Consider the following 138,663-nt stretch of genomic DNA (forward strand, 5'->3'; position numbering starts at 1 on the left):
AGGACCAAAAGACATTGACCGAGGCTGTTGAAGCATGTGTTGCCTTTTTATCATCAAACTCTGTGCTTTGGTTCACTTGATTGTGCCTGTTTTTTTCTCTTTGCAGTTACTGTATAAAGTAAGAAAACTTTTTTTCCCCACAAATGAGTAATTGCTTTGTTACAACAGAAAGCACAGAGTAGATAGTAGTTAATAGCAGCAAAGTATCTAATAGAATATGATTTATTATCATTTCTTATGAAAAACTATTTACAATTCTGAACACTACACATTTGGGTAAAAAAGAGTTAATACAATTAGTACAACAAAACCCTGTCAGTACTACAACATGGTAGGTTTAATTAAAGAGGACAATTCATATACAAAGCAATTCAAAGTCCTTTACAGAAAAAAATACATATATATATTTAATGTGCTTTTGCTTATACATTTGACCACAGAAGTACACGAGTGATAGCGATGTTGTCACGTTAGGGGGCCGTGGCCGGCAATTACATGAATAGTGAATGAATAGTTTTATGATAGACAAAAACAATGTTCACAAACAGGGCTTTTTCTTCCCTTGCGCAGTAACAGATTAGTTTTTTCATAAAACAGCGTTAGAGGCCTGGATGCATCAGCTGTTGCCCACAATTCACCAAAACATCCGGTGAAAATCGTGGAAATTGGCAATAACAGCAATCGCTTGTATGGAAGGAATAGATTATGGCTATGTAAAGCTATTTGTTCCATTTCCTTGTTGATTTAACCAGAGGGTGACTATTGTAATTTTGCTCTCGGTCCTTGAGGCAGCTTAATTTGTAATTGATACATTCAGAGGTCTAATACTGAATGCCTTAAACCATCTTCTCCCATTTCCCAGCTCCATACATGCAGTCAGTCATCTTGTCTGTGGTGAGGAGCGTGTCTCTGAGGTAGACGCCTAGGAATGCACAGCTGTTTCAAAGCAGTGCTCTGTCTGCAGCAACAACACGTTTAGACGACCATAATCAGACAAAGTAACTGTCACTCGCCATTGCTCTCTCACTCATATTTACTTTTCTTCACCACATTTTATATCTGTTTCCCCACTAAATACAATGTGTAATATGCTTCGGTTAGACTCTTGGTGAGAAATATTGGCCCATGACATTTCGGACATACCAGATTGTCTTTGCTGTGAAGAAGCATTTTCCAATTTAGACTGACATAAAATGTGGGAAGTCTGACACTAAATGTTAAAACAGCTCTACAGCAAAGCACGGCTACATTCTTGAGTGTGGATTAAACCAGTTGTTCAGAGTAAAATAATGAAACTGTAGTAGGACTAACAGATGAGTATGATTGACATGAGTGGAGTCATGTCAGGCCCAATGGGCAAGAAAAGTGCTTCTCTTTGGTCCTCTTGGCGGGGAGCAATAACACTGCAATGGTGGCCAGAGGCGACTCCAAAAGAAACGTTTTAAAACGGATTCCAATAGAGACTTTACACCTCCCAAACAACTTAAAAGCCTGGCTTCAAAAAGTTTTATTTTTATCGAAAGATCTCTGTGGCCCATGTGACAGTGTGGGCAAGGTACCATTATTTTTACCGCGCTGGTATTTGTTATGTAGAATAAAAGGTTTAAGCCTGAGGCTTTAGTTGTCTGGCTCTGGACTACTGTGGAGGCTTGTGGCTGGGCTTCCCACCTTGCCTGTTTTAGGTACATGCTCTGTAGGAGGAGCAAGGTGTGTTGACAAAAATTCGGGACCATTACCATGAATGGGGCAGAATGGTGATTATGCACCTCTTAATATTAAATCTATGATCGGGACCTCACTGCTTTTAAAGAAATCTATTCAACCAGTAGTCCTGCTGTAATACATTAACAATGACAAACATAGGTCTGATACAATGTTTGGTGATGCGTACTTGCCCAGGTTATACCTCTTACCTTGACACCAAGGTTAACACAAGTAGTTTTTATTGTTGTGCTTTCCAGAGTTGACGCTCCTCTAAATCCTTAATTACATATCTTGTGTCCTTGCTTTTCTTCCAGATTAGACCTGACTGGTTTTGATTATGAGTGGTGGAATAAACGTCAAAGTCATATCCCAGAGCCAAAGTGACTCAGGTGTCAGTTCTGCTCAGCGTTCTCCCCGAAACACCCTTCCCCTGTCCACAATGGATCCCAGACATCAATACAGTAGCTTTCCTCACCCATCTGCTCAGGTTCCTGGACGCTCCTCATACTCATCTGCTTTCTCTGCCCACTCCGAGCTGCTAAAAGATGGTGCTATAAAAAGCCACCTGCTACAGCAAAAGACTGGCATGTATGCTCATCGTAGCCCAGCAGGAACTGCGAGAACTGACGGCACATGTTCAGCATACAGCAGTCCGCAGATACCAAAGAAAGCAACCCCACGATCTAAAGACACACTTGACCTCCGCGCAAGCACTCTGGGAAACAAAGCCCTCAGAGACCTTCAGATGAGACGAAATGCGAACAGAAATTGGACATTTGGTAAATGCAGAACAAGGTCTGGCACAGAAGAGAGTGATTCCCTGCATAATGCGCCGCTAGGCCAAACAGGAGGGCGCCAATTCGGCTCTAAGGGGTCAAATGGCAACGATACTACCAAAGTGTCACAGGTTACAATGGACAACATCAGGAAAGATGTGAGGAATAGCTCCTACCAGGACCTGGGGGCTGGAGAGACGGAGAGGCGTAGTGACAAAGTGAGGCCAACATTCAACACAGCAAGAAGAGCAAGTGAGCCCAGCAAAATCAACATGGCGGCTGTGGCTCCATTTCGGTTCAGGTGAGGGTTATGTACCCTGGGCATGGTGTGAGTTTAAGATTTTTTATGAATAAAAAAGTATGGTGTGTGTGTCATAAAGCACTCTTTTACATATACTGTTTAAAATGCCCCCTAATTTAAAGCAGTACTAAGAAACTCGCCACTGCAGGTGTTGTAGCATGTTGTGTTTTTTTACTCATTAATTGTCTGTGAGAGTAAATACTACACTGACGGAAAAGACAAAAGGAGAGAGGGATATTGTACATCCAATTAGACAATGAAGATAATTTTTTCACTCAAACCTGGCTGTAAACTGTAGCTGTTTAAGTGGTGCTAGCCCACAGTTAGTTTTGCTCGTTAGCCTGTTAGCTTCTTCTTCGTGATTCCATTCTTTTCATTCATTTATTTCAGCGGGACAATGCACATTAATGAACAGACAACTAGTGCTGTAAATATGCCGGATTTAGCTCAGAGCATATTTCCATCCACTCCATTAGTGTGACTCCGACCCAGTGGCAGGAAAGTTGCAATTGTGGTTTTCTGGCCAGAGACACTGGGTGAAATAAAAGACCCCATAATCATCCCATTAACACTTGTATTACCCCCAGAGGGACTACGGAAAGTATTTATTAAGGTAAATAAGTTACTTATTACTGCTTTAACTGTATATAATATAATAATGATATAAATGTGTTATGGATTTATATCTGAACATAGAACTCTGTTTTGAAAAATCTATATTTGAATGAATTGAATGAATTACAGGTTCCAAGTGCAAGAGGAGATAGACGTCTCTCTGGATGATCTGAGTGATTGCTCCTCTGACTCCATGGAGGTGTGCTGCGATGATCTTGGTAAGTCATCGTTATTTATTAGCCTTATTCATGCTCTTGTAAAAAGGATGCCAGTATGTAACATAAGATCAAATGTTAAAACCTTTGGACATTCTGCCTGTAAAGTCATAAATCCAGATGCTTCAAAGAGACGGGGTTGAAGTTTTAGGTATATCTTGTGACGTCCTGTTTTAATTCTGCCATGAGTGAGTTCTTATCATTTTAAAGACTTCACTGAGGACACAAAAAGGTTACTGAGTTTAACAACAACAATGGAAACATTTGATGCTACTGCCCAATTTTCCAGCGGTATTGTGTTGCACCCTGTTTTGCCAAACTTTAGTCAATATGGAGTTTGGAGTCGAGCAGTCCAGTTGTTCTCACAGCATTTGCAGCCAAGTCCCAACAAAAACACTGCAGTGTATGTAGCACCTGTTATGCACATCAGGAACTGCTTCAGTTCCTTCTTTATGCACATGTGGGAAATGAAGATTCTTGGCACTGAAGGACATGTCTCTTGAGGACAACAGTTTAAATGCTGTTTACTCTTAAAAGTTTTTCACCCTCTGTTGCCCAACAATACATTTACCTGTTTATCACAAGGGCAACTGCATCTAATTGCTCAGACTGAAATATTAATTCAACCCAATTAAACGCTGCCATTTCATTCATTAGCTATAATTCTGCTGCCGAACTGAAAGACCTGCCCAATTAAAGTGGCACCATGTGTAAGTGCTATTGATTTGACTAAGCAAACTGCACATAATATTGACTGAATATTGATGGCAGGGACCACAAGTCATAACTAATACAAACATGTGAGCTTAGGAGTAAAAAGATTGTTTGCCAATAACATGAACATAAACCAGTACTGCTTGTAAAACAGTTTGGCATAAAGTATAGAAGCTTTTGCTCTATTCTTGTTCTAGATAACACATTATTAGATTTTGAAAGAGAAGAAAATGACTTCATTGGACTGCAATGTATGTGCATATTGCATAATGTGCTGCAGCCTAAATTAGACATAAAGTTATGTCGGCTTCCTGAATATTCAAATATAATGGAGCAATGAAATAGACACCTGTTTTATAATGGCTCACAGCATCAGAGGGTCTTGTTTTTTCCCTTTCTATTGTAAGAGCAACAATAGGAAAAGAGGCTTTCTTTCTTTTGAGTATTTATTCATTCATTTAGTATGTCAACTACCTGTTGACAAAATCTATCACATAACAAAGCCTCTAGTGTTTTTTTGTATAAAAAAGTTCTTCTTCTTCTTTTTAATTTAGTACATCTTATCACTCAGCTTGGCCAAGTTGTACGTGTCCAGATGTAATTGTATTGTGCCGTTATAAGCCTTTAAGTGGCTTCTTAATTATCCTGATGACTGTGGGAGAAGCACTTTGCTGTGGGCTCCTCGGGGAGAGCAGAGACCGAGCGCAGCTCTGCTGATGGTGGACACATGCACCGCTCCGAGACCCGCGGTTTGATGCTGGGATCGCGTTTCACGTCCTGTCTGGGAGTTCCTTACACACACCAAAGGGATGCTGCAACTGCTCATGTGTCTTTGTGCGTTATCATCTGCTCCTAAATACAAGCTGGCCACTAGATAAAATGTCCACACTTTTTTAAAGTGGTTTTATTTTGTGGGAACAGATGCAGCGTGCAAAAACCTGGGCAGCGAAGATCTAAGACCTCAGGGTAAAGTCACAAGATGAATCATGTTTTGAAAACTTAAAGCTGAGCTCAGTGTATTTCCTTATAGCAGATTCAGCTCTTTGCAAACAGGCTGTTGCTCAGAGGTGGTCAAAGCTCTCACTATGGGGTTAAGAGTGATTCATTGTAAACTTAGGAAACATACCCCCAACAAAGGGATGATTTAATAGTACACATCTGTTCTTAATTAATTTGTTCGCTAGTTATAAACAATGTTAAGAAATCATAGTCATATTAACTAACAGCATAATTGCATAGTTTTAAATAAAAAAAGGTTCTTATACATAATTTGACACACTCAAGAGTTGCATATTCTATGGGTACTTAGTTAAAAACTTGTTTTTTCTGCCTGACAGCCCATGAAAGGAGAACAAAGTTGTAAAACCGTGTGTGAGTTTGTTTAATGTTGCCCTAATAAACAGAAGCAAGCATTATACTGTTTATGGGATAACAAAGGATCAAGATGAAGATTTGGAGATGGGTCCCCGTCTCCCATTTCTCCAAAGGCACTGGTTGAAGGATGGTCAAATGCAGTGGACAAACTTCCCCATAGAGACAACAAAGTGTATAAATACAAAATGCGTATCCATCTACAGCAGTGGTTATCAACTGGTATGGTATCGGAACTTGTAAAATATAATGTAAAATACTTTATTTTCCTTCCAAATTATTGTCGAATAAGCATTAAAGCAATACTAAATAACTTGTTTACCTTAAAAATCCTTTCCGTAGTCCCTCTGCTGGTAATACAAGTGTTAATGGGATGATTGGGAGGTCTTTCATCTCCCCCTGGTGTCTCTGGCCAGAAAACCACACTTGCAACTTCGCTGCCACCGGATCAGTGTCACCAATACACACTAATGGAATCACTAAGAAGAACGGGCAAAGCTAACTGCGGGCTAGCACCACTCAAACAGTATTTACAACCAAGTTTGAGTGAAAAAAATGATTCCCATTGTGTAACTGTATGTACAATATCCCTCGCTCCCTTTGCTTTTTCTGTCAGTGTAGTGTTTACTCTGACAGACAATTAATGAGTAAAAAATCACAACATTCTACAACACCTGCAGTGGCGCTTATGGCCAGGGGTACGAGTTACTTAGAACTGCTTTAAACAAGTCAAAACAACTGAAATTATTATTAAAAACAACCCAATAACAGCCATTTTAAGACTCAGGTTGTGATTCTGTACCTTTTCTGTACATAAATATTCAAAGAAAGGTTTCCTGGGAAAGGCTTGAGAACCAATGAAAACATTTCCACGACCCACCACTTGTGAACCACGGCTCTACAGGCGCATAGTGTGTATATGATGTGATTCTGCAATTATCCGATAAAAGAAAGTAGCTCTGTCATTTCGGGCATCAAGCTTATGGTAAAGCAGGTGATTCATTCATTCAAAAAGTGAACACAGACTTGTACAATATAGTTTTTCTCCTCAAAAACTTGCAGGCCCACAGGTGTGCAGCTCAGTCGAGGGAAACTGTGGACTGTCATACCGTCTGTGCTTGTGTTTAGTCGAGTGGTTGGGCAGAGTCTGAATCTGCACCATATGTGGAGGAAACTAAATGAAGGATGGACCACACCCCCACCCTGACTGGAAAAAGTGAATTATGGACATTTTCATATATTTTTTTAATACCTTGCCAGGATATGCTGTGGTATGCATGACTTGTTAGAAATTTTGTATCTTTGGTGTTTTAACTTTGGTGTGTTTCTCGGACAGTTCTTTGTGGTATAGTGTTCCTTATTAAGTCTGTAATTACCAAGAAGGCATCCAAACCACTGGTTAGAGCACTGTATTCCTTTTTTTAAAGATAAGTATGACCTCTTTGCTTAGGAAATTGAGTATATTTAGTATATCGGTCTGTACCTTCCAAATCCTTTAACCCCTTAACGCCTATTGGCGTAAATCGGCAACATACCTCTTCTTGCCAGACTGTGGCTAAAATAACGCACGTTTTCCCTTGATACCTGTTTGCGCACATCCATGCCGTACCTAGGAACGTTTTGCAAGCACTAGTTTCTCGTAGGACCGGTCAGAGAAGGAACCACAAGCGGGTCATGGTAGCTATTTAGCGGAAATAGCATTTCTGCAAATCGAGGCAGCAACTTTGATGAAATCTTCAAATGTAAATTGAGTTGTGCTAAAATAAAATTATGCAGCAGCTCCTTGTTTCCATCTTTAGATTATTGATTGGAATGAACTTCGTGTGATGGATTTTTTTTTTGTTATTTGAAGATTTAGGTACGTTGCCGATCGGCAACATCAGGCCATAAAGGAAAACTGCAGTAGCTCCATCTGGTGGCCACAGTGACCGCATTTTAGTAGTATTTAGATGTATTACAGCTAAAACGTTTTTTAGAACATGCCATTTTAGTGAAATTCTATAATCATTGTAACAATAACATACAAAGATATAAAAAAAAAAGTTAGCCCTTTTTTTACACAGAACAAAATGAAACCGTTGGTGTTGTTTGCAAAGCGACCACAAGGTGGACCTACTGGACCACAAACAAGAGTTCCACGTCCGAAAATAATGTGCAATTATAATATAATTTGCAAATAAGTAATGGTACATAGAGGTATCTGATGTACAATGTATTATAAAACCTCAGGAAAGGGAGCAAAATCTGATAATTAGTCATAAAAATTGTAGATATTTTGTAGATAAATTGTCTGCACCTTTATAAAGTGCTTTTTTTTCACCTCCCTACATCAGGTGATGAAAGCAGCAGCAGCAGGGAAGGCACTGATGACAGGAACAGCAGTAATGAAGATGTTACTGAACATCCTGATGCCCTTCCTGTTACCAGTGCTGCTGCTGCAGGACGGCATCAGCTGCTCAAAATCAACACTTTGCAAGAATTTAGTGAAAAGCGTTAGCTCTGTTTACTGTTCTAATATCCTAACCTGAATACACAAGTGTTCAGTGTATCTTACAGTGCATTTACATTTGTAATCATTGTGAATAAATACATTTTGTCATTTTCATACATTTACAACTTTTGCCTGTTGTTGCCGAATTACAACATACCCAAAATTGCACTTATGCCTGTTGTTGCCGATTGGCAACATACCTAAAACTATATCTATACTATGTGCGACATAAAAATTTACAATCTCCACTTAATTTAGCATCAGCTTGAAAGCAAAAACACTGATAATAAATTTTTTTATATAATGGGAAATTAGTTCAGGCGTTAAGGGGTTAAGCCAGTGGTTCTCAACTGGTGGATCAGGACCCAAAAGTGGGTCACGGAACCTTTTTCAGAGGGTTACGAGCCTTTCCCAGAAAAGGATATTTATGTACAGAAAAAGTATAGATTCATTCACTCCTTGAGTCTGTTACGTATAACCCTTTTCCACAAACATTAGGCACTCAAAGAGCTTTACAGCAAGGAACCACACACCCATTCACACTCTCGTTCATACGCCAATGTAAGCAGACACTGGAGGCGATGCCTTTGCTCTGCCTGATCCCATCAAATCTAGCAGGGAAGGGCCTGGTCGGTACTTGGATGGGAACACCAAGAAGCCTGGTAGATGTAGTGAGTGAGTGGTTGGTGGTAGTCGTAGGGGCCGATGGCACAGATTAGTTGCCTCGCTTCCATCAGTCTACCCCAAGGCAGCTGTGGTTACAACAGTAGCTTACCATCACTGAGTATGGGTGACTGAATAATGACTACAGTGTAGTGCTTTGAGAAACTTAGTAATACAGGCTTGAAAAACTCAAAACAAGTGTAAGCCATCATTGTTATTATTAAGGCAGGTTGAAGTGTCTTGCCCTAGGACACAACAACAGTGCACGCATGCAGGAGCCGGGTTTTGAACCCCTGACCTTCCGATCATAAGACGACCCACTCTACCATCTGTAGCATTGTTGCTGTCATCAGGGTGATGGAGGGACCCGATGCGATCCCATACCAGTTTTAAGCTCTAGTGCAATATTTTATGAGATATCCGCAGCTTTTTACACATGTTTTCTATTAAAAATAAATATCGTAATGACTAGTATAGTTTGAGGAAGCAACCTCGGAGCATGTGATTATACAGAACAAGACTTTTCATTGTTTTAAGTCCATTTCCAGAACACGCTCCCAAGTTCATTGTATGGTTTGCCTGGGGTGCTGTTACAGTAGTGTGTCTTCTGAACTAATTATGAACAAATGTAGTGATGCTGGACATACATGTATTTTTAGTCTAGTGGCAGATTTAACATTTTAAATCTTTGTTTTTTTAAATAATCTATGTGTTATTTAAGACTTTTCTGTGGCAGCTGTGCAGAGTTGTGAGGTCTGCTGCAGATGACATGCTGAGGGTGGTTTCCATAGAGCTCCATGGAGACAGCTGTGGGATGTCTGAAAAACATCACTGCACTCATATGTCAGCAGGAATTTATAAAACTGCACGGCTGGGTTTTACAATCCAAAATTATATTTTGTCTTATGCAAATGTTTCCACAGACTGGGTTTGGGTGTGTTACAGTTTGGCTCTTTTGACATCTAATGAAGTCATTCACTGCCTCCTTCACTCACTGCATTATTGGCCAAGTTACATTGCAATTCACTCATTGCATTGTTTAATAGTTTTCATTGCATGGCAGTCAGTATTACAAGTTTGCACATGCTTTGTTCATATTCACTTGTGGTATAGATTATCAGCAGCCTTATTAAATCAATTGATATTCTTAAAGCTGTATTTTTTGCATAATATAGAAGTTTGTGTAATGCTACACTGTTTACGGTATGTTTAAGGTAATGAAGGTAGTCACATACCTATCAGTGGCTCCATCTGTACATTAATATCAATACCACATCATAAAGCATGTATCATGTTGAGAGTATTGAACAGAGTGCAGTTGTATGGAAGGGGGAGGGGAAGAACAAAGGAAATCAAGGAGGTGGTGGGAAACACAATTTACTAAAGGAGAAATGCCTGCCGTGTAAAACCGCAAGCGGCTGAGGCTTCAACATTTTTGCAGAGACACATCGGAGCATCCTTAAATGCAGGGACGGTGGTGAAGGAGGAGGAAAGGCGGAGGCAGCAGAGAGCAGGGGGAGGGTGCGGTGGAGTGTCTGCCGCTGCTGTCATTCTGCTGCTGCGCGCCTCAGCGGCACAAGGGTGGGCTGCTGCCAGAGAAGAGGAAGAAAAGAGGAAAGGAGGACGGGAAGAGTGGGAGAGAGAGACAGGGGCAGCACTGCAACAGCTGCGGCAGCCTGAGGAGCACACAGACCACTGCTGGGATTGCCTTAAAGGAAACATTTTATGCCTCTTTTGCACAAGGTTAAAGCAGGGAGTGTTTTTTCTCCCTGCTGATGCTGCTTTATATGCTCTGATGCAGGACGCGTGCTCAGGAATAGTGTGAAAGGCACAGAAGAATATTTAAAGATGGAGAGGAGCGACAGCACAAAGGCATATGGCCAAGCAGCAGAAGGTAAAGGAGTTGGTATGGCAGCCAAGAGGACCATACCTACGAAGTCTGGAGTGCCCCAGAGCGCACAGCGCAGTGAGCTCAAGGTTTACCGGGCAGGTAGCTCAGAGGGACGGCTACCAGTGTCCACTAGTCTCAGAAAGCAGCGGTCTATGACAAACTTAGCGGTGCTTACTGATGCAGAGAAAAAGTTGCATCTTTACGAGCCCAAATGGTGTGATGATATGGCCAAACCCGGAGCAGGGCAGAACAAGACGGGCAAGCCAAAGACAGCAGGAGGGGGCACTGGCGCCGGAGGGGGTGCCCCTCTTTCCAGAAACCTTTCCAAATCAGAGCATTCGCTGTTCCAGAGCAAACCAAAGCCCTTTGCTCCACTCGCTGCTCCAACTGCACTAAGCAAACAAAGCCGCATCCCTCGTGGTCCTTACGCTGAGGTGAAGCCCCTGAGCAAGGCACCTGAGGATGGCAAGTCAGATGATGAGATCCTATCCAGCAAGGCCAAGGCCACTGCAAAGAAACCAGGAGCAGGAGCTGGAGGGGACTCAGGGTCCAAAGGCCAAGGGGACACTTATCTAAAAGTGGACCCAGAGCTGGTGGTCACTGTGCTGGGTGACCTGGAGCAGCTGCTCTTCAGTCAGATGTTGGGTGAGTCCTGCAGTTGATGATACTCTCAAAGGCTACACAACATGTGGCTGTCATGTGCTACCAATGCTCTGCTATAGCGCTCATCAGCACGCCCCCATTCACACTGCCACCACACGGCACCTGCTTCATCCGTCGCTTTAATGCATCGAATATGCTGGAGGACCCCATTCTTGTCCTCACAAAGCATGCCCTTCAGACATTATTTTCACTGAATTCTGCCACAGCTTGGATTTCTTTGCTCATAACAGACAGATAGATGTATATTGCAACATTTAGGGTGATTATGGATAGACGTGCTATTGTTCCCAGGCCTTTTGCATGCTGCTCAGCTGTTTAAGGCTCGGTTTTATTGATTATTACGCTCTGCTTGTTTTCTGTCAAAACACTGATTGATTGCATTCAATTAATAAGGAGCTAGTCCGACCTATTCCTTATTCAGTTGTTTATTTGCCGCAACACGTGTTTATGCGCTCTATGCAGCCAAGCCATGCCATATTGAATTCATTTTAGGCACATATTTAGCCACCATTAGCTTCATTCATCGGTGGAGTATTGGCAAATGGTTCACACCCTGCTGACAGCGCTGTTGAAAATGGATAGTCTCTGAGTGTAGGTTCGGCTGAAATCTTAATTTGACAAAGATTTAAGTCATGGATTGCTCAAAGACATGTTGCTCAAATTCCACATAGCTCCTGAGATTGTATCAAAGGTTAAACACATTTGCATATTGGTCCTAGGTTGTATTTTTATGAAGACATACGACTCTCAGATTCTACAAGCAACACTGTCCATGTACATAAATAATTACATCTCCTGGCTCTAATATTCTCAGTAGTACTGGCTGCATGTTGCATCTTGATGAACATGAGTGTCCTGATTGAATTTGTTACCCATGCCTCATTATCCTATGGAGGCTATCAGTCATGTTGATCACATGGATCTACGCTCCACAGATTCAATTCTAAACATGCAAGATAAGAGGCAGGAGTGCAATGCTTCTTTGAGTGCAACCATAAACATTTTACACAATACTGTTTCTATATTATTCATCATTGGGCATAATAGTTTATTAGCCTTTTTTCAAATATTTTCTTTCTTCAGCATGCATAAACAATTGAAAGGCCACTTCTTTTTTTCACCCAAAAATGCCACAGATGAATTATTTTTAAATCTTGGGTAAAATGATCAAAATCAAGGGCTTGGTCCAAGTGAATTGAAAATCAAGCAAATTATTTATTATTATATAATTATATAATATTATGTCTTGTATTTCATTTAAATCCTTTGTTAGCAAGACGTTACGCTCCCCATTTAACACAAATGCCATCTTTCTTACTGTAAATGGACCTTTAGTCTTAAAGCCATTCAGAATATCCTTAAAGAAGCCTCTGTTTCAGCAGGATATCTCATTATGAGCACATGAAGGATGCATTTATTACGCAACAGTCTCATTGTTTTCCAGTTAGCCATAAAAGATAGTAAAAAGCAAATGCTAACATTAATCTGACCTGTCTAAGTGTGTTGGACATGGCTGCCACACTGAACTGGAACATTGCATCCCACTGGTTTATCACAAGACATGGTTTCCACTGATCAGTAAAAAGAAAACAACAAAACATGACCTTTTTTTGCAGTCAACTATAGTGTAGTGGTGTAGTGTAGTGTAGGGGATATAGTTCTCTGTAGGATACCTGACATGTTCAAACCAAATGTTATTTTACTTTATATAGACTTTGCAACAATATTGGTCCCTAAAGATACAGTAAAGAATATTGACAGAAGGGTTAATTTACTTGTATATACTAATTCACATTGCATTGCCTCAGAGCAATCTCTTCCTTATTAACAAGTATACAGGCTTTGGTATCAACCAAATTAGCATAGTATGCTCTAAAACCAGGTTACTGCTGTTTTAAACAAAACATATCCAGGTTTAACATATCATTACATTGTAACAGGTCAGAGGATTCCTCTAATTTAATGATTAAATCTGCTATATATCAGCATGATCCTGCAGTGCATCTGCCTAGAGCACTTCCTGGGATGGTGATTCATCAGCCTTTCCTTATTCAGTTTGGTCTTAGTATTCTGGCCAAGTTTACCTTTCCTGTATTGCAGGCAGGCCTTCAGCGCAGGGTGCCAGAGGACTGTCAGTCACTGCACAGGAACAAAGTGCATATTGCATTAAGTGAACTAATGGGATTCACATGTGTACATACTGTGCGTGGAATCCCAAAGACACTTACACATTCATGTGAAAGCAATACAGCAGAGCTCAGAGTATTTATCTGCAAGCTACTATTTTACAGTGAGGCTTGTCTGATTTGTTACATCCAAAAAACTACACTCCTAATAGCTTGTAATATTGATTTGTCCTGTCACTCGCAGTACAGTTGGGCATTTATTTGGCTGTTAAAGCAGATTGAGGCACATCTTGTCCATGAACACCCTGGTGGTGAGGCTAGCCTAGAGTCACACCATAAGGATGCTATTAATACTACACCAATCTACGTTAAACTCTATTTTTCTTGCAACCTCGACTTTAATTGAGTTATGCATGGGAAAACACTTGCATGCAAGGACTAAAAATAAATCGGCAAACCTCAAATAGGCCTTCTCTATGCTGACTTTCTATATGTGCTGTTTGTCCCTGGCTGATCCACAGACCCAGAGTCACAGAGGAAGCGCACCGTGCAAAATGTCCTTGACCTACGGCAGAATTTGGAAGACACCATGACCAGCCTTCGAGGGTCCCAACTCAGCCACAGGTAAGCGATACGATTAATTGTAAAAAAAACGTTGAACGTTGAATTGTCTGCAACAAGCATCAAATAAGAGTGAAATCAGCGCTAAAATGTCTTCATGTGTTAACATTTTTCTGCAACTGCTCAGAGAGTTGGCACCTGGTCCACATCTGGCTTCCCTTCTTTCTTAAAGAGCCTGTTTCAGTCTGTTTCATGGGAATTACTTCATTCAAGAAATCTCCCAGGAAAGAAACTGACTGACAGTAATTTGTTGCAACAACCACAACATAACGTGAGAGCAGAGGTGGCGCGGCCTATATTTTATTTGGATATTAAGAGTTGATTCATAACAGATGGACATCGACCACATAAAGTGGATTATCACTGAATCATGCTGTGGCTAACACGACTTGGCGCCTCATTATTGCCCCAAACTTTGACCAGTGATATAAAGAAAAACTGTATGTGAGCCTTGTTATCAGAAGGATTGTCTTTATTGTGGACATTTGAAATATATACCGGAACATTGAAATTCAACATATAAAGCGCAAAATGTATATGAATACATAAGATACAAATACATTATGTAATTTAAATGCGTATTCTGTATCATGTATTAGATAATATTGTTACCGCATTGTTACCAGTGTTAAAGCAGTACCAAGTGACTTGTTTACCTTAATATGTCCTTTTTGTAGACCCTCTGGGGTAATACAGGTGTTGATGGGATGATTGGGGGGTCTTTCATCTCCCCCTGGTGTCTCTGGCCAGAAAACCACAATTGCAACTTCCCAGCTCCGACCCGGAGACCCCAATACACACTAATGGAATTACGAAGAAGAAGCTAGCAGGCTAACGGGCAGAGCTGACTGCGGGCTAGCGCCACTTAAAGAATATTTGCAGCCAAGTTTGAGTGAAAAACATTATCTCCATTGTGTAATTGGATGTACAATTAATGAGTAAAAAAAACGCAACATGCTGCAACACCTGCAGTGGCGCTTATGGCCTCTAGGGGCATGAGTTACTTAGTACTGCTCTAATCTTGATGCAAAGTATTGGTCCATTTAACCTTGACCCACTTTTTCTGCAAATAAGAAAGGAGTCAGACTGCTATTAAGTTCTTTTTTGCACAGTTAAACATAATGGCAGAGTAAATGAGTAATGCACAAAAAGACCAATCTTTTCATGGCCAACTCCTATTCCTTTGCGTTCAATGTCACCGTTTTTGCTTTAGTCCCAGAAGATATTGCAACATAACTGCAGCATGTAGGTCAGCGGCGACTCAATGAACTTTTGGATTCCTTTAAAAACCTTTCAGATCTATAAAAAGCATCAAAAATACTGGGTCAGTGTTTATAACTTTCTGAGCAGTGGCAGCTCCAAACCAGGCCGTAACTCTTAACATGTTCTGTTTTCTCTAGTTGCGTGGACAGCAGCAACGTTGGCTATGACAGTGATGAGACCAACGCCCGCAGCCTCTCCAGTCTGTCCAACCGTTCCTCGCCTCTGTCCTGGCGCCATGGACAGTCCAGCCCTCGCCTTCAGGCCGGGGACGCTCCCTCTTCCACGGGAGGGGGTTACCAGGGCAGTAAGAGCAGCTCCCAGTACACGGCCCACACCATGCCGGCCCGCTGCCCTGGACGTCTCAGCAGCACGTCACGCATCGAGCTCATTGAGGGCCTCGATGCGGACGACCCAGACCTGAAGTCCGGTTACCTGAGCGACAGCGACCTTCTGGGCAAGAGCCTGCCGGACGATGACGACGACAACCTGGCTAATGGGTAAGAGCAAAATCGACACGTGTGGAATTCAGCGTGTGGTGTTGCCGTGACAACTGCTGCTGGTTTGTCCTTTCTGTGTCCACCTTTTGACTTGTAAAAGGTCAGGTTTGCTGGAGGGTTGCATTCGAGTCACAACAATCAATAGTAATGTCCCTGGATTGCGAAAAGCCAATGGCGTATTTGCTAGTCCTACTTTTTAAGACAAATTCTGAGAAACACTATTGACAGTGGCGAATACACTGCAAAAAGTAATTAACTAGACTAGTATAAACATCTCAATTTGAGCATAATAATCAATTTTTTTGTTGTTTTGACTGCTTAAGATGTGGTTAGGCATTTGTCCTAGATTATTTCACTTGTTCTGAGATGTTTCTGACTCATTTCAACACATTTCGTCCTTATTTCAGGTAATTTTCTTTGCCAATGGGGTAAGAAAATTGTTCTTATCTCATTGGCAATATTACTTTCTTATTTCAAGCGAGATTTACATTAGAACTGGTATGAAATGTCCTCAAACAAGCAAAGTAAACTTGGTCCGATCAGGAAAAGTGTCTAAATGAGTGAAAACCGTTCAAAACAAGATACATTTCCTCAATTCCAGTCATTTAAGCCAATGCTTGATATTGACTTTTTGCAGTGTAGAGTTTGTAGAGTATTTTGGGATATATAAAGCAAAAGAAGGGGATTTTTATTTTACCAGTGTGAAGCAAGTACCAGTGGTTAAAGAATCAGTACAAACCAAGAGTCTGGTAGATGTATCTGCTCACATGGTTTAGAAGTAGATCAAAGCTTAGGGGTATAAATCTTTGCGAGCCCAGGCTTTGACTTCTGAGAGATGTTTTAAGGGACTTCAACTTGCTGTCGGTGCAATAGTTGAGAGTTGCCTGCGAAATCTGCGAAATAGATCTCCTTCGCATTCCCCCTGCTCAGTTGTGAGTGATTCACTATTTGATTGAGTCCAGCATTAAACTAAAATATAAAGCACGCTGTAAAAGAAAAGTGTAAATCTTTCATCTTCCACGTGGACAGCAGAGTCAAGGGGAAGTGAAGGAATCCAGGGCAGTGCGCTACTGCGGTTTTGGAGCTTTATCACTGTGGCACGTGCAATGAGACCTAAGCTCAGCCTCGAGAGCATTAAGGGAGTGCTGCGAGCCAGGTCATGTTTTTACTTACCAGAGAGCGCTTTAAGAACGAGGCAAAATTGGGGACTTTCTTCGAAGGGAAATAGATGCAGGGGAAAAATGAGTGGGTAATTTAAAGCGAAGTGCCTTGGAATGAGGGGTTAAGAGTAATCAGACTAACATTATAATGGCCTTGTTGTACACTGATTAAAGAGTATAAGAGAAGTTTAGGTTTGACATTCTGGGAAGAGAGTTGAAAAGGGTCAATCCTTTGCATGACTCTCTAGGTATCATTAAGTTAAACTCGACTGATGCCAAACAACGTGCGTGGAAGCTGAAGTAGTTGAGAATCTTTTTGGACGAACATTGATAGGATTAGGAGCGTGTTCATGAACTGGACTAACCTTACAGTTCAAATTCAGCAAAGCAAGATTGAGATGGACATTGGCCCTTTGCTGAGGGATTGTGGGTTGCACTTTAATTTACTGCACTACTTGCACACTTTGCCCAATGACCCCTAAATTATGGCTAGTATTTCCTTAAAAATAATACGGGAACAGGGCTGCAAAATGCATTATCCACGGTTATCTCTTGTATCTATTATTATTCATGTTTATGTTATTTATGCTGTCCTGTGAAGTAGCTTGTAACAAGATTATGAATTACTTTTGTGACTGGTTGCAGGATAACAAGCTTGTGGCCAGTGTTCTTTTTTTTGACCATCTCTTAATATAATTGTTGTGTCCTCTTTTCTAGAAACCCTAATTTACTTGAATATTAATGACTTTGCTGCTGTTGGTGATTTCTGCAGCAAATCTAATCCAGTCTCATAAATAAGCCAAGCTCAAACCCTGTTGCTAAGTGAGCTAATCTCTTTTTTTGAAGACGGCGCAACAGCTCGCGGCCTAATTTCCTCGGCTACGTGTGATACATTTGCATTCGCACTGTACAGCCTTGTCACACATTCCCAGCTTTGCTCATTGAGGACCATTAGCTACCGGCAGCACTTGAAAATAGATCCCTGGGTGTAGCCATGGCAACGGCGCTGAAATCGGACTGTTAAGAGAGGCGCGATTGTGCTCCTCTTCACCCCATATCTTCTTCCTAATGTACGTTGTGCTATGAACAATTTTTAGCCCAATAGGTTTTATGTCTGTTTATCATAATGTCCAGATGTGTATTTATGACGTTATAACATCATCTCATCTATCTGTGTCGCAATTTAAAGGGTCGCAATTAACACATTTTCTTGTATGAAATTAATGTCATTCTTGTATTTGTTTGCCAGTTCATGGGGCTGCACAATATATCACCAAATTATCGCTATCCCAGTAGCAGGTGTCACAATATTCGCAAGAAGACGAGATGTAAAGCAAAATCCCTATGGTTTTCCATTTGACTGATGTAGATTAGAGATGCACCGATCCAGTTTTTTTGCTACTGATGCACATTCTTGGGTTTGAGTATCTGCCGATATCCGATACAAAGAGACTTTTTAAAAGTGAAACATTTTAATTGACTCTTCTCCATTGTTAGATCAATAAAGTCATATGATATTGTCATGTTACAGATGAATTATCAATATCTATTGATAAACTCTTGGATAAACATTTAACAAGGATCACTGGATTTTTTTACTCTAAATATCCGTGGGTGTATGACAGGCTCTAGGTTGCATTGATATAAACAACTCACATTAAGTGATCTGATATTACAAATATGTGAGATCAGTTATTTCTTAAACTAAAATGCAAACTCTTGGCTTCAGCAGTGGCCGATTTTATTTTATTTGGCTACTTTATGTGTTTCTATTATAGTTTCTGTTCCAGCGTTGATTGGTTTTTGTTTGCATTAGCTCCCACTACCTTTAGCATGCTATTGCTAACCGCAGAATTTTGCGATGGAAGTCTCCTGGTTCTTAGCTTTACAATAATATACAGCATGCCCATAATCACGTCGAGAGCCAAAACTGGTATCGATTCAATAGGGGATATTTGTAGCCGATATTTGATATTGTATTTTTTCCAGTATCGGCTCCGATATCCGATACCAGTATCAGATCGATGCATCCATATGTAAAACTGTACGTAAGCTTATTTTTTTGGACGATTTGAGGAAATGACAATTTCCATCTAGTCCCTAGTGATTTTTTGTTTATTTGTTGTAACTGTGTGAAATGATTCTGAATATCACAATAGTATTATTGTAATATACAGTGGGGAAAGTATTTGGTCAGTTTCACATAGACATTCTATTGGATTTTGGCCAAATCCTTTTTTTCCCCACTGTAGTTATCGACCTTTTACTCATCGTACAGACCTAGCAGTTCATATTTCAATCTTCTCTCAAATTTGTTTACTCCTTAACTGCTTTGTGAATGGAAACTTGACTTAAATATAGAAATAACAAACTAGTTGCAAATGACAAGTTGGTTTTCCCATATTGTCCAGCCATTTTGCATTGTTTACTTAGCCGTGTATATAAAGCTGCCGAGTAGATCACTCCGCACATCGCTGACTGTCTAATGGATATTGATTTTACTCATACAGACAACAAGCTATCTGAGACCAAATGTGTCTGGCCTGATGGTAATCACTGCTCCAGTTGGGCTCATCAATAATGTAATACTCCATATTTTCCACCAGGCCATGTGTCTAATGATCAGTGGCCTATGTTTGGACACACTTTAACCTATTTTGAGTCTTAGCATGAGATCAAGCACATTGTTCTCCATTATTTGCCATTCACACATAGTATGTAATGTTTCTTTTTAGTCACCAAGGGTTTATTATGCATAAAACCTTTAGTTTAGACCTTAACAAAGTTACAGACAGTTCTGAATTGCATGTGATTCCTGTATTATTCAAGGAATAGACCAGGTGTTGTATGCTTACTATTACCAATTTAGCAACTATTACCAAATCAGTTTTTAACCATTGACAAATATTTGTCCAATTCAAAATTCTAGTCCTCCTTAGGTTGTAGGTTAAAGATCACGCACAATCTTTGCCGCCACATTGTCTACAATGATCCCTGACTGGCATCACTCAGCTTCGTATACCCACTCCTTTATCATCAGAGCTTTAAGTGACTGCTTTAAGTGTTGAGATGGTTTCCTTTCCCTCTGCCCACATTTGCCACACGAAGAATCTAAATGCTTTTCCTGCTCATATCCCTCACACTGTTTGGTGCCATGCGAAAGCACGCCATATTTTACAGCCTCATATTTAAGGCCATAATCATACAGTAGGCACAGACTCCTTTTTCTCATTTCTGGAAAATGAATCATGAAGAATATTTTGCAGTCTGGGTTAAGTTAATGGAGTCAAGTCAATTATATTTGATATTACAGACATATAGCAGTTGTGTTTATTAGTATTTTAGGTACAGGGAAGTCATTACTTTTTTCCATTCCATATTTCCATTGTTCCCAAAATTAAAAAAAATCTGTCTGTGAAGAACTATAACCTATTATATGTATATCACTATGTTTACTGTGAATGTGAGGACTGAACCAGAACAAAACCAAGGCCAATTCAGACCATCTTTCCCTGTATAGCCCAAAAGCAGCGTTAAAGAGTCGCGTGTGCGTATTACTGTTTGCGCTTGTCATTTGAAAACATGCAATGCCGATCTTAAAAAGGTACAGCATGCAATTCTGTATGAATGGCACCCGCTTGTGTCCCTGCTATAGCAGCATACAGCAGCAGTGCAGAGCGGAGAGAGAGAGGAGGCGGGTACAGCAGCATCGCGCCTCACATCATGCGGCAGCCTGGGATGTGCTGCCATGGCAACCATTTTGCACTGACCCAGTGATGGGAGCAGTGTGTCAGTGTGAATGTGTGTAAGAGGGGGCGTGTGCACTGACAGAGAGAGACTGATGGCGCTAAAGCGCGGCTGGTGTGAGGATGCATGCAAACGGTTAATTGGATTGTTGTGTAATTGGTGTCACAGACAAGAGCTGCGAGTGCGCCTGTGTGCTGCAGGCTTCTGTTTGCAGCGCCATGCTTTTGTAGCTTTGGATTGTCAAGATTTGAAATGTGTTGAGTTAAAGAAGGTTTGCTTTCATAACCCACACTGATGGTCTTTTATTTAAATCAAAAATTATGCAACATACAGTACCTTCTTTAGTATTCACTGTTTCACTCTTTTCATAATTGAATATACAGCTGCTGCAAGGTCGAACTAAGGCAGGGCATTTGCAGTAAACTATACTATTGCCGGGAGGTAGGTTTGAACTTGGGTTAGAATCCCAGTACAGTCAGGGCTTTTTTTTGTGGAGTTTGCCTGTGCTCCTGGTCCCTTACCTTTAAAAACATGCTGCACCGGTTGGTCTTGAATTACCTTAAATCAATACCCAGCACAAAAAAGCTAGGGGACAGTTGACTTGCTGTGGCAAACTGAAAGCAGCTGATAAGCCTTTACCCTGCTCCTCTGACGATGTCATCTCCATGGTGACCACAATAAGGCTTTGCTTGTCAGATCAAAGCCGGCCTTTTTTATTTGGGGAGGGAAACCCATCCACATTTTTCATCAACTCTTAACAAGTGGAAACTGTTCTTTTTTTAGAGCCACATTCTCCACTTTTTCTTCAGCCATTTGATCTGCGCTTCAGTCTGTCTGCATTTCATTTCCTCTTCCTGCATGAGCTGGACCTCTCCATAGACACCAAATGTTTCCTCACACGTTTTTTTTTGACCTACTTACTTCAAAAGGATCGGTCTTAGTGGCGACCCCAGATTTTCGGTGCTTGCTCTTTTGCAGACCCACCACTCAGGGTCACTCCTTTATGGGGTATGGGTCAGGAAGAAAAGGATGTGGTTTGCCTGCCCGTGACAACAAATAACAAAGGCACAGTTTCCTTTAGATTTGCTGCATAATGTGTTATAGTAACTAGGGCTTGACATGGATTTTTCCGATCTTTGGCCTCTATGACTAGTCTTTTTCAAATGTGATGCATTTAGTGGTTTTGCAAGCCACAATTTATGTAGCTAGGAAGTTTTTTCTTATACCTTTTTTTTTAATTATTGCTATGAATTAAAAATAAAACATGTGTCCAGCTAGCCTCTGGATTTTCTCTGGTCTGCTGTACAGTCTTGCTTTTTCTATAAGTTTAATAAAAAGGGATTTCGTTAACTTTATGTAGACTGAGCTATCTTATTTTATTTTATTTTAGTGCAGTGCCCAAAGTTGCAAGTCCAGTGAGAGTAAAAGTGTCGAAGTTTTTACAAGAAGACCATCCTGAAGCTACACCAGCTGAGAACCACTGACATACAGCAGACACAGACCCCTACATTGTGTAGCACCAAACACATATGGGGTGAATATGGGGTTCACCTTCTACAGCAAGGGTCACTGAAGCACCGCCCCCTCCCCGCCAGCCGCACCAGTCCCATGTGTAAGTCAGGCATTACTGCAGCACCCAGGGGAGACATGAATCATCACTGTATCATGTCTGCATGTGGTCGTCTGGGTGTGCAATGTAGTTGTGTGTTGAGGGGAGAAAACTGGGCCCCAGGCAAAAGATGTGATTCATTTTTCATAATATTTTAACAGCCGGCGTATCATGTGGACCGTGGGAACTTGGAATTTGCAAATTTGTAAATCAATGTTACAGCCCTGGCTTGTTCAGCACAAGTTAAAATGGCATTTGCTTAAAGCTGTATTTGTAAGCTAATGTGTTAAAAGTCTACCCTAGTCATTTTTCTAGTTTAAGGCGGGCGAAGGCAGTCTGACTTCCAGAACCATTTACAGCGCTGATGTAGTGCTCACAGCAGGGGAGAAAACAGACCAATTTGCTGAGGTCTCATAAAAATACAGCCCAGAACTGTTCTCACTGGACACATTTTTCAGCTATGTGTCCATAAACCCATGTCCTTGATACAAAACTTTCTATTTCAAAACAATAATTGATAATAATTACTCTAATAATAATAATTGTTTTAGTGCATTTTTATGTTTTATATGACACAACCATTTTATAAGCATTTTATACGCTTATTCTCAACTTCACTTTTTTTAGTCAAGACTGGGATGGTGAAAGTGCTAATTATTTCATGTGCTTACTCTGCCTCCTGCTGGACATGCTCCATCACGACAGCGCCTTTGAAATATCTGCCTCAACAATAGCATTGATTGATGCACATTTTTTAATGTAGCTCAGAAGAAGATGAACATAATTTTGTATTATTATGGATGACTTATTCTAAACTAAACAGAGATCTATTTAGTGTAAGATTACTTTTTTGATGGGCTTGTTTGTTGGCCCGATATTTTTACACTTACAATTATGTCATCAACCTGATTCTCAACTTGTAGTAATAGTTTACTGAATTAGCAAATCTTGGCAAAAAATAAATAAATCATGAAATCAAATCATGAAAGTCACGTCATGTAACCTCATTTTCACTGATCCTTTGCAGATGTTTTCTCTGGATCTTAATTTTAAATATTTGTAAATTCCCCTAAACCTTTGCACATTTGATTAATGAATCACCTTGTACAGGCAAACATGAAGAGGATGTTTCCGTCACAAGCCGTTTGGTTATCTGAGCGAGGCAGCTGCTCAATGCAAACAGGGCTTCAAGGCTTTTAAGTTGACAGTTTGTTTAGGAGTGCTGTGGCCTGTCGGGGATAAACAGGGCAAAATGACCGACATTATTTCAGAAAAATGCAAAACAATCTTCACTTCGGAAAAAATAAATGTGAGAAAATCGAGTTTTGAAGCCGCCGGCATGTAATCAAAGGGGACCTTAGGGGCAAAAACGAATTGCGACCGACCGAGATTGAGATGATAGGAGGCACAGACAAAACAATCCAGCGTCGAGCTGAAATCTCACTGTGAAATGTGAGCAGTCAAAAACAAAGCCATCTTGAAATAAATTTAAAAGCACTTCTTTTTGAGGTCTAATGTGGAAAAGAAGACGTTAAATAAACGCATCTACAGGGATTTTGTGGTCTGCTTAAAATCCAACTTGCATCAGCTTTTTTCCTGACAGTTCTGTGAATAACATTTGGAAACACGTTCACGCTGCTGGATTACTCACGATATAATACGGCACACATTATTTCCTCATTTATCATAAAAAACATTCTTTCAGGTCGTATAGGTGGAGTAGGATAATAGATTTACCAAGAGCGATCTTTATAAACTGCTTTCACCTAAATGGGACTGCTGAGGAAGGGTGGACTAAAGAGGTTTGTAGCCCAAAGTCCTGAGTGTAGAGAGAATTGGTGAAGTCATCCTTGAGACTGTTCCATTGCTAATGAGAGGGAGACAGGGTTTTCCAAGGCTGCCCATGGCTCACTGGAGGTCTTCAGCTCATTTAAGGATTTGTGGTTGAACTCTGATTCAAGATGGACTGATGTTTTTCCAGCAAGCCCCCATAGGTAGGACTCTTTTGTCCAGATTTAGAGGCTTACAGTCAAAGAAAGTTGTTGTCGGACTATTTTCAGTAATTACTTTGTATTAGGTCAAATTAGATCACATGACACAATCTTGGCTAAAGAACAGTCATTGTTTACCAAGCTGTAACATAGGTTTGTTTGGGTGTATACATTTGTTCAAAGCTCAAAGACATTTTGTAAGTGAGTAAGTTACTCCAGTACATTCACCTGTGCAATTTTACGCTTATTTAGTTCAGATCAGATTGTTTTATGTTTGAATAATTTGCCTCTACATTAAGTGCATTGAGCGATCATAGTTTATAGAAAAAAAGCGTGCCGTGGCCCTTCTCAGTAGAAACCCGTTTAGCATCACGCTGAGCTCCTGCCTCTCCTCCGGCCGCTCGTCATCCCGCTGCTCTCTGCGGAAGGGGAGTCACTGCTCCCTTTGAAGCACCAGACCAGTCTGCTCCAGGCTGAGGCTGAGGGAAGGGTCGTTTTCTTCTCTCAGTTTATGTGCCCTGGCATTCACAAGACCTGGAAAACTGTTAAGCTCGAGAAACGGGACAAATGAACGGGCGCATTTTAGTTGGAAAGGTGTCACCTTTGCCGTCAGCAGCAGGAGCTAGAAGGGCACATTTTACAACAAGGTAAAGTCAGTGGACTAGTCTACTTTTTTTGTACTGCTTTAGCCTTGAAATGTGTGTGTTTTGTCTTGTTGTGTCTTGTACTTCTGATGAATGAAAAGGCTGGCATTGTAAGGTTCCTTTATCTTCATTTAAAACCGCTTTCTGTCTGGCCAGTATGGAACTTGAATATATTTTGTATTTTCCTCCCAATTCGTGCCGTTGTCCATATCCTTGTTTCAGCATGCCACCTGCCAAAGCAGACTAACAGGTCTTGGGCTGGCTGTTCACCCAAAGCGCACCTTTTTTTAACCAAAGCATAGTCCGAATCAAAAATGATTAGGAGCTAGCTGCATAAAATCAAAAGAAGCGTTGGAGGCAAGCCAATAAACACACACAGCCTAATTGCCACCCTGTACAAAAGTAAGCACAATCTGACACACTCCCACTGTGTTTCTGGGCTGCACCTCTGGGAGCAGACAGTTGGAATAACCTCATTCAGAATCCACTCACCCTGACTCTGGATTGTTCATGTCTGTCTCAGCTGACTCAGTGCTGGTATTGTTCAAACACCACATACTTGCAATCCACATGTGGGGGTGATGGAAACAAAAACAATCAATGCGGGACTTGATATTTCAAAACGTCTAAATGACCGCACTGGTGTTTGTTTCAGGAAGCGTTGAATACATTTCCGACACTGTTTTCCATAAATCTTCCGTGGATGTGCACCAGAGTTTCAACACCGATGGGCTTCGTTTTACAGCTGTGGCCATAAAACCATGTGATTAAACCTATTTCCAAAAGTGTGTAGGACATTTTTATCTTCCTCTGTTTTTTTTTGAGTGCACTTCCTTGTTCCATTCCTTTCGCTAATTGCAGACTGCACACCCACAAAGAGCTGCTCCTCTCAGTCGAGGGAAGGCAGCCGAAAGTGAAAAGCTCCCGCAGTGACTCAGCTTTAAAGCACCTTCGCTCTGCAATCGTTTTTTTTTCTTTCTTTTTTTTGTGAGCCAGCTTCAACTTGATTACCATTCGCGGTTGCCAATGGTAATGATGGGGAACATGCAGTAATCACGGCCGGACTTGCATTCAGTAGCTCCACAACTTGTAAATTTAACAAGGCATTAGTACTGCTGAATCTAAAAGTGGTAAGCCATAAATTTTAAAGCCTCACCATCCTCGTGTAGCGGCTACAGCTGTTAAACTGCTATGGGTTTAAAATGTACTCTTTATAGACTGTGTTTAAGGACAGAAGTCAGTAAATGTCTTTTTGTTTGCGCAGAATACCAGGTTACTGACACATTCTGTTTCTGCATGATTTGTTCCTCTTAAGTCAAGAAGAAGCTCTGCACAAGCTGATACACTTTTAGATGTCTGTACATGTTTTGTACTTCATTTTGAGTCACAAGGCAAGATAAATGGGGGTATCATCAGGCTGTGGGAAGTTGACATAATGCCAAATCCTTATAAAGGTTACTACATATTAGCATATCACTTTAAATGGGTTCTGATAGTGAGGTGCATGTTCAGAGCACTGGTTTGGGTTCATCGATTGCATATTTTGGGTGTGGTGAAAACCATTGTAATTTCAGAGTCTTAACAATATCGCCATTGAAGCCTTAGTCACCATATGGCTGGTTGCTATTACCACGTCCAAGCAGATGCGCCCATTTTCAAATTACTTGCTTGTTTGAGCATGTGGTCTCCTGCAAGGACAACTTACTGTAGACAGATGGCCTCCAGTTTTTCCTCTTTTCTGCCCTGATTAAAACGCTGTTCATCGTAGACCTATTGTGTGTGGGTATTGTTTTGTTTCAGGTGGGATGAGAGCAGCTCGATCAGCAGTGGCCTCAGCGATGGCGACGGAGAAGGCTCAGAGAATATCAGCTCGGAGGAGTTCAACGCCAGCTCGTCCCTAAACTCGCTCCCGAGCACGCCGTTAGGATCCAGGCGAGCCTCCTCTGCCATGGTGAGCAAACTTAACATATAGGCAACGGCGTGGATTTTAGGCTGGCTTCCGTTACAGTATTACTTTCTTTGTAGGGGGTGGATTCTGAGCAAATGCTGTGAATGTTCCTTCAATGTTTTACACATATTGTACATGTTTCTGTGGTATGTTTGTATTACTCACACCAAGAGCATGCATTTTGGCAAGGAAAACAACTAGGAACAACTTCACACTCAAAGAAACTGAACAACACTTCATGGACCATCTGTCAGCGTACTCTGAGCCAAAATACAGCATACCCATTTGTCCTCAGTTGTATCTTTTCAATGCCCCAAAAGTGTTTTCTATTTCGCACAGTGCTTTCTTTAATCTCCATATCTCCAACTGCACATTCCTAGGAATGCGACTTAGATGAGGCGAAAGATTAGCACAACAGTGAACGCTTATTTCCATAGATAACGCAAACCATGCCTGATGTTTTTTACCCTTACTGTGCCCCCTGTGCTCTGCCCTCCTCAGCTCCGCACAGATGCAGAAAAGCGCTCCCTGGTGGAGAGTGGACTTTCATGGTACAGCGAGGACAAATCCAGCTATAAGCTCGACCGGGCCAGCTTTCACACAGGAAGCCTCAAGTCCGAAGCGCCGAGCAAGTGGAGGAAGAAGCCCCCGAGTTTAAGCGAGGACTTTGGCAAGGGAGAAGCCAAGAAGCCCCAGAGTTTAGGGCAGCCGGGGAGCTTCAGGAAAGGCAGAAATCCCCCTGTCGGAGTGACCTCTCCCATCACCCACACCTCCCAGAGCATGCTTAAAGTAGTAGGTAAGCAGATCTCAGAAGCATAATTTCAGTTTCCCTGGCACACAATATACTGGCAATAAGTTTTCTAACTACATATTTAGTGCACTCATTCACCAATCCCACAAACTACTCCGGTGATAATACTGGAATGCATTTTATGGGGTAAGCACAAAGATTAATGTTCATACAGCCCGTGATTCAGGCTTATATCAGGGCTTGGGTATGTAAAAGCTACTAAATCTAGCTGTTTATTTCCCTTCTCACATATACTTAGAGCTTCTTTGGATTTAAAGTTGATCAGAACAAAGACTATGCTGACTGAACATTTCTGTCTGAAGTGATTTGTTACTGTCCATCTGTTTCAATCCAGGCTGTGGGTAATATTTTATTGAAGTTACCTGAGCTAACCCCAATAGAAAATTCTCCAACAGTCTGGTTGCATAATGGTTCAGAAAATAATATTTCTATTAATAACATGTTGTTTTTGTCTGTGCAGCCCCTAAAAGTGAAAAGCCACAGGACAAATCTCGGATTTCTGTCAAAACGGCTGGTCTTCAGCGGTCTCGGTCTGATGCTGGCAAGGATCACCATGGAGAATACCGCAAACCTCCTTCAGGTCTAGTCAAGCCCACTGCTGGAGCCTCATTTGGTTACAAAAAGCCCACAGCCACTGGTACCGCTACTGTCCTGACAGCAGGGGGAGCCACCATCTCCAGTGGATCTTCTACTCTGGGCAAAAGCCCCAAGTCATCTGGCATCCCGGTGAAGCCAGTGGGGGCACCAACAGGCCGTAAAAACAGTTTTGATGCAGGCAGTGAGCAGGGCTTCCTGGGGCCCAATGCCCGGAATAGTATTCAGTATCGCAGCCTGCCCCGACCTGCCAAATCAAGTACACTCAGTGTCATCGGGCGACCAGCATCTCGTCCTCCCAGTGGGATTGTTGACCCCAGCCTGTTGAGTCTTAAGCCGATGTCCATTGGCACTGCAGGGCCACGGGTCAAAGAACCCAGCAACTGCAGCGGGAAAATGACTAATCGCACAATATCCGGCCCAGTGAATCAGACTGACCGAGAGAAGGAGAAGGAAAGAGCCAAAGCCAAGGCTGTGGGTGCAGACATAGACTGTGGTTCTCTGAAAGGAGACGACTCTCAGTCACAATGCACAGAGGAGCCAATGAAACTGCATGGGCTCAGACGCACCAGCAGCAGCAAATACCCTGATCTCTCATCACCTACAACACCAAGGTCTTTATTCACTCAGTAACTGGCCTTTTTTTTACTCATTGTTGATAAGAGTCACTCACAGTCAACCAAACTTTCTGTATATTCCATTATGTTGATGCATATCCCAGATCATGCTATACATGTTAATGCTATTTTCTTGATACGCTAAATGAAGGGACTATACTGCATATGGGGGATTCATGACGATAGAGGTCGATTGTCAAAAGCAAATCAAATCAAATGAAGTAATTGCGTCTAATGGCTTTGCATTTGTTTGTTGCTAATATAGAATGAAGTCATTTTGCCATCCACCCAGCCTGGCACACCTGGACAAGATGAACTCCAACAGCCTTGACTCCTGTGTGACCATCCATGACCTCCCTCCCAAAGTACCCCCGTACTCTAAGCTCCAGGACCTGGCAGGCTGTCACTCCGGAGGCCGCCTCACTCCCAGCCCGGCGCCTGTGCTCCACCTGGACTCCTCCAGCTGCTATGAGAGTCGCACCGGGTCACCGCTTCTCTACCCCAAACTGTCGGGCATGCACCGCAGCCTGGAGTCCCTGCCGCTGCAGATGAGTGTGCCCTCGAGTGCCAGGTTTGGCATCACTGACATGCAAGACAAAGAACAACGGGGCACAGGCACCTGGGGGTCCGTAACCAGGACATCACTACAAGACAGGTACAGCGGCTTGTGCTTTGCAAAGAAAATGAAGAGAAGAAAAATGTACCAAACAGTGTAATTAATGTTCTGCGTTCTCTGTGCAGCCTTCAAACAGACAGGAACACATTTCCTAAGAAAGGCTTAGAGTAAGTCCAATCTCCCCCCCACCCCTACTAAAAGATCACAGTCTTTTTATTTGCATTTTCAAAGGTAACATTCTTTCTTTATCCCAGACGCTGCAGTTCAAGTCTGTCAGAGAGTGAAGGAAGCAAACCAGGGAGGCGCCACTCTCACACCATAATGAGTATGACAGACGGTGATAGTCCTCCTCAGCTGCCCTCTCCTACCCGCCCCCTCCACTCAACCACAGGCAAGGTTCCACTCACCAATGTGGGTGAGTCTGTCCTGTAGGACCTCCAGAATATGACCTTGGATGAATAAATTTAAAGAGTCAAACAAGATAAAAAAAAGATTTACTTTGGTGAACGTGTTGTTGACATATTATGATTATGATTATGACAAACTCACTAAATGATTATGTAAATACAAACAATAATGAATTTCTACTCTAACTCATATACCGTGAGGAAAGGCTTGCCATGGAAGCAAATGTCGGTCAAGTCAGGCTATATTTATCAGTGTTGTAGACCTGTAGTGTTGCCTTTCACTGACTCAACAAATAGGTACCACTGCTCGCTGTATTCCATGCTCAACTTAAGGCCTTGGATTTTCTGACTCAAAGTGCATTTCTTATGTTTTAGTTGCCCCCATTTCCAGTGGCACCCCGAGGATATCTCGCTCCAACAGCATAGGCCCCCCAAGTGACTCCTGTGATCTGTATGGAACTTCCCCCCTGGGCAGCAGTATGGCCCTGGCAGACCGGCCCAAAAGCATGATGCGTTCAGGGTCTTTCCGTGAAACAGGGGAAGATGGTGAGATACTGTAAACTCCAATGCGTCAGATCAGTGGTTCTCAACCTTTTGGCATCGCGACCCCCATTTTAACAGTTAAAGGGTTCGTGACCCCCGCTCGGGTCACACCGTGAGAAATAGAAATAATAGCCTACATAATTCTTAAAAAACAAGAAAGAAAAATGGCTAAAATGAAATTAATCAAATAACGAACAAATAATGGCACTCTGGTACAATAGCAAACACATGCTACAATAAAATATCACATTATATGCTAATGAAAATATGGCTATTTTATCTAAATGATCTGGCGACCTCCCAAATTTGTCTCGCGACCCCCAGGTTGAGAACCACTGCGTCAGATGAAGCAAAGAAAAAACTTGTTTTTTTTTTAAATTATTTTCTTATGCTCTTGTGTCTTTTTCAGTCCATGGCTCTGTATTGTCTTTGGCATCAAATGCTTCATCCAATTATTCGTCTGTAAGTATTCCTCTTCAAGAACAATGTACAAGAAGACACATGAAGCAATTACAGTGTAAAACTGAATTTACTGTTTTTACAGCAATGTACTCATGAAACAAGAATTTGTTTGTTTTATAATTGTTATGAATATGCAATTTTTCAAGCCAGAATCATTTTAAAGCAGTACTAAGTTATTTGTTTACCTTAGTAAATCCTTTCCACAGTCCCTCTGGGGGTAATACAAGTGTTGAGGGGATGATTGGGGGGTCTTTCATCTTCCCCTGGTGTCTCTGGCCAGAAAACCACAACTGCAACTTTCCTGCCACCGGGTTGGAGGCGCAATACACACTAATAGAATCACAAAAAAGAAGCTAACAGGCTAACGGACAAAGCTATCTGCAGGCTAGCACCACATAAACAGTATTTACAGCCAACGTTGCGTGAAAAAAAACTCTCCATTGTGTAATTGGATGTACAATATCCCTCTCTCCCTTTGACTTTTTGTCAACGTAGTATTTACTCTCACGGACAATTAATGAGTAAAAAACGCAACCTGCTACGACACCTGCAGTGGCGCTTATGGCCTCTAGGGGCATGAGTTACTTAGTTCTGCTTTAAAGAAATAATTTAGGTTGTGATATTTTAACTGATTTATGATTGTAGTAGTGCATCTATATAGAACAATTTTAACAATTACGTTTCAATATTGTTTTGAAATGTGAGTATAAAGTACCTTCAGTTTAAAAAGCACACAACATATGTATACCGAGACCACCCAACCAGCCTTTATTGTGTATTTTTACCATGCTTTCTGTAGAATGAGGAGAGGATACAAGGCGAGGTAAGGCCGCTGCGCTGTCGCTCTCATATTGTGTGTCATTTGTCATTTCCTGTAGCCTCACTCGTCAGCTCTTATCATTTTGTTGTGTGTGGAGTGTGCCCGTGTTATAACACAGCTCATGTTATCTGGAATACAGTGTCCCATCTCCATCGTATGCCTTCTAATAATAACACGTTCATATTTTGCATGAACACTTTTACACAGTGGTCCTCAATTGTTTTTTCATCTTTTTTTGTGAAGGATTTGTTGCTTTCCAAGTCACATGTTAACTTGAAAAATCATGTCTAAGAGTACACAGACTTGTTTTTTGTCATATATATATACATTATATTATTATTTATATTTATCCTGGATAAACTTGTTCAAAAGCAAAGGAAATGAGGACTAAAACAAAAATAAATGACCAGTAACTAAATGACATGTGTCTGATGATCTAAACGTAATCAGATTGGATCCACTAATCCTGTACAGTAACAATTCTTATTTGTTAAGACAGTTTTAGAACCACTGCTCATGTAATCAATGAATATTAATATTTTATACCTATATTTGCATTAAGTATACAAAGTAAATAGTTGATTTTTCTGAAATATAAGTTTGCTTGTGTTTACAGCAAATCCGTATGTTGAGAAGAGAACTCGAGTGTTCCCAGGAGAAGGTCGCGAACCTCACCATGCAGCTTTCTGCCAACGTACGTGTTTATGGGAGTTTTCTTTGCTGTCTTTCTTTGATTAACAGAGGGAGTAATGAACTGAACTGGATCTTTTTTCCTTCTCACTTATATGACTTACTGTTGTTGTTAATGCAATGAAGTCCACCTGGAATTATCTATTTGTATTTACTTTTCACATTGGCACATACAATAGTTTAATTACTGCTGAGCATAGGCTGCAGTGTTACCCCACATTGCCATTCCTTATTAATAAGGAATTATAATCTTCTCTTTTCTCCTGTATGCATATTTTATCTTTCATTTCTTCCCCTAATGCTCCCTTTCTTTTTATTCCTTGATTTATTACAATGGACTGCTTCACACTGACCTGCTCACTGGATGCTGCTGTTGCAGATAGGACAGGTTTGTTGCCCAAAGGCTGACAGCTCACTAATTCTTCAGAAATATTTCACTGACTGTTGTTGATTATGCCAGAGATGTAGTAACTTAGGACTGGGACTTGACTAAGGGCAGTGATTTGTGGGTAGTTAAATGCTATCAGAACTGGATGAGGTGATAGTTACTTCACTTGAAATTGGACGTGCACATTCAGAACTTGGACTGGGAAGCTGAAAAATTTAATTTGGACTTGGAGTCGACTTGGAGGAGTCTGAAATGAATGATTAGAACAGTGCGGACTTGAAGGTTTCTTGGACTCAAAAAATCATGACTCGACTATATCTCTGGTTAATGCATGATAACTTATAACTATAATATATATATATTTTGTACGTGTCATTTTGCTTAAGCATTTAATTTTATTATTTTCTCGACACTATCATAAGTTCAATGTGTTTTAAGCAGTTCTACAACATTTCTTATCTGCATCACCAAAACTCCTCCTATTTCGGACATCATCTCCAGCTGTCTGTCTAAATTGGTCACTGTGAGTATTGAGATTGTGGACTAATTTTGTATATCTTTATCTGTGTTTGTCTAAAGGCTAATCTGGTCGCTGCTTTTGAGCAGAGCCTGGCACTGATGACGGCTCGGCTGCAGACGCTGTCGGTGTCCTCAGACCAGAAGGTATTTCATGTTATCACTGATGATGAGCTCCATGCCCCGCGTTCAGCATTAGAAAAGACTTAGCATTTTAACATGCCTGTGGACTTTCTGACTGCTAATCACCTTGCCAACGCTTACCTTTTGGCATTTCACAAATTCCATGAAGAATGTTGGTCACAGATTTGCGTGTAGGACTGTCACCAGTTACTCATCACAGCCTGTCATTGAGATAGACATTCCACCGTCCTGAGTCTCGTACAATCTCGGTTCAGTTACCGGCCTGTGAGATAATGTGCGGCACTTACCCATAATTCCCTTTGCAGGATTCTGAACTCACAGAACTTAAGGACACCATTGATATTCTGCAGGCCAAAAACACAGAGGCACAAGAAATCATTCAAGGGGCTCTCAATAATCCTGACATTGCACCAAAAGGTAATAATTAACTATTCTAGAAGATTGACAACTGAAAGCAATTTATCTGCACTTTTCACTTTGATTTAATTTAGCAATCTAATTTCATATTAGATATTTAAGTGTTATTGATTTTATCTTTGTAACTGTAATTGTATGCACTTTCTTTTATCTATGTGAAAATGTTGCCCTACAAAGAAGCGTTCATTGCTTTGCTGTATCATATTGCACTAATGCTTTCTATACTTTGTGTAGAGATGTTGATCAATCGACAGAATTCCTCCGAGAGCATCTCCAGCCTCGCCAGCACAACCAGTCATTCCAGCATGGGCAGTTTAAAGGAACAGGAGGCCAAAAAGAAGAAAAAGAAAAGCTGGGTAAGGGGAACTTGGATACCGTGATGTTGACAGTTTTCAATCAGATCATAAACAAAGCGAAATCAGTGACGTCATATGTTGTCCCCGGATTCTTTTCCTTGCATGAGTGTGATTCCCTCCTTGGTTTAAATCTGTTATCAATGCCACTGGTATGACTCTGGTCTCTCCCTCATGCTGCCCTGACTTTTATTTTAGGTCTTTGAGGTGAGTGTTGTTGCTAGTAAATAAACCCTAAACATCTTACCCACAGGACTGCATGTGCCAAATGAGTCATACACGTTCAGCCGTAATTCATCCCTGTTATTTGTCCCCTGTGTATTACTCAAATTAGAAGTGGGTGATTTTCCAATATAAAATCAAATGGTGATCTGATCTTGTGATGATCTGCCAAAGTGGTGAGATTGTTATATTGTGATTCGGGCGTGTTTTGTGTTTCATTACTCAAACACACGGCATCTAATGGTCTCCTTCTACGATACTTGGTTTTCGATACCTTTGTATACTAAATTATTTGTCACAGATGAATCATTTTAATTTATTCCTTTTCCTTCCATTTAATATAGTTTACATTTGAATTATTTGTTTGAGGTGAAGCAACAGAGAAAGTTCCTTTAACCACAAAAGGGGGCGGAAAAAAAACCCATTTTTTTCCGTGATTTTCCCCAATTTTTGCAATATTTATTCTTTCCCCCAAATTTTCCAATTTAATTCCCAAATTTACCCCAATTTTTCCACTTTGTTTGCCTATTTTTCTTCCTCTTTTTTCAAAATGCTTCCATATTGATTTCAAGTTGTTTTTTTCAAATTTACCCCGATTTTTTTTAAACTTTTTTCTCAATTTCCCCCCTTTTTTATTTCTTTTTTTTAATTTTATTGTGTGTCACTTTTTTACTTATTTTAAATTTTGATGACCAACAGCATCAAAACGTGTTTTTATAAAGATTGCATATCTCTTTTCCAATACCTGACTGATTTTCTTTTAACTTTGACGTGTAAGGCCACAGAAGAAGAATTAAGTTCTTTCTTAGAGCAATATAAAGCTACTAAGTGCATCACGATCAAATGGAAGCTGTGACCTATACTCTGTGCAAGTTGCGATATTTTTTTATACTTACAGTATCATAACGTTCACCCCTGAATGAAGCGATGAGTCCATTACTGCATTGCAATAACACAGGACTCCTTATAACAGTCTTAAATGGTCTTGCAGTTACGCAGCTCCTTCAACAAGGCGTTCAGTAAGAAGGGGTCAAAGGCATCAGGCTCATATGCTGACATTGAGGAGATCGCTACCCCAGAGTCCTCCGCTCCTCCCTCTCCTAAAGTCCATCGTGAACTGGAAAACCCCACACCATCTATGAAATCCTCAACATCTGCGTCATCATTGGGGTAAGGATTGTCACTGATGTTTACGAGAGGAGCTTAATCTAAATGCACCTCATGTTGTTAGTCCGACGATCCGTGTCACATTAACACTTACATTGTTCGTGTTGCGTATCCTCAGACTGTGTGAAGGGGTAGAGGGGAAGGATGAGAAGGTGGTGTCGGACTTACGCTCAGAGCTGTGGGAGAAGGAGCGCAAGCTGACAGACATCCGCCTCGAGGCCCTGAGCTCTGCCCATCAGCTGGAGCAACTACAGGATACCATGACCAATATGCAGGTCTGTACAGCGCAAACATCTGATCAAGTGTTTTTATTCACAATAATGTAAAAGGACTCATCCTTGTCGAATACATTATGATGTCTATGTTTTAAGAAGCACCATAGACCATAGGGGTGGGAACCTGTGGGTACCTCACGATACCATACGATACAATACGCGATACATGGCTTACGATTATGATTATCTCACGATACGCCGATACTGCCATAATCGATATATTGCCCAAAAATAACATACGATACATCATGATTAAAAAATAAACTTTCTACTTTAAGCCATTACATATTATTCATCATTTATATTTCTTTTCATGTGCTTTGTACCCCTATTTTCTATTTCTATAAATTATCCCGACTTACACACTGAAAATGGGCCTCAGTGACTTCCTATACATTTAAATAAACAAGAAATCACAGTCCTATTTAAAAAGGAATAAATCAACCTCAAATTAAATATATAAATATACAAACTATCATTAAAAGTTATTTATTTGTGTGACAGTATTTGGTCCAATTGCATAAAACTGTAGTGTTGCCCCCTGCTGTCCTGACTGAATTCTCGATCATTGTTGGCCTCTATTGACTGTAAAAACAGTGGAGCACCGCTGCTGCATGAATATGCATGATGTTGCTCATTAATATGCATAACTTCATCAAAAGTGTCGATATCGGAATAAAAAGCATCGGCATCGTATCGTCCCACAAAATATTGTGATATTGGAAATATAATATTGGAAAATCGATATACTGTCACACTCCTAATAGACCAGCTGTTGATTTTGTGCATATCCTTTTTTTCCCCATAGAGGACAGTGGAGAAACTGAAGACTGAAAATGACCAACTAAAGACAGGTGGTGTCTCTCCCTGTCCATCTCCTGGACCCTCCAGCTCTGCGTCCCAGTCCTCAGGCCTCACTGCACTTGGAAATTCATCCCCACGTCAATCTGTAGCAATGCAGCTGCCCAAAAGCTACAGCAGGGGGCTGAGTGAGGGCAGTTCAGGTACCATTGTTAAAAGGATTCCGCAGTCAATCAATAAGAACACCAAGTTAATGTCACATAATAATATAATAGTATGATATTCATGGTATTGATTACAAACATTTCTGGTGTTTCTTATGTCATGTAGATGTCTTCAGTTCCGATTCTCTCAGCCATTCCACTCAAAGAGATGATCACCGAGTCAGGGTGGTGGTTTGTGTGGCAAAGTTACATGTTTTCAAAGATGTAAGAAAGATTTATTTAGATATTTGAAATACTTCACAATTGTCGGGTTAATTTTCGCATTGCAAAATGTGTCAACAGGATGTGAAACAGCAGGAGTTCTTCATTGGCACGATCAGGTTAAACGGCAGGATGGACTGGACCATGTTGGATTCGGCTGTCAGCCAGGCTTTCAAGGTGCTGAAAATTATATCCTCAATTATAAGATGAATGCCTTTTGCTTTGTAAGATAGGGTTGGAAATCTCTTCACAAATCTAATTGAGAACTCATCGGGACGTGCTGTATGTTTTGGCACCGTTTTATAATCTGCAGGTGTACATCACTAAAGTGGACCCCACCTCCAGTCTTGGGCTGTCTACAGACTCCATCTACAGCTATAGTATCGGTCATATCAAGAGGGTTCTGGGAGGAGAAGTGCCTGAAACACAGCCATCTCGCTGCATGTCTCGAGGTCCAAGCAGCATCACAGTGGCACTGAAAGGTATGTAAAAATGTTGTGTGTTCAAATCCTACTCTTGTAATACTTTTTTTTTTTTTAATGAAATTTGCATCCTGTGAAGCTGAACCCTACCTAAAATCACGTGCGATATACAGCTATCACTCAATCTTGGAGTGTTTTCTAGCCGGCTCCTCTCCACTTGTGCATGTTGGAATGAATATACCGAAGTGCTCGGAGAGCTGGTGAAGCAGTGGCCGACTCGACCGTGCTCTCAGCAACTTGATCTAGTCGTAGCTCAGATTCAAAGAGGGCCAGCAGCTTGACTCCCTTTAGACACGTGGGCCCCAGAAATGGCGAGAAGGAACTTTAGACGTCTGTAGCCTGGTGGGGGTGCAATCAGTCCCTATACTTGATGCGTAGGTATTTTTAGAGCTAAATATTTTAGCAGCATGTTGCTTATTGAGGCTTTGCAAGGTGAAAGAAATATTTTTCAACTTCCAAAGTAGATCTGTCTAAATTTCTTTCAACATGTTAACAATTCACTGCGGCTAATTGAGTATCTCTGAAGTGCCAACATGAACTTGGACAGTGGTGCAAATTTCAAATTTAAATGGAATCATGATCAAATCTATTCATTGCAGTGTTAGGGGGAAAAAAACTGTCTTTATGCCTGAACCATCTGCTGAAAATATTAAAATCTGATGTTGTCTGTTGTTGTTTAGGCTTGAAGGAGAAATGTGTGGACAGTTTGGTCTTTGAAACCCTCATTCCGAAACCTATGATGCAGCACTACATCAGTCTTATCCTCAAGCATCGCCGGCTCATTTTGTCCGGTCCGAGCGGGACGGGTAAGACCTACCTGGCATCCCGACTGGCTGAGTACCTGGTTGACCGCAGCGCCCGGGAGGTCACAGAGGGCATTGTTGTAACTTTCAACATGCATCGTCAGTCATGCAAGGTACAACAGTTTAAGTATTTGTATACCATTAAAACATGTAACAATACATTTAGTTTATTTATTTTTACGATTTATTTTTCTCATGTACCTGCCTGATTCTAAAATAACATAATTTTCTTTTCTATTTGTTATTTTCTTTAATTTACAAGCACATAAATAAAAGGTGAATGTATTGATGTACAGGTATATATGATCCATGATCCTCTCAGTAGCAGCTTTTGAATGTTTATCATAATGCAAATATAATAACCGTGAAATATATATTGAGAATACATGAATATTTTCTGTATCAGACTTCAACATAATAACAATAGAACCTGTAGATGGGTGTGAGTGCTTCCTGAACCTCGTGTGCACTTTTTCTGTTTTCCCTTTGCCAGGATCTGCAGCTTTATCTTTCAAATCTGGCAAATGAAATAGACCGGGAAACCAGTGCTTCACAGATTCCGCTGGTCGTGATTCTTGACGACATACATGACACTGCGTCACTCAGTGAGCTAGTGAATGGTGCTCTTACCTGCAAATACCACAAATGGTCAGTTCAATCATTTGTTTCATTTATATCAAATATCGCGGGGTGTTTAACATTTTCTGCTTTCATTGCAGTCCCTACATTATAGGGACAAGCAATCAGCCTGTCAAGATGACCGCAAACCATGGACTTCATCTCAGTTTCAGGTGTTGTTTTCATTGCGTTCAGCTGCGTGCAGTGTAAACAAATCAATGCATCTCTGTGTAAACAAATCTAGTAAACAGTATCTACTTACAGCATCTGACCTCACGCTACACTCACTGTAATAAAAATGTATAACAATTCTGATGTGTTTTAGGATGGTTACCTTCTCCAACAATGTGGAGCCTGCCAATGGCTTCTTGGTCCGCTACCTGCACAGGAAGATGATGGAGTCTGAAGATGAGAGAAATTTGACTAATGAAGACCTGATACGTGTCCTGGACTGGTTGCCCAAACTCTGGTATCACTTGCACACGTTCCTGGAAAAGCACAGCACATCTGACTTTCTTATAGGTATATATATATATATATACCCATCACTTTAATTTAGCAAGGAATGTATTTGAATGCAGAATGTTGATGAGATGTATTTTCCGTAGGGCCTTGCTTTTTCCTGTCCTGCCCGGTGACTGTGGAGGAGTTCCGCTCTTGGTTCATTGACCTTTGGAACCATTCTATTATTCCATACTTACAAGAGGGAGCAAAGGACGGCTTCAAGGTTCTAAATGTTTATGATGGTTTTAATTGCATTAGTTCATATTTCACATTGCTAAGGGCCCCAGATGCATAGATTAAAATTTCCTGGTATGTTGTGCAACTGCAGGTCCATGGGCAGAAGGCGGTTTGGGAGGACCCAGTGGAGTGGGTAAGGGGCACACTTCCTTGGCCTTCAGCCCAGCAAGACCAAGCAAAACTATTCCACTTGCCTCCACCAAACATTGGTTCCAGCAGCCCAGGACAGGCCATTGAGGAGAGGCCCCACAAGGAAACTCCACCCAGCTCCATGGAATCTGATCCACTGGTAAAGTGCATGCCATTTCTCGTCTAACTTTTGAAACAAGGTTGAATATTTTATTAATTGAGGAACACTTCTTTCATTCTCTTTTTTGTTTAGATGGCAATGCTTTTAAAACTTCAAGAGGCCGCCAATTACATTGAATCTCCTGATAAAGAAGACACACACTTGCCTAAATTTTGAACAAAAGCTAATATTTAGCTCTGAAATAAGCTATAATGGGTTTGTTTGGTCCACTCCAGTGCGAATGTGTATATTGAGAAACACATTAGAATCCCAATAACTGTTGGGATCTGATGGGATCCGATTTTCTGTTCCCGTGTCTCTCATTTCTAATACCCTTCGATATAGTGCTTTCAATAGAAAATACACACAGTATAGAGAAAAAGTAGCTGTTTACTGACATTCACCTTCTTGAGTTCCCCTTAACTGGTGCTAACGGATCACTGAAGTGTCTCATGCCACACTTATATTTCAGGTGATTTGTGCTGTAGCACACACTAAACAGACCATTCTGTGAGCGCTACAGTGTTCATTAGAATACAAATTTGTTACTAATTATTAGTTGGTCACTGGAGAGTAGGACAGCATGAACAGTGCATATCAAGACTAGTTACATATGCAATTCAGAACACAAACAAAGCAGGTGAACTATAACTCAAAGCCTTATGAACATAGACATGGATGTCTCTTCAACTTCAGCTGACTATTCTGGTGCTTTCTCCATGTCCTCATTAAGGCTGTTTGTAGTCTCAACATTCTTCAGCAGTTTTAAGTCTTGTTTATTCAAGCTGTCATATTCTTACATACGGTATATGAAACCCAATTTCATTTGCACATTCAAGCACTGGAGTGTCCCTTAACGTTTTTATTGTTGACTCTAGTACCATGCATATCAGGTTTTTCATTATTTGCATGGATACAGCAGTCACCTTCTTAATATACAGTGTGATTAAATCACCTTCTCTGTGTTAAACACAACAAAAGTCCATTAAAAGATGAATGCTTTCAATTTCTTATTCATAATACTTCATGAGACTTCAGACTGTCTGGATGTCATCATAGAGTTTTCACAGATCTATATCACATTTCTATTTCTCCTTCATTGACTATTGTTGCACAGTATATTTAAAACTATCTCAGCTAAATATATGAATCAAAGGCAACAATAGTTTATTTATACTGTGTGTACAAATTATTTTGTTGCTTTATGTGTAACATGCTATACCAAATACTTTGATGTTTTTTTTTTTCTATGAATGTATCAGATTTTTTACACCGTATCAGTCATTGTCATAGGTGCTTTCAAAGTAGCCTTATCACAAGCCACACTTAAACTCAGAGCAAATTGAAAAAAAAAAAACTACCTATCTCAATTCATGTGCAACATTTAGTCTTAGTTATTTTATTGAACAGTGTCACCTATTATCATGTACTGTGACATGTAATTGATGTTTAAATTCTCCATTGTCAAGGTTCAACTTAAAATTAGCACTGTTTAGTGTCCAAGATGTGAACTAGATCTGGGATATAATGAACTGTGTTGTAGAAGTGCTCAAGCGCATTATGTAGAGCCAGTAAAGTCCTGTGAGTGATTCTATGGTGTATCTCCATACAGATTTATATTTAGAAACAAGTTTGGGAGGTAAAAGCACAGATTAAAAGAAAAAAGATGTAAAATAAAAGGAATAGAGTTACTGTAAGTGACACATTGTTAAATTTGTGTCAAAGTAATCCATCCGTAAGGCATAAGTTTAGGTGCTTTTCTTTTGTACATAACTACTGTAAATGAATGTCACTCAACTTTTTTATAGTTTGACAAAAGAGTGTCAATTTAAGAGGCTTTGGCTTTGTTACTGCACTGTGCTCCAAACTGACCACAAACCGGTAGTCCAGTATGTAAATGTACCACGGCGTGACTGAGTACCAAACCAGCCACGAGGTTGTGTTTTCTCTGTTGTAAATAAAAAAATGTGATAGGAACTTGCTACCTGGTTTACAAACATCCCGGTCATCTCATTCCACTCACTGGTTATTGTGCCTGTATTAACTGTGATTTGTGTAGGCTTCCTAGTGTAAAAAAAAAAAAAAAAAGAATATACCGCAACTTACTGGTAATGGCATTCAGCAAAGATGGCATGTTTTTATCTGATATGTCTGCACTGGACCACATTGAGCCAAACTACATCCCTGAAAATATTGTAAGCCTAAATTAGGGTAAGATAATGTACTGTAAGCCTTAACAGCAAAATGTTGGTTGCGTCAGTGTGTCACAGACAGGGTAAACGTTTTTTTGGGGTTTGCTGTGCAACTCTGCAACGATTATGAGAACATAATCAGTTTCATATAGATGGTCTTTTGATGATATAATGTTTAGTGAATGGTTTGTGTGCAACAAGGCAATATAAGCCTGAAGAAGAGTAAGCGGGCCAATGCAGGTTACTGTATAGTCCTTTTTTCCCCCTTCTTCATTTTTTTGAGATGTTATGCAGTATATTATGTTCCTGACATGCAAATGATGTTTTTAAAATGTTCTAAATGCATGTAAACTCACTGTGTGAAAAGAAGAAATGTTGTATTGTGGAGAGAGCATAAGAGAAAATGTTTTCCCTTGTAATACTCAAATATTTGATATTTCTTACCTTCTTTTTTTTTTTTTTCTTCTTCTTTTTTTTGCTACAAAATCTCCTTTCTAAAATATTATGTTATTTTGTACAGGACATCATTGTAAAGATTGTAAATAGGTCAGCATTCTGGATGCGGCTACAATCAGAGCAGAGAAAGCAGCAGGCTTTTTGTGAAGAGACAGGATCCAATGCCGGGATCATGCTTTTTTTTTTAAGGCTCATCATCCATTTATCACTGTTTGCTGGAATCAATAAAATACATATTATATTTAACTTCATTGATTACTTTCAATTGTCATCTTCAATATCTTCATGTCATTAATGTGCTCTATGAGGCCTACCAGGACAGTACATTTACAGGGTGTATTCATGTCAGAAAACTGATCAAATGCACTTTTACAACTTTTCTGAAGAAGTTTGTTTTATGTAAAGCAGGAGCACTTAATTCTTGGTTTTAAAAGTCAGCTCTTTGCAAAAGTTGTTTACTGTGATTCTTCATGTCGAAATTCCCCATGGTGGTCTGGTCCTTGACACAGTGTGGCCCCGGTCCAGTAAAAGCTATCCGTTACAGGGGGGCGGAGTCTGAGCCCTGTCCCTCATATAAAAGCTTGTGACACCTCCAGGAAAGATGGCATTGGATTCGCTTCACGGACTTTACCAGTTGGGAATTAGCTGCAACCTTCACCATGCCGTCCAAGCCTGCCCCAATCAAGAAGGCGGCGAAGAAAGAACCAGCCAAGAAGGAGGAGGAGAAGGCCCCGGAGCCCGAAGCCGCTCCTGCCCCCGCTGAGGAGGCCGCCCCTGCCCCAGCCGAGGCCGAAGCCGCACCTGCCGCTGAGGAGGCTGCACCCGCCGACGGTAATGCACACGGCAGTGGCTAAGTCGCTCACATTTATCCCTGGATGAGCCATGGATGAAACATGTGTAGTTAGCCGTGGATGGTTTACTCAGAGCGAAAAGGTTGGAGACACGGTAAGGAAGTTGGGACGGCCCGGAGAGCGGTTTCCATGGCAATCAGACCGGAGTCCTACAGCACTGCATCAAATAATGAGATTAAAACATCCCAATTAACACAAAGTACCACTGAAGTACCATTGAAATATATACCTCACCAACACACAAAAGTAAGCAAATCTAAACCATTACATTTATCATCACATTCTTCATTAGAATAAACTTACTGCATAGCTCACCTTTCCTAACAATAACATCCAGCCATCATCTTACATGTCTCTGCTGCTCAAGACTCCACTGATGGAAGGGAGGTCAAACTGTTGTCTGCACATCTTATTTATTTTAAATATGTTTACATATTGTGCTAACTACTAATTGCCTGTGATATGTTCTCCTAACCTCTAATATAAGCCACTGCTGCTTTTGCTGCTAAAGGATCCCCTGAAGCCCCTGCCCATGGTAATACAATTGACAGAAGTAGCCTATAATAGGTTACTAGTTGATTGCAATGTCGTATTATTAAACTAACATTTTACTTTTTGATCCGTGTTTTGGTCATGAATGTCCACAATGTTCTTTGAGTAAGTATAATAACCGGGAAAACTAGGACTCATTCTTCTTTTATGAAACTCTTCTAACTGTACTAACGTGTTGTCTGTTGTATGTTTTAACATCTGACACGCTGCTGCTGCTTCTGCTGCAGAAGGATCTGCTGAAGCTCCAGCAGAGGGTAATAATAACAGCTTTATCAAGATTTCATAAGACCATAGCGTGTAAGGCTAAAAATGTAACTCTTATTTCTATCTTTCATTATCTACTGTAGTGATAATAACAGTTTCTGTAACTAGTTGTCTGTGCACAATGTGTGATGCCTGTGATATGTTTTAACCTTTAACATTAGCTGCCGCTCCTGCTGCTGAAGAACCTGCTGAAGCTCCTGCTGAGGGTAAAAAGCTATTTTGTAGGCTAACATTTTCTAAGGCTAATATTTTTACAAAAATAAATAAATAGTAATTTTACTACATTTGTAAATTACTATGTTTGGTCATGTTTGCTGCACACATGTGATGCTCTAACTTCTAACGTTTAACATTAGCTGCTGCTCCTGCCGCTGAAGAAGCTGCTGAAGCTCCTGCTGAGGGTAAAAAGCTATTTAATATAGCAATGAGGTTATGTTTTAACTTGTAAGGCTAACACATTTGATTCTTTTCAACAACATTCAATGTAATATATACAGTAGACTATATGTTTGTTTGTTTTTCTTTTTTGAAAACTTAAGTTGAAGTAGATGTATGCACTTCATAAAATCATGCTCGCTGCACAAGTCTGATGCCTGTGTTCTAACCTGTAACATTAGCTGCTGCTCCTGCCGCTGAAGAAGCTGCTGAAGCTCCTGCTGAGGGTAAAAAAGTGATTTAATATAGCCATAAGGTTATGTTTTAACTTGTAAGGCTAACACATCTGATTCTTTTCAAATACATTTAATGTACAATATACAGTAGACTATATGTTTTTTTGTTTTTCTTTTTTGAAAACTTAAGTTAAAGTAGATGTATGCACTTCATAAAATCATGCTCGCCGCACAAGTCTGATGCCTGTGTTCTAACCTGTAACATTAGCTGCTGCTCCTGCCGCTGAAGAACCTGCTGAAGCTCCTGCTGAGGGTAAAAAGTGATTTAATATAGCCATAAGGTTATGTTTTAACTTGTAAGGTTAACACATCTGATTCTTTTCAAATACATTTAATGTAGGCTGTATGTTTTTTTTTTTTTCTTTTTTGCAAACTTAAGATAAAGTAGATGTATACACATTATAGAATCATGCTCGCCGCACAAGTCTGATGCCTGTGTTCTAACCTGTAACATTAGCTGCTGCTCCTGCCGCTGAAGAACCCGCTGAAGCTCCTGCTGAGGGTAAAAAGCTATAGTACACATCCCTATGAATTGACAAATTAATTTGTCGTTAAGGCTAACAACTGAATAACTTTTCTTCAGTCTACAATGCTCTACATATTTCCCCTTGCAAATTATAATTTTAATTTTGTGCCATATATTTGCACAACTCTCATGCCTGTGTTCTAACCTTTAACATTAGCGGCTGCTCCTGCTGCAGAAGGATCTGCTGAAGCTCCTGCTGAGGGTAATATAGATGGATATTACAAAGTCTTACGATGTTTAAAGCAATTCTATTAATGACTATAATCTGTAAGCTCTATCTAGTGCAGAACATTACTGTAGCAATCCTTTACTAAAACTCGTTTTAGTAAAGGATCGCTAGTGCTTGTTGGATTAGTGCTTTCTGCGCTAATAATCTAATGCTAATCTTTTCTAACCTCTAATATCAGCTGCTGCTCCTGCTGCAGAAGGATCTGAAGCTCCTGCTGATGGTAAACATTTGTAATGATTTACCATATCTATGATGCCTTTATATCTATATCCTACACAATATTTATGAGCTTTATTTGGTAAGGTTAACAAAGACACTAACCTCTTGACTCTAGCCAAGAGCTATATCAATCTTAATCATTATCATCTTTTGAAAGATATCTCATCTGCTTAACTGCACTAATCATTAATATCTAACATTTAAAATTAGCTCCTGCGCCTGCGCCTGCTGCAGAAGAAGCTGCTCCTGCTGCTGAAGGCGAAGCACCTGCTGAGGGTAAAGCAAAAGCAAAATATGATGTTCCTTTCTATAGTTTTGACCAGTGAAACTATTGGAATAGAATAGTGCAGTTTTTGAAGCTTAATTTACACATGCATTGCAAATAAGATGCTTTGTACCTGCTACCAAGCACCAATAATAATTGACGCTATTGTTAACATTAGGTGAAGCTGCACCTCCTCCCGAGGAGGCCAAACCCCCCACTCCTACACCTCCACCAAAAGGTAACACTCCCTCCATCTTATGCTTTTTACTTCAGTTTTTCAATTCCATTATGTTTTCTCTTTTGTTATGTTGTTTTGATGTTTTTTCTGTTGAGATGTTCACTTCAGGTATTGTTTGTACTTTTTCAGAGCCCACCAGCGCTCCACTTGACCTGTTTATTGAGGATAAGAATGACACCTCTGTTACCATTATCTGGAGCCAGCCAGAAGTCATTGGACTGTCTGGTTTGGATGGGTACACCATCGAAATTTGCAAAGACGGAAGTAAGTTCTGATGACTTTAACATTCTGAGCAATGCTTTGACATGGACAAAGTTATTTTAATGATCTAAACATTTACTATGTTCCTTGTTTAATTGAGGATATTCATTTTCAATGGATTTATCTAAAAAGGATGATTAAACAATTGCTACAGGGCCCAAATGCTTTTAAAGAGACTGAGGAACATGCCAATTTTTCTGTTAATGTGGGTCAGCCATATTAGTTGCAGCTGTCCCCGAAGTGTCACTACTGGAGTTATGTCACAAGCTTCCTGACTTCTCCCTACAAGGAGAGGGGCATTTCAGGAGCTGCTGTGCTCTCACCGCTTTTAGACATACACCCTACCCTACAGCTGCTGGGTGACTTTCCTTCAGCACTGGAAGCGTTTGAGAAAATAAGATAATAATTAAAATCAACATTGCATCATGGGCCACAGTGAAAACAAACAAATGAATCCTATTGAAACATGTCTTTGTTTCTGTGTATAGCAACTTACATATAACAAACAAAAAACGTATAATTGTTAGCATTTAGCTTTGTTAAGTTCAGTTCATGCTTTGTTCCTTTCAGCTGAGGACTGGAAAGCAGTCAATGAGGACCTGCAGAAGTCCTGCCGTTATGTGATCAAGAACCAAACCACAGGAGATCGTCTGAAGATCCGCGTGGTGGCCGTGAACGAGGGCGGACTCAGCCCCCCAGTCGCCCTGCCCGAGGCCGTCCTGGTTAAGGAGGTTGCTGGTGAGTGAGGCATTTGCAAAACACAGTCACTGATGTACTACTAGAACAAACCTTTTGTTACATAGTTGTTGTTATTTCTTTCCTAACTTTTCTTTTGTATATAGTACATAAAACTGACATAACTGGGTTGAAATTATCAGCAAATAGCCATCTATATATAATGTGTTCTCCACAAATTACATTGTGACAGTGTCAGTGCCATCGAATGCAGCCATAAAAACAGATACAGCATTCGTCCCTCAACAGTCCACCAGCACACCTGTTTCCATGAAAACCTATGGTCCTCTCACTTGTTTACCTTTTAAAGCTGAATACACATTTACGTAGCTCTCATTGCAGGCCTGTTAAGTAGCTGGTTTTAGTGCCGCTGTACACCTAAGAGTGATAATCATGTCCCGTGTATTGGAAATGATTTGCGGTAAAATGAGGATCAGTCCCAACAGTCTTTAAAAAGAGGAGCTGTGTCGTTTGGGAGTCACACATTTCGGTTATGCGTAATGGAGAGATGAATGAGGTGGGCGAGTAACCTGATCCCGGATCACTGGCGCTAGTTCAAAAGTCACATCTGTGCCTGCATTTGCCACTTACAGAAACAGTTCTCGAGTGATTTCTGACAAAACACCCTGAAACATTTCTTTGAGACATGGGTGGCGTGAGATTTCCATTACCACCAAATGATTTTCAGTGAAGACGTTGCATTTACATTGTGCTTGTTGCCAAGGCTCATGCTGGGCGAGTGTCAAGATGCTTGCTGGTGAGATTGATGGCGACAAGTGATGTGTGTGTGAGCAGGTGGGGGCCGGCAGCATGTTAAATTCCAGTGTGCCCTATGTCTGCGTCAAAAGTAGGGGTGGCAGGGTTCAGCACCGGCTTCTCAGGTGTCGCCTAAATCTCCCGACACTTCCAGATATTCACTCTTTATTTTGAAAGATGCCATAGACTTAACTGTGTGTTCAGCTCAGATATTGTAGTTAAACACAAGATAGAATGTCGATGCGATATTACAATTCTTTATAACAAGTTCACTGCAACGAGCAACTCTAATACGTCAACAAATCTTTATATGTGGATTCATATAACATGTACTTTTGTTTGTTTAGCTGTATGTATGATTTTAAGACTTTGTGATCTCACTGAGGCAAGTATAGCTGAGATTCAAGAAAGGTTATGGGAGAGAAAGATATACTACAGTACGTCTGCTTTATTTAGAGTCCTGACAAATGTCCCTCTGGTGGACTTAACAGCTGGTGCTTCCCACCAAATTACTTTTACAAATGAGCGTGCCGAGACGGCGAGTGCCTGTGACTTTTAAGATTTTTTTTTCTTTTACTTCCTTGAATACATTGTTATTTGTAGCAAGTGAATATTGTGCAGCTTTAACTAAACATTGCTACCCTTACGTTCCTGAAAATTGAAACGGTTGTTGGTGTTGTTTAATGACAAGTAATGATAGGTAGAAGAACAACTTGTCTTCAGTCCTCATTCCCCTTTTGCAGACTTTAGATATCTGAAGCCCCATTTCAGAACAATTTATAAAAAAACGTGACCATTGTTTCTTTGTCCAGATCGCCCCAAAGTTCGCCTGCCCCGCTTCCTTAGGCAGAGATACGTCGCTCACGTTGGAGACAAGATCAACCTAACAATCCCATTCACTGTAAGTTTGATTCTCGTATTATTTACATGGCCATGGTTACACAGCGACATCATGCTGATTTTTCTATCCATTTTAAGGGAAAGCCTAAACCTGTTGTGAGCTGGACAAAGAACGGCGCAGCTCTGGACACAAAGAGGGTTAATATTCGCAGCACAGACAGAGACAGCATCCTGTTCATCCGTTCGTCTGAGAGAGATGACTCTGGAGTGTATGAGATGAGCGTCAAAGTGGATGACTTTGAGGACAAGGCTTCACTGATCTTGCAGATTGTTGGTTAGTGACATCTTTTAAATGCTTAAGCAGCCTAACTTACAGACAGTTCACCTTAAATTCCCGGGCCAGGCAGGGTCCTTTTTTTTGTGGAGTTTTAAACAAAGGTCTAGTAAGAATACAATCAAATTATGTTACGTTCTCAAAATAAAAATCATGTACATTTATTTTTGAGTGTTAAGAATTTTCCACCGATTACTTTTAACGTGACAAAAGACACATTTTCAATATCAAGCAAACAATAGCACAGGGAGGAATTAAAGTGGTCTGAATGAAAACTTCTTCACTTCATTGCGCATTTATTACATGATGCATATTATTATGTCCCACTTTTATTCCTTAGAGCTGCCAGGTCCCCCCTCAAGTGTTAAAATTGCTGATGTTTGGGGCTTCAATGTTGCTCTTGAGTGGACCGCACCCTCCGACAATGGCAACACAGAAATCACAGGCTACACAGTCCAGAAGGCCGACAAGAAGACCGGAGTAAGTAGCTGACCTCTCAGTGGATTCATAAATAATACCCCGGAAATATGAGCATGATCCCTTGATAAGTGATATAATAAATCTTCTCTTCTCACTATGCGTGTAGGATTGGTTCACTGTGATGGAGCATTATCATAGACTGAATGCCACCATCTCTGACCTCATCATGGGCAACACCTACAAGTTCAGAGTGTTTTCTGAGAACAAATGTGGAATCAGTGAGGATGCTACCATGTCAAAAGAGGAGGCCAAGATCCTGAAGACAGGTCAGCAGTTATATATATATATATATATATAGTCACAACATTTCCCATGTCTTTAACACAAATCACCTGGGTGTAGAGTAAAAATGTGCTTGAAAAATGCTATCTTGCTTGTATGTATCTATAAAATGTCACTTTCTTAATTAGGTATTGAATACAAGCCCCCTGACTACAAGGAGCACGACTTCAATGAGGCTCCCAAGTTTACCACCAACATGACCGACAGAGCTACTACTGTTGGTTACAGCACCAAGCTGCTTTGTTCTGTCAGAGGAAGCCCAAAGGTAGTGCTTTTGTATTTTGTTAATGTAATTATATATTTGTGCGACTTGTAAGCGGATCTCAAAGTTAGGCCAGCTTTGCTACTTCAAATCATCCTTTAATTTACAGAAATTTACATAGTGATTATGTGTAGGTTTTATCATGCTAAACTGGCTAATGTTAGCTGTCATCAACCAGTACAAGGTTCTGCCGATGACAATGGCTTACTGTAACCCCAGAAGTGTTGTGACACAGGCCTTTGTTGACAGCTGTCTACAATAACATTTAGGCGATCAGTGAGGATATCAAGCAAGCAGCAATCCTCTCTCACCGGTGCATCACTGGCATCCACATCCTGGGAGCATAATCTATTGAGCAGCACACAACACTGTAGTATACATGATACTTTAGGCTCTAATTAGACTGGCATCCTGAGCCTTTAAAACCGGCTCACTGGTGTGAGTAGGGGCCATGGGGTCGTGGGTCATTTAGAAGCAGGATCAGATGAGTAAAATTCTCTTTTGACGCCTAACAGGGCCTTAAAGCAACCAAAGGGAGCCTGCTGCAGTTTGTTTATAACTTTAATTCTGAATGTTTTGCACTTAATGTATTTACCTTAACTTTTTATTTATTTAATATGAATGCCTTTGGCTCTATGTTTGTGTTCCCTGTAGCCCAAGATCATCTGGATGAAGAACCAGATGATCATTGGAGATGACCCCAAGTTCAGGCAGATCTGCGTCCAGGGCATCTGCTCCCTGGAGATCCGTAAGCCTGGTAACTATGACGGTGGTGTGTACTCCTGCAAAGCCAAGAATGACCATGGAGAGACTATTATCAGCTGCAAGCTGGAGGTCAAACGTAAGTCATAACCCTCCTACACGGAAACATTCATGTGTTACATATGTGCTTTACAAAATAAATAAATAAATAAAATGCACCATTTTTTTCAGTTATCGCATCTCTTAACAATGTACTGTGTTTCTTTTCACAGAGCCCGTTGTTGCAGATGCAGATAAGAAATAAATAAGTCAACTCTCTCACAGGTCAGAACAGATTTTCATGGTACAAAATATATCTTGAGTCGTCATGTCAGACAGATTACTTATATAGCTTGAGGTGGCTGAGTGTGTCGGTGGGTTCCATTCCATATATGGTTGTCACTAAACTTGGAAAAGATGGCCTGTGCCACTCACTCAGTCCAAGAGGTAGAAGCAACCATAAATTAAATACGCAATGCCTCATCGTGTTCTCACTTTCGAGACTCAATGCCAGTTCCTCAACTCAGGAACCCGAGCTATGATTTCACCATTGTTTTTAAGGATCTCACCAGGATAAAAATCCGCAGCTAAACCTTCTCAACTCCATAGTTAAATTTAGCAAGTCAGCAAAGTATGTTTACACGCGGGTGTGTTAATACCTAATTTCAGCTTATTGCGGTTGTCCCTTGTGCTAACACCTGTTGTTGTTTCTTGTTCATCTGTTGCTGGCTAATTTAGGAGCAGAGGGAGTGAGGCCTTTACGCATGCGGTATGTGACATTTTTAGCTTTTAGTTTGTTTGAACCATTGTTTCCTGTGAAAACAAACATTTAATTTGTACTTTAATCTCTTGAACTGAACAGGAAGGTGCTGGATTCCTGGAAGACCATGTATATACGGCTGGTGACCACACTACCAGAAGGTGTTCCCTGTGCTGTCCAATGTTCGGATGATCAATTGTTGTCGCTTCATAAGTCCATATCCATGTCCAAAATCTGATTTTCTTCCCAACAAGTCCATCTTTGTACACAGTCATTTCAGTTAGACACCATGAATTCTATGTAACATCAATGTTTATAACAATAAATAATTTAATTTCTGCTTGTGTTTTTTCAATGCAATGTGGTTTGTAAATATGTGCAGGATATTTTGGTGTCCAATAATGTCTGCATGTCAAACATTATATTAAAACATTTAGTAAACAAAAAACCTTATCCAACATTGTATGAACATTAATAGGGCTGTGTGTATGAGGGACTTACTCTTTATGTTTTCAATTAGGAGCGATGAATGTGTAGATTACAAAACGGTATTAATTAGTGGCTGTCAAACACTGAAGGCTTCAGTAAATGGACTCAATCACTTTTAACTCAAATTTCACCCAGCTGCAGTGCCCTGTTGGAAGAAAGCCACTGGTCATTCAAAGGCAGAAGCTCTACCATCCCTCCGACTGAAGCTGTCCCCTAGGAACACAACAGGTATGCCAGGACTTCCATCATAATAATACCAGCTTATAGTCACGATGGTGTAAGTATTTGGTCTGAGAGCTGCTGACATAGTGATATGGGGTCTAATGCCAGAGGTATCCAGGTTATACGGGCCTGCAGATTCAGCAGCAGCATGGGCCACTGCTGAGCATCTACTGGCTCAACTCTCATGGGAAACAAAAACAACGCCATGTGTACAAATATGTTGTCATTAAAGTGAGCTGTTTCAATGTCCGGAATCAAGATAGCTGGACCTTCATGCCAACAATATCTTAGCCGAGGTTTGATCAATCAGGTCCCTTCCAGTGTTAATTTCGTCGACTAAAATATTTAGTCTTAATTTTAGTCAAAGTGATATTTTTGACAACTAAAGTTGGACTAAAACTAAATTAAAACTTTCTCATGAGACTAAAACTGTGACTAAAATGTCCAGATATTTTAGTCGACTAAAATAAGACTAAATAAAAATGAAAAGGAGAGACTAAAATCATCCAAACTTCTATTGACAGTCTGAAAGAACCTCAGATCATTTAAATCCTCTGCCAAATGAACAGGTTTGTGCTTTATTCATGTGGAAGGAGCTCCATGAAGTCGAGAACCTTGATTAAATATTATTATAATGAATATTATAAATGCAAAGTCGACTAAATTCGTCTTAAATTTAGTTGACTAAATTGACATGCAATTTTAGTCGACTAAAACTAGACTAAAATTGAAAAGTTTTTTAAGACTAAATCTCGACTAAAATTCAATTACATTTTAGTCAAAAGACAAAGACTAAAACTAAAATAATATATGTTGTCAAAATTAACACTGGTCCCTTCCTCCAGGCTGTATTCTACTGAGGACGCCAATATTTGATCAGATAGCTTGCCTTTGATGACAGAAGAGTGCCCTCTAGTGTTCGCAGAGTTATAAGGCACTCAAAGCGCTTTACATCAAGTTACCGCTCATTCAATGTCAGACGCGGCGGGCAAGGTGGGTGAAGAAAAGTCTTGCCCAAGGACACAACGACAGTGAGCACCTGCGGGATTCGAGCAGCCGACCACCTACTCTCAGCACCACTGTCGCACATAGTCGTCCCAAGAAGTGTTAAAAGTAGAAATGGAATTAAATTAACTTTTTACATTTTTGTTAGGCCTATATCTACTCATACACTTAAATGTCAGACTGTGGCCTGTTCCTCCTCTGAACCTATTGCAGGGAGTGGCATGTGAGGTAGGCAGGTCTTTCTCTGCTGTACTGGTCCACCTGAAGTGAGTGAGGCATGAACAGATTGTGAATAACCGTGAATCATTCTTTACACAATTAACAGTGGCTGTTTGGAAACCAATGTTTTCCAAATTGCTGGGTTGCAGGTTCTAGAATGTGATGATGTCACCGGACCCAGCGGGGGGGGCAGGAGCCTGTTTTTCCTACAGCATTACACTTTCACAAATCGTAGCTACAAAGAAAATGTATGAATGACCATTAATATCATTCACTGGGTCCATGATCTCTCTGTACGAGACCAAAAATTTCCTCAAAAACAAAATATTTTTTCCTCTATATAATAGTATAGGCATTTAGACGCTGTGATGTCACCTGCAACCCAGCAATGTAGCTGTTTAGAACAACGGTCTGCAAAGTATGGCACCAAGATGGAAAAAAAAAGGCCTACTCTGGTATTCTGAGCACCGTTTCATGATCAATTAGGCAATAGAATGCAAAGCCTAATAACTTGTGGATTCAAACCTGTAGGACCTTCACATGAACGATAGATGTAGGCTAATGTGGCTGTTTGATCCATTTGAATGATTGTTCTGCCCAAGTAAGGGCACTGCACATGTACATGTACAACGACCTGTATTTTGAAGATCACAATGATCCATGAGTCATGAGATCATCTGGTGGCGCAGTGTGATTGTTGGGAATGAGCTCTGACTATGCAACATCAAGGGAACGTCAAATGCTGGAGGATGTGTTGTCCTTTAAAAGGTGCTGGCACCTCTCCCAGACTGTTTAATAAGGGTAATGGCAAGTTTGGCACCAGAGAAAAATGCTGCACTGTTATTTCTTCTACACATAGGCCCAGCCCTACACTCATTTTTATTAGGAAAGCCTATTACGAAAAACTGGTCAACTGTTGTTCTTATGTTATATATTATTCTGAAAACACAGCCTGCATCTATTACAGACACTACATAAACTTCTACAGTGTGAATTACAGTGTTGCTCTATTTTGTGACTGTCAGTAAAATGAAAAAAGGACGTTACTGTATGAAAGTTTCCATAGCCTGCCCTATACACACTTACAGTAAAGTCACATAGCAGATGAGACTCTATTGCTGTTTCTTAAAGCAGCTTCTCTTAGTGTTGTCTAAATTATTCACTTGTTTCCAACTACTTAGTCTGCGCCTTTCAAGCTCCGGACGGGTCAAGGGAAAAAATAAATAGGTCTAAATAAATGGACCTACTTTCAGTGGGTGTACTGGCTGTTTGTGTACTGCAGCAAAAGCACTTCAGTAGAGCCAAGACCCCCCTCTTCCCCCCCCCCCCACTCCTCCTACACACTGTTAGCCGCTCCACAACACTGGATTCTGTGATCTGCGCGTGCCTCCATGTCGCTCAAACCTCTGCCTCATCTCTAACGCAGGCCTCGTATCGATCGCAGTATTCCCGATGTCGCCTTTATTCGTCGTGTGGAAATCCTCCAGCTCAGCATCCTCTGGCTGCAGGGACCGTGATGGAGCAGGGAAGCCTCGGAGGCGGGCGGGGGGAGAGGAGAGGAGAGTGCGCCAGAGAACCAGCGCGCTCTGCCCAATTGATGACGACGGGTTTTTTTTGGTTTTTTTTATTGAGCGCTCGCTCAGCCAATCAGCGAGCAGCGCCGGGAAATACAGCAGTGCACGCGCCGCGCCGCAGATGGGACTTGCGTGTTCTCGTTTCTCTTTAAGATTATTGCTGCAAAACACAGAGCCGTGAAAAGTTACGATTGCGGGTCTTTTCAAAAGGGGCAACGTCCCAGAAAAAAAGAAACGGGACCGTTCAAACCACCGCGTTTCGACCATGCCTTTTTTAAAAGCGGGATGTGAAATGAAGTAGGCTGTATTTGAAGATTTTTTTACCACTTTTTTCCATTGCCCGGGAGTAGCGGTTAAGGTGAGCACACAGGCAGCATTTTCCGCATTGCATCTGCATCATTAGTTTATGTGGATGTTTGCTTAATTTAACTCACCATTTTGATCAAGAACGATTTTGGAGAAACGAATGTGTGACTTTGAAACTCAGCTTTCACTGGGTTGTGCATAGGCTGTAAATATAAAAGATGAATGAATCTGCGACCCAAGGTTCCAATTGTCTCCAAGTGGATACTGCAGTCCATTATCCTAATTGCCATGATGATGCTGCTGCTGTGAAATTAACACAACTGGCTGCTTTGTTGTATCACGAATGCTGTTTTTTTTTTTTTTAAAGTCCTTTTATGCTTTCTGCGCCATAATAATGATAGTTTTATTGGCTATAGCTTAAGCAAGTGTCAGATGTGCTGAGCCAGCAAAAGTGAGGTTCTGTACAAGTATGCAGTACTCACCCTGTCCAGTACATTCTTAGCTCACTGTTCATATATTTGCCCGTGAGTGTCAAAATCCTGCTTTTATGCATAATGTATTTGTAGGCTGGGGGGGGATTATTCCATTTTCATTGGAATTCTTTTATCCCAAGAACTGATAATGTATTGATTTGGGATAAAATAGACTTTTTTTTCTGATGATGTGATGTTTGGGACTGATTGTGTGCTTGGGATTTTGTGCTCACAAAGGTTATGCATCTGCTTCTCGGTCCCTGTGGCCATTAGCGGCATACGGTCGGGGGGCATACCTTACGTACGTGCGTGCGTGCGTACGTGCGCGCGAGGGTGTGTGTTCTACTGTACTGCCATTACAGCAGTGCAGGAGAAGTAAGATGGGGTTAAACCTATAGCTGATCACTGTCTCAGATGGCTGGTCAGGCTCAAGGCTACAATCCTACAGTGTTTTCTTTAAAGGGCCAATAGTGAGATGATAGACTATCATTTTCACATCCATCCATCCGTCCATCCATCCGTCCGTCCGTCCGTCCGTCCGTCCGTCCGTCCGTCCATCCATCCATCCATCCATTTTCTTCCACTTTTCCGTTTCCGGGTCGTGGGGGCAGCTGTTGGAGCCGCCCAAATCACATTGCACCAGCCCCTATGGTTCCTCCTGCAGGTGGTGGGTCAATAGAAGGACGGTCTCATGTTTAAATGGGCCTGTTGGTCTCTCATAAGGGTCCTCTGAACCGCTCTTTGTCTGACCCGTCACTTAGGACCGGTTTGCCATGAGAGACCCTACCAGGGGCACGAAGCCCCCGACAACAGAGCTCCCAGGATCATTCGGATGCTCAAACCCCTCCACCACGTTAAGGTGGCGGTTCCAGGAGATCAAACTTAAAAGCAAAACAGTTGCCGAACCACTCAATTATGTCCCAAAGTAAAACAAGTGTTGCACCTAACAAGAGGTGTGGGAGGGTCTTCCTTATCCCCTCTTTAAGAAATGAGCACTATTTTAGCATTATTGGTGTACTTTAAAAAATTCGTCGGATCACTCAAACGTGCAGTAATGTCAAAAAATCATCTTGAGGGCCAGAGACTTTCTATGCTGGAGGGTCGGATATTGCCCCAGGGCCTGACTTTGCCTACACCAGCCCAGCTCGGAATAGATACATTAGAATAGGTGCACCCACAATATTCAACTGGAGACTACACTTTTCACAGAAAGGTAAACAAAGAGATTTGCAGTAGATACAGGTATTTGCAGTTATACAGTATACTTGGGTGATGCTGTTACTTTATGCCACCAAACAATTAGGAAATTGCTTCAGGCTTGCTTTGCTTAATTATACCTCATTGCCATTGATATATTGATTGATGATGCTATGCTAGTTTTATCTTTATGCACCCCCCATTGATTACAGAAACGGAATTACTCACCCAATGAGCAGTTCTTCTTCCAGCTTGTATTCCTTATTTCAGCATTTTTAAGTTTCCACATTAGTGACTCCCTGGCGGACATGCCTGGAGCTCTGCGGGTTGATGGCTCATGAAATAGGCTTCTGTACCGCAGCCCACAGTATAATCCCGATGCTCTTCTCTTCTCTGATGCTCTTTTACTGGTGATCAGGTGCTTTGAGTATCAAAGGCAGTGGATGGGAACTCCCTGGATTCACGATTTCAAAGCGCTGCAGGTTATTTCAGTTTTTCACAAATGAGTTGAGATTATGTTTACGGACCTGTGCTCTTGCGCATTATTTGGTGGGCTTTGCCTTAACTTCCTGGCAGACTAGAGATGTACTGTACTCTGTTTGACTCTAAACACTCTCCTTCAGAGTGAGAGATTTGCTGAACTGTTGTCTTCTTTTGCTGCACTGCGCGTTTCACAGAAATGCCATCAGCACAAGCCTCTTCAGCCCGAGGGACAGATTTATGTTCTGAATAAACAGGCATTCGCAGGACAGCTGTTTCCAAGCAAACTCACAGTTTTTAAGGGAATACACAGCAGTTTCCACTCTGAATGGAATCCTAGTTTCTTTTAAGGAAGCCTACAATGACACACAAATAAAAACGCATCCAATATGAAATAATAGTCATGGGAAAAAATAGCTTTCGATCAAAGTTTGTCTGTTTTTTAACATTCATGAATCCATTGCCCATGATACAGAAAGTTACAGTATAGTCTACACACAGGCTAGAGGCTATACTAAATATATACATTTTCAGCTTTAAAAAATATGTATAAACAGAGGGGAATACTTCCAGAACTCATGCAGGTACATTTACATTGAAGTTGTATCTGTTTTGAGGAGGGCTTAGTGTACAGTGATTATAAGACAATGGTGGTGTATAGTTCTGTTTGTATCACAATGTTAGCCCTTTGTAACATCATCTAACAAGCTACACTTGGAAGCCTCCAGTTATCCTGCCTCTTAGCTTGCTGTAAATCTCTTTCCCCAACACTGCCCCCTGGTGTTGATGACGAAGGCCAATGGTTCTCAAACTGTGGCACTTGTACCATCGGTGGTGATGCTTGAGCTTCTTCAGATGGTGCAGGTTCATCTGCAATTTTAGACTTTATTTGTTTCATTACAGATTATTTATTTCATGCTTTTAAGTTAGATTGTTTCTGTTGTTTCTGATTTAGAAATGATAGTGGTAGACATAATTGAATCCAATTTAGATCTAGTTTAGACCCTTTGCTTTTCAGTCTGATGCTTTTTTGTATTTTCCCCGTCATAATAATAAGATTAATTGCTCCCTAATTGTGTTGTGCTTCACAAAGTTGACATAGAGATGACGTAAACAGACCCTGTGTTTTTGGTTGTGTAACAAGTGTTCTGACTGGCTGAGTACATAGTCCATGATACCTAAAGAGGCCGTAGTGTGTTAAAGTTTTTGAAACAAAAACCTCAGTTTGGCTAAACAAATGTATTAGATAGTTTACAGCTGACTGTTTGCAAGATGAGGGAAGTGTCTTGCCCCTGAGCACAACTACACAATACAACCATTGTAGAGGAGTTGTGTGTGCAGACTGTGCTCCCAAAATCAGAAAATCTTTCGGACAGTCCAGGTGGTTCACCGTGGAACTCTCTCCCAATGGACTAAAACTGCCAACTAATGTCAGCATCTTTAGCAGAGAGCTCAAACAGAGGCTGAAATTGTGCCAGAGTTTTTCTGATGTGTAAAATGTGCATTGTTTTATCTACCGCAAACTAAAAACCCTCTATGGACAGGTGCACATGTGCTATAACACTTTATAGCACATACGATACGATACGATAGACTTTATTAATCCCAAAGGAAATTCAGTTTATCAGCTGCACAATCAAGTCACACATACAAACATCAAATTTAAAATATAAAACATAAAACATAAAACATAACATAACATAACATAACATAACATAACATAAAAAACACATATACACATATACAAATTGGCATATACATATACATTTACCTTGTAAAGATAACCAATTAACCCCTTAACGCCTGAACTAATTTCCCATTATATAAAAAAATTTATTATCAGTGTTTTTGCTTTCAAGCTGATGCTAAATTAAGTGGAGATTGTAAATTTTTATGTCGCACATAGTATAGATATAGTTTTAGGTATGTTGCCAATCGGCAACAACAGGCATAAGTGCAATTTTGGGTATGTTGTAATTCGGCAACAACAGGCAAAAGTTGTAAATGTATGAAAATGACAAAATGTATTTATTCACAATTATTACAAATGTAAATGCACTGTAAGATACACTGAACACTTGTGTATTCAGGTTAGGATATTAGAACAGTAAACAGAGCTAACGCTTTTCACTAAATTCTTGCAAAGTGTTGATTTTGAGCAGCTGATGCCGTCCTGCAGCAGCAGCACTGGTAACAGGAAGGGCATCAGGATGTTCAGTAACATCTTCATTACTGCTGTTCCTGTCATCAGTGCCTTCCCTGCTGCTGCTGCTTTCATCACCTGATGTAGGGAGGAGAAAAAAAAGCACTTTATAAAGGTGCAGACAATTTATCTACAAAATATCTACAATTTTTATGACTAATTATCAGATTTTGCTCCCTTTCCTGAGGTTTTATAATACATTGTACATCAGATACCTCTATGTACCATTACTTATTTGCAAATTATATTATAATTGCACATTATTTTCGGACGTGGAACTCTTGTTTGTGGTCCAGTAGGTCCACCTTGTGGTCGCTTTGCAAACAACACCAACGGTTTCATTTTGTTCTGTGTAAAAAAAGGGCTAACTTTTTTTTTTATATCTTTGTATGTTATTGTTACAATGATTATAGAATTTCACTAAAATGGCATGTTCTAAAAAACGTTTTAGCACTGTAATACATCTAAATACTACTAAAATGCGGTCACTGTGGCCACCAGATGGAGCTACTGCAGTTTTCCTTTATGGCCTGATGTTGCCGATTGGCAACGTACCTAAATCTTCAAATAACAAAAAAAAAATCCATCACACGAAGTTCATTCCAATCAATAATCTAAAGATGGAAACAAGGAGCTGCTGCATAATTTTATTTTAGCACAACTCAATTTACATTTGAAGATTTCATCAAAGTTGCTGCCTCGATTTGCAGAAATGCTATTTCCGCTAAATAGCTACCATGACCCGCTTGTGGTTCCTTCTCTGACCGGTCCTACGAGAAACTAGTGCTTGCAAAACGTTCCTAGGTACGGCATGGATGTGCGCAAACAGGTATCAAGGGAAAACGTGCGTTATTTTAGCCACAGTCTGGCAAGAAGAGGTATGTTGCCGATTTACGCCAATAGGCGTTAAGGGGTTAAAGTTGAACAAAAACTCACTTGTTTAAAGAGGGGGTATTATGCTTTTTCAATCACATAGCACCAGTCTATAGCACACTACAATGATGACCAAACCTTCTGTTGGTCTGTAAATGCAGTAAATTAGAATAACTGACTTGTATAAAATTGCTCTCTCAAAATGGCTGTAGTGAATGTCTTGAAATAGGCCTCTGTCTCTTTATGAACCTCTGACCCTTTCCAACACGCCCCCTCCACACGCTGTCTGTGACATCAGTGGGGAGGGGGTTCTGCTGAGGAGCAGTGGTTGGTTACTCGGCTGGTGACAAAAGCTCGGAGGCGTCTCCAGGAGGTGGGGGGCGTTCCTAGGAGGACTCAGGCAAACCTATCCCTAAAATGGCTGCCATCAGAGTTTTTACAGATTACTCAAAAATACGTGAATGTGCCAAGGCAACACTTCAGGCATGTTTTTAATGAGGGAATGACATAATAACATGATGTAAAGCTTGAAAAAGTCGATTTTGCATAATACCCCCCCTTTAAAATGACAATCATTTATCTGTTGAGTTAAAAAAAAAAAAAGCATCTGTGCTCTTTCCCTGGACATGAGCCTAATTGTGTGTGAGGTTTGCTGACCAAGCACTTTTGTTGCCTAATGGCACATTGGAATTCCTGTCTGACAGCAGGAATACTTGACAGAGTGTGAAATGACATTTACTGACGCCGAAAATGTTGCATGGTTACATACAGCATTACAGCTATTATATAAAGAATCTTTTTGATGTAACATAACGTAAAATAGTATACAGTGATTGTATTCCAATCTCATATGGTTTTGAGGACAATCCAAAACTAAATATGAGAAGCTGAAGTTTCTTTACTCAGCACTTGCTGCCCCAGCTGTAGTGATGATACATTCCCCTCGGCTTCTTCCTGTTATTAACTGTGCCGAATGAACTGGCTAAAATTCATGTATTATTTTTAGCATTTAGAAAAAAATAATATTTTACTTTTTATTGATGAATAAAGATGAGAATACAAGATACTGCTTGTGTGAAAATGGTCAGCTCTGATCAGCTCGGGTAAACTCACATTTGCACTGGAGCTGTCCCTCTGCATTGCAGCACTCCTGCTGGAGCTCGGAGCGTGCACCTTTCTCTGTTAAAATAAAACGTCTTTGTATGAGCAGCTGCTGTGTCTGTGCATAGTGTCAATTCCGTCTCCTGTTTGCTCATTGTTTCATCAGTGTCCACGGGCTCAAAGTAAAGGAAGGGATCTTCCTCATTTATGTCAGAGCAGAGTGATTTCCCACAATGCACTGGGAGCCTCTCTGAGAGCCTAAACCAGCCAGTGTGTACAATGATGCTGCAGCTGTGTGGTGACCTTGCACTAAAAAGCTCCCTCAGTTAAGTGCTGTGTCAGCACAGAGTGTTAACATGATTATCTGCATTCATCTGCCAAAGACGGCCTGGAGACCACATGGCACATCAAAACAGAAAAGACAAAAAAGATTGTACGCCATTTTGTTAAGTCACTTTAAATGAAACATAAAGCAATGACAAGCACAAAACAGTTACAAATGGTGGCGCCATATTTGGGGACTGGGCAGCGCTTTCTGGCTGCCTGAAATGGGACGTATGAGATGCAATGGACACAACCTTACCATACCAGTATCGGCGTCAGATTGGCGTCAAATGACTAGCCGCCCCAATGGCAACTTTCAGTTATCACATGGATTCATTTGACCAAATCTTTTATTCATGGGGCGACAGTAGCTCACATTGTTGCGATAATAGTCTTTAAGATTACCAAGTGAGGAGTAAGTGAGAGTGAAATTTGAAGGTAAACAATCAAGTTCCTCCCCTCCCGATTGGACCAGAAAGCAGCTCCAAGTTTACAAATTGAGGAGCGTGGGAACAAATTTTCAGAAGGAAACAATCAAGCTCCCTCCCCCTTCCCTCCCGATTGGACCTGACAGGCCGGTTACAAATATGAAACATAAAGTATTAGTGCCCCATACATTCATGACCCAGAGTTGCAAGGTAAGGCATGCTGGAAGAATGTCATAAGTAAGATAAGACGGAGTTACAGTTAAAGAGCAGAAGTTATTGTAACAGGGCAGGACATAATTAGTCTTGTTGCAGTTTGTTGGCTGATAATAATGTTTGACCTGGATGTCCTTAGTTACAGTATGTTTGTATAATGATGCCTGGACCAGTGACTTGATCTTTGATGTGCTGAAGAATAAGCAAACGACATGACAAGTTCACCGGATCACCGAGCTCTTTCTATCGAACCATTTTAATAAGCCATGGCACCTCTCTGGAGAGTTATACCCTAGTTCTCGGATCAATTGTTGGAATCCAATTAATTTTTGCAAGCTGCTATTTGGATTCAGCTCACAGCAGAGACTTTACTTTTTGTAAGCAATCTACAACACGACTCTATGCAAACTGTGGCTTTATTCACGGACCAGTCGCTATTGATCCTGGTAATGCTCAGAGAAGTGGCGTGCTGCAATCAGATGTGTGAGCAGCATTGGCAATGAGAGGTGTACTGTGTGCATGACTACACTGGAGGAGCTGGGAAGGGAGGTGTGTGTGTGCGTTGGGGGGGGAGAGAGAAAGTGTGGGTGTGTGTGTGTGTGGGGGGGGTTGGCTGTAATGCTGCAGTGGAGAGAGAAGTGAGCGGAGACTGCAGTCTGCTGCTTATGGGAGACATCACACAGTGTTGCCGGCGCAAAAACACGGGAGCCGGTTTCCACACTGTTTGACTCAATATTGGATGGGACAGCTGGTGAGGGAGGGGGGCACCGCATCCAACTGGTGAGTTGTGCCATGAATGACGCATCGTCCACAGATATGATCGTACAAAAAGGTAGCAAGCTCGCCCGTCTCGTCTCGTGTTTTCAAACTGATTTGGCCAGACAACATCTCATCATGGGATTGCTGTGAATGTTTGTAGAGTAGAGATGTTTTCATTGATGTCCTGATAAGAGCTGGTGTTTAGCATTAGTGATTGAAAGAAGGAGATGGGTCATGTCATGAGATTATAAAGGGGTTTTGCCATTTGTAGCCATTGCTTTAGTAAAGGCGTGTGCACTGTGGTAAGTTCAAGCATGAAGTAGATTGTCGGTATCAGGCCACAGCAGCTAGTTTGACACCAAAAAGAAGCAATTAGGAAAAGAGTAAGTCGCTCAAAAAAAAATCCTTTTGTGTAAAACTTTTATTGCATGTGATTTTTTCTTTTTCTTTTTCTGATGCCACTCTAGCCATGACTTGACTCTGGCCTTGATCCAATCTGGCTGGACACTCACGCGACTATATGCAGTTCTGGACAGCTGCCTGACACTATCTGGATCGCCTAGCAACAATCCTATCTCAGAGTATATCGCGCACACTCAGACCTCCTGTTCCATGAATCCATTACATTTGGTCATAAATCTATTTAAATGAGGCAGCACACACCTGTAGGAGTGCATCCCCTGTGGTGTGAAGAGAAGGTCGCATCTGCATTTCATTGACAGACGTTTTGATGGGTGACAGTGGCTATTGTTCACATTTTGATGTCCCTGGAGGGGATCACTGGAGAAATTCAATTTAGTGCATGACGCCTGTGTGAAATGCTGGTCCCTCTCTGATGGTCAGCTCATTTGGAGAGAAATAGAAACAGTTCCAAGAAGATGGGATGAAGGTTTGAATCCCTCCGACGTGCATCGAAACACACCCAGAGTTTGGTTGCTCGTTACTTGTCGTATGCTTGAACCGATGACACAGAAGAATTGCAAACACAACGGCCAGTGGACCATCCATTGGCCGTTGTGTTTGCAATTCTTCGTTTGAATGAATAATTCACCGACATGGCCAAACTGACATTCAGGTTGAGGATTGCTGTGAACCTGTGCTAGCTTAATCTTGTGCAGGAAGAAAGCGTCAATAAAATGAATAATGAAATAAATTAAACTGTGATAATTGAGACCCCGAGGAAAACCTTACTTTACCCTGGACATGTTGAGGACTGTTGTGACAATTTTAGTCAGAGTTACTATTGTCTAATAACCAGCCACAGTATTGTGAATACACAAACAAGTGTCCTCTCGTCTGATGACATGCTGAGTTTCAACTAACTGCCGGAGAGTGCCAGCTCCCTGCATCCCAGACGAGATCCCTTTCACACGTAAAGACACATTAAAAGGCCTGTCCGATTAATCAAAGGCCTTTCCTGATTGCATTAACATCCCAGATGCATCCAGTTGTCTGTCTCCCATGTATGTGCATTTGCCGCCATGCTGTTCTGCCTTTGATGTGTTCACCTATATAACTTGAGGAGAAAGCCGACTTCTCCAGAATTACCCATGGACTTCTCTGTGTTGTATTCGCCGCATGCGTAATGAACCTCACACTTGACCAGACAACATCTCTTTAGTTTTTCCTTTTGATTAGTAAGAAAATCCACAACAGGACTCAAATGGTTTGAGAACGCTGTGGATTCCCTCCAGAAATGCAGTAGGAAGTGTCTGGGCCGAAGCACTGTCGCTTCAACAATCAGGTGTGAGATAAAGGGAGATGGATTGGTTAATGGTTGTGAAAGATCAAACCATTAATTCAAACCAGGTGCATTTAGTGTGTGTGTGTCCTCAAATGCTTTATGTGTTTGACGTGTGTGTTTTTATTGATTTTGAATATAGTTGATAACTTGATATAGCATGCAAACATCCTTAAAAAAATGAGTTCTCTTGATATTTAAATGCTGTATAAAAGGTCACGGCCTGTCTTTATCTCTGTACACTCACCTTTTGATTTGGCTTATTGTTCTCTGCAGTAAACAGAGTGGACCAACAGCTGTTTTTTTATTGAGATTTTTACATCCACAACAAAGTAGTTTATCTGTATAGTCGTACTGTAGTTTACCAGCCCTCTTATTCTGTGTTTGGGAAATGTGTCTCATGGTGAGTAGGAAATGTTCTTAAATCATTTTACTTTTAGCTGGTTCCTGGTATTTGAGCAAGCGGCTGCTAATTGCATGACATTTGTGTCAGTTTTGTTTTGCCTCTGTGGGCAGTCTGTATCTGTTGGTTTGTTTTAAGACAAACTGGATGTGAAGTTCCTTTGCCTAATAAGGAGTCTGACTGTAAATAAAAAAGATAAAGCAGAGATTTTATGACTTACTCTTTATAGTATTGTGTGTTCATGTCTGTAAATAATCTATGTTTTACTGTCTTTTCAGGGAGACTGTGCCTAGACTGTGACAATGAAGTTTAACCTGTTCAGGAAGCCCCAGGCGGTTGCGGCCCCAGAGCCCACAGGGACCACCACTCAGACCATGGCCTCTCCTACTCCAGGGGTTATTTCCACAACAGCCGAGGCGGGCCCTCCCTCCAACAACACGGAGATCAGCAAGAATGACATGTTTGAGGAAATCAAGAGCAAATTCTTGAATGAAATTGATAAAATCCCTTGTAAGTTAAGAATCCTTGATGAAAAAACATATCTCTTAAGCTCTGCAGTATATTGTAGAGTTAATCATCATAAATCATCATAAATATCCTCACATGACCATTCGTTTCTTCCATGACAGTGCCTCCTTGGGCCCTGATTGCCATAGCTGTAGTTGCTGCTCTGCTCATCCTAACCTGCTGCTTCTGCATAATCAAGAAATGCTGCTGCAAAAAGAAGAAGAAAAAAGGGAAGAAGGGCAAGGATGGCATGAACATGAAGAACATGCAGGGTGGTGAGGTAGGACTCTGGCTTTGTCTCTTTCACTTGCACTATTATCTCCGACTGCCATAATGTTCCCGTATTAACAGGGTTTGATCTTTCAGCAGCAGCAACTCTTTTAGGCAGAGCCGTGAAGGACACAAGGAGAGCTTGATTCCCTCCATATACTTGTTGTGGTGGTAGTGCTAGTTGTGGTTTATCTGTGTGACGTATGCCATTGTGGCCCTGGGTGAAAAATGATACGCTTTGCAACCAGTTGGCAGTGAATAATGTGTTTTCTAGTTTTAACTTTCAAGCTTTGAATTTGGCTGAACTAAATTGATGAGGCCTTGGGAAGGGGGAGTGAATTCTAAGGGCACGAATTATATATTATGGGCCCAACTAATATCCAGAAAATAGACAGTAATAGACGGAACAAAATACACTATTTTTTATTGAAATGGTATACAGCTTTAGTGTGGCATGGAGGCAAGACACTGTAACATCCCTCGACTCTTTCGAAGAAGGACGCAAACGCTTGTTACTTAAACTCTATAGTCTTGAAGTCCTGGACAGCGTATGAGGAACCCTTGGGATTGATTTGTGGTCGCATCAACCGAGATCTAACTAAGATGAAATCGATCGGTCCTGGGCACACAGACGTGACTTATTGCCGAGTGCACGTGAAGCGTGTCATTTCTCAGCCTTACCGTGCTGCTGCTCGTGTGGTGGTGGTCACTGTTCGTTCGTTGTGGAGTCTTGTGAGTTCAATCTCTCCTTCTCTCTCTGCTCTCCTCCTTTCTCCCCTGCTTTGTGTCTGTCGTGTGTGTGCCTCGTGTTGTCACTGTCGGATCACCGCTCAATACGGTAGGTGGACAGCTCCCACTGCTCTCCGGCCTCCTCTATGGGCTGGAGAGGGGTTTGATGGAATGAAACTCGTAGCTTCCTTGGCTTTTGTTTTGATTTGTACATTTGTCTATAGCTTGATTTGGTGATGATACAGCTTGAGAAATGATAATGGAAAGCTATGATGTGCTCCATAAACCCATCTGAGAGGAGAGACTAACCCGTAGGCTGTGTTCACGCTTGGTCTACTTAAGGTGAACCTTGGAGGGCTTCTGGGGTTTGCGTTGTTTGTGCAGCTTGGAAGCAAATAGACTAACATTGTGTTGAAAAAGGAGAAATGAAAACATGTCCTTATTTTAGTTTGTACGCACTACCGGACCCTGAAACAGAGTCAGGTGATGCGTTTTCAAGCTGCAAATATGAAACGTAAATCCCTGGAAGTGCACCAGGGTTCACATTAAGTGGCCTAGTGTGAACACAGCCATACACATTGCTCTGGAACAATGTCACTTTAAAACATCAATGTAAAAGGTGTGGTATTGTTGGGACACAAGACACTTAAACACTAATAATATTTGCATGAGATTATGGGCATGACTGGCTGTTTGGAATAACGGACCAAACTAAGTGTAAGAGCCAAAGTTATACAATCTTTCCTTGTAAACTTGAAACAAAAATCAATATGGCTTAGTCAGAATGACTTGACAATGTGATGACCATAACTAATATGGTGCAAGATTTGGTAATACTTTACAAACAGACGGGCATGCGCTTTAATCTTGAACTCTTTGTTGTAATAATTGCAGAAAGAGAGATATGTTTAGTGCCACAGAAAATAAACCTAGCTTAAGGATCAGCACTTTAATATCCCCCATAGCCTATTTGATCTGGGAGAATATATTTTCTGTTCCTTTTCTTTTCTTTTGACACCTAGTTCCTTTGGGGTTTTCAGTATAGTCAAGAATGTTTGCCTTTTTGACCACTCCCGTTTCGTATAAATTCAAAACTTAATGTTTGCATTTTGAACCCTTTTAGTGGAACTAGCATGTGGCTGTTACTGTAATGCACCAGCATGTTGACTGAAATGCCCAAAATAACAAGAAAATGTGTGAAATATTGAACACTAGTTCAGTAAGTTCAAATGTTTTGTGCTACTAATCTAAGGTTTAGAGTGTAATGTATGGAGAAGGGCTTTGTTGTAACAGGTACTGCACAGGTAAGCTTGAACCTATAGAAACTGGAGCTCCAGTGTCTGTGGCATGCTGTCTGTTAGGGAGAACCCATGATCAGGCCTGTGTAGTACATATATTGATGAAGTGTTTTTATTTACACAGAAACACCAGGATGATGATGAAGATGAGGGAGAGACCGGGCTGACAGAGGAGGAGAAGGAGGAAGAAGAGGAGAAGGAGCAGGAGCCTCTGGGGAAACTGCAGTATTCCATTGACTATGACTTTGAGAACACAAAGGTAGACCTATGTGCCTCATCTATATCTTTGAATCAGCAATTGCACAGTTCAACTTTAGCACTTTACTTTTATCTACTTTAACTTTTTTTTGCACAAAAGTTGAACAGACCTAACTTCTCATTGTTACTGTTGCTACTTCTAATATGTGTAGGGCAGACAACAGTAAAACTTTTTATCGGCTTCACACAACACATTTCTCATGACTCTGGCTACCTTGATATCTCTAATATTGACTATTTTCTTTTTTTTTTTTGACAGTTGACTGTCGGGATTCTGCAGGCTGCAGACCTCCTGTCCATGGATTCAGGCGGGACCTCAGATCCTTACGTTCGAGTTTGCCTACTTCCTGAAAAGAAGAAGAAGTATGACACCAAAGTCCACAAGAAAACACTCAACCCTGTCTTCAACGAGACATTTGTGTTCAAGGTCCGTCTTTTAGTTTCCTCATCTAAACAATACCTTGCTGTTTTCTCTCTAAAGAAGACACATTATACTACATGACACAACTGGACTGCGCTGTCAGGTTTGCTGGCCTGTAGCCTACACACAGTTCCTGTTCATTTTAATTGGGTCTCTAGAGGATTTGTATGTCGCACCAGGTCTTACAGCAGAAAGCAGATAGGCGCGCAGTACTGTAAATCTGTACTGACTGTTTTCTTCTTGAAAGTGTCTATTGCTTTCAGCTGCTCCTTTTTACCCCAGCTATTTACCTTATTCATCCTCTACTCTCATAGCTTTTATTTATTATTTATTTACAAATGTGTTTTATTAAAGTTATTTGTTCTTTATTTAATCAGCGAAGTCCCACTGAGACCTCAGAACTATCTTCAGGGTAGGAATGGGACTTTCTTGCTGTGAAGCTATTTTCTGATGCCTAAACAGCGTGATCCTTTTTCTGTTCTTGTTTCTAACCTTTACCAACCCTGTCACTCCTAAGGATATTCTGAACGACGTCAGCTCTTCATCCTATGAAACAATGGCAGTTAAAGATACCTTCTTATGTTTCTCAGGTTCCTTACGAGGAGCTGGGTGGGAAGACACTGTGCATGTCTGTCTATGACTATGACCGATTTTCCAAACATGACGTGATCGGAGAAGTCAAGATTGCCATGAATACCATCGACCTGGGCAGGCCTATCGAGGAGTGGAGAGATCTGGAGAGCGCCGACCAGGAGGAGGTTAATAAGTCTGATTTTGTATTTGAGACACAAATGTAGCAGTAAAATGTTTTAATTATTAAGTTGTGCGTCATTTCTGTGTCTCTGTGTGGACTGTTTAGCCAGAGAAACTTGGAGACATCTGCATCTCCCTGCGTTACGTCCCCACCGCAGGCAAACTGACCGTGTGCATCCTTGAGGCAAAGAACCTGAAGAAGATGGACGCCTGCGGACTGTCAGGTCAGACACAACAGAATGAATGAGGATGGCATAAATATAAAAGAGCCCACTTAAAGGGGCAGGTACATTTTTATTATGCAAAAATGTACTTTTTCCCATGTTATAAAGTTGTTTCTCATCAAAAACATACCTGGAGTTGTGCTTCAAGTCACTAGCGCATCTTTCAGTAAACTTTGGATCTTCTCCAGTGGCTATTTTTAGAACCCCGTCGATCGGTCCAAAAAAGCTCCTCCATTCCCCAAAAGCTCCTGTGGAACCCCCAGGAAATGCTTTCCTCACCTCTCAAAGTCTTGCTTAGGCGCTGTTTATATGGCAATAGTCTCCAGGAAAATGCAGAAGTGTCGTCCTCTGCTCGCCTTTGTCCAGTAAACAGCGCCGTGTTCAGAACACAGAGAAATACATTTGATCAGTTTTTGCCTCTTTAAAAGGCTTTTGAGTGACTTTCTAAAGCAACTCTGGTGCTTTCTATTGTAAAATAGTACAAAAATATTGTATTTATAGTAACAGTCATTACTAATTAGTTGCAGACCTTTTTTTTAATAAATATAAATGTGAGAAGCTACACAACACAATATAATGAGATTGTTAGTTTAGCCAAGGTTGTGACGTGACCGTTTGGCATTTGTGGTTTGTCCTCGTTTTCTCCTTGTTTTCTCCTGTTCATATGAGCGGCTGACAACGCAAAGTTAAGAAATTCTCTGATACTTGGGTGAGATATCTCACATATGAAGATGGTGACTCCATGGGCCTCTTGTCCTGTAGAGGGGGAATGGTTGCTCACAGTAGAGGATATTCCTCTATCGTAGTCTTTTGCAACGGGTTTTCAGAGATAGGTGCACGCAGGGGTCACTGGGTACTGGGCCCGCCCGGGCAATTTTATTCCCACATTTGCAAGCCTTTGGCGGTAGCACGTCTTTTTCCATGGCAGAGAAGAAGTGAAGCACTTTAGTAGTAATAAAATATAAAGTTGCTTATATTGCGACTGGCAGAAGTAGCACTGGTGCTGCTGGTTCGCCTCCTCCCCTCCGGGCTCTGCTGCGGCCCCGCCTGTTTCTGTGTGCAGAGGCCCGCACTCTCCTCCTAAAGAAATATATTTTTGCATAAAAGAGGACTAAACATAACCAAACTAAGACTAAGGCTAACATAAGAAAAGTGAACTTAAATGTTTGTGATTCCATGAGGAGCGGTAGCAGCGGCCTGCTGCTGGCGAGGTGGCATACGCCGGCGGGTACCCAGATAAGGAGGAGGAGAGTGCAGACAGGTCTCTCCTCAAAAGCCCAATGTGACCCTGGGTCATAATACTCCTCCTCTGGGGAGCAGACATCACGTCTGACAGTCGGGAAACTGGCTTAATGCAACAGAGCTTCTGGGGGAACAGCGTGAGAGTGTTCCCCATATGTGAGATACCAAAACAGAGAACGGCCTCAGACTGAGATATTGAACTGCCTCCCCTAGAGTTTTCAACTGTTTTAGCAGTTTATTACGAAAACCTGCAAGAAGCATAATATCCCTCTTTAATCCATGCTATTGGATCTATTCTGACAATGACAGCTATGGCCGTTTTGCAAAGCAGATCGGAAACATTGGCCCATGTGGCCATCTTCGTCAACAAAGGTCCAGTTGCATCGATTGAGAATTATTTTTTTAATTTGCAGATATATGCTTTATTTATTATTCATTTTCGTTGTTTAAAGGGGCTAGATGCAAGTTCTATATTAAGCTCATGCATGACGGGACTTCGGATTCGAAGAAACACCTTTTTGAGTGACAGTGCAGGATTTCAGAAGGAGTTGTGGTGAACAGTTCTGAGCTCATTCTACACATTAGGACATTGCTCGAACATGAAGGGGGAGGAAAATACTTAATTTTAACATTCAACATAAACGCTGTATTGTCCCTTTAAAATACTTTTGTTTATTTATGTTTTTTCTTCATCTTCATTGGCATTTTATAGATCCATATGTAAAGATCGCGCTACTGCAGGGAGGCAAGCGACTGAAGAAAAAGAAGACCACAGTAAAGAAGAACACGCTAAACCCATACTACAATGAATCATTCAGCTTTGAGATCCCTCTGGAACAGATGCAGGTACTTTGGTATATTTGGTCTATGTATTTACCCTGCTTGATAGGAAATCCCGTATCAATGAAAACACTGTCAGTGTTGTTTCTATCTAGGGCTGAAAACTGATAGGTTTGTGTCCAGTCATTCCCTCAAGTAATAAGTGGGACATCTTAATGGTTACTAAACCATAACAACAAGTAAAAAATAAAAAAACAATCATGAAAAGCCTTAACATATGGATTGGACACATTGTAATGCAGTATACAGGTTTATTGCATAAATTTGTTATTTTTTCTTCTACTTCCCACAGAAAATCTTAGTGGTTGTCACTGTGTTTGATTATGACAAAATTGGTAAGAACGATGCCATTGGGAAGATCTTTGTGGGCAGCAAGGCGACAGGTTTAGGCCTGAAGCACTGGTCCGACATGTTATCCAACCCACGGCGACCCATCGCACAGTGGCACGTGCTGCAACAGGAGGAGGACATCGATGGTCAGCTGGCAGCTCTCAACGCAAAGAAGTAAAGAGCTTCACCAGCCACCTGCTACTGCACTAACCTGAACCTCCCCTTGCCTCCACTGCATGAATTACATGACCACAGCGTCATGAAACCTGCTCAGCAAAAAGAGACATCTATTATATCCGCTTATGGTAAAGTCTATCAGGCCTCTGTACGCCTCACATACCTCAGTGTGTGCTGGGAAGACTGCTGTTGAGTTTCACATGACTGGCTCAGGAGAAATCATGTCTTTCTTTCTTTTGAAGAAACTTAGAAACTGATTCGTAGGGTGCTGACACTGAATGAAAGTCTTGGTAAAGAGAACACTGGAAATATAGCTTTAGTTTAGTTTGTAGAGCATGCTTTACTTGCTTCCCTATGGCACTGCGTACCCCATGCCTACTATTGTATTATGCTAATAAATGTGTGATCTTACTTGCAATAGAAAAACCTGCGGTACTGAGTGGTGACCTCTTTAGTTTACATTAAGTCTGTATATATTAAAAAAATAAATAAAAAATCATTCAGAGCAAATAAGGTCAATTGAAACACAGTGGTGGCTGTAGGAAGGTCTAAGTTCCATCTTACATTTGCGATTGATATTATCCACAGACCATGAAAGGGTAGTGTTCTTTAGTTATGCCTATTTGATGAGTTGAGTTTGCTTGCTTGATCTTGCCTTGTTGACACATCTATGCATTTAGCTTCAACAGACATTTACTGTGACCCCAGACAGAATGTACTATGACAGGGTGCCTTTTATAAAATGACGCTTTGATTAATAGAGATACTATGTATGTACAATGTTGTACTGTAGTATTTTTGACACCTAAAAGGAATCTACCTAGTGTTAGAGTTTTGAATTCCCACATATATTTGTGAATGAAAGGTTATCAAAGGCTACCAAGGGCGTGGCGACTTGTTGCTAGTTTCAAAAAGCATTTAGAGTTTTATGAAACACTATTTCATTGTTAGGCTTATAAAGCGACGAGCGTAGCACGTAATGTCTGAAACCCTCAAAACAGAAACATATCAGTAGGAAACTTTAGAAAACTTTAAGGAACAAATGTAGCTTCTTCCATCTCTAACATTCTCATTGCTTGAACCAAATAGAACTGCAGAATGGAGCATGTATCATGCTTTGCAGTGTTTCATCTCATTTCAGTGGTATAGTCATACATTTATATTAGTGCAGAGCTTATACAGTCTGACAAAGCTAATGTGAAAGTAAAAGAGCAGTTCAAAGGGAAGAGAAAAAAGGTCTTGTCACAGTGCTACTTTTATTTGCTTCAATGCACTGCGCTCAGTTGCCAATAAGCTCAAGCATGTACTGTATTCAGTAGCTGGTGTAAATAGTAGCATGTTTTGAGGTAAAATAAATCTATTGATGTGTGTTTGTGTTCTGTCCCTTTTGATAATAAAATGACCTAAAATAATGTGGCGACTGCTGTGCAAGAACAAGTGTGTGTTTGAAATGTCAACTTTTGGATTTCAAATAAAGCAGGTTTGCTTTGTACCAAATGAGAGACTATGTTCCAATGCTGTAATGCATGTTTTGTCTTTGTATATAGTCCAGGACTACGGGTCCTTGGTGTGTCTCAGTGTACCTTTACCATAAGTGTTTACTTCAGTTATCTCCTGTTCATGACAACTTGGTTATTTTTGTTTAGCCGGTCAGTGCTGCGAACATACATTTGAGCAAATCATACTTACAAAACAACAACACATAACCCCACACACAAACCAAAAGGAAATAGCATTTCAATTAAAGTTTAATGTCTTGCAAATGATTGGTTGACTGTCTTTATACACATATGTATATGATCATTCTCTTTTGTGTGCTTTTGAGGAATTATTTCAAATCAATGAAATGATTGCAATCCAATCAATGGAAGAGACTGTAAAGCAGACAACAAAATCCCAGTCTTCCAAGGCTATGTTCTCTGTGCCACAGAGCAGACCCTATCAGAGCATCCACACTGCAATACTGCCAACTATGTATCACCACCATCTCCACAGTCTCGTGTTCCGTGTGCACGGAATGTCAAAACATATTGTCACTTCTAAATGTCCTTGTTTTGTCTCGTAGAGGTGTGTCCATGTGCCTTCTGTGAATTGCATGATTTATTATTTTACAAAGTAAATTTATGTTTTCCAGTAAATGAAAAAAAGACCAAAACAAATTGTACAGTAAATAACTCAAGGGAAATGGGACATTATGTGTGTTGTTTAAATGTTATCCTAGATGAAAATAAACATTTGTATCTGTCAAGTTTGCCGTTGTGTAGACGTTTACGCAATGACCAGTAGGTGGCAGCATGAACAGACCAATCCACTGGTGACGCCACAATAACGCATGATCCACGAAAGCTAAACAACTGAAGATGTTCATTTTCATATCGAAGTCTAGAGAGTTAATGTTCCGGCCCGAGTGTCTGCAGCACCCAGGTTTATACCCAGGTTTATACCCAGGTATATGTTTGTTGCAGACCGAGCACGTGGCATAGAAGGGTCTTGCAGATCAGATATAAAGATGCAGAGTTGCCAGGTTTATGGTGAGTGACTTTATTCCCAAAAGTATGAAAGCCTAGTCTCAATGTAATGTGGGCATTTTTTTTTAAAGGAAACAACTTTACATTTGAGTGGAAAAGTCTTTACGCAACTTTGGTGTTACATCAGCTCTATACAGTGTACAGTACACACAATAAATATAACAATAGTCTAAAAAATAGTCCGTCACAGTTGGTCAGATTTATTTGGACAGTTTTGTGATGACTCTGATCAAAGCACCGTTCTCATCCTTCAGTCTCTGGTTCTCCATCTTGAGCTCTGCTTTCACCTGCAAAGACACAACCAGCTCTACAATGATGTATTTATTTAGGTGAGTGACAGTCAATATCCCTTAATAATATTAATAATAAATGAAATAATATAATAATTATACGTTGCACACATAATCATCATATGTCTAAAAATAAAGAGGCAAAAGTTGGCACTTTTGTTGGCACAAATGGAGAACGAGGGAAAATGTTCACCGCTCAAATCTGATGTTTAGTAGATTGATTTGTGTTAAACTAGTCAACACTGCACCATTTCTCTGCACGACCTAAAAACGGCTTTGTTTTCGTGTAGTAACTGAAGGGGCGGGCCGCACACGCGAACTTCCGGTGTGTTCGGGAATGTGATGTCATACCGCTAAGCATCATGGGATTAGCAGCAATTATAAACTAATGGACACCACAGTGTGTTCGATGTATCTATCAGCAGCAATCAAGCAGCAACGGAGTTGTTCTACAGCTTTTTTCTCCCCCTTATTCTGTTTTTAGCCAATGTTAGTCTATGAAAATGTATACTAACAGCTGTAAATATGGCGGATGTCCATGGTAACAGTGGAATTTCCCGACCTCTATATACAGTATAAAGTACCGGTAGTAGGGGCACACACATTAGTAACGTATCTACTAACTAACTATCTCTTTTTGTATCACGCCAGTTCAAGTGCAACATAGAATGAACTAATATCTAACGTCATACTTCCCAGATATAATAGATTTATGCTGGTTTATTGATTAGTCATAAACATACAGTGCTTCTCATTCACAGACAAACAACAGGTTTTTGTTGTATGCTCCTGGACAACAGTGAATGTAACCAGTAAACAGAGAACAATAGGAAATAGGAGCCAGACACTGCAGTCACGGACAGCAGGGAACCAGGCCCTAACCAACACTGTAAATGCAAACTGTATCGAGGTTTTATACCTTTAACTGATCCTCTATGTCCGATATTCTCTTTTTCAGCGCCCAACTTTCCTGCGATGAAGAACTCAAGATAAAGACAAGAGAGTGAATTGTGAACACATTAATGGTGAGTTTACCTTCTTCTCTGTGTCCAACATGTTGGATCCACAAGCTCCCGGTCGCCCTTTCTGCAGCAGAGGAATTTCTTTTATTCACTTTTTTGGAAATGTTTCTTATGATAAATGTCAAGAGAAAACAAAAAAGAACATCCAAAACAAATGTGTCATTATTGTTGAATTTAGCGCAAGCAGATATTACTGCAGCTAGGATTTTTCATGTCTCATTTGTGTCGTTACTTGATTGTGTTTCTGTGTGGGTATTTAGAGATGTGTGAACTTTTCCCTGAGTTTTACCTGTGCTCTCTGCAGCTGGTCCTGGATCACAGACAGTTCCTGTTTACTCGTCTCTAGTCTGGATTTCAGCCTCTGATTGGTGGCCAGCGCTTTCTCATACATCTGCATCATGAACGCAGTGAGTATTTCAAATTGTATGTTCGATGCATTGCAAACGACTTTTCTTACATAACATCCTTTTTAAAATCATGATCAAAAATAAGTTGATTTATCTACCAGAAATAGTTGATAAAAAAGGTTATAAGAGCGATTAACTTATTTGATTGGGACAGTGCACATTAATGATCAATCATATACGAATTGTAGATCAGCCAGATTATTGCTGAATTTCAGGTGACATCACAGTGTTCTAAAGGCCTATAATATTTTGTAAATGATTTTATTTTTGAGGAGATTTTTGGTGTTGTACAGAAAGATCATGGAGCCAGTCAATGATATTGATGATCATGTTTGTAATTCATATGTTTTATTTTTAGATACAACTTGTGAAAGTGCAATGCAGTGAATGGGAACAACTGGCTCCTGCACCCCACATGGTAGTGTGACATCATACAGGTCATGGTCATGCTTTGAGGGGGAAAACAAAGTAGAGAAAAATCTAAACTTTCTCCAATTATTCAAAAACTACTTTAAAGGGCTATACAATGTTTAAAAATGTTAAATTTATGTATTTTCCTCCCCCTACACGTTGCATCAATGTGTAGAATGAACCTCGACCTATTCACCACAACTGCCTATAAAATCCTGCGCTGTCACTCAAAAGTTGTTAATTCGAAGTGCCATCATGCACAAGCTTAATATAGAACCTGCAGTTACACACAAGACCTGAGGTGGCAGTAGTGAGTATTAATATGACCAACTTGCATCTAGTCCCTTTAACGAATGCTGAATTATGAATTTAGTTTTCTACAAAATAAAGACATGGAGAAGAGCAAAGTAGTTCAACAGTCCATAATAAATAAGTAATGATGCTTCGTGTTAGCATTCGTTAGCATTTGTTAGCTTCTACTGAACAATCTGCTGTGGAAAAAAAACATCCATATGGGCCCAATCTAGACTTGACTTTATTTGTGTGTGATAAATAAGTTTATATTCCGCAAGAAAACAGCTAAAAAGAGTGAAAAATTGATTTTCCCAAAAGATGTTTCCTTCCCAATGGGCGCTGGCTGCTCTGCTTTATGACCACGACACTGGGGGCCGCCATTGCTCCGCCATTGCTCCGCCATTGCTGTAGTACCTCCATATTGCCACTAGGCCCCCATTGAAAAGCATTGGAGTTTAGACACCTTAAAAACAACTTTAACGCCTGGTTTCAATTTTTTCAACACTAGACTAGGCTAGATATTCCTCCTGAGATAACGCTGGGTTAATCACAATATATGAAACCAGGCTGGTTTTCTTGAATATAATTTTTGAAATCTCGTACTTAATGAGGTTCGGACTGTTAGCATTGGAGCAGCGCGAGCTACACGTCACGCAAGGGCCGAGTCTAGGTGAAGATCCCGCCCGTATGTCCTTTTTAGGAACATGCTTCGTCAGAGCTGGGGAGGGGGAGTCTGTAAATCCTCCATGAATTCCCCCACGACCGTGGTCATTATGGTAAACGGGGAGGAGTGAGCATAAGACGTCCATTATTTTTTACAGTCTATGTTCCTTCCCCCTCGGCAAGGCCACGCCCCCTTCTATGATAGATACAGACGCCATTTCGTCATAGAAGGGGGCGTGGCTTCGCCGAGGGGAAAAATAGAATCTTTAGAGAAACATAATTGTCCACTCTTTTTAGCCATTTTCTGGTGGAATATGAACACATTTATCACATACAAATAAAGTCAATTGTAAATCGGGCCCATATGGATATTTTCTCAAAGCAGATCGTTCAGTAGAAGTGAAAATACGGCAGTTGTAGCTAGCGCTAGCTAACCGGTAGCATTAGCCCGATGCTAACATGTAGCATTATGTTAGCATTCTCCGTTATTTATGTATTTATGGGCTGTTGAACCACTTTGCTCCTCCCCATGTCTTTGTATCTTTATTTAGTAGAAAAATATATTCATAATTCAGCGTTTGTTAAAGTAGTTTTTGAATAATTAGAGAAAGTTTAGATTTTTCTCCAACTTGTTTTCCCCCTTAACTGTTTTTAAACATGACCATATATGGGCAATTCCAGAGATGCCGTCTGTATCTATGCAATAGAAAACCTCAATAGTAACGATTCAAAGATATCAACAATGTGGGCCCTCTACAGCTGCCAAACATATAAAAATAATGGATAATCTTTCAGCTTCATTGATCATAAGGCTGACTACCATCTATAAGCAAAATGAATCAACATGTATTTTTGACCAAGGTCTGCAACCTAATGAAAATGGTCCGACGAGCCATTTGTTTGGTCCTTACACACCACTGCTTTAGAATATTATGATGTCACATGAGCACAGCCAACTCTTGAATATGTTCAGGGACATTTCCTTTTTCTGTCACACCTTTTTGTAGTCATTTATCGCGGCCTCTTCCTCTGCTTTCCTCCGTGCGGACAGTCTGTTTTCTCTCCTTAAGAAGTACGACTCTGCATGGTTCACAGCTGTGTCACTGGACGTATTGGACGTATTAGCAGATCTCGCTGAGTTCAATCTGAAAATGCAAACCATCAGACCCGTGTGCTGCAAGCAAATCTGGTCGTCACATGAATACGGTAATACATAACAAGGTAATGCTGTATTTATGTAAGGTCTCAGTCATCCGGGAACTTTTTGTTGTAGAAAAGGTTTTCAAATAGTAGTCACTTGGATGATTTTGTTCAGAATTCTCTTCATCTTCTTGCTGTTTTACTCTCAGCTAGTTTTGACGTGTTACCCTAAACTGGAGTGAAACCTGCAGTAGGGTCTGTGAAACCTCAGAGGGGCTTCTTGGATGAGAAGCAAAACATGTGCAATTCTTAACATCAAGATTGCTACATTATGACAATCTTTACTACATTCATTTAGTAAATATAAATATCTTTAAAAGAGGCTTACCGTGACAGTCTGTCATTCTGTAAAAGAGACAACATTTTTGGTCAGTTTAGCTAATAGCTACACCAGTTGACATAACTCAGAAAATCTAATGAAAAACTATTTCAGTCTGTCATCCTTCAGAGTGAACTAAAACCCTTTGAAATGCCTCTTGAGTGGAGAGATGACGGATTGTTCTTCAGTTTCCGAGAACTAACTTATTGCACTCTGAAATACCAAGCCAAGTTAAAGACAGGGAGATGAACTGATCCTTTAAATACACAGACAAGTGCAGATAGCCGAACGCATCCAAATAAGGTCAAAGCTCTGGCGGCAGCTGTAGATTTTGTCCATTATTGCTGGCTGAAGTTGGACAAGCTATGCACTGCTTTCACTCATAAGATCAAGAAGAGAGCGAAAAGCAACGCAGTCCATCACACAAATGATTACTATTTAGTCTAAAGGACTCGAAAGGGGTCCCTAGGATTTGAAATTTAGTAAAACTTTTTTACTTCTCCATTTAGCCAGGTCAAGAGTTAAAGATTGTTTTTTTTTTTTCATATTAAGTATGAATAACATAATGTGATAAGATTCTGCATTATCTTCCTTTTTAATTTGTCTTTTGGATGTGTGTGCGCCGCATTCCTCATATTTCCGTCTTCATCACAAGTTAAATGGTAGATGAAAGATGCCTTGATAGAACAAATCCCCACACTACCACAGATACTCATTATAAACAGTAATGTTGTTTCTTTGTGGATGTTCTTTACCACACTGATGTCTGCTTCCTTTGGCCCGTCTTTGGACACTTAAAACGCTGGCTGAACATCTATTAATGGCTTTACTATTTGGATTTGGAAAGCACACTGGTTTAGTTTAAAGGACGTCACTTGTAAACACTCGGATGGAGAGATTTAGCCCAGTATACTGCTGCATATACACGTCACTACGCAGTCCCCTGGTATTTTGGGGCCTGCTGAACAGATATTCTCAAGTGGAAAATGTGAGTTTCCCCCAGGACTCGCGAAAATATAAACATCCATAAATACAAAGTCTTAGTTCCCACACGCAGCTCTGTCCCTCCTCCTCTCAGTGTCATCCTCTCTCTCTCTCCCTCTCTCTCTTCCTGTCCACTTCTCCTGCACCGTTCTTCATATAAACAGGGGATTATGCACCTAATACAGCTAAACCCTGCCCAGGTTTGTTCTCCTTCAAACTCTATCAGATGTTAAGAGATATTGTTTTCTGAAACATGTGCGTTTATGTAAAAAATACTAATTTAGTGCAATATACATTGGGTTCCCTCTGAGATTTAAGTGTGACTTTCTAGGTCAAATGAAGGTCAAATAAAATAAAACGAATAACTTGTACTTTATGTTCTAGGCTTGTGGTTCTCAAACTGGAGCTTCTTCAGTCAGTGCTACAATTTTAGTACATTTAAATTAAGTGTTTTTCTGGTTTGGACATGGTTTACATACAGTTTAGACACAATTTATTCCGAATTAGGTCTATTTAAGTCCCTTTTTAGACCCAGTTTAGTCCTGTTTTAATCTTGATCTAGGCCTGGTGGTAATTAGAAGGTTACATGTTTAATGAAGTGGCACTTTTTCTTTTAAAGTTTTCGAACCATTGTCTTAGGGCTGTTTGCTACTACCACTGCTGCTCCCTTCAGCCTACCTACTTACTGCTCTTACAACTTTGCTATAAAAAGAACATGACTGTCATTACTGTGTCTGCTAAAGTAATATCATTACTCGGATCACCACAAACTTTCATAATGTTAAGGTACCCAAGTAGGCCTTTTATAGTAGTGTTTAAAAAGCTTTCTTATTTGCATTTTAATTAGATATGTTATAAATATGCCTTTACAATTATCATATGATTCATATGATATCATATGATGAGCTGAAGGAATCTTTTAAAACAATATGCTGAGGTGTCCTCTTTAAGAAACATTTAGTTGAACTTTAGAGTTTTAGGCCTTACCCTCAGGCTGTTGGAAGTAGCTGTAGTAGAAGCAGAAGATGCATCTGAGAGCGTTTTTCTCACTCCAGTCTCTTCTGTATTGTTAGATACAAGTGTTGACATTGTTCCCAAGCTGATGGTCGAAACTCTCATATGAAGTGGTGTAAATTGTTGAAGATTGTGTTGCTGTCTTCAGTGGGCATCGAATGTAATCCGACTGTATCCGCAGAGTTAATGTCCATGTGCATCAATGAGAGTGAACACAGCAGGACTGAGCGGGGCTGAGGCAACAGTGGTGATGTGAGGAGGCGGGCCATAGACCCTGTGTCTGTGTGAGTGTGGACACACGGACCTGACAGCACTATTGTTCACGAGGGCTCTCAAAAAGCATTGCGTTAAGTTATAAAATACTATTCAAGTGGCAGTAAGAGAAGAGAGCTCAGTTTGTGGCAGTAGCTCATTTGGTTGAGCCCGTCAACTGATTCAAAGGTCAGTGGATCGATCCCGGCTCCTACCACCCACTTTGCCTCCATGACAAGCAATATTAGTGCCCAGACTAGATAGCAAAGCACCATGAAATGTGAAAGCAAAAGCTGTAATCAGACTGAAAAGACAACTCCTGGATATTTGTGCTTTGGTTTATACAGTTCTGCAATTTCTATAGGTTCTGTATCATGTAAAATGATTGTTATTATAAAATGGTTTTAACCCTGTTACCGATGTTAAACTCTGAAGGATACTTGTGTGGGGCAACGGGTCACATGGAATATTCAGTCAGTCTTCTGCTTTCAAAATACCGACCCATGCCTCTGTGTGGATCATGGAGATTTGCACGATGTTCCTCTGGGTTTTATAGTCTATACCTTCACCAAACTCTGAACCTGTCCCTGGCCAAACTGTCTTCCTTGCACTGTTGAGCATGTTTTATTATGCATAGCTGGTAATTAACTTGTATCTTGCCCTGTGGCTCTGGTCACCTCTGTGCCACACACAGCTTATCATTTACACACGTTCAGTTTAAGTCATACTACAAAAATACCAAGGGGTGTGAAATAGTTGTAAAAACCTGAATAAAGCCTGATATATGACCTTTAATTGATCATCCCTCCAGTGAACAATCAAAGTACTACATGATTTGTGAAAGTGTTTTCATGTGTCCCTGCTGGCCAATAGACGAGTGATAGAAGACCGACGCCGCCTACTGGCAGAACATATGGATTGCATTTTATTGTGTGTCGTATGAACAGTAAGGACACAAACACAAAGCAGGACTATATGAACACATACACATAGTACAACTCCTTTAGTTGAGCAGTACTTTTTTTCTTAAAACATAATTATGCGTCCTCTACATTGACCAGGATCTCCTCACTCTGTAAAGGAACAAACACAATTTGATTACTCTTTACCCATCAAAACATTACACATTGTTTCTGTACCTCTGACATTCAGTGTCATGGAGCTCTCCGCCATGCCCAGTTTGTTCTCCAGCACCACCTTGTAGTCCCCACAGTCTTTGGCTTCCACATGCAGGACAAGCAGGGAGCAGACCCCACACACGTTGGTTATGAGGTAGTTGGGGTTGGTGTTTAGGCTCATGTTGTTCCTGTACCAAGTGACTCTAGGAGCAGGGTCGCCCTTCACTGCACAGCTCATGCAGCACTCGTATCCCTGTGGAGCTGTGCGCATCTTTAACGGTATGATGAATGAGGGAGGAGACTGGAGATCCAAGGATTTTGTCTCCGGTAGTTTAACTTTGAACTTTTCTGTAAGTCAGTTTGTAACGCAAAAGTCAGGGTTTCAAATAGACATTTAATAGAGAATTTGATTTCATAGCACACACCTTTTTCTTGTTTGGCTTGAAATGGCGGGGAGACACAGGGCACCGAGAGCCCCATGTCGTTTTTGGCGAACACCCTGAAGTTGTACTCCCTCCCAGGCAGAATATTGATCACTGTAAACCTGTTGTTGTAGAGGTTGTCAGCTGCTGTCCTCCATGTGCGTTTGAAGGAGTCTCTCTTGGACACCGTGTAGTGCAGTCTGTCATCTCGCTTCTCGTCTGGGGAGGGGCTCCAGGACAGCGTCACAGTGCCAGGAGTGTTCTGCGTCAGCTCCACCACACCCGGAGGCTTTGGGTCATCTACAGTAAAACACACGCATGTTTGTCGATTATTTTCTGAATTGGTTGCTTTTTGATTTCTGTCATTTAGATTTTTTTTTTCCATTGTAGGATAAGTTATCAATTCCGATCCAATTACTGTCAAATCTAGTTAAAAAAAATAATGTTTCAGGATCTAACCTCTTAATCCCCACCTGAACTGAGCACATCCCCGCACATTTTTCCAGTTTGGCTTTACCCAAATCGTAAAGCCTCTTGAGAAAAGTGTCCAAATAGCAACAACAACGATACGAAAACGAGTATGAAAATGCGACAAAAGCGCAACAAAAAAAAGCCAAAACTGAGCAACAGAAAAGTGGTAAAAAAAAACACAAAAGAGCAACCAAAAAATTACACAAAAAAAGTGACAAAACACAAAAGAAAAGTGACAAAAAAAGAGATGAAAATGTGGCAACATTGTAACAACAACGCGAGGAAAAAGATGAGTTTTGTAGGTCTGAGCTTTCAAATGAGGCGTTACACTGGCCTATAGTCTGTGACCTTATGGATTTGTGTAAAGCTGAACTGAAAAAAATAAAATCTGTAATAAAAACCTTTGTTATAAAGATAAATAGAGTATGATTCACACCAAACTCACCTGTAACGCGCACTTCCACATTGAAACTGTCATTCCCCACAATGTTCCTGACTGTAATCGTGTAGATGCCAGTGTCTGTGCGCTCTGACGTTGGGATAAGGAGCTGAGAGCCTTTGTCTGAGTTGGTGACAGTAACATGTTTGCCCAGTGGCGTGTTATCTTTCAGCCAGGTGATTTCTGGCAGAGGAGAGGCCTGGTACAAAGAGGAAACAGCAGACATTAAAACAAATGTCAACTGTGAGCTTGTTTCACTCTGAAAATACCTCAAAACGAATGTTGAGCCGAACAGTGTTCCCTGACCGAACCACCAGAAAGGTCTTCATGTTGCGGTCAGTGAACTTGGGTCTTACTGTGACAAAGAGACAGATAACAGTTCATTCATTTTGAAATAAATTACTTCTAGTTACTTTTCTACTTGTTAAAACTTAAAAAGTAAGTATTGAAATGTCCCTGCATATATAGTTGTATAGCATATTTACCAGGAGGCGGCATGGCAATGAAGTAGTTGTCAAAGCCCTGAGGTTCTCCATCACCTCCATAATTGGTGGCAATTACTCTAAGCCAGTATGTGGCCATTGCCTTCAAGCCAAGCACTGTGTAAGAAGTCAGAGTAATTGGAGTGCTATTACAGCGAGTCCAGTCAAGGCTTTCTATTGGTCTGATTTCCGCAAAGTACCCAAGGGCTTCGTCCTCCACTCCTTTGATTTCTTTTGGTTTCGTCCAGGCCAGAGAGAAGGATGTGTAAGTGGACGAACTTAGTTTTAGATCGCCAACTTTGCCGGGCGGCTCTGAAATAAAAAGAATCCCATATGTTTTTATGCATTGCTAAACTCCACTCAAATCTGTACGAGCCACTTACTCATAGGGTCTCTTGCATACACTGTTTCACATGGGAGACTTGGATCTCCAGCACCAGAAAGGTTGATAGCCGAGACCCTAAATACATAAGCAGCTCCCTCGATGACATCTTTGACGGAGAACTTAGTATCTATAAAAACACAAACATGAGGAATCCATGCGCTGACATCGCTATTGCTTTTCTTTTTAATGCACACCTTTGATTGGACCTCCTTGATTAACAAGGCTCCAGTAATTAGTGCCTTTCTTGTTCTTTTCCAGATTATATCCCACTATTTTGGTGCCTCCGGTGTCACAAGGTGGACACCAGGTCAGATTTATGCAGTCTTTAAAAGCACTGACCACTTTCGGCGCTGTTGGCGGTCCAGGGTAACCTATTGCAAGGAATTGTTATTAGTGTTTCTTTACCATTGGAAAGTATTGCACAGTATAGAAGCCACAAGAGGTTCATCATAGACTTAACATATGTTGTAAATTGAACATTTTGGTTGCTAGACCGCAAAGTGCAGGTCATAATAAATAACCCAACTGGAAGCACTCAGTATCTTCCATAGAGTAAATTGATCTGAGACTGTTTTGTCCTAAAACACTCTTCATTGGCTTCAAACTGGCTCAATGTCTGTCCACCTTTTTCATTTTTTTTTTCCCTTTTGGATCCAGTGTTTCTCTTGATAGCTTAATTAAGCATTGCAATACAAACACAGCTAATTAGACACATTAACGCAATTACTCACGTAGAACACCAGCTGGTATGTCTTCCGTCTGCAAGTAATCACTCATCCCTTCTGCGTTCTTGGCCCGGATTCGGTAACAGTACCTCCTTCCTGGATCCACGTCGGAATCTTTGTAACTCGGATTGTCGCCTGGAAACTCGCCCAGATTTGTCCATTTGTTTCGGCCTATTTGTTGACGCTCAATCACGTAGCTTATGATGGGACAGCCGCCGTTGTCCTTTGGTGGCTTCCATTTGAATTCAACAGATGTTACGGCACTCTCCATAATGTCGACAGGCCCCTGTGGTGGCGTAGGCTTATCTGGGAAAATGAGACATAGTCAGCTTGTGCAGTGTTTTTCTACAGGGCTATATGAGCACTTAACACAGGGTCCTTTGTAATATTCAGATTAAAGTAAGATGACATTAAAATATCCTTCTTTGTAGTAGGCATTAGGATAACTTTTTTTTTTTTTTTTTTTTACCTACCTAGCACTATGAGTTTCGAGGTTGCTTCAAAAGTGCCATATTCATTTTTCAGTTTGATTTTCACCTCCCCACTGTCTTTTCTTTGGCACTTTGTAAGACGCAGTTGGCTCTCGGCCTCAGATGTTTCGATCTTTACATTGAGGCCTGGCAAAAGCTCGTCGTCCTCCTTGTACCACTGGATGGTCATCGGAGCCCCGCCAGAATAAGGCAGTTTCCATTCCGCAGTTTCTCCCGCTTTTATTATAACGGGTTGGGAGAATTTGCTCAAAGCGTCCAAGTCAATTTTGGGTGGATCTGAATTACATGGACACAATATTAAATGAAGGAATAAATAATGAATAAAATAATTAGAATTTATGAAGTGGTTTTGCTGTTAACCTTCAATAGTGAGAGTGGCCTCTGATTTGCGACCTTCAGCTTCAAAGCGGTAAACAGCCGCGTCATCTTTACTGCAGCAGTTTATAATTAGCCGATGACATGAACCATCTTTTATAATGGTTACTCCATCCTCTTCTGTTAGCTTAAAACAAAGGGATATTTCAGGATTTTTGACATGGGGCCAAATTTCCTTGTTACCCTGATGTTTATTTCTGGAGATATAATTTTTTTTTTCATGTAGTCCTTATATTTGAGGAGTTTAGTGGTGCTAGGCTAGTGCTAGGCTAGCGCATGTCTATGGTAACTAGTAGCCTGCATTAAAAACCTCTTCAAAATCATCGAGTAGTCCTCTAAATGTTGCCATATCTGATTTGTAGAAAGCTCCTTTGTGAATTCCACGTGTAGTAATGTCGGCCGCAGGTAAACAAACTACTGTAGATCCGGTAACCGAGCAGATCACTCCGCCGCTGATTCTGCTCAAATTTAAGTTACTTTAAGTACAAAATGGTTATATTTTAAAAAAAAACTCAGTCAACACAGACATTTATATCAGTATTCTGGTGTTATAAGTGATTTGCCTCAGGTGCACTGTGCTCGGGTCAGACTGTTTTTAATGCAGGCTACTAGTTACCATAGACATGTGCTAGCCTGGCACCACTAAACTCTTCAAATATAAGGACTGCATGAAAAAAAAAAAATACTCTCAACAACACTCTGGATAACTAGGAAATTAAGCCCTATGTCAAAAATCCGGAAATATCCCTTTCAAACAAAACAAAAAAGTCTTATAAGAAAAAAGATATTCACAAGATAGTCACTTTACCGTGACACAGTACTATTGCGCACTAGCCATCAGTCTTTAGTTCGTCTATTGTTGGGTTGCAGGTGACATCACAGCATTCTAAAGGCCTATACTATTACAGAGAGGAAAAATGATTTTCACTTTGAGGAAATTTTTGGTCTTGTACAGAGAGATCATGGACCAAGTGACTGATATTAATGATCATTTTTCTAATCCATACGTTTTCGTATTATCTGCGACTTGTGGAAGTGTAATGCTGTTAATAGGAAAAACTTGCTCCTGCCCCCTGCTGGGTCCGGTGACATCATCATATTCTAGTACCTGCAACCCAGCAATAGTTTGAAGACAAAACAGTGGAAAAACCTACTTTTTCTACAGTGAAGCTTAAACGTCCTACAGACTGTGTTGAATGTCCTCTAAATGATTACCCTAATGAAACTTTCTGTCTGCATAATTTTAACATATTGATCTATTTGAAGAGATGTGCTGAACTCTCCCTAGGCTTAAAGAGAAAAAGGGAAGACAATAGCGCTGCAGCAAGCCAAAAATGTGGACGCGTGAAAAGGGTTTATAGTCAGAATGCACTTCAAAGTTTTAGGAATTATTCAGACATTTTTAAATCATTATGGTCACATTAAACTTGGCATTTAACATTTTATAACTTAGAATAATATGTGTGTTCATGGGCATGATGCTTGATTGCAAGTAAACATAAAATAAGCACATGCCAGTTCATAGCATTTTGCATATGACTTAGAAATTGCTTATATTATTAGTGGCACAAATCTGATCGACAAATGAGTTGCTGTGGCCCTGTTAAGCATTTTCATGAAAGTCAATAATATCACCTGCACCTGAGATTATTGCGCACACTATCTGTTTTTCACCTGTTCAAACACTTGGTAAATGAAGCCCTATGTTGGGCTAACAAGAAAAAGAATCTTAGTGAGGACTTATGTGTGAACTGAAATGCTGGTGTTTACCAGCGAGGGTGCAACAAGTGAAACATTACGCTTGAATAGAACTTGTTAACAGTGAACTTTTAAAATGTGGTTAATTAAAAGTTCAATAACATTATTCATGCATAAAAAAGGGCCTTTATGATTACTAAGCAGCATTTGATAAATCTTGAACAGACATTACCAAAGCCCCCCCTTATATCCCAATTATACATTTTCTTTTAAGTACATGACATGATCCAGATATGATCCACTTACCAATTTTCCGTTCTTGTACCAGCGGCCAACGGCTGTATCGCTGCTGAGTTTACAGGAGAGCTCCACTCTTTCTCCAACATTAGCAGTCGTATCTGACAGCCCACTGACAAACTGAACTTCTCGGTCTGGAACAGAAATGTATGTTATAATATCACCCCATATATGATGTGTTTAAGAGTTTGACCTTTTGTCGTGTCTGGGACCAGTGGGCCAGTTTTGGTTCTTTTCTTTGCCTTGTCGTCCTTGTTTGAATCATCTTCTCCCGTTTTTCCATCTCCAGAGCCATCATCACCGGCTCCTCCAGTGTCCTTTCCCTTTCCGTCTGTGTCACTTTTCTGTAACCCGGAAATATTAGACGTGTCCTCTTCAGATTTGTCTCCTGTTTGACCTTTTCCAGCATTTGGATCAGCTGCAGTAAAAAATGTTTTAACATTCGTTTAGTTCAATTAGACAAATTAGTATGATTGAATATGGGTATGATTTAGGAATGCACAATATAGACAATTAAATATACTGTATGAATACTGAGATTATAGTTTAACTTCTTACCTCCCGCCTGAACCGAGTGCATTTTTATCAGTTTGATTTTACGCAAATCTAAAAGCTTCTCAACTGGAGAGCAACAGTGCAACGCCTCGCTTGAAAGTTAAGACATGCAAAAGGATCACAACTTTATTGTCAAATTGTCGCCGCGCTTGTGTCACATTTTTTACGCGTTTTTTTTTTCACTTTTTCTTTTCGTTTTTGTTGCATTTTTATCGTCATTTTGAGGTTGTTTTTTTAAGCTTTTATGTGCTCGGTTCAGGTGGGGATTCAGAGTTTAAACTCAACTTCTGTGAACGTAAAGGAGCTGTACCTGATTTCACTTAGAACTAGAAATGGAGGCTTAAGGCTTTACTAGCTCAATCCAAATACAGTATAAATAATTTGGATGTTAGAGATTTATCGCGAATACAAGCGGCTGAAATGAGTTTCCTTCGCAGGGTGGCTGGGCGCACCCTTCGAGATAGGGTGAGGAGCTCAGTTACCCGAGAGGAGCTTGGAGTAGAGTGGCTGCTCCTTCAGGTCGAAAGGAGCCAGCTGAGGTGGCTCGGGCATCTGTTCCGGATGCCTCCTGGTCGCCTCCTGCGGGATGTGTTCCAGGCATGTCCTAGTGGGACAAGGCCTCGTGGAAGACCCAGGACACGGTGGTGGGACTATGTCTCTGAGCTGGCCTGGTGTCGCCTCGGGGTCAGAACAGCTGGAGGAGGTGTGTGTAGATCGGGAAGTTTGGGCATCTCTGCTAAGACTGCTGCCCCCGCGACCCGGCCCCGGATAAAGTGGAAGAAAATGGATGGATGGATGGATGGATGGATGGATAGTTAGAGAAAGGGTTTGCCTTGATGCACTTTAATTAAATACAATAAATATATATATTTAAAATATATGTTCAGTTCACAGTTATTTTCAAACAATTGCCCAGCATTAGCACGATGCTAACATGTAGCATCATGTTAGCATTAGCGTTCTCTATTATTATTATTATTATTATTATTTATTTATGGGCTGTTGAACCACTTTGCTCCTCTCCATGTATTTGTATCTTTATTGGGTAACTTTATCAATAATGTTGCATTTCGTAAAGTTTTTGAATAATTGGAGAAAGTTTAGATTTTTCTCCAAATTGTTTCCGCCCTTAACTGTTTTCAAACATGACCATATATGGGCGGGACTATACGGAGTTTAAAAATGTTAAAATTATGTATTTTCATCCACCTACATGTTCCAGCAAGGTCCTACGTTGTAGAATGAGCCCAGACCTGTTCACCACAACTGCCTCTAAAATCCTGCACTGTCACTCAAAAGGGCCGCCGTCACGCACGAGCATTATCCATGGTCATAGCTAGTGTTTCTTGAACCAGATTTCATGCTTGTTTCTAATACATTGATGTTCTGTTGATGTCCTTCTTACAATATGTATTAATCGTTTTGTGCACCCCTAACATCAAATCAAGAATACTCCACCTTCAACTGTGAGTGACGCTTTGCTTGACATTATCCCAGCAATTGCAAAGTAAGCCCCAGTGTCTTCAAGCCTGCAGTTTTTCACTTTTAGCGTGTGAGTTAGCTGGTCTTCTGACACAGTTATCTCGTATTTGTCTCCATCGTCAAGCGAGCCATTCCCCGCTGACCACGTGATCCTCTTGAGCGGCGTGGACAAGACGCACTGGAAGACGGCGTCCTCACATTCGACGGCTTTCGCGTCTTTGAGCTGGGCGGCAAACTCCACAGCGGGAACTATTCAAGCCAAGAAAAGCAAGCTTTATCACAACGTTTACACAGTGTTTTCATAAGTCTCTGAGGGACTCTACTTACTTTTGAAGTCTGTCGTGAGGACGTTTGAGTCTTCAACATCGAGCTGATAGAAACCGCCGTCTTCTGGCTGCAAATCTTTGATGCTGAAAACATATTTTGTCCCACTTTTCTTCAAACAGTGCTTTGCGTTTTCGTCGTCGCTGTATGGAATCAAAACTCCATCCTTTTTTTTTATGAGAAATGTAGTTATTATCGCATGTTTTTCTCATTACCCTTTCAGAGTGAGCGGCCTTACCTTATACAAGTTAATTGCACTATTGGGATCCAGCAGCTTCATATCAACGCTGAATTCCGCTTTCCCGTCGGGTTTTACTTCAATCTGTTTGACCTCATCCAGCGCCTCTACAACCTACAAACAGTGTGCGTCTTTGATTTCATGCAAATGAGCCGTGAAACTGGATACATTTTATTACGAGCATGTTATGAAACCTTTTCATGTTTTAATAGACACATTTGAAAGAAAAATGCTGTAATCTTGTCCAACGGTTCCTTTCCCCCCTATTGAAACTGCCTCAGCCGATTGTAATGGAAAACCACAGCAACAAACATGTAGCAATTATCATGATGCTTGAGCAGTTCCTTCCACAAAAACAGCTTATTATTTACAAAGTGGATTACCTTATCTTTATCACAACAATGAAACCACAATTTTGCTATTCATGTCACTGCACAGCTTATTTGATGACACCCTGGTTCAATAATGATCTTTTGACAGTTTCTTTTTTTTTGTCTTCTTTTAACTTGTGACTTTATAACATCAGTGAGACCACAGTACCTTGGCCTGCTCGTCCTCTCTTTCCTTTTTCAACTGTTTGAGTCTCTTGAGCATCCAGCGAAAATCAGTAACACCAAAGTCAAAGCAGATTTTCTCATAGTCTTTCTTTGGGGCAGAGAGGAGCACCTCCAAGAGCCTCGGATCAATCTCACCCTCTTTGGGGGGCGGCGGGAGCGGCTTCTTTTTGGGGGCGGCCGCTCTGGCAAAATAAAAGCAAGGTTATTGAGCCCTTGGGGTTTTACAATAAGGCAGGAGAGTCTTACGTTTTTTTCAACATTGAACGGAAATCTTGTGGTCCTTGATCGTCTGAAAATAAAAGGCATTGAAAAACGGCAGCTTGCAAACATGAGAATATGTTTTAAGAATTGATAATCATACCATTGTCTCCCTTTTTCTTGGCTTTCACTGGAAACATGGAGACATGACGCAGTGACAAATGTGGGGTGATAATCAATGCTGCGGAGCTTGTTTATTGTTTACCTGGGATTACGTTCAGAATGGCAGTACTGACGGCCTCACCAAACTGATTAGTGACGGTGCATTTGTAAGTGTCGCTGTGGTCTGGCTGGATATCAACAATCTAACAATGAAACGTAGAGATGAAATAATACCGGATGAAGGAAACAATACTCAATAGTCAACATTGTACAATAAAACCGGTGCAAATTACAGTGTTCCAATCTTTGCTGGCTTTGGAGGTATATCATCATGTATTGCATATGTAGGGGCAAGGCAGGCAATATCAACTCCTTAACTCCCACCTGAACCGAGCACATTTTCTCCAGCTTTACCCCAATCCAAAAGCTTCTGGAAGAAAGGTGTAAAAAATAGCAACAAAACTGAGACGAAAACAAGGATGAAAATGTGAAAAAAGTGAGAAAACATTGACGAAAAAATGACAAAAAATTGACAAAAAATGACAAAAAATGGGGGGGAAAATTGACAAAAAAATGCGGATAATTTGACAAAAATGAGATGACTGCCCAACAAAAAAAGTGATGAAAAAAATCTGATGTGAGGAAAAAGATCAATTTAGTTTTGTAGGTCTTTCAAATGAGGTGTTAAACTGGCCTACAGGATTTGTGTAAAGCTGAACTGGAGAAAATGGTCTCGGTTCAGGCCGGAGTTAAGAGGTTAATAAATAGGATTTATGCACAGAAAAAATATTTTGGGGGTAAATTTTGTCCCTCAGCACCCCCTAACTAAAATATCTTCCCACGGCTCTGTGTAGGGGAAGTCGAACCGAACTGTGAATCGAGTTTTTAGAAAAAAATCGCACTTGGCACGATGCTATCATGTAGCATCATGTTAGCGTTCCCCATTATTTATATATTTATGGGCTGTTGAACCACTTTGCTCCTCTTCATGTATTTGTATCTTTATTGGGTAGAGAACTATATCAATAATTTTGCATTTGTTAAAGTTTTTGAATAATTGGAGAAAGTTTAGATTTTTCTCCAAATTGTTTCCCCCCTTAAAGGAACAGGCCACCGTTTTTCCATTCTGAGATATGTTCTTACCTGAGCTTGATGTGGACTTGTCTGGTCTTTGTGCCCGTGGAAGAGCGTGGTCGCTTCCAACTTCACCCCCGTTTGGAGCCATAGGAATAAACTGGGAGAGGCCAACTACTAACAACATCTTTGGTTGTATTGCGTGACTGAGCGCACGCACAAAGACCAGACAGGTACGCATCAACTCGTTTGAGCTCAGATAAAAACATATCTCAGTATGTAAAAACGGTGGCCTGTTTCTTTAACTGTTTTCAAACATGACCATATATGGGCGGGACTATACAGAGTTTAAAAATGTTAAAATTTTGTATTTTCATCTCCCTACATGTTCCAGCAATGTCCTAAGGTGTAGAATGAGCTCAGACCTGTTCACCACAACTGCCTCTAACTTTGGAGGTATACCATCATGTATTGCATATAATAGTAGTACATCAAACTCTTACCTCTAGAATATACTCCTTAGCTCTCTCATCCAATCTGACTTTGTACTTCTCTGGATCGTTCATGTCACACTTGTTCCTTGTCCATGTGACAGTCGGAGCAGGTACTCCACTTACCATCGCTTTAAAAACAGCTTTTTTGCCTAGCATAAAAAGAAAAAAAAGAACTACAATGAGTTAAAACTGTCAGGTATCATTTTTTGAGATGATGTTTGTTGTAGTTACAGATGCGGCTTACCCTGCTGTAGGGTTATGGGCATGGGTTTCCTGGTGAAGTCCGGTGTTGTCTTTCCTAATGGGACTACCTCAACAAACTGTGTTACAATGACTCCAGGAACTCGAGACCTCTTCTTTATTGCCACTTCAAAATACAAAATGAAGTGTTGTTGTAGGCCCTTTGTTGATGTTAATACAGAGAAAACATTTTTTTTTTTTTTTGACAAACTGCTCCATACCACCTGTCAACATTGAATCAACAGTGACAGAAAGTGATACTGAAAACGTGCAGCAGATACTCATCATGTTTATTTTTGGGAAGGATTCTTGTTGAGTAACATCAAGCCAAAATCAATACAAATTTGTTAGCTGTTTGATATGAAGTTGGCGGTTAATGCGTATTTGTGTAAATCATTCTTCATTTGTGTAAATTTCTCAATTATGGTTCGGGTACCACTGATGTACCAGGCTGCTTCATGGCGCACAGCAGTTCTATCTTTCTATCTTTAGCTGTCCTAAACCTTAGAGTTTTTGTCATGATTTAGACCTGCTTTAGCCCCAATTTAGATCTGATTCAGCCTAAGTTTTCACCTAGTTCAAAGATTGACAGCCATGTTTTCCCTTTTAGTTTACACAAAAGTTTGGGAGCCTTTGATTTAATTAGTTGCAGTGACACTAAAGCCCACTGGGGGTCAGCATTTCCCTGTAGATACTCAACGCAGACAGACTTTTTCATATAGATTTAAGCTGCAATCGGCTTGTTGTCATGGCCACCAGTATGTATTGGCTTTACCTACGTAAGACATCTAAATGTGGTCATGCTTAATTACTGCAGTGACAGTATACTTCCAGAAACCCCAGTGACAAACCACACGGCGCACATTTACCGGATGAACCTTCCTGTGGCACCTGTTGAAATGGCAGATCTCAGCCGCCCATCTGCTGGCCCCTGCCTGTGCCATGTATTTTTTGTGACTCAAGCCTTGTTCATGCACTGACTGTATGGTGCGAATATAGAAAGGGCAAATTACTCTTGTTTAGATGATGAAAGCCGCAAAAAGTGTAACCTACAGGCGTTAATCACATGGCACCATTTCAGTAATGTTGACAACACTTTGCAGCAAGCTAAAGCCTCATACATTTTTGTATGAAAATAGATTTCACAAGCGCCCTATAGGCCCGAAATATTAGGGCTACACATTAATTCATACCAACTGAGATAGGCAAGATCTAAAAGACTCAGATCTAAAAGAATAAAGTCTAAAATTGGGCTCACTGGTTGTCAAAATGTGAATCCATACTAAAGCTAGTGTCTAAACTATATACTCATTTGGCCTATGTACTGACACTGTTTTACGACTTTGTCAGTAGGCACTTTGGTTTTGCAAATTTGAAATGTCCCTGAAGTATTCTGTCACACTACGCAATGTTTCTATGGTGAGTTGCAGTTATATTTATTTTGAATTTTCTTGCAGAGATAACAGTGCCTGACCTTTCATTTTCCTCCTCTTATAATGTGGCATTAGTTATTCTCGCTGTTCCTCTTTTACAGCCACTCAACAGGTAGAGGTATAAAATGTGCTTAAGCAGTGTATTTATGATTTCTCTGGGGATGGCTCGGTTCTTATCTAAATGCAGTGTGGATTCTTGTAACCTTGTTGCTGAAGGATGATTCACACCTAATCCAAGTGTGGAGAGACAGCAGGAGTTGCCCTGTGCATATCAATCACTCCTTAAATACTGCTGCTGTTGGACCAGGCAGACCTGGGGACACCCTCAAGACAAACGTGAATGCCTGCTCAAAACTAATGAAACTTTCATGAGGCATCATGAGCCACCAAGTGTTTTGATATTTAATTTCATTGAATATAGTTAATGCGACTAATCTTGTGTCTGTAGGGCAAGAACACAGAGAAAAATATGTTTAAAATAATGGTTTACCTTGGGCCGGAGGATCCTGATTCGAACTCATGTTTTGAGCTGTTGATCGTCACCAGCGTTGAAATGCCTTTATTTTGCTGCATAAAAGCAAGTTTGGTAGAGATTGGTAACTTGAAAACACATTGCTAAGTTAAACTCACAGTATATCTAGTACTTTACAATTGTAGAAATTATTAAGAAAATTTCACCTGCCCAATAATGCAACATAGAGCACTATCATTAGCAGTGGGTTACATTACATTTCTAAATGTGTGTAATACAGAAAGCTGAAGTCCAATGCACTTTGTTACAGTAATTTCACTAAGTTTGCAACAGGACTCAACTTGACCCATATCGGTCACCGGGGTCATGAGAAGCAGGCAGACCTTTATTCAGGGTCAAGGGCCAGTAAAGGCTGAAAGAAACGCGCACTCCTGAAACTTGCTCTGGTGCGGCCCGATGACATCAGCTGTGGGGGGGTGGGGGTGGGGAGGGAAAGGGGTGCAGACAGTTGGCCTGCTGGGACACTGTAAATGAGGAATGTGAAATCCCACCTTAGAGGCCGACTCTGCTGCTGGAGTCAGATAGCAGGGCCGGCCGTATAACTGAAGTGGACTCCAAACATAGACAGAGTCGGTATGTCTCTGCAGTAGACTGCCTCACGGATGCTTGACGGTGCAAGTCCTCGGTGCACAGTGTTTGGCATCCTTTTACTCCATCGGTCTTTGTATATATTTGCGCACGCTCTCGTCTACTGTTCCTACGGCTATATTTATACTGCTCACCCTTCCAATTAACACTTGTTTCTACTGGCACTCAGTAAGATTTTTAAGTGCATTCTGGGATCTTCGAAGCTTATTTGACTTTCACCTGTTTCTGACCACAGTCTGATGTAACCAAGTCCATATCACTGTAAAAATAGTTTTGATGATATTATTGATGAAGGGCCTCCTTCGGGTCTTACTAAGTAGATACAGTTTAGCTGTTTTGGTATCGCTTTAGATTAAGGTGTGCTCATTAAGTATTAATAAGCATTATTAATCATGTGTTAGGACTAGGGTACGGGTTAATGTTAGGGTTAGGTTAAGGGTTGGCTATGAAGAAGCGTATTTTTAGTGGTCTATTAGTATGTTAACAGATAAAAGTATAATAAGCAGTGTGTTAAAACTTTACAAGCATATTACTAATGCTTATTAATACCTTATTAATACTTAATGAGCACACCTTAATATAAAGCGTTGTTTTATCCCATATATTAATGCTCCCTTGGATGGATTTAAGACATGAGCTTCTAAAATGTAGAACGCAAATCTAATCGTTATCGAAATACCTGTCAGGAATATTCTGTCAGATATACTAGTGCTATATATACTAGGTGTTAATTATTCAGCACTCAGCCAAAAGTTATTTTTCAGCCAAGGTAAAAAAAAAAAAAAAAGTTAAATTACTCTGAATATGCCAAGTCAAGGCTGAGACTTTGAGGTGCTTCTGATTAGCCATTAGAAGCCTTTGGATAGGTCACAGTGTCTGCTTAAAAAAGAAAAAGATCACTGACAGCTATAACAAACTATAGTAATAGGTTTTCACAAAAGTAATTTCTAAAAAAGAAAAAAAAAAGTCTCACTGTTGGCTCTGGAGTGAAATAAGACAAGCCTGATGAGATGAGAGTTTCTAATGAAAAACTTTAATCACACACATGCTTTCTCTTTTACCGTTTCCCCCTCAAATACACACATATAAATCAATAATATTTCAAAAGGTAATTCGACTTAAAAATCACTCACCGTGTTTTTTTGAAGTCTAAATCCAGCAATCCATCCCCAGCTCTTCTCACTATCTATCTGATATTTCCAAAGGAGACACCCCTTTTTGTTCGGTGATAAAATTTGGGTGTTGATGAGAGCCCTTACATGGGATGAGATGCTGTCAGTAAAAACCCATATTATAGCGTGGTAGAGGTTTGGAGGTTCCTCTTACTCATCCCCATGAAAGTGATCACTTTGCTTTTCCTGTACTGAAAATACATTATGACCCTTCATTCAATCTGCTATTGGGACCTGTCCGGCCAGTTGTCCCCTAAGTGTTGACAGCATAAAGTCACCAGCAGAGGCGACACATGATGTTATCTTGATTAAAGCCATGAAATGATATCAACAACTTTAAGACAGAATTATTACTTAGAGGTGAATGGATTGCTACTAACCCAACAATGAGTTTAAACCGAAAAAATCTTCCCACTGGCAGCTATTAAATAATTCTAGTAATGCGATGACACTGCTGCAGACTTTATTTGCCAATGAATACACTTGAGAGCGTTTATTCAGTAAAACAATCCCACATTCACGATGCATTCGGCGTGCCAATTAGTGGACAGAGTTTCTCGCAACATGCCGAGGGTGCTGGTGAACTCGTGGCATTATAAAACGATGGTGGCCCTTGATGGAGTGACGCGTGGCAGTCATAGCTCGCAGCGTCTTTTTGGGTTGTCATTGTCAGAGGTTAAACTAGCTCGAATTATCTCGACAGTTTGAATAGTCACCTCGACCTCATAAAGGAGCGCCGACACATAACTACAGGAGATCTCTGCCCTGTGACAAGAGGGAGGTAAGCTCTTTTACATCCACAAGGCAGCAGCACATCTGTTACAGGCAGAAAGAGTAGGTTATCGTGTGGTCATGTTTTTCTCTGCTTTTATATTAAATGTGAATGTTGTAAATTGCTATAATCGCGATAGAAAGCTCTACAAAACCTGTTGTTATGGCTACTATAGTGAAAAAGAAGTTACCTTTTGCTTTGTAAAGCTACTTGAGTGAGAAAAGATACATTCATTCATTGAGGGCAGAGATTCAGATGTAAATGTACAACCTACAAAAAGATTCTAATAAATCAGATGTTGAGCTCCTTTTTGTTTTTGTGATGTTGCTTGCATATAGTGGGTTTCTTCAACTTTCAAAAGATTATGTTCAGCTTTAGCTTAAATCAGTGTTTCTTTACAAAATTGGAAATTAATATTAAATACAATTATTTGTATTATGTGTTGGTATAGAGTGGGTTGATGGTTTGAGTTTGAGCTTTTTAATACTTCACTAGAGATAATCAACCACTGACGTCATGTTTAGTTTTAAGCATGGACATTACTATATATGTCTTATTGTTCGTTGACATGTAATACTACAATCAAAGTTGGATAATTACCGTATGCAAATATAATAACATTTTCTCTACATTCAAGACAGCCGCTGCTTAAACACCAGGGGCACGGTCGCAGGAGAATACGAGTCTAACCTCACTGTTTTGAAAAATGCACCGGTATTTTCAACCATCGTCCTGAGCAGTTTGATGTTCTTGTGCACAACAGAAGCCATTCATTTCGGCAGAAGTAAGAAATGTAGGACAGAGAGAAGAAGATGGAAGAGACAGAGAAAATTGGGTCAAAGTAGGTCGTAAGAAGAGGTGACCTCAAGTGTCATCAATGTGATGTGGTGCCTGCTCCTTCTCCAAGGTCTGGCCCAATCAGAGGTGTTAGACTGAAGCAGGTGTCAGGGCTTATGAAATGGGAACAGATCAGAAATCCTATCCTCTATAAGATTTTACTGTATTTCGGAAAGGACCGGACCAGCGCCCATATAAACAGCATCTATTTTAGTAACCATTTTCGTCATAGAGATGAATCATCAACTAAACGTGAACTATTTTTGATGGATGGATAGATGGATGTATTTTAGCTGCAGACCAACATTCAAAGTGAGGATTTACTAAGTACAAGTACTTTTTTTTCAGTGACATTTGGAAATGATTTAGAGTTGTATAAGTACTTCTACTTGCGTGCTTCTGCGTTGAAGAGACAGTACTTGACAGCTTCCTGCTCTTTTGCCATCACTCTATTTTTATCTTGAAGAAAGAGCAAACAACAGTCTTGGCATTGTGCGTATGTCAGACAGTCTGGTGCCTCAGTACATGCTGGTGTTAACGCCGTCATCGACACCTCTTTGACGTGTTCACACTGACCACAAGCCTGTACCAACCCACTCTGTGTTTACTGTGTCTCTGGACTAAGTGTCTCCTGTGCATGCTCTTCTGAGATTTGGTTTGACAATAAGAAGGGATTTTATGTTCTTCCCTTCCGCCTTCGCCTCATATAGAGCTCGTCAGCTGTCTACCATATCTTTGGGCGATGGAAAAAGCCCTTGGCACTAAGTGGATGCAGCTCAGACCTGGACATGCCACTCAAGTATCGAGATGATACTTCCCTGATGTTCGGCCAATAATAACAATGTATCTGATGGAGATGGGGAGCTGTGGTTAGCTCCTATTGATGTGTTATGGGAATAACAGTAAGTGGATCTGCAGTTTTTTTTTATAGAACATGGAAGATGTGTCAATCATCTCAGGGCAGCCCCAGGAAATGTCATAAGGGCAACAACAGCTACACCATTATACAATGTGGCAAGTTCCTCGCATTGTGCTTTTTTTTTATTTTTCCTGCAAAATGTAATAATCTCAAAACTTACTTGTAGAGTAGAGTAGGGCTGAAACTAACTAATCGATTAATCGAAGACTAATCGTTTATTGAAATAGTCGACAACTATTTTAGTGATCGATTAATCGTTTTCTGGCTCAAACAGACTCAAATAGAGCAAAAATTACATGAAAATGTAGTATTTTTGATGAAAACCATTTTATTTTTATAGCAAGTGTATGTAGTGCACTTTGTACATTGTAAATTTCATGAATATCTGTGTGTGTCTCATCCAGTCAGAAGCAGAATTAGCACCAAGAGCCTCCAACAAACATTTACTTTACGTTTACTCCATCAACACGTCCTCAAGCGGATCCACTTTAGCTTTATGTGATAAAAAAATTGAAAAAATAACATTTTCCTACACCATTCATAGCCAAGCGACAAATTGATTAAGCGTAAAAATAGTCGATAGATTAATCGATTACAAAATAATCGTTAGTTGCAGCCCTAGAGTAGAGCACAATTCATTTAGAAAGTAATAAAACAATATTTACAGAACATGAAAGATAGTTTAGAGAATATGGCATAATGTAGAGTTTTGTATCCTTGCAGTCTGTGTGCCCTTTCTGTGACTGTCTCCACTCCGCTCTCCCGGTTAATGTGTGGGTGAAGATTACCTGGGAGGAGCTGCTGCTGATGGGTCACACCTGGCTTCATCTACCTTGTTCCTCCGCAACAAAAACCCAGCGCTCCAGCCAGGCTTTGTAGAATTGTGAATCCACCTGAGGGTGAATTCCGTCGGCTCAGTTTTGAGTTTTTCATGTTCTTGTACTTACCTGAATAATAATTTTGAATCTATTTTTGCAGTTCTCGTTTTGTGTGCGCCGCTTGCCTTCTGCCTGCTCGGTTTTGCTCCACTGCTTCTGCTTTGCCCCGGAGTTACGTGCAAACCCACAATTCTTTGGACAATGAATTATCGCGTTACATTTTTTGTGTAGCCTTTTTGTGCCCACGCCTTTGAGCCATGTTGGCAGACGTAAAAAAATATAACGTTTTTATTTAGTTATTTTTGGAACATTTTAGATGAATGAAATGAAAATGGATTGATTGAACAACTGAAAGGAGACATACATACTGAAGTGTACACAAATGTTCACCTTTATTGCAGTCTGCTAACAATTTTACAACCTCACATGATTTGCAGCCTTTCAGAAAACAAAAAAACAAAAAAATACTATTTGCAACACAACGAGCCACCATTATAGTTTCACACCATTATTTTCCATACACTACTTTCAGTCTTTACCGTTCCTTTTAATCATCTCTTCTTCTTTTTTTTAAATTCTCGAGCCACTTAATATAATGTCCATTCTCACATTGCTTAGTTCTTCAATGTCCATCTGCTCTCGCGTGTGAAGCTTCTTGAAGCATTTTATTCTGTTGGAGAAGGCAAAACAGCATGTATTGTGAAAAATGGTTGGTGTTATTGTGCAATCTTTCATTTGTTTATTCGTCTTTCATTTGATATTTGATGTACCAGTTTTTTTTATTTCCAGTTCTAGTCTAAAAGTCTCAATACTGGTCTGAAATCATATCCGTGTCGTTAACACTTTACATTACGGGCCGGTAAGTCCATGGTACTTACAGTGGTAATTACTAGTAATGACAGTGGTACTTATTGTGGCACTAAAAGCGGTAATTACTAGTAATTGGGGTTAGGTTTAGGGTTTAGGGGGTCACAGAGTTACCACTGTATCTCTCATTACTAAGAGATACAGGGGTAACTCTTAATAATGAAGGTTGTACTTCTATTTACTATGGTACATACTGGTAATTCAAGGATACTACAGCAGCAATTCATAGGTAGTAAATGAGGTACTTCTACATACAAAAGTAATTTCTAGGATTGTGTGACTATAAAACAACATAAAACAACATTAGGGAAAACAAGAAGTACAACCTTCATTACTAAGAGTCCCCACTGTTTCTAGAAGTACATAACTTGTAATTCTCACTATAGTATCCTTTAAGTACCACTATAAGTACCTAGAATTACCGCTGTAAGTACCACCATAAGCACCACTGTAAGTACCACAATAAGTACCTATAAGTACCACTATTATTACTAGTATTTACCACTGTAAGTACCACTATAAGTATCTAGAATTACCACTATAAGTACCTAGAATTACGGCTGTAAGTACCACCATAAGCACCACTGTAAGTACCACAATAAGTACCAATAAGTACCACTATTATTACTAGTATTTACCACTGTAAGTACCACTATAAGTATCTAGAATTACCACTGTAAGTACCAAGGACTTACCGGCCTGTAATGTTAAGTGTTACCTCTGTGTCTTTTGCACTTGAACTAGAAGGCCTAGAGCACCAAACGGGTCTGGACTGAATCATCTCCTGTTGTTATGGTCCAATAGTAATATGATGAGTATGTGAAAAAAAGTACTCCATGATCACATTAATATATTGATCTCCCTCTCCTCACACCCTTTGTGCAATGACCAAGATGCAAATGATCTTGGACACAATGCAGTATGCTATGCCATGTGACCTAAGCCTGTTACCAAGTTCAACATGTGTGTCTAAAAGTCCAAAGCTGAAACCTGAGTCCTGGTATGTGTGAGGAGACATGACCAAGTCTGAATCTGGGGCCTGACCTAAACAGCAACCAAGAAATTACGCCTCAAAAGAGCAATAAAACAGTGACACAAGAGCTACAAAGCAGTAACAAAAGAGCAAGAAAAAAGTGACAGAAACTCAACAAAAAAAGCACCAAAAGAGCGACAAATAACGTGCCAGAAAAGCAATAATAATACAACAAGAAAGTGACAAAAATGTGGCCGAAACCACAACAAGAAAGCAACGAGAAAAGGCAACAAAAACATGACAAAAAGCTACAAAGACATGGCAAAAACGCGGCGACAACGCAACAAAAAAGTTGTGTAGATGTCAGCTTTCAAATGAGGCGTTACACTGTTGCTCTCCAGTCGGGAAGTTTTTAGATTTAGGTAATGCCAAATTAAAGTAAAAATGCGCTCTGTTAAGGCGGGGGTTGTAAGAGATTAAGAATGTTAAAAAAACAGCACAACTGAGCCACGGAATGGGTTTGCATTTGTTGCAGGGTGTTTTGACATTTTAATTTCCCTGTTGTCAAATTTAAAGTAAGATTTTAGTGTCATAATTACATTAAAGGGATATTTCAGGATTTTTGACATAGGGCCTCATTTCCTAGTTATCCAGTGTGTTGCTAATTTCTGGAGATAATTTTTTTGGTAATTCATGCAGTTCATATATTTGAAGAGTTACATGGTGCTAGGCTAATGCAAGGCTAGCGCATTTCTATGGCATCAGCTAGCCTGCATTAAAAACGGTCTGACCCGCTCCACAGTGCACCTGAGGCAAATCACAATACAAAAAAAATATCTCCAGAAATCAGCAACACTCTGGATAACTAGGAAATGAGGCCCTATGTCAAAAATCCTGAAATATCCCTTTAATAAAAACTAAATTTCAGACTCTTTGTAGTGAAACAGAAATAATTCTGCAAAATCTGAATTCGCTGTATTGCATGCTGCTTACTGAAAACATATCTTACCTTTAACTATGAGTTTAGTGGAACACTCCGCCTGCCCAAACGAGTTAACCGCCACCACTTTGTATACCCCAGTGTCTTTGGGCCGGACTCGGAGGATGTACAGGGAGCACACGCCGAAGGAGTTTGTCATGTAGTAGTGGTTGTCTGAGTTGATGCAGACGTTGTTGAGGTACCAGGAGATGTTGGGAATGGGGCATCCGCGCACTGCACACGTCATGAAGAGCTGGTAGCCGTTGGGCGGGGTGTGGACTTTCAATGGGACCAAGATGGAGGGCGGCCTTTCAAAGCTCACTTCAGTCGAATTCAGTCCATTTGTGGCAATAGGAACTATAGGTAGAATTTGAGAATACGTCTGAGTTACAATATCAATGATCATGATCAAGAGAATGCTATGGTATTGTTTTTTTTACTAATCAAAAAGGCAGCATCGCACACTCAGGTTGGTGTATTTATTTATGTATCGGTATATTCAAAAACAAATATACCTTTGGACATCGGCAACCTGAGTATACTCATGCATAAACAGTGAACAAAAACATAATCGTTCTCTATAAACACTGCAGTTGAGTACGAGTGTGTTTCCTCAGATACAATGTTTCTTAGGTCAAACAACCACCCACCTCTGTTACTGTTGACTCCCCAGGGAGGAGACAGAGATGGATCTGAGAGGCCCATATCGTTCTTGGCGAAGATCCTGAAGTGGTACTCGATGCCAGGGAGGATATTGAGGGCCGTGTAGCTGTTGGTGAAGAGACGGTCGGAAACGTTTTTCCACATCCTGTTGTTGGAGTCGCTCTGGGACACCACGTAGTACAGTCGGTCATCCAGCTCCTGGTCAGGTGAGGGCTCCCACGATAACAACAATTTCCCATGCACGGTTTGCTCTATCTCCACTGGGCCAGGGCTCTTAGGTTCATCTGTGGCACATTGAAAGAAAGAAATCAAGTATATATCCTTTTTATTCAGAAATGATCAATTATTGCCACTGCAAAACATTTGTTTATATTGGCTTGTGATTTTTTGGACAGATGCACCTTCATATTTTATTTATTTTTTAGAAATTGTCAAAAGAAAGCTTTTGTGTTGTGCCTGAATATATACATATATTTTAGGTATAATGTATAATTTTTTTAATTGAGGTGGAGGGCAACTGAAAATCCCAAGATGGTAACTATGGTAACTGGCAAACTGCAGATTTCTTTGTCTTAGTTTTGGGGATATCTCAGTCATTACTTGGTGAATCCACATGAAACAAAAACTTTATCGGAAGTTCATTGTCTCCTCTGTCAGCATGTATGAACTAATGTCTAATTGTTATCTCTGAAAGGCGTCCAAAAGTGGAGGCAGTATTCAAAAACATGAGCATGACGTTGTTCAGTAGAGAAGACTTTCAGCCATCAAAATAATATGTCAGGTTTCAGAGTCCAATCACTTTCAAATACTGATGAGAAAAAACATTTGGACATTTTCGTTTTGAAAATTTCCTACAAAAACTGTATTTCTCCCATAGATTTGTATTGGCCCCTGCCCTCCGCCTGACATTTTGACAACATCACAACAGTATATTTTGATTCCTTGATAGACACACACGGCATCGCGTCATAGAAGGGGGCGTGGCCTCGTCGTGGGGGAAAACAGAATCTTTTGGGAAGCACAGTTTTTCACTCTTTTTAGGCATTTTCTGGTGAAACATCGACTTAGTTATCACATACAAATAAGGTCAAGTCTAAATCGGGTCCATATGGATGTTTATTCACAGCAGATTGTTCAGTAGAAAAAATTTAGTCATAGCATTGGCACGATGCTAACTTGAAGCATCATGGTAGCATTCTCTGTTATTTATGTATTTATGGGCTGTTGAACCACTTTGCTCCTCTCCATGTCTTTGTATCTTTATTTAGTAGAAAAATATAATCATGATTCATAGTTTTTGAATAATTAGAGAAAGTTTTGATTTTGTTCCAAATTGTTTTCCCCCTTAACTGTTTCAAACATAAGACAACATATTTGGGTGATTCCAGATGCTGTCTAAGTATGGACACCATCAGGAGTTGAACCTTGTCGACAATACTGTGATGGTGTCCATTTCTGTCATGTAAAGAGACACAGATTGACCATGTTCTATCAGGGGCTTTCTGAAAGTCGATCACTGAAAATAATTGCTTTCCTTATAAAATAGGTGTTTTCGTTACCTGTGACTCTAACTTCAATATCAAAAGAAGCCTCTCCCATTGAGTTTTTGGCCGTGATTGTGTAGATGGCAGAGTCGGAGCGCTTGGATGAAGGAATAACAAGCTGGGACATTCCTTCTGTATTGATTACATTGATCCATGAGGATAATGGCTCGTCATCTTTTAACCAGGTGATCTGAGGAGGAGGTTCTGCCTGGACAAAGAAAAACAACATTATCATTGGAAAAACACAACTACAACTTTATACAACATAGCTACTGTATAATTATACCTCATAGATCATTTTGATGCGTACGGAATTGCCTGCTCTGACTACCATGAAATCCAATGGGTCTTTGAAACAAGGCCTCACTGTCGGAAAAAGTAAAAAAACAAACATAAAATGTTTTGCTAAAAGCTAACAGATAAATGTGAAGGGTGAGGTAGAGCACTTACTATTGGGATTTTTGGCGCAAACCATATCCGAAGGGGGGCTTGGGTCTCCGGCTCCTGATTCGTTAATGGCTGAAACTCGAAACTGATATTCTGATCCCTCTGTGACATCTTTAACGGCAAATTTTATGTCTGGAAGAGGATTCAATAATACGGTTGATTGAGGAATATTCAGAACGCAAAACCCAATAATGAGGGAAAAGATTGCAGCAGCTGCAACCTGTGTGGATTTTGTTTGCCTCCAATTATCACCTGTGGAAACTGTTGGAGTCATGTACAGAAGGTGCACCATGAACAGCAGAAGAAAAATAAAATCTTTAACGACTCACCCACAGCAGTACAGCCAGACTGTTGTGTTGCCTTTTTTAAAGATACAACCTCCATGATTCAGTTTTACATTTATAACACTGTGACCTTAGGTAGCTCCTAACAAAGAGTTTAGATGACATAGCAACCTTTGTCTCTTTTTTTCCTTCTTTCCTTTAAAATGAGCCTCAGATGCAGAGAAATTTCCCCACTTATAGATTGTATTGGACAAACCTTCAATAGGTTCATTGACTGCATTGATGGCGATCCACTGATTGGTGTCTTTTTTCATCTTCTCCAACAAGTACCCCACAATGGGCACTCCTCGAGTGTCCTCAGGGGGTGTCCAGGTCAGATGGATGCAGGTCTTGGTGGCACTCACAACCGTAGGGGTACCAGGAGGACCAGAGAGGACTGGGAAAGAGAGCAAGTCCAGTTACTGTAAAGGTAGTGATTTCACTATCTCTTAGTGAGCATGTGCTGATTGTTGATTTTTCTTTCATGCACAATGGCCTTACAATTTGGCATTGAATGGAATATTTGTGGGTTTCAAATTAGTTCAAGTTTAGCACATCAATATTAAAAAGTTGCCCATACATTATCGGTAAATGGTTGAACAAAGTCATTTTATTTCTCTTCTTACTCAGTACTCCGGCCATAATGCTGTCTGTTGTCTCCAGCGCATCGCTCATGCCCTCGGGGTTCTCGGCGTAGATGCGGTAGTTGTATTTTTTGCCATGAGTCACGTTTCTGTCTCTGTATGTGGTTCTGTCGGCTGTGACGTCACCCACTTTGGTCCACAGACTTTGATTAACGGGCTGGCGCTCGATGATGTAGTGCGTCACTGCAGAGCCGCCGTCGTCTTTGGGAGGGCTCCATTTAATTTCAATCACAGTGGAGGTGGTTTCCACAGTCTCTACAGGACCCTCTGGCGGACCGGGGCGATCTGGTAGAGCAATGCAGTATGAGGGTCATGACGGCTGCTTTTACGGCATGTCACAATGTTTTTTGAATAACAAATCTAAAGAGCAAAGCCGTGTATGTTCTGTTGTTTATGCAGAAAACATATATCTGCCATCTACGCTAGTTTGCAATGATCCGTGACCCCAAATACATTTGGTTTGTGACACATGTATTTATGTATGTATCGTTATTTATGAACGCTTTTGTGTCACACTGTGGGAAACAGAGACATTCACCTATATAATTCTTAAAATACAAAGGACAAAAACAAATGGTTAAATCAAATAAATCAATTTAAGAACAAATAATGACTCTCTGGTAAAATAGCACAGACACATGCTACAATAAAAAAGTAATATTTAGATTTTTATCAGCATGATCTGGTGACTCCCTGAGTCTTGCATTGCTGGATGGCCACTGCTTTGTGGATTCATTTCAGATGTACATTTAACAATATGTTTTATTATAAAGCCAACATTTATATCAGATACACTACAAGTAATTCACTGTCTGATACTATAAACTTTAAAATTTAAAGCTGCAATATGCAACTTTTTATGAAAAAACAAAAGAAAAGTTGGTATTTGTGCGTACTTGACCTTGTAGTGACCCAGTGGCTGTAGGAGTGGTCAGCATGGCACCTTTACTTTCAATCAAGGTGGTCTCTACAACGCTCCAGGATCATTTGCTTTGTAGTTTTTCTGTCAGCAGTAAAAACCTACCAAACAGTTAACCCTAGAGCATCCCAGACACCACTGTGATGGAAAGTAAACGCACTATGCTGACCACTCATACAGCTGCTGGGTCACTACGAGGTCAAATACACACATGTATCCATTTTTTATTTCATTGAAAAAGTTGCAGAATGCACCTTTAAGTTGTATCTTCCCAGTACTTTAATTCATCATAAAAAACTGTACATAATTACTCAAACATGCACAGTCTCTTACCTAAGACAATGAGTCGAGACGTGGCCTCTACTGCCCCAAAAGGGTTTTTAAGCTGGATTTTGATTTCTCCTGCATCTGTCCTCAGGCAGTCTCTGAACAGCAGCCGACTATGATTGGGCTCCTTTAAGATCTTCACCCCTCCGCCATCTTTGATCTCTGTGCCATCCTTGAACCAGCTCACCATCAGCCCCTCTGACGGTGGGAAGGGCATCTTAAAGGCAGCATTCTGACCCACGCGGACCACCACAGGCTTGGAGAATTTATGAAGTTCATCTGGGTCAAATTCAGGTACACCTAGCAAACAAAAATAGGATTCAGTCAAAAAAAGCTATATATTTTTTTAGATTTACTTTTGTAAATCAACATTGCATTGGTGTAAAGTTTACCTCCCACAGTGACTTTTCCTTGTGTGCTATGTTCCCCGACTGTAAAACGGTAAACTCCTGAGTCATCATCTTGGGCGCTTGCAATCTGCACTTTATGGGTCAATCCCTCTTTGAATATAGTGACTCCGCCGCCAGAGGCTAACTGTAAAAACCAACACGTTACTCTTTTTACATTTTATTACCATCGGACACGTTGTATTTCTTCAACCAAAATGAAACAACTGTTCTGTGCAAACTCTTTTAATATTTTCCACCTCATTAAAACCTTAACACAGAGTTGTAAATATTGTGCTTTACCGGCTCTCCATCTTTGAACCAGGCGCCGTCGCATTCAACGTTAATTGTTACTGTTAATTCAAGGGGGGTTCCTCGAAGAGCATAAACATCAGAGAGTCCACCGGAGATCTCAGGCGCTAAGCAACACAAGACAAAGTTACGTTCTGCTGTACGATACAGACTCAGCCCTAACTGCAAATAGGACACAAGTACTGTAATTGCACTTCTTCAAAAATCAATTATTGTGGAAAACATGAACATCTTTTTTTTCTCCACAAAGTGAGATATTTTCCTTTTCTCAACATTCATCTTTCCACAATATCAATTTTTGTGTATTTGTGTATGTTTTTTTGAGATGCTGCTGCAAAATGAGAATAGTTATACAGAATATATACAGTAAGTAGAATAAAACAGCATGCAGATGACATCAGAAGCAAGCATTAAGACTCAGAACGACAAGCGACGTGTTACAGGAAATGGGTCACATTAAAGGTCTTCATTGTTTCAGATTAGGACTGGGCGATATGGCAGAAACAATACTCACGATTTTTTTTTTCCATATTGATCAATCTCAATTTTTATATATTTTTTTGAATAGAAATACAAACCAAAATAGCTTTTACAGTTAATATTCATTTAGATAAGATAAGATACCCTTTACTGATCTCATAATGGAGAAATTCACTTGCAACATTCAGCTCTCAGAAACACTCAGGGTGTGCAGAATAGACAGGAAATGTGCAGACAATTAAAGAGTAAATAGAGGTATCTTATAGACAATGACTTCCAAAAACTTTAAGGGCGCAAAAAATGAAGATAAACATACTATATTAAAAAAAATGTCAGTATTAGCAGTGCAAGTTTACAGTCATAGTGCAAGTGGTTGCTAAAGTGATGCTGATAAAGTGACGTAGATACAGAGATTATTGCATGTAGTTTTGCAAAGAGCTTATTGCACATGTTGCTTCACAGTAGTGTTGCACAGTCTGACAGCAGTGGAGATGAAGGACTCGCGGTAGCTCTCCTTCTTGCACTGACAAGATGGACCTATACGATATATATTATCTCAGCTCAAAAGAAATGAACGCTTTCTACTCAAGTGCCATTTGACACAAAAGAAAATCTTCCAAAGCACTCGTCCATCCTCGAAAGCCCGGTGTCTTTTGCTGTAGATCTGATGATTGAAAAGCCTCATGACGACTGGAAGATTGAGATTGACCAAAGATGAGATCGTGATTTCAGTTAAAATTTCGATGAATTGCCCAGTCCTATGAGGTAATATTTAGTGTGTTTACTTGTCATCACATTTAATTAGAAATTAAATGTGTATTTAGTTGCATTGGTCTGAATAATGCAGAAGTTAATTTCAGTTAATTATGTTATTGTAATGCAAAAACACAGATGTGTGTTTAGCACTACATCTGCAAAGAATTATTAAAGCTTCAAGTAGATTCACGTCTTTCATACCACCCACTGCTCCTTCAAGTTGATTTGCAGAACCGCTGGCCTCTGCGGCTGAGTGGGCTGACAGCAACAACAAAAACCAAGGAAATGTTAACGTTTGCACGAATACTTTCCTGAGCAGCCATTCTATTATTAAACACAGTTCTGTCTCATAATCGTGTGCATGCAAGTAGCAACACATTGTTTGGGTAATTAATTAATTCACCTTTTGAGATATTACCAGCCTGTTACCTGCAAAAAGATATTACATAAACACACACAGAGACAACATGAGCAGGACTGTTGCTAGTCTATAGCAAAGACAACATAATTTAATATGTTTAACATACAACACTGAATTAAAAGTGGACATGACATAAGCAAGACACAAAAGCATTAGGATGGTTGGCCCCATGGCTCTGAACTGTTAAAGTAGTACGATAAGTACTTGTTTATCTTAAATTCTTTTCGTAGTACCTCTAGGGGGAATACAAGTGTTAATGGGATGATTGGGGGTTCTTTCATCTCCCAGAAAACAACTTTTGGAACTTTGCTGCTGCCGGGTTGGAGGCCCCAATACACACTAAAGGAATCACGAAGAAGAAGCGAACAGGCTAGCGGGCAAAGCTAACTGTGGGCTACCGCCACTTAAACAGTATCTACAGCCAAGTTTGAGTGAAAAAAATGATCTTCATTGTGTAATTGCATGTACAATTTCCGTCTCTCCCTTTGTCTTTTCTGTCAGCGTAGAATTTACTCTCACGGACACTTAATAACTAACAAAAACGTAACTACGCTACGACACCTGCAGTGGTACTTATGGCCTCTAGGGGCATGAGTTACTTAGTTCTGCTTTAAAGCAGTACTAAGTAACTCGCAGTTAGCTTTGCCCGTTAGCCCGTTAGCTACCTCTTCGTAATTCTTTTAGTGTGTGTTGGGGCCTGAGACCCGGATACAGGAAAGTTGCAATTGTGGTTTTCTGGCCAGAGACACCAGGGGGAGATGAAGCACCCCAATAATCCCATTAACACTTGTATTACCCCCAGAGGGACAACGAATAGGATTTACCAAGGTAAACAAGTTCTTCAACTTAAAGTTTGTTTTTCATCTCACCAATGATCTCGACGGGCGGTTCTTCCACTGGTGGAGCTGGCTCAGGTTCTGTCAAACAATAAGATCTATTGTTGTTTGGCTAGCAAACAAGTAAAAAGTGTAAATGGTACATAGGAATTCTCAGGACATATTTGAAATAAGCTACATGAAGTTAAATAAGAGAAAGAACATTATAAGATATTCCTTAAGTTCCCACCTGGTGGTTTCTCTTGAACAACAGGAGGTGGAGGCGGGGCTTCTTGAGCTGCTTTGATTTGTTCTTTACGTTCCTCTTTCACTTTTTCCAGTTTAGCTTGTTGCTCTTGGGCTACTTGCAGCAGATCCACCCCTGACCCCCCTGCTCTTGTGGTCTTTCTTACAGATTTCTTCCCTTTTTCTTTGTCAGCTTGAGGGGAAAGAGAAGTTGTTCTATTATTGATTAATATGCACTGATCAAGATTAATTATATAACTATGGAGAGCTGCGTCAGATGAGCAGACAGTATAACTATATTACTAGTTAATAATAAATTAATGAATTAGTAATTCATTTCTTGGTAAAAAATATTGCAGCTGAAGTCTTACGTTCGACCAGCAGCCAGGCATTGCAGGTCTTAATTCCAGCGCAGGCAGAGTATATTCCTTTATCTACCACCATGCAGTCTTTGATCACCAGTCTGTGAATGAGCTTGTCCTCTGAAACTTCAATATCAAATTTATCTCCTTGTTCCAGTGGCAGATTTTTGCCAAACCACTGAATCTTTGAAAATGGGTTCGACAGGACACATTCAAAAACAGCATCTTCTCTTTCAATTGCTTTGACTTCTTGAAGCTTCACCAAGAAATCCACGACAGGTACTAGAAACAGTAATGGCAAAACATTGAGAATCAGTTATAGTGTAATAGATGGTGTTCACAAATACAATACTGTTGGTACTTTGCTCTGAACGCACTTTTGAATTCTGTTGAGAACATAGTGACACCTTCCACGTCCAGCTGATACAGTCCAGCGTCGTCGGGCAGCAGGTCCTTCACACTAAAAACAAATTTTCTTCCCACTTGGTTCAGGCTGTGCTTCATCTTTTCCCCAAGATCTTGTGTGTACGGGACCATCTCACCGTCCTGCGGGACACCAAAGCATCGTGTGATAGTGAGTAAACAGCATGTCATTTATATACAATGGGCTGCACAAACAATAGTTGAGGTAAAATAATTAAGCAATTGCAGTATTTTTCTATTTGCTTCCACTATTCCTTATTAAAATGTATAGAAATTCAAGAGCAATTAAATAATTGACTGAAAGACTGAAAAAAATTGACAAACTAGTTTGAATAAACGAATAAGTAAAAAAGATACATTTAAGACAACATTGGCCCGCGACATTACTTTTTTTTTTAATATATGTATAACAATACAAATATTTTACTTCCAAGCTTTTGTTTTCATAGTTATTATAGTGTGAAGGTTTGTTTCATAATCCTACACAGAATGTAGGGTAAGAGCTTTCAGGGGTGGATGATGAGCAAAGATCTTTGTGGACTCAGCCCGTGTAAATAAATTGCAGACAACGCAGGTCGAGTCTTTTACTTTCACAACTCGTTTTTTATGGTTTTGTTTGCAACACCTCTTGAAATATTTTAAGTCTTGTGTAATTTTTGGTGCTAGTCATAGTCTAGTCATTTGTAGATCATTCTATGGTTATTCCTATTTCGTTTTCTTATCTTGTTTATTAAAGCAGTACTAAGTAACTCTTGCCCCTAGAGGCCAGAAGCGCAACTGCAGGTGACGCTAGCCCGCAGTTAGCTTTGCCCGTTAGCATGCTAGCTTCCATTCCATTTGTGTGTATTGCTTGCTCCGGTCCGGTGGCAGTCAAGTTGCAAACATGGTTTTCTGGCCAGAGACACCAGGGGGAGATGAAAGACCCTCCAATCACAAAGGATTTTTTAAGGTAAACACGTTACTTAGTACTGCTTTAACAGACTGAGTGCCAAAAACTAAAAATCATTTTTTTTAAATTACGAAACCAGACACTCTAATGTGTGATTTTGGGAGCTCTGTGATGAACAGAACTGAATTCAATAACAACAACTTGTGAAAAGTCACGATATGGACATTTCATCTGGGCATTTAATCACAACGCAGCAGTAATGAACTTGTCCCTCGTTATTTTTGTCCCAATAGTACAGCTCTATGTTCTCTTAAGACAACGTGAAACTCATGAACAGACATTCTGAATAGTCAATGTTCTTTTCTTAAGCCTCTGTTTTCAGTCACAGCTCAGTAAAGAGAGTGAAATGTGGGAGACAGTTGTTTCTTAAAACACGCGATATCTGAGTTGCTACAATTTTTTGGGGATTTTGATCAAAACTAGCTTCTATTTAGCTTAGGATTTCTCAGAAACCGAGGCACGTAGCATTAAACCGTTTTCATCTACGGAGAGCTTTGAGTCTCTCCTTTCAAACGAGGTGTAGTGTCCATAGCTATAACATAGAATACGGTGTGGTGCTACAAATATCATGAAAAATGGTCTGAATTGTTGGCACTCTACAGCTAAATCCCCAAAACAGCGCGGCACCCATTGTATTAAAGTAATTGAGCTTTTATGCTTCATTCAAACAGTTGCAATGATAAAAATTTCCCACTGGGGGAAATAAAGGTATTATTATTATGACCTTGTCTTCTTTTCTTGCAGTTGTGAGTAGACTTTTGCACAAATCAGTTCATACAGAGTGCTTTGATTTTCATACTTGCCTTGTAAATGTAAACATGGCTGCTTGGTTCAAGTAGATCCATGTTCAGTTCAAAGGATGCACTGCCATCTCCAGTAACTTGAATTGGCTTCAGGCCTGACAGATTTTTTACAAACTGTTGAAGAAATGCACACACAAAGAGTGCAATTGTGTGAAAGTGTGGCTTGTCAACTTAATTTCTTGCTCAATTGAAAACCGCAAACCTCGGCCTGTTCTTCTTCTCTCTCTCTCTTCATTTCATTCAGTTTCTTAAGCATCCAACGGAAATCCGTGATACCATACTCTGCACAGATGCTCTCGTAGTCTTTCTTCTCAGCGCTCATTAGTAGCTCCCAAAACTTAGGATCAATTTCTCCGTCCTTTCTCTCAGTCTTTTCAGATTTGGGGCGGATCTTGCTAAAAAAAAAATCAAAATACAAGATATAACTTAATACAGCACATATTGCACATTTATATAATTGTTTGAAATGTACCTTTTTCTTTTAAGAACAGTCTTAAAGTTTTCATTAGTTGCCTCGGCAGGTTGTTCAAGAGCCTTATTCTTTTTAAAACCGACTAAGAAGATCAACGGGGAAACTTATTATCATTATGCAATTATGGAACAAGATGAGCTGATCATTAGGATTATCAGATTATAAACTCTTGCGTAAAAGGCACTTGAGAATTGGAACGATGTGAGCCATACGCTGCCTGACTGTACTTACCTTCGATAACATTCAGAACAACCGCAACAAAGGCCTGTCCATATTCATTTACGGCAATGCATTTGTACGTGTCTGCTTGTTCTGGCTGCACATTCGGCATCTGTTAAAAACAACAAAAACACTTTTGTCAGGTCTTGTTTTCAGAAGACTTGTTTGCATCTTTTATTCTCAAAGAGGTGTGCCATTGTAGTTTTCAGTTCATGATTAGGTAGAACAGTGTTTGTGCTGTTTTACTCCAGAATATGGACTTGATTCTAAATTAGCCTGGACATTATAAGCCATAACTCAAATTGTTGTTTTAGTACATAAAAAGGCAAATATTTTCCAATGGCTCTAGATGTAAAACGTTTACCCCTTTTTGTACACTTCAGCGAAATAAATTGGATTAAAATGCCCAGTTTATTGAGTCACGGTGCCCAGATATTAACATGAGTGGAGAGTGGTCAATTTCTTGGATATTCCGTTAGCCATGGCTCCACCACATCACACTTGCCGATATAAATGAAAAAAAAAAAGTATATTAAAACCCATCAGGACCTAGAAATCCTCAGCCCACTGATTGCAGAGAGAAACTTATGCACAGAGGTGCTTCATGAGTTTTGCAGGTGATGAGCCGTCCTGCCCGTCGTCCTCTCTTCTAATGCGCAGTTGTTTGGATGTAGTTGGCTTTTGGTTTCCACTGAAAGTATTTACCATGCTTTTGGTACTTCTATTATTTCTGTTTCTTTTTGGTGAGTTTTGACATTTGGCTGGTTTCCGTTTGAAATAGTAATGGTCATTTTCAGATAAGATATAAGGTTATCTATCTATCTATCTATCTATCTATCTATCTATCTATCTATCTATCTATCTATCTATCTATCTATCTATCTATCTATCTATCTATCTATCTATCTATCTCTATCTATCTATCTATCTATCTATCTATCTATCTATCTATCTATCTATCTATCTATCTATCTATCTATCTATCTATCTATCTATCTATCTATCTATCAGAACAGTTTTAAAGCAGTTCTAAGTAGTAACTCATGCCCCTATAGGCCATAAGCGCCACTGCAGGTGTCGTAGCCTGTTACGCTTTTTTACTCATGAACTGTCCCTTCATGATTCTCTGACCCGGTGCAGGGAAAGCTGCAATTGTGGTTTTCCAGCCAGAGACACAAGGGGGAGATGAAAGACCCTTCGATCATCCCATTAACACTTGTATTATCCCCAGAGGGACTACAAAAAGGATTTATTAAGGTAAACAAGTTAGTACTTTAACTCACAGTGGGCTAAAGAAGTAGTTCAGTGTCCATTTAGTGCGTAAAAGTACGGAAAATGCAGCGAGATGTGAAAAACGAGCGAAGAGGAGATGAGAATGAGGCGGCAGAGGAGGGACTCACGCTACAACATGGACAGAGACCAGCAGCTTATAGACAAGTGCGTCCTATCTATATACTTTTTTCTTTCTGAATTTAGTTGGTGCGGCTAATATTCAGGTGTGCTCAATTGTCCAAAATTCACTGTATTTTTTTTTTCATTTGCCTCATTCTATTGATTTACAAAAGCATTGCTTATGCTACTTGCCTCAAATGTGTGCTCATCTGAGTTCGGATCATATTTTGCTTGGTATATGGAGGTATCAGAGACATCGCCGTTGTTCCGAACCCACGTCACTGTGGGTTTGGGGTCCCCAGTCACAATGGCTTTGAAAAAGGCAAACTTCCCTGCACAGACAAAAAAAAACAAGATAAACAACCTAAGTACACGGCATTATGCCTGGCCTAAGTGCTGCTACCATTCTTGTTTACTCACCCTCTTGGATGGTCAAAGCTATTGGCTTGCGAGTGAAGTCTGGATGAGTCTTTCCCTCTGGCAGTGTCTCAAGAAACTGTGTAATCATCACCCCAGGGACCTTCGACTTTTTCTTGAACCCGACTGTCAAATGCCAAAAAATAGCAAGTCAAACACCGCACATGATAAAAATAAATAATATACACCACACATTTATAGGGCGCGTAAACCATGCTTAAGCACATTCTAATAGGTTTATGTATTAGAATGTATTTTGTTACTGGCTGCTATTTTCTCCACATTTTATAGCAAAATGTGTCACAAAGATAATTTTTATCAGTAAATCAATATTCAATTTGCACCTATATTTAATCCATTCGAAACAGATATGTAGTAATTATCTACATATCGACGCACATACGAATGTACGCGTTATTCTGAGGCAAATATGTTTTTCATGCAGTTGTAGAAGAAAAATCAATGCTAAGGTACTGAATGTTCCCTCTGCATACCTTCCTTAATGTCGGCATCATCACCTGATAAGGCACATTTAAAGAGCATATAGCACACGTCAGCACAGTGCACTTAGATATGGATCAGGTCTGATAATGATTGCTAAAGGACACTTGGGCATATGGGGTACGATACTGTATATAAAATCATCATCAGCTAAGTCCCTTTATAGGTTTAGATACAAGTCATTAAAATGTTAGATAAATAAGTCTTTGTCAAGTTTTAGTTTCATTAAAATGAACTGTATTTTGTTCAGTTTTGGCCATCGTCTATTCCAGAGCAAACTGCAACTCGTAAGATCTTGTATGACTATCTTAGAAACAGGTTCATTGTCAAGGTCTTGAGGCCTGAGCTCCACAAAAGCTTTAGTTGTAACACATTTGTGCCAGCAGTGAGCACAGGACTCCCATTTTTGTGCAGCAGAAATGTACATCATGAGGTCAGAACTGGTCAGAACTGCTACCGGCAGTTATGTAAAAACAAGAATACTGGTGTCCTTTGTGATTTTTAAGTAATTTGTAGAAACCAGATATCAAATGAATGAGTATACTATATAGAAAAGGGCACTTTTGCTGTAGATACAGTCACGCTTATCTTACCTTGGCCCACAGCTGTGCCATCTGCTTCTTTAGATTTTCGAAATCTCGACATTTTTAATCACAAATGATCGTGGCGAGCTGTGAACAGAACGGACAGGATATCACCAAGAGTATTTAACAAGAGTAATTTACACGCACCTAACAGATATGGACCATACTTTCGCGGTTTTTTTTTAATCCTGTACATCATTAGTGTTATGCAGCCACGTACCACATACACAAGGTGCACCCCGTAAAAGGGCCTAATAAAGATTCCTTTAAAGGGGGCCTATTATGCAAAATCGACTTTTTCAAGCTTTACATCATGTTATTAAGTCATTCCCTCATTAAAAACATGCCTGAAGTGTTGCCTTAGCACATTCACGTATTTTCGAGTAATCTGTAAAAACTCCGATGGCAGCCATTTTAGGGATAAAACGCCTGATTCCTTCAGGAAACGCCCTCGACCTCCAGGATACGCCTCCGACCTTTCGTCACCAGCCGAGTAACCAACCACTGCTCCTAAGCAGAACCCCCTCCCCGCAGTGTCTAAGATGTAAACAGAGTCATCATGGAGGATTAGCTTCATGTGTTGTGAACCGGAGCCACAGCAGACTTTTACAAAGACACACATCAGTGTTTCTGTTACCGAAACACCCAGGATTAAAACCGGTGACAAGAACGCTTATTTCAGTGTCTGGTTCTGCGCTGGGCCTTGATGATGCACAGAGCCTCCGGAGAAAGCTAATGCTAAGCTAAACCTCGAGTCATCACGTGAAAACGAGAAATATGCACAAATAAAGTCAATAAAACCACCACACACATAAAGAACCGTTTAACAATGATCACACACGGAGCCAGGCTTGTTGATTTGGAAGTTTATTGCTCACATTTCATCTACAATGGGTCATAGCCGAGTGGTTTTCTCCCGGAGCTAACAAGCTAGCCGCGACAAGCTAACGGGAAAATTCACTAAATACAAGCAGCATATTATGCATTGAAAACGTCACTAAAACAGGCAACTGCTTGAAGCAGCCTTTATGATGATCACACACGGAGCCTGGCTTGTTGATTTCGTAGTTTATTGCTCACATTTCATCTACAGTGAGTCGTAGCCGAGTGGTTTTCTCCCGGAGCTAAGGCACTATTAGCCACGACAAGCTAACAACCTTCACCTTCACAACATTCATTGAAAACAGGCAGCATATTATGCACAAATAACGTCAATAAAGCAGGCAACTACTTGAAGCAGCCTTTACGATGATCACACAATGAGCCTGGCTTTACACATTTGTGGTTTATTGCAGACTTTTCATCAACAATGAGCTGTAGTCGATTATAACAAGCTAACGGGTAACCTCGAAAAACCACTGTCCACCTGCACAGATAATGTGAATCTTTTGAATCGTATGGGCTCCTGCAGATCCTGGTGTCGTCCATGGGGGTATAGTTAGAGATCCATAGGGCATGGCAGATGCAAAGAGATAGCCTCCAAACAGCAGTTATTTTTCAGGCAAGAGCCCCTTCCAAGCGTCCGGTGTGGAAGGTTTGTCTCCAAATAATATCCTGTGTGGCCATTGTTCACAAAGTGATAAACAGTAGCTCCTTTCCAACAATAAAAATTAAAATGCACCGATCGTAGTTTCAATACAGTTGAGACAACGAGCGCAGTGTTGTTGTGATGCCACAGACAGCGTGTGGAGGGGGCGTGTCGGAAAGGGTCAGAGGTTCTTAAAGAGACAGGGGCCTATTTCAAGTCTTTCGCTACCGCCATTTTGAAAGAGCAATTTTATACAAGGCAGTTATTCTAATTTACTGCATTTACAGACCAACAGAAGGTTTCGTCATCATTGTAGTGTGCCATAGACTGGTGCTATGTGGCTGAAAAAAGCATAATACCCCCTCTTTAAAATCCTGAGCCGTATCACATCTCGCACATTACTTAGATAAGTTCTGATAGTGTATCATTGCATCAATGCTTGACATGATGGTGTCCTTATCAAATGAACCTCTTTTATGATCTGACACTTCCATACGCAGCAGGGGCCGTGACTTGTACATAGCAGCCTTTCATTACCCACGTGGTCGCTAAACTTAGTAAGATAAATGCGACTTATAAAATTCTTAAACAGAGCGATGTGGGATTGTAATAAAATCGAGTGAGATGTTCCTTTAATAAGGTGCTGTTTATGATTACTGCAAATCAAATTTCATTCAAGGTTCGAGTAACTGCGTCACCCGTAAGTCATTTCAGTTTTTTTTTACACTGCGGAAAGTCATTTTTTGTTAGTTTATAAGGTCAAACAGGCCTTCACCAACACTGAGCTGGAAGACATACTCGAATGAAAACGCTTCATCAAAGCTTTCCCGTAATAATCTAGGTAAACTAGAGCGGCTCGACATATTTTGGGATTATATTATAGTGAATACCATGCCCTAACCTGTGCTTTTTATGTGCAGTATTTGGTGAAACCCAGCACTGTCCCGCTCTGCCGCGTGATGTCCCTATGGAAGATGAGCAAACAGGATAGTCACCTGATATGTCACATGCCACATTAAAGTGCGTGGAGCCCGTTTGGACGTCTTCATACGCCTGTAAATCACTGCTGACATCATGAGCTGGATTCTCGCCAACACGGGGAGATGAATCACCATAGAAAAACTTGTTCTTGCGGTTGTCTTTGCCTGAACAACTTTTGACACCTAATAATTTTTCACATTGGGCGGAATGTGGTTTCGCACTTGGTAGATTTGTGTTCAGTTGATGTTACCACTGCCACTGATAGTGCTGTATCCCTTATTGGGCCTATTGGAGCTCTCTGAATCCTGTAATAGAGGAAATCAAAAGCAACATAACCTAGCTCTTATATGTTCGTTTCCAATGGCTTATACATCTCCCTTTGTCAGCACTAAATATTTCAATACGAGCACTTTCTGTGAAGACCATTAAGCCACGCTACATGTACTTGGCTCATTTAAAGCGCCCTGTGGTCGTCGCCTTGCTGTGAGAGTTGTTTTTTATGGGTTTCATGTGGCCTTCGCTGCATGCTACTGTTAACTCTAGCAGCTGCGTTTTTGACCAGTGCTAAAATATAGCATGGGGCAGTATACCCAGAGACCGAGCTGGAGAGCATCATAAAAATGATTAAAAGGGGGACACTGCTAAGGCCATGTTCAGAAAGGGAGTGGCTATCTCGGGTAACTGACGTGGATGTTGAAGATGCCGGGTAGCACCTTTGCTTTATATAGATTACTTCTCATTAAAGGCACTTGTATATTGTAAATTCAGACATTTGTGGGGGGGGAAAAAACACTGTGCCTCTAATTATTAAGCCTTGGAACAATTTTATGAACTTGCAGGTTGGTTTTCTTGCGTTTCTGTGAAAGTGACCCTGAAAAGTGACCCTGCAAGTGTGAAATGTGCCTATAAACTTGTCCATATGAAGAATTTGGATGCTACAAATATGTTAGAAATGTTAGGACTGAGTTTGGACCACTACTAGCAATTTAATTTTGTGGCTTCCTCTTTCATTGTTTGCTATGAACAAAATCAGGTATAGGTCCTTTAAGTAATGCTTTACTAAAAAAAAAAAAAAAAAGAGTCGAAAGTTGTTGCCTTTGCTGTTGTGATGTTGGCATCCTATATCAATACATCTAAAAACTTGAGGATGACTGACAAGATAGAAAACTAATATATAATTGATGAGTGATAACGCTGATTAGGTTAAGATGCCTTACATATTATTTCTTTGTGACTCGTTCAATTGTGACCCAATATTTTGTAACATTTTAACTTAAAGAAATTATATTTATTGGCACAAAAATCTTACAGGATGAAAAAGATATACAATATAAAATTTTCACCATCTCATTAGCAAGACAAATCCTCAAATAAGTAAAAAAAAAGAAAGAAAGAAAAGAAAGGAAAATCTTCAATATGTTTTCGACAAACGCACTAAGCTGAAAAAAAAAGGTAAAAACTGGGAAAAGTTATTTACATTGTTGATGAATGAACGATGGACTCCATGAAATCTCTGGTCCATTGTAACCGTGGCAAATCGCAACACAATTAGTACCGTCATTTTCAACCTCTCCAACAGTTTGCCACGCTAAGCCTCAGGACTAGGAGTTGATTCCGCTGCTGTACAGTGACAAAGCTCTAAATCCTTAACACCTTGATGAAGATGAGGACTTACCTCGACTTTGCGCTGCCTGGAGTAGGTGCCTCTCCCCAGTCTCCCCCAGTTTCTGAACGCTCCCTCCCCTGTCGACAACCTATGAAGTCCTCCGTGGAATGCCAACGACTGCGACGGGCTCCTCGCACCCTCAGACTGGTGCCTGCCAAGAAAGGGGACCACTTTTTGTTTTTGGGCATAAATCAAAAAGCTAAGTGTGAAGCGGGAGGAGGAGGGGGAGCTCTGAGGTTGCCCTGAGCTATGCAAGAGGGTGACTTAGCTTCTTAAAGAGTGGCCAGGATTCATCTGCAGCACAGCTTGAAAATTAATCTTCCACTTTGAATCAACTTTTTGACGTGTTTCTCCTTCTTTTTAACCCACTCATGTTTACGATAGTTTGCATATTATTCATGAGTGTTTATTTTGTGCAGACTTTTTTTGCACTTCTTGTTGACAGCCAATTGATTTTACTCTGGCACAAGACCCTCGAAGCACTGACTGCATGTTAAGAGGCTGTTGTAAGTTCTGTTCACGCCAGGCCCCGAAATACATGTGTTTATTGGGTGTGTCAGCAGGAATAGAAAGTGCAAACATTATCGACCCTAACAACTTCACTGTAATCATCAAGGTCCTTTGAAAAACGTGTCATTTTTCCACACATCATTATTATGATTTTCCTTTTGTTAAGTTAATTCACCTCAAAGAGTATGAATGAAAACACAAATACCTTTTTTTTTCACTCATGGTCAGTGATGTAGTGAAACCTTTTATTGTGAAAATAGAATTGAAAAGAATAGATGTTTTTATTGTCTACCGAGGTAGAAATTCATCGACACATAAAAACACAAGACTAAGGACAATACAAACATGCCCAGTAGAAAAATATTACGAAAAAGAAACGTAGAAAAACACACTTTTGGTCACTTTTCATCATAGGCTATCATGATGAAATATGGAGCTGGTGACCATGAGTGGGTGGCCAAAAGTGTTTGTGTTTTCATTCATATTCTTTGAGAAATTACCAAAAATATCCACCAGGGCGAGTAAACTGTGTTTCTTGTTCATGACAGTGAGTAATTAAATTGTGCCTAAATATTTTACATATATATTTTTAATACTTGTATTTTATAAGTAAAGTGATTGCCATGTGGTACTTTTGCATATGGTACAAACTGTAACCAGTGCAATTTAATATGGTTTATCAGCTTGTACAGTGAACAGAGGGAGTTCAGACTGGCATGAAATGTGTTTTTGCTCTTCATTGCCTGCACATTGCATAGAAAATGACATAAATAACGTGATTTTGTATATGGTAAGCCTTTCATCAAGCAGATGATATATATATATATACAGCAGTGGTTTACAACATTTGTATCTTGAAGTTGCCGCGTTGCTTTGACTTGTTTGAGTTGGATAATAAAGCCTAGACAACATTTAAAACGTGGCAGTGTTAAGTAAAAGTGCCATCCTTTTGTCTCAACTCTCAAAAAAAGATTAGCTGGCATCTCTAAATCGACAAATTATATGTCCAAAAAAACAGTTGTCTGCTTAAATTATTACCAGTTGCAGCCCCAGAAAAAGCACAGCAAAACCAGTGGGCCGAGCATAGACACAAGTGCACATTCTTTTCGCTGCAAGAAAACTCAGGCTTTGTGCTCAGACATATCACCTTCTGAATATTTCTTGAGCCTGCTTTGCGTCTGCTTGCACGGGCACACAACTATTGTGTCATTCGGAGCTGAGAATGTGGTTATTTCAGGAGGAGTAATAAAAGGGAATGCACATTGCCGCTGTTCTCGGGTATGTAGTACGTGAGAGGCTTGAAGTTTCCTCCCAGGAGTCAGTTCTGTTCAGCATGTGATATTCTGTCATACTAAACAATAGACGGGACTGACGAGAAAACTGGCACCATAAAATAAACACAACTCATTGTTGCCATGATGCTGTAATGACAAACCCGATACTAAACTGCACTGTGCATTGCATTTTTTTTGCATTCACAGAGCAAAGAAAAGAGGTAGACTGACCATAATGCAGTGTTTTACAGACTGCTTTGTTGTTTCTTATTTTACATTTTAGTCATACTTCAGATAAAGACTATTGAAGGCATGATATAGGTGTACCTTTGAAAATGCATATCTTTTTGAGATATTTTTATTATTTATTATCTGAGTACATTCTTGTTGAATCTTTTACATCTGTCACTTTTTTTTTTTTAAATACCCACAAAAGTATAACTTAAAATCATAATAATAGTAAAAAAAAAAAAGGTTCTAGTTTCTACTGGCTCTGTCTCTCTCTTGGTTATGTTAATTTGCTACAGCTGCCCTCCCCGATACACAGATCAAATCAAATTGTTTTTGTATAAGCATCACAACAGAAGTCGCCTCTCTCTCATTTGCATACAGAGTCAGTTTGGAATCCAGTAATGACACTGACATCAAACAATGAAACAAATGTAGAGATAATGGTAGTCATCTGAGCCCTCGATAACTACTATATAAAAGGCAATCACACTATACCTACAACAGTGCCACACTCTGAAGTGAATGAAGTGTCTTGTTTAACATGATGACATTGGCAGGGAGTTTACATATTGAGCTATAGCTTTTTAATTAACTACAGAGGGTCTTAAAGTTTAAATAGCATAAATTACAGCAAAAACAATATAATGCAACTTCCCAAACACATCATGCTTTTTAATACGTGGGTGGAGCTTTATATACTGTAACTGCTGTGGCATGAGTCTCAAGTGAGAGCTGCTTGTTTGCCATGAAATGGAATATGCATAGTAAACCACAGAGTTGACCAAGTGGAAGATGTGAATGCAAAGAAGCAGAATAGAGAAGCTCGATAAATGCCTGCCGAGCATAAACTCAACACTTTCCTTTAAAAGTACATGTCACTTTTTGTGTATTTACAGTAGGCTTTTTACAGCGGGTTTAAGGGCCTGTAAACGTCCTTTTAATAACGTAAGACTCATGTCTGCACCTTTTACTGTTTGAAAGAGGGTTTGGGCAGTTCCCTTCCTGACAATACAGACTGTTCCTTAATATGTTTTGTTGGACCAAAGTCACACAATGGGACATATGCATCAAGTATAATATACTTACTTTATATATATTTTTTCAAGTTAATCAAAGCTGAAATGCTTCGACGCGCCTGGGGCACGTTATGAACTCACAATAAACTACAGGTTTATAAAATGCTTGGTCCTTGACCCAGTCTGTTTGTTCTGCACACAGAATTAATCATGATCATAATTAATTACTAATTCTTAATAGCCGTGTTAATCCTTGAGTATTTATTTATGAAAACTCATACTGTCATTACATGATGTATTCATGCATGAAGTCAGAATTTATCATGTACCCTTATTATAAAGCGTTACCCAAACTTTTTGAAATTGAAATGGTTATTTAAAACTGATTCTGACTTCTCACGCCAAGATCTATAACAGCACAATGCCAGACCTGATACAGGGATGAACCATCTCCAAAAAAGTATTTTCAAAACAGAAACAAGGTTGAGTACTGTCTGGAGACTAGTGACCGGACCACAGTTCAGAGAATAGAGAAGAACTGAGTAAACCAGAGTCTTACAATATACTGAAGTGATGTTATGTATACAAACTGAATTTGTCTGTGATCTCAGTTGTAAAGAGCTACCCTTATTTAGTCCCCTCTTTTTTATATGATAGATATATATGATTATATGATTATGATAGATTAACGCATTATATTACATTGTAATGAAGACCAGGAGCAGTTATACTTAGATAATTGTTTTTTATTGGTTATACATTGCATCCTTGCTCACTCCAAATACTAAAGTCATATAGCGATTTGGAAACATAACAAGAACAACAATACATATTGAGATCATGCTCACTGCCAAGACATTAAGTTAAAAATAAATAATCTGTGAGGTTTATTTTCCTATGCAAAGTGCTTATGTCCTTTCCCTGCTATGCAGTAGAAATCTGCTGCAGATATATGATAAATGTGTGTGATTGAACAAGGTCCGAGACGCTCCGAGGGCTGGCTGGCCCAGCTAGTATAAATATATTATCAACAAATCTGAAACATTTCAAACATGTTGCAGTTCACTATTTGATGATTTCTGTGTTTTGGTTCAAGTCGACGTTCCCCTGGGCATCTCAATCTGAAAAGAAACATAGCAAATAATGAAGTTGCTTGAAAGCGTTTTAAAGTATGTAGGTTTATTGTTTATTGTTTCCATTGTACCTTCTACCATGAGCTTAGTTGAGCACTGGACTCTGCCCAAGTTGTTTTCAGCAGACACGCTGTACTCGCCACTGTCTTTGGAGCCCGCTTTGAGGATGACCATTGAGCAGACCCCACAAGTGTTGGTGATATAGTAGTTGGTATTGGTGTTGAGGCTGATGCCGTTCCTGTACCAGGTGACGTGGGGTTTGGGGTCTCCCGTCACCGCACAGCTCATGTAGCACTCGTAGCCATCTGGACTGCGGTGAGTTTTCAAAGGGACGGTGAATGTCGGAGGTGTCTCGAAACAGCAGTCCTTAGACTCTGCAATTTCCACTGAGAAGGTTTCTAAACAATGAAAGACATTTTTATCAAATTAATAAGATAAACAGCTGCTGCAATAATAATCCATACGCTTCCTGTCCATCAGATCGAAACATATTTCAACATATTCCAACAGCGTTAAAGTGTGTGCAGACAATTTATGCAATTTATGTTTTTATTAATAATAATATTTGGTAATGGATAACTTGTTAACTGTAGCTGCATCCCTTAGTACATTCTTGATGTCATTGTATTTCAGTTTTCAAAGTTGTTTTAGAAGGTGGCCTGAGTGGTGTCACACAAACCTTACATTTGCACAGTTACCTGAACCAAATTTTATGATTCAGTTCACTTATATAGAATAAACAACGGTAGTCACTAGTTTAATTCCAATAAAACATACCCTTCTTTCTCCTGACCTCCCACACAGATGACTCGCTGGGTTCGGACTGTCCCATGTCGTTCTTGGCATATACTCGGAAGTAATACTCTCTTCCTGGCATGATGTTAATGACTGTGTACTTGTTATTGAAGAGATGATCAGCCACAATTTGCCATGTGCGCTTGACTGAATCTCTCTTGGTGATCATGTAATGTAGGCGATCGTCTTTCTTCTCATCCGGGGAGGCATCCCAGGACACTGTCACTGTCCCCGAAACATTCTCCTCCAGTTCCACTGGGCCTGGAGGTTTGGGTTCATCTGCACAACAAAGGACAACAAAATATACAATTATTTCAAACACAGATCTGGCCCATTCATTGCTCTCAATCTTAGATGTTTGGGTTAGGTCTGGAGGAAAAAAAATACCGTCATTGCTCAGGATCAGGGGTGGTCAAACTTGAATAAATGTGTGTAAATGTTTGCTGTAGACAATACTTAAGTGTTCAAAGTGGAAAGTACATGTCAGTTTGAGTAAGTGTGAATAGTAACTTCAAATACATGATGATATGTTTTCATATGGGGACAAATCTGGAAGTGAGTCAGTGGCATTGAGTACATTTGCACACTGCCAGCTACTGCTATGGAGTTTAGGTTTATTTATACCTATTCTTCCTATCAGTGTTAATTTTGACAACATAGTTTAATTTTGTTTTAGTCTTAGTCTTTTGACTAAAATGTAATGTAATTTTAGTCGAGATTTAGTTGAAAAAATCTTTTCAATTTAGTCGACTAAATGTAACAATTTATTAAACAAATCGACTTTGCATTGATAATATTCATTCTAATCATATTTAATCTTGTTCCTCTGCTTCATGGAGCTGCTCCCACATGAACAAAGCTCAGAGCTGATCCTTTGGCAGAGAATTTACATGATCTGAGGCTCTTTCAGACGGTCAATAGAAGTTTGGATGATTTTAGTTTCTCCTTTTCATTTTTATTTAGTCTTATTTTAGTCGACTAAAATACCTGGACATTTTAGTCATAGTTTTAATCTCATGAGAAAGTTTTAATTTAGTTTTAGTCCAATTTTAGTCGTCAAAAATAACACTTTGACTAAAATTAAGACTAAATATTTTAGTCAACAAAATTAACACTGCTTCCTATGTGTCAAAAAATACCAAATATACAATTACACAAAAATGATCACAGTCCTGAACTTAAAATACAAAGCAGTTATCAGCAAGTCTTACCTGTTACCCTGATCTCCACACTGGTGGTTTCTTGACCCACCAGATTTTTCATAATAAGGGTGTAAATGCCAGTGTCATGGCGCTCAGCTGACGGAATGATCAACTGGGAGGATGTATCCGAGTTGCTCACAGTCACATTCTTGCCCACTGGTAAGCTGTCCTTAAGCCAGGTGATTTTTGGTAATGGGGAGGCCTAAAAAAACAAAAAACACATGCAGTGGTCTGATATAATTTTGTTGAGTGGCATTTATGTTTTAATCCAGTTTTAATGTAAAACAAACCACAAAGTTGAAGTTCACTCGGACTGAATTCCCTGCTTTCATGATCATAAAGTTCTTGATCTTTCTGTCCGTAAGTGTAGGTCTCACTGATGAAAGCACAAGTACAGTTTTAGACACAAAAAAAAGAGTCTCAAGTTTAAGAGAAAATAGGGCTTTAGAAACTTGCATGCCCATAACTTGCTGATTGTTTGAATTTTACAAGACTCAAATGTCAGCCTGGACCTGTCTTACTCAATAACATTTGCCATGCTGAAGAATCGACTGACATAGTTTATTGACCCGCAGTGACTCACGTACCTGGTGGTGGCATTGCAATAATGTAGTTGTCCAAGTCTTGAGCTTCTCCATCTCCACCTTCATTAGTTGCCATTACTCTAACCCAGTACATGGCCATGGACTTGAGGCCCATGATGGTGTAGGAGGTCACAATGATAGGACTGGAGTTGCAGCGACTCCACTCTGGGTTCTCAGCCGGTCTCAGCTCCACAAAGTACCCTTTAGCCTCATCCTGGACTCCCTCGTCCTCAATGGGTTTAGTCCATCCCAGAGACAGAGTAGTGTATGTGGAGTCTGTCACCTTTAGGTCAATCACTTTTCCCGGTGGCTCTGGAAAATAGTGATTGTGTTGTGCACAGTGGAATAAGCATGCAAGCGTGAAATTGACAAACTTTATAGATGTTTTATTACATTCTTATTTGACTTACTTTTGGGATCTCTTGCAAAGACAAATTCTGAGGGAGTGCTCGGTTCTCCAGCTCCAGAAATGTTCACAGCAGAAACACGGAACTCGTATTGAAATCCCTCGACAACGTCCTTCACTCCGTACTCCTTCGCTGTTTTAAGTAACAGCTTACACATTAGTATATTCTAAAATATTCAACATAAAACGAAAAAGGAACAAAGAAGCACCTCACCTTTGATGAACTGATTTGGTGGGTTGACTTGGTCCCACCTGTTACTCCCATTCTTGCGTTTCTCCACATTGTATCCAAACAGATCAGTGCCTCCTGTATTTGAAGGGGCGTTCCAGGCGAGATTGATGCAGTCTTTAAAAGCACTGACAATAGTTGGTTTTGAAGGAGATCCAGGGTATGCTACATTGGATAACACACAGAAGAAATATTGAGTTCAAAGCTATCAAGTTCAATGTAATATTCAATGCAGAGGAGGTGGAACTCACCTTTTGTTCCGGCCTGAATGTCGTCTGTCTCCATCATATCGCTCTCACCGTGGTCAGTTTCAGCTCTGATGTGGTAACAATACTTTCTTCCATGATCCACATCTGTGTCTCTATATTTAGGCTCTGGACCGATCTTTCCTAACTTCTTCCAGCTGTTTCTGCCAATCTGCTGTCGCTCAAGGATATAATTGGTGATGGGCAAACCGCCATTATCCTTGGGAGGCCTCCATTTAAATTCAACGAGAGTGGATGAGCCTTCGATGACATCCACAGGTCCCAAAGGTGGCGTGGGCCTATCTGCAATAACCACAAAGCCAGATTAGGGCTCCTGTGGAGGTCTGTGGAACAGGTTTTGTGTAGAAAAAAAAAAAACATACCCAATACAAGCAGGGTGGTGATGGCTTCTGCTACTCCACATTCGTTTTTAATCTTAACCTTAATTTCTCCGGAAATTTTGCGGTTGCACTTGGTCAAAACTAAGCGTGTTTCTGTGCTAGATCTTTCAATTTTAGTGTGCGAATCTTCAATTAGCTCCTCTCCTTCGTGGAACCACTGTATTTTCATAGGTTCCCGGCCGATGAAGCTGACCCTGAAGGATGCCTCTTTCCCAGTTTTGATTGTCACAGGTTTTTCGTACGCTTCAAGGTCTTCAGAGTTGAGTCTGGGAGGATCTAGCGAGATATAGGGTGAAGTTCATTCAACAGGAACCAATCTCTTTGACTGGGTCCTATCCAAACTTTTGAATATGTTGACAAAGTAGTAAAATGGTGTACCTTCTACTTTAAGCACCGCTTCAGTTTTGCGGCCATCAGCTTCATATTTGTACTTTCCAGCATCTTCCTCTTTGCAATTTTTCACAATAAGTTTGCGCTGAGTTCCATCTTTAACAATACAAAGATCTTCTGTGGATTGAATCTGGAGAGCAAAGATACACATTTTATAGTCATGACCAAGTATTATAAAGTTTAGGTTTGATTATAAGACTTTTTTTTTGTTTTTTTGCCTTACCTCAATGCCTTCTTTGTACCACACTCCTTCACAGTCTTCAGTGTTCAGTTTGCACACTAGCTCGGCATCAGTCCCAATGATTGCAGCGACGTCCGACAAACCGCTAGTGAAGTAAACTCCAACCTCTGCACAATTGTACATTCATAGTGTCATAAAAGCAGCTGCGGTCTTTTCTGTTTTGTTTTTGCGCTTCTTACCAACAGGTGTATCTGGCACTAGTGGACCCGCCCTTTTCTTCTTTCTCTTGCCCTTGACCGGAGCTTCCTCCTCTGCAGCCTCTTCCTCAGGAGCTTCACCCTCTTTGGCTTCTTTCTTTGGCTTTTTTTTAGGTTTTTCCTCACCCTCAGCGACTTCTCCCTCCTCCTCGACCTCCTCATCAGACTCATCTTCATCCTCCTCCTCCTCAGCCGCTGACTCAGCTCCTTCCTCCTCACCCTCTTTTGGTGTTTTCTTCTCTTTAGCTTCTTCTAATGCGGCTTTGGCTTCGGCTTTAGCTTTAAGCTTGGCCTTTGCTTTTTCAGCCTTTGCTTCAGCTTTAGCTCTAGCTTTAGCCTCGGCCTTAGCCCTAGCCTCGGCCTCAGCAACAGCCCGAGCAGCGGCAGCAGCTTCAGCAGCGGCTTCTGCTTCAGCTTTGGCTTTGGCAATCAGAACTTCTCTCTCAGCCTGGACTTTGGCATTCTGCTCCTCTGCAATCTTCAAGAGATCAGCCCCACCTCCTCCAGCGCGGGTGTTTTTGCGAGCTTTCTTCTTTCCACGGTTGTTCGGATCAGGATCGACTATTAAAACAACAAATACAGAGTAGATAGGGTACAGAGCAGTTTATATCAAAAGTTGAAATATTAGGACAACAATAAATAAATAAATGCAGTAGCAGCTGAGGGAGTAATTACTCAAACATTACCTTCAACTACGAGCCAGGCGTTGCAGGACGTCATCCCCACATTGGCGGAGTAGATTCCCTTGTCCAGAGGGAAGCAGTCTTTGATCACCAGTGAATGAATCAGCATGTCCTCAGACACCAGGATGTCGAACTTCTCTCCTTGCTCCAGGGGTTTGCTGTTTCCCATCCATGTGACCTTTGACACGGGCTGAGAGACGACACACTCAAATAGTGCATCCTCTCTCTCCTCTGCATGGACATCCTGAATCTTCACCAGGAACTCTATGCTTGGCACTACACAAAAAAAAAAAGCGGAGCGTCAAACTTTGTCTACTTAAACCAATGACCATACCTCACTTATTAGTCGAAAGTGTCTCCATAGAATTAGTTAAAATCAATTTTGAGTGTTGTTTTAACGTACTTTTCAAGTCTGTGGAGAAAATGTTCACTCCGTCCACCATGACCTGATACAAGCCAGCGTCTTCAGGGTTCACGCCATTAATACTGAAAACAAACTTCTTTCCTACTTGTTTCAGTCCATGCTTGACCTCAACGTCTGGATCAAAAGGCACCATGACACCATCCTGTGCATCACAACATACCAGAAAGGTAAAATGTTGTATGCGGAATCAACCGAACCATTACTCACACACGGTTTTATCTACCTTGTACAAGAAGATTTTGCTGGATGGATCTTTCAGTGACATTTCAAGTTCAAACTCCGCATTACCATCATCTCTTAGTTCAACTGGTTTCAGGTTGCATAGTCTCTCAACCACCTGCAAAGAATTGATATGTTCGTATGTATACATAGATAGCAGGGCTGCAAACAAGAAGCTTTAAAAATGGTGGTTTACGGGCAAACATAGTAATCAGCACAGGGAAGAGACTCCACGTATGTACAGTGGGAACCAGATGTTTACATACACTTTATATAAAGACACATTTGCATTTTTTTCTCACTTTTTGACATGAAACCAGAATTTACTTTTATTTTCTTTAGGTCAATGGTTACAATAGTTAGTAGGAAAGCGTGTGCTTTTTCAGCTCTGCCCATACATTTTCAACTGGATTGAGATCCGGACTTTGTTATCCTTAAGCCACTAACAAACATCTCTCATTGTTCTGTCTTTTCATGTCAGACAGTGAGAAAAAAAATGCTAATTTGTCTTTTTATGAAGTGTATGTGAACATCTGGTTCCCACTGTATGTCTCTGATTATGTGTTCAAAAAAGTACATTTTACATGACCTTGAACAGTTTAGTGTTAATCATGATCGTCCAAAAAAATGTGTTACGTTTTGATTGTAAGATAGTTTGACAGGTACATAAAGGAGATTCACATTTGTTTTCTTTTGATATAACATAGCCGCCTGATCTACACGGCCCATTCAAATATTGCACTAAAATTGTCATTATATCCGAAGCAATCCAAAAAAGTTAATTTGCTTGGAAAGGTTTTCTTTGGGATCAGACCAGTGTGTTTTATTCAAGGTGCAGTCGAAACTGTCAGGTATATTCGAGCCAATTTGTTGAATTCCAAACTTTTTCTTTTTCTGAATGATGTGCTAATAAATTGATACAGACTATTAAATATAATTGTTACAGAACATATTTCAGTACCCGTTCTTGCTCTTTCTCCCGTTCTTCCTTCTTCTCGGAGAGTTTATTCAACATCCTCCTGAAATCAGTGACTCCATACTGCGCACAGATCTTCTCATAGTCCTTCTTGTCTGCGCTCATCAACAGTTCCCAGAATTGCTCATTGATTTCTGGTTTGGCCTCTTCCTTAGGCTCAAATTCAACACTTTAACAAAACAGAAAAAGAAAACAAAAAGACAACGATGAAGCCCGGCCATCATTAATATGAGAGTTCAATATGATGAGTTTTCTTACGCTTTCAAGCCCTTTTTGAAATCCTCAGGCAATTCTCTAATTGCTGTGAGACAAGCAGAGCGATAGTATGATTGTTTAATAATGTCAGTACCAGTAGTTGCTTTGAATAATATGCACTCTCTGTACCTGTCCTTGATTGCTGAAGGGCTTTGTTTTTCTTATAACCCACTGTAATGAGAAGACTAGTAATGTCAACATCATTGTTTGTTTTCCGACAAGTTGGGTTTTAGGTTGATTTTGTACCTTCAATGACATTCAGAGTCGCAGTGACCACAGCTGTTCCATATTCATTTCTGGCTACGCACTTGTAAGTATCAGCCTGATCTGATATCACATTTGGCATCTACAACGCAATAGGTGCATGTTTTTATTACATTTTTACTTGCTCTGACTTTGTGAGAAACCCCATAATCATACCTGCAGTTGATGTTCACCGGAGCTTTTGTCAAAGGAAATGATGTAGTTGTCTTCATCAATCTCTCCATTATTTCTGACCCAGGTCACCTCTGGGGCGGGGTTTCCAATGATGATTGCTCTGAAAATTGTCGGTTTACCTAAGAAAGACATTTAATGTTTGTTCAGTTCGAGTGACCGGACGGGCATGTTGGTTGTCTATTATCGAGTTACCTTCCTTTATGGTCACAGCGATGGGTTTGCGGGTGAAGTCTGGAGTGCTCATACCCTCTGGGAGCTCCTCTACGAACTGTGTGATCATCACTCCAGGCACACGAGACTTCTTTTTAATTCTCACTGTCAGCACCATCACATGGAGGAACAAGGTCAATCAGGTTTAATATAATAATAATTTGTTTTAGCTGAGAAAAAATGACCTTGAATTGTTAGAGTTTAGATAATTGCATGTGGGATCAGGTGGGAATCAGGTGGTTTAAGAAGTGTTTTAACTGTAGAGAAGAAAGCCTGGGAGTTACGTTCACTGGAATCGATAATGGAAGTGTAGTAAGCATAAGATACACATAATATTTGTAATGCAAAGGTGCATGCTTTGCAAACATGCTTTGTGTGTAAGACCAGTCTTTCTGTACAAGTTTTCCTGTCATCTGACACTGTAACTGTTGTAAGGCTGTTGTCAGGGAGCAGAGCACAGGCTCTGGAGTACTGTGTTGTAGTGTGCTCTGTGAATTTGCTGTATAAAGCAGAGAAGAAAGAGCGGTTAAATGTATATTTTTGATAAGGGAAGTGGGGCATAGAGGTTTTTGCTACAGGTAGGTGAATATTGAAGCCAATATATTTGTTATCAGAGATGGGCAGCTTAGAGGTTCATGGCAAGGATGGTGCTTCTCTTTGGTCCTCATGACCCTGGTGGCCAGGGGCGACTCCAAAAGGAACATTTTAAAAAGGAAACCAATGGAGACTTTACACTTCCCAAAAACAGCTTAAAAGCCTGGCTCCAAGAGTTATGTTTAACAATGCTAGTTTTTGTTATATGGGATTGAAAGGTTTTAGTTTGGGGCTTTGATTGACTGGCTCAGTAGCACTGTGAAGGCTTGTCTGCGCGCCCCGCAAGGATATAGGTTACCGCCTTTTTGCCCTTTTTAGGAACATGGTCTTTAGGAGGAGCAATGTTTGCTATGTTCATTTTACAGACCAATTGGCCCATTACCATGAAAGGAGCTGAATCACATTTGCTACCGTCTATCTCCTGTATGTATGGGTTTAACGCGGAAAAGCAAATGAGGTGTTTGAATGTTTCAGAAGTCATTATACTGTTTCAAAGCAACACTTTAACAGGTATGAGTGCTATTGGGAAAGCCCATGTGTAATAGTGTCTCACTTACCCTGGCCCGGAGCTGTGGGCTCCTCCTCCTTGGTTTTACGTATTTTAAACATCTTGATTCGAACCCCTCTGCCCCTGTTTATGAGAGATAAAATTATCATCAAAGACGTTTGATATAATGGACAAAGAAGTCATTTACTCATCAATGTTTTTTCCAACACAGGAAACGTATCTTTTCTGATTTGTTAAGCACTATAATGTCCCAGACACAAAGACAGCCTTAGTCAGAAAATGTTTCACTTCATTTTTTGACCTGCTACACGTCATGTATCACGTTACCTTTTAAATTAATTTGCAGCAGAGTTAGATGCTAAACAATTAGGTGCATTATGCCTACTCTGCATTTGGGTTAAAAGAAGATGGCCTGAAATGTACTGTATGTAGAACGAGAATGTAGCTGAGAGAGGAGCAGCCGTCAAGTGAGTAGTAGAGATGATGAGGGCAGCGTGCAGTCCTTTAGAGCCCCACCATCAGGCTACAAAAGTCTGCTGTTATTGAATCATTTGTTACAAAGGAACACACAACATAAAGAATGCGAAAGGGCAAAAACACAACCCCCTTAGGCCATCACACTCTTTTTTAGAGACATCGTTATGGAGTATGAAGATTAATTACTTCAAGGATATTCCCCTAGATCCTGGTGTTTTTGCTCTGATAATTGTGGATCATTCTTTTTATTCTCTTAGTTTTATATCTTCACTGAGTCATTTGTAGTTTTCTGTCTCACACCGCAGTAAAATAGGTTAATCCTAGCCTGGCTTCACATCTGGAGATCGGTCCCTGGGCAATCCCCTCAATGCCCATTCTGAAGTGCATTTGTGAACTTCACAGCAATCTAGGCTGCCCCAATTTCAGAGGATCTACATGTAAAAGGGGCTTGAAAGGCTGTCATTTGATCTTTTCAAACAATAATATTCTAAAAAGGCAAAGAGGTGAAGGTGATCTCCTTAGTACAAGACAGGAATGATCTGTCCCAAATACTTTCCATCGTCCTCTTTAAATTCCAGCCTAATTTTGCTGGTGGGGCGGTCACATACCTCATAAAACTATCATCCATCATAAACAGGAAGTGTCACTACTGTCATGCTTATTAGACTTATTTAATCATTAGTGTATCTGCAAAGTGATTCAATCGTGGCCCCATTTTTTTCTTTTGTGACTTCATGTTTTTCTGCAGTGAAAAAGTAAGAATAGAAAGTGTCAAGTCTTCGGGTTACATGCCCCACACTTCACAGCCTGTAGCCGAGGGAGTGGGTTTCACTTGGCACCTGTTGATAATGTGTCTGGGCCTTTCTATTCAGCTTTTAAAACTTTAAGATGCCACATAATTATGACGTTTTAACACATTGAAGTTATATTGTTTTTACTGCTTAATACATCTAAGTCATACATAGTTTTGAAGGTTTTAGCATGCAGGGCGTTCAATGAAGTAATGAAGAAACTATGACTAATTGTGCATATGTTTCATTATTATCGTTTATTTGGCTACTTATACTTTGCTCAAAATTAACTCACTTTTAGAAATTAGATTCTACAATCAGTTTTGTCATATCTTTGCTTTATCATCTCATTAGAACAAGAAATCCCTCTCTCATTGATTACCCTGAGACAAATAAATCATCATTATTAATCAAGCTAAACCTTCTTATGTGTTTGATGAAGGAGCCGCACATTTAATAGTTCTCTCAAAGCTCGCAGCCACTCTTCTAAATTTGTCTACAAGGGTAAAAAAAAAAAAATAGCTATGCATGGGATGTTTGGGAGTTGCTACATGAGCAATGTGCAAGAACATATGTTCAGACGTAACAGTATTCCTCGGAACTAGACTTTACTGCCGCACATTGTACAAACAGAATCATAAAATGTCAGCAATTCAGCGCACCGTATACAAAATAAATCAGCGTAAACATCGCCGCTACTCTTAATAACTCAACTTTATTTCAAGATAAAAGACATATTTTGTCAGTAAATGAAAACGCCTGTCCTGAATATGTTTATCTAAAATGTTTATTATAGATTTATGTTTTTTTTTTTTTTTTTTTACTATTGATAACCTGATATCGGGGGGAATTAATTAAGACTCCCTTTTCCATATCCAATAAAATGTACTTACTCTCATTCGAAGTGCT

The 138,663-nt window shown here is 40.3% G+C and overlaps 7 protein-coding genes across 26 annotated transcripts; 3 read left to right on the top strand and 4 right to left on the bottom strand.

The window, feature by feature from the left end:
* Positions 1-10,389: 10,389 nt before the first annotated feature.
* On the top strand, positions 10,390-43,180 carry nav1b (neuron navigator 1b). Its single transcript, XM_079579026.1, has 28 exons — positions 10,390-11,386; positions 14,052-14,154; positions 15,552-15,911; positions 26,863-27,013; positions 27,512-27,806; positions 28,282-29,029; positions 29,298-29,687; positions 29,774-29,815; positions 29,903-30,063; positions 30,431-30,601; positions 31,008-31,060; positions 32,497-32,574; positions 33,538-33,621; positions 33,924-34,035; positions 34,270-34,391; positions 35,602-35,780; positions 35,896-36,052; positions 36,861-37,056; positions 37,184-37,281; positions 37,360-37,455; positions 37,592-37,760; positions 38,441-38,676; positions 39,057-39,211; positions 39,283-39,354; positions 39,507-39,703; positions 39,790-39,908; positions 40,014-40,211; positions 40,305-43,180. The coding sequence occupies exons 1-28, from the start codon at positions 10,699-10,701 to the stop codon at positions 40,386-40,388; spliced, it is 5,514 nt and encodes a 1,837-aa protein (XP_079435152.1). The 5' UTR covers positions 10,390-10,698; the 3' UTR covers positions 40,389-43,180.
* A 214-nt stretch (positions 43,181-43,394) lies between these two features.
* Positions 43,395-52,465, top strand: mybphb (myosin binding protein Hb). 18 transcript variants are annotated; one of them, XM_079578347.1, is made up of 22 exons: positions 43,395-43,690; positions 44,490-44,516; positions 44,688-44,732; positions 44,883-44,927; positions 45,144-45,188; positions 45,406-45,450; positions 45,655-45,699; positions 45,881-45,925; positions 46,131-46,172; positions 46,382-46,447; positions 46,615-46,674; positions 46,804-46,938; positions 47,506-47,673; positions 49,239-49,327; positions 49,405-49,600; positions 49,941-50,080; positions 50,187-50,346; positions 50,491-50,627; positions 51,279-51,465; positions 51,599-51,650; positions 52,104-52,134; positions 52,228-52,465. In XM_079578347.1, exons 1-20 carry the CDS (start codon positions 43,519-43,521, stop codon positions 51,628-51,630), a joined length of 1,881 nt encoding a protein of 626 aa, XP_079434473.1. In that variant the 5' UTR covers positions 43,395-43,518; the 3' UTR covers positions 51,631-51,650; positions 52,104-52,134; positions 52,228-52,465. The 18 variants fall into 18 exon arrangements, with proteins under 18 accessions (XP_079434473.1, XP_079434485.1, XP_079434487.1 ...); XM_079578359.1 differs by lacking the exon at positions 45,655-45,699 and having other exon boundaries at positions 43,396-43,690; XM_079578361.1 differs by lacking the exon at positions 45,144-45,188 and having other exon boundaries at positions 43,396-43,690.
* Positions 52,466-55,865: 3,400 nt separating this feature from the next.
* syt2b (synaptotagmin IIb) lies at positions 55,866-74,809 on the top strand. 3 transcript variants are annotated; one of them, XM_079579050.1, is made up of 9 exons: positions 55,866-55,992; positions 66,414-66,645; positions 66,765-66,922; positions 69,064-69,198; positions 69,457-69,624; positions 70,209-70,376; positions 70,478-70,595; positions 72,550-72,683; positions 72,970-74,809. In XM_079579050.1, exons 2-9 carry the CDS (start codon positions 66,438-66,440, stop codon positions 73,183-73,185), a joined length of 1,305 nt encoding a protein of 434 aa, XP_079435176.1. In that variant the 5' UTR covers positions 55,866-55,992; positions 66,414-66,437; the 3' UTR covers positions 73,186-74,809. The 3 variants fall into 3 exon arrangements, with proteins under 3 accessions (XP_079435176.1, XP_079435175.1, XP_079435177.1); XM_079579049.1 differs by lacking the exon at positions 55,866-55,992 and adding an exon at positions 63,853-64,012; XM_079579051.1 differs by lacking the exon at positions 55,866-55,992 and adding an exon at positions 63,853-64,012 and having other exon boundaries at positions 69,073-69,198.
* Positions 74,810-75,781: 972 nt separating this feature from the next.
* On the bottom strand, positions 75,782-80,331 carry LOC306979911 (protein phosphatase 1 regulatory subunit 12B-like). Its single transcript, XM_079579069.1, has 6 exons — positions 80,328-80,331; positions 79,797-79,944; positions 77,314-77,415; positions 77,038-77,088; positions 76,922-76,972; positions 75,782-75,999 (listed from the first exon to the last, which is right to left on the bottom strand). The coding sequence occupies exons 3-6, from the start codon at positions 77,413-77,415 to the stop codon at positions 75,913-75,915; spliced, it is 291 nt and encodes a 96-aa protein (XP_079435195.1). The 5' UTR covers positions 79,797-79,944; positions 80,328-80,331; the 3' UTR covers positions 75,782-75,912.
* A 3,274-nt stretch (positions 80,332-83,605) lies between these two features.
* LOC306979527 (immunoglobulin-like and fibronectin type III domain-containing protein 1) lies at positions 83,606-96,749 on the bottom strand (the record flags this gene model as incomplete). Its single annotated transcript, XM_079578485.1, has 23 exons — positions 83,606-83,641; positions 83,715-84,034; positions 84,112-84,408; positions 85,025-85,217; positions 85,288-85,373; positions 85,504-85,812; positions 85,884-86,012; positions 86,080-86,256; positions 86,617-86,916; positions 87,084-87,377; positions 87,462-87,603; positions 89,481-89,605; positions 89,665-89,889; positions 91,485-91,757; positions 91,836-91,998; positions 92,071-92,184; positions 92,611-92,809; positions 92,874-92,916; positions 92,989-93,015; positions 93,091-93,190; positions 94,565-94,704; positions 94,800-94,922; positions 96,719-96,749. The coding sequence occupies 23 exons, from the start codon at positions 96,747-96,749 to the stop codon at positions 83,606-83,608; spliced, it is 3,846 nt and encodes a 1,281-aa protein (XP_079434611.1).
* A 5,667-nt stretch (positions 96,750-102,416) lies between these two features.
* Positions 102,417-119,234, bottom strand: LOC306979528 (immunoglobulin-like and fibronectin type III domain-containing protein 1). Its single transcript, XM_079578486.1, has 21 exons — positions 119,160-119,234; positions 118,069-118,191; positions 117,841-117,980; positions 116,269-116,368; positions 116,038-116,119; positions 115,768-115,960; positions 115,566-115,679; positions 113,768-113,936; positions 113,400-113,672; positions 113,033-113,221; positions 110,302-110,417; positions 110,005-110,146; positions 109,619-109,912; positions 108,349-108,651; positions 107,940-108,119; positions 107,403-107,531; positions 107,239-107,318; positions 106,968-107,160; positions 105,396-105,692; positions 104,776-105,102; positions 102,417-102,596 (listed from the first exon to the last, which is right to left on the bottom strand). Exons 1-21 carry the CDS (start codon positions 119,209-119,211, stop codon positions 102,592-102,594), a joined length of 3,501 nt encoding a protein of 1,166 aa, XP_079434612.1. The 5' UTR covers positions 119,212-119,234; the 3' UTR covers positions 102,417-102,591.
* Positions 119,235-127,409: 8,175 nt separating this feature from the next.
* Positions 127,410-136,587, bottom strand: igfn1.3 (immunoglobulin like and fibronectin type III domain containing 1, tandem duplicate 3; the record flags this gene model as incomplete). The annotated part of the gene is made up of 23 exons (XM_079579027.1): positions 127,410-127,477; positions 127,561-127,887; positions 128,267-128,563; positions 129,496-129,688; positions 129,777-129,862; positions 130,074-130,382; positions 130,481-130,609; positions 130,691-130,870; positions 130,957-131,253; positions 131,334-131,627; positions 131,730-131,871; positions 131,965-132,089; positions 132,162-132,740; positions 132,866-133,138; positions 133,266-133,428; positions 133,510-133,623; positions 134,467-134,650; positions 134,740-134,782; positions 134,866-134,907; positions 134,983-135,082; positions 135,157-135,293; positions 135,367-135,489; positions 136,536-136,587. The coding sequence occupies 23 exons, from the start codon at positions 136,585-136,587 to the stop codon at positions 127,473-127,475; spliced, it is 4,194 nt and encodes a 1,397-aa protein (XP_079435153.1). The 3' UTR covers positions 127,410-127,472.
* Between the last annotated feature and the right edge of the window lie 2,076 nt (positions 136,588-138,663).

Source organism: Gobius niger (genome assembly GCF_951799975.1).
Source record: "Gobius niger genome assembly, chromosome: 20".
NCBI lineage: Eukaryota > Metazoa > Chordata > Actinopteri > Gobiiformes > Gobiidae > Gobius > Gobius niger.

Bases quoted from the DNA above. Each gene is read 5' to 3' on its own strand.
- nav1b (XM_079579026.1), top strand. From the start codon at position 10,699: ATGGAGAGGAGCGACAGCACAAAGGCATATGGCCAAGCAGCAGAAGGT. The intron at 30,064-30,430 runs GTGAGTCTGTCC...CTTATGTTTTAG, and splicing joins GGTTCCACTCACCAATGTGG to TTGCCCCCATTTCCAGTGGC. The intron at 37,761-38,440 runs GTATGTAAAAAT...GTTGTTGTTTAG, and splicing joins CATCACAGTGGCACTGAAAG to GCTTGAAGGAGAAATGTGTG.
- mybphb (XM_079578347.1), top strand. From the start codon at position 43,519: ATGCCGTCCAAGCCTGCCCCAATCAAGAAGGCGGCGAAGAAAGAACCA. The intron at 49,601-49,940 runs GTTAGTGACATC...TTTATTCCTTAG, and splicing joins ACTGATCTTGCAGATTGTTG to AGCTGCCAGGTCCCCCCTCA. The intron at 50,628-51,278 runs GTAGTGCTTTTG...TGTTCCCTGTAG, and splicing joins CTGTCAGAGGAAGCCCAAAG to CCCAAGATCATCTGGATGAA.
- syt2b (XM_079579050.1), top strand. From the start codon at position 66,438: ATGAAGTTTAACCTGTTCAGGAAGCCCCAGGCGGTTGCGGCCCCAGAG. The intron at 66,646-66,764 runs GTAAGTTAAGAA...CTTCCATGACAG, and splicing joins TGAAATTGATAAAATCCCTT to TGCCTCCTTGGGCCCTGATT. The intron at 69,625-70,208 runs GTCCGTCTTTTA...TATGTTTCTCAG, and splicing joins ACGAGACATTTGTGTTCAAG to GTTCCTTACGAGGAGCTGGG.
- LOC306979911 (XM_079579069.1), bottom strand. From the start codon at position 77,415: ATGTATGAGAAAGCGCTGGCCACCAATCAGAGGCTGAAATCCAGACTA. The intron at 77,089-77,313 runs GTAAAACTCAGG...CCTCTGCTGCAG, and splicing joins ACCAGCTGCAGAGAGCACAG to AAAGGGCGACCGGGAGCTTG. The intron at 76,000-76,921 runs GTATAAAACCTC...GTGTCTTTGCAG, and splicing joins ACATAGAGGATCAGTTAAAG to GTGAAAGCAGAGCTCAAGAT.
- LOC306979528 (XM_079578486.1), bottom strand. From the start codon at position 119,211: ATGTCGAGATTTCGAAAATCTAAAGAAGCAGATGGCACAGCTGTGGGC. The intron at 116,120-116,268 runs GTAAGTACAGTC...TGATCTTCTTAG, and splicing joins TGTTCTGAATGTTATCGAAG to TCGGTTTTAAAAAGAATAAG. The intron at 108,652-109,618 runs GTAAGAGACTGT...TTGCTCTACCAG, and splicing joins GTCTCGACTCATTGTCTTAG to ATCGCCCCGGTCCGCCAGAG.